Raw genomic sequence first — 116,645 nt, 5'->3', positions numbered from 1 at the left:
GGGTCTTTGTGCATACTAAGCAAGCACTCTACCACTAGGCCAAACTCCCGGCCCCCCGCCTCAAACTATTTTTAAAGACAGTAACCCATATTCAAGAAAGGTGACTTCTAAAACAAGGACTAGAATTTAGTCACAGAAATACATCAAAAATGACAAGAAAAAGGGTACCAAAATATAGATGCTGGTCAGGCACTGGTGGCTCATTCCTATAATTCTAGTTATGATCTCAGGAGGCTGAGATCTGAGGGTTGCAGGAAAGTCCAAGAATGTCTTCAATCTCACAGAAAAAGCCAAGGCAGGAAAGTCCAAGAATGTCTTCAATCTCACAGAAAAAGCCCAAAGTGGAGCTATGGCTCATGTAGTAGAGTGAGTGCTAGATAGTCTTGAGCAAAAGAGCTCGGGGACAAGTGCCCAGATCCTGAGTTCAAGTCCCAATACTGTCACCAAAAAAAGAAATACTATGAAAACTCTAGGTGGGGGTTATGTGTACCTTCAGAGCTGGGAAGAGTAAGAAAGACGTGGGGAAGTATCTATCTCAAATTAATAGAGCTGGTTTTGCAGCCATCAACAGCAGGAGGTGGCACCTGTGCAGAAGAGTGGGCGGTGGCAGTGAAAAAGGCAAGAGAGTCAAGCCCGTGTGACCTTGAAAAGCCAAAAAATTTGCCAGGAATCGTGACTCAAGCCTATAATCCCAACTACTCAGCAGGCTGAGAGCTGAGGATCGAGATTCAAACCCAGCCGAGGCACTAAACTCCGTGAGTCTCTTAACTCCAATTAACCACTAGAAAACTGGAAGTGCTGCTATGGCTCAAGGGGTAGGTCGATAACCTTGAGCTGAAGAGCTCAGGGACAGTGGGTAGGCACAGAATTTAAGCCCCTCAATTGACAAAAAAAAAAAAAAGTGGTAAGGAGGGAGCCATTTGACCACATAAATTGGGATTTCTACAGCAAGAAAAGCCTACATGTTCCCTATCCTGCCATATCTGTTTACAGCTTGTAACAACACTGCTTTTCTAGGGACTATCCCTCTTAGCCCCCCTCTTTCCTGATCAACATCACTTCTAGTTTCCAAGGTCACTGCCTCCTTGCTGACTCTGCTTCTTTTTATTTCTTTTTAATACCAGCACTGTGGCTTATACCTTAACTTTATTTCCAGACTGGCACTCTACCACTGAGCCACAGCTCCACTTCCAGATTTTTGTGGTTAATTAAAGAGTCTCATAAAGTTTTCTGCCAACTCTAGTTTTGAACCACAGCTATCAGATCTCAGCCTCTTGAATAGCTAGGATTCCAAGTATGAGGCTGATTCTGCTTCTTGACTGTTATGTATTCTAACATTTCTACGGAAATGAGGTGAGTTACCTTGACCTCTCTAGCCTTTTACGTCATGGGTTGTGTTTTATTGTTTTGTCTCCCACCAGTGCTGTTGCTTACTATTTCTCAAACAGCTGGTCTTCTGCTATATGATCATTTTTATCTGTCCAAGGTTTCAAGATATACATTTCTCTTTTGAAGGCTCAACAAACATCTGTTGATTGATGACAGAGTTTGTAATCCAGTGGGGGAGAAAATAAGCCTTCATGAAATGAAAAGCTATGCAAGCACAAGCACAAAATTAAAGAATACAAACCAAGTTCACAGAGGTTGAGGAGGTACAAAGGACATAGTGATCTGTCAGGTTAGGCCAGTCACGGAAAGTTTCCAAGGGCACGCAGATTTTGAGCTTTGAGTTCAAAATTTAAGGAGGTGATGGACATGAGTTAGTGGAGAGGTGGGTCTTTACAAACAAATGCACAAGGGGAAGACAATACAAGCTATAACTCAAGCTAGGACAGGTGCTTGCCCCACCCCATCATTTCTCCTGTCTCAGCAACTCTACATGATCTGCCACCACACCTGTTTCAATTAGAATAAAGTTCCTTGGTGCTTAGTGTCTTCCAGACTCTCTCCTCTATCAAATTCTCCACTCATGAAGCACTTGGTGGATGCTCTAAGCTGGGTTGCAGGAGAGAAGAGTATATGCTAATGTTTACAAGCATTTAAAGCAACTATGTCCCATCCCTCTAACCTGGAGCTCAAATATATATATATATATATATATATGTATATATATGTATATATATATATATATATATATAGCTTTCCGTGGGTAATCTAGGTGGTGAGTAGAGGAAAATTGCCATATTGGAGTAAAAGGACAAAGAATATGAAAAATCAAGATGGTTATTTTAAATGAGCAGATCAATATCACTTTAAGGCTCCATGTGCTTTAAATTTTGGTTTCATGGATATCTTTCTAATGGAACAAGTGTTAAGCAATATTTCAAGTAGTAGACAAACTCAGAAGCTTTCTGTTTGGCAGGAAAATATCAAGTAGAGCAGTATTTATTTAAAAGTTGTTAAATGAAGCCAGGCTCCAGAGGCTCATACCTAATCCTTAGCTGCTCAGGAGGCTGAGATCTGAGGACTTCGGTTCAAAGTCAGCCTGGGAAGGAAATGCTGAGAGACTTTCATCTCCAATAAAATACAAAAAAAAAGCCAGGGATAACACTCATGCCATGAGTTCAAGGCTGAGAAAACGGCACACAAATGGACATTAAATGAGTATAACATCCATCCATCCACCCACCCATTCATTCAGCCAGCATTTCCTATGTACTATGAGGCCAAGAACAGAGTTCACAGAAATACATTAAACTTGTCTCTGCCCTCAAGGAGCATACGTTTTTTTTCTCGGACAGACAGACAAGTAAACAAATATGGTATGCAGCTATCTAACGTGAGCCTGCTTGAGGCACATTAGAAAAGGAATATCTAACTGTATCTAAGGGAGACAGGAAATACTGAATGGGAGTTTTTCAAAATAGGAGATTTGAGGAGGGGATGACAAGAGCGATGGCATCTCATGATGCAGAGAGAAAAGGTACTGAAAGGGCATGGTGTTTCCCGGGGGGATGGAGGGGAGACAGCTTATCTAGGGAAAGGTAAAGAGGTAAAGGTGAAGAGTTTTGTCACAGAGTTAGTGGGTTTTGTTTGGTTGGTTGGCTTTGTGTGGAATGTGTGTGTACGTGCATGCACACACTGGTTCTGGGGCTTGAACTCAGGTCCCGGGCACTGTTATTGAGTTCTTTTTGCTCAAGGCTAGTTCTATACGAAATGAGCCACAGCTCCACTTTTTGGTAGTTTATTGGAAATAAATATCTTACAGAATTTCCTGCCTCCTGAGATAACATATGTGAGTCACTGGCACCTGGTTTGTGGGAGATTATTTGGCCCATACTGGGCTTTGAACACAAAACTAGGCATAAGTGATATGCCATGGCCTTTTTTTGCTCAAGTCTGGCCCCTTACCACTTGAACTACAGCTCCCCTTCCAGCTGTGAGTGTGTGTGTGTGTGTGTGTGTGTGTGTGTGTGTGTGTATGGTTAATTGGAGGTAAAAGTCTCTAAGATTTGCATGTAGAGACTGGATTAAATTCATGTTTGTTAGATCTCGGCTTCCTGAGTAGCTAGGATTAGAGGCATGAGCCAGTAGCACCCACGTTTGCCTGAATTTCATCACATAGACAAGAAAATGTGAACAGGGAAATTAAATGATCACATATGACAGTTCCCAGTTTTTCTGTTTTTTTATTGCTTTATCTGTGGATGTGTTTAATTTGTTCATCTATAAAAATGGCCATCCTAGTGGTAAGTATGTTCAGAGTTGAGGTAAAGAATAAGTATGCTAATACAGGCAAGATAATTAGCACAGTGACTGACCTACAATAGGAGCTCCATAAATTTTAGGTGTAATTATCAGGTGTGTTTCCTAGAAAGGTAGCATTGTTGGCAGCATGGAATATAAAGTAATGGGGGAAAGACTGGTGAAATGGAAGTAGAATTTAAGATATACCATGGATTGGAGGTGTGGCTCAAGTGGTAAACCTCCAGCAATGAATCCTAAAAGCCTAGTCAGGCAGAATGCAAGTCCCATTATGGACACAGAAAATAGATAGATAGATAGATAGATAGACAAATAAATAAATAAATAAATAAATAAATAAATAAATAAATAAAGTGATTTAAGCCCAGTTATAAAGTGTTTTCAACTGGAGTTTTGGATGTAACAAGTTAGGAGAAAAGATAATGAAGGTTAAGTGCATCTCCGGAGACAAGGAAAAACATTAACTAAATTCAGAGATTAAAAGTAGCCAGGGGGTAGGAGTGTGAGTGCAGAAACAGATAAAATTAAAAAGTTCAGTTGGGGACCTGTTGAATGAGAAGTGAAGCCGTTTGAAGATAGGAACCTGGAGAACATTATTTAATTGAGCAGCCACTATAACCAGTGAAGGAAAATAGTGAGAGACCAAGAAATCTGATTAAATGAAGGGTAGTGAGTGGTCACAGGGGCCGAATGTAGGGGTGGGACGACCGCCAACCATCAGCTAAACTTGGTTTCTATTGCAACAGCCCCACATCCAACTTCCCAACCTGCATAGTTTCTATTTTCTAGTTAATTCTTTGCGTCTTGCCTCTAGGTTTTCTGCTTTTTGTAAAGACAACATGTTTTGTTTTCCTTTTTGCTTTCTTAACCGAAGGGAGGGAAAAGGTTTGGAGTGTGGCAACACGGTCACCTAGGCGATCCTGAATCATAAGGGAGCGGGTGGAAAGAAAGGTGGGTAAAAAAAAATGTGATTTTTAAGAAAAGAAAACTAGTTCGAGACGACCTCTAATAATTAAAGTTCCACCTCCCCATATCCTGCCACGCCGTCTCCAGCCGCTGGTGTCGGACTCCTGGTCGTGAGGTAGGACGGGAGTTGTAGTCCTCAAGAGGGACCAGGGTGGCACGATGGAAGAACTCGGTTTCCCAACTCGCTCTCTAAGCGCGTGCGCAGATGGCTGCCCCAGCGAGTGGTAAACACAGACGTCAGGCGGGGGCTGCTGCTTGGAGCAAAACAAAAGGGAAACCCGGGGGCGGGGGGGGGTGGGGGGGTCTGCTAGGGGCTTCAGTGCGGGAATCAGGGAGGCTGGGAGCGCGAGAACCTTGACCCTATTACGCGGGACGGGAAGGAAGAGGCGGGGGGGAGGGGGAGTCAGGGGAGGGGCGAGTGACGCGGGGGAGCTGGGCGTGGGGGAGGGCAGTGATCCGGGTGGAGGAAATTTGGGAGGAGTGTCCGGGGGGCAGCAACTTAAAGGGGGTGGGGACTGGGCTGAAAAGACGTTCGGTGATGGGAGCGCAATGTATGAGGGGATACCGTGCCTCAGGTTTAAAAGAGCAGGAAGCTGAGTGAGAGGTTGCAGAAAGTGTCTTCTCTAGGCGGAGGTTACAGGTGGTGTGTAGGGGAAGCGCTCAGAGGCTGCAAGCTGTAGTCGGGAAGGGGGATCGGAGAACTGTGTGGAAGACACAGTTTGAGAGTTAGCGTCCTAGGACGAGGGAGAAGTTCGTGACTTTGAGGACTAGAGGGGAATGTGCCATCTGACCCTCGGTGCTTCCCCCCTGAGGGGAGGCATGGTGAGGGACTGTGGCAGGCTCCTCTGAACGCCCAGCTGCAGAGGTCCAGCTCCACGTATGGATCCAGGCAATACGAAGTCAGCCACAGAGGCTGCCGCGATCGTAGACCTCGATCCCGACTTCGAACCCCAAAGCCGTCCCCGCTCCTGCACCTGGCCCCTTCCTAGACCAGAGCTCGCTAACGAGCCACCAGAACCGTCCGAGGTGGAGCCAGGTCTGGGAGAAACGGTACACACGGAGGGGCACTCCGGACCGATCCTGTCGCCCTCCCAGCTCCCAGAGCCGGCAGGGGGCCCCCAGCCGGGGATCCTGGGGGCTGTAACAGGTCCTCGGAAGGGAGGCTCCCGCCGGAATGCCTGGGGAAATCAGTCATATGCAGAACTCATCAGCCAAGCCATTGAAAGCGCCCCGGAGAAGCGGCTGACACTCGCCCAGATCTATGAGTGGATGGTCCGCACTGTGCCCTACTTCAAGGACAAGGGTGACAGCAACAGCTCAGCAGGATGGAAGGTAATTATAACCCCCATACTTTCATCCCAACACCATATACATCTGGCCCCTTTCTCCCTTTGCCGGGACTCCCTTTAACGCCCTTGCCCCATTGGGAAGCGTTCGAGATCCACCTTCAATCTTCAGTTAGACAAACATTTACTTAGTACATAGGATACGCCACACTCACTCCTAGCTTGATGCTGGAGGATCGCAGATGAATAAGATACTGTCCCAGCCCCGGAGAAAATCTAATTCTCCTGTTCACTGCTCTGCCTGCACTCCCAGCACTTTGGCTTGGGCTTCCCCAAACACTTATTCCCACAGAGAAGTCTTTATCCTATGTAGAGCAGGAGCTGTGAATTCCTTGTATGAACCTAGCTGCCTCACCTCCCCCACCTCCCACCCCAACACCTTCTCTCCCATTCCTGTGGGATTACTTGAATTTTCAGCTTGCCTTCAAATACCTCAGTGTAGAGATACGATTCTACTAGAATTGTTCTATCCAAGACGAGGGGTGAGAAACAAAAGACAAAAAAAAAAGAAAAAAAGCAAGAAAAGACTGATGTTCACGGGGAAAATAGTTGATCTTTTGCATTAGGGAAAAAAAGACTGTTGAGTGGCCATCTATCTTCCTTTACCCTCTTAATTACCAAGAAACTCTCCCTTGTAAGGGTAATCCAAGCTTCAAGGAAGACTCTTAATTTACTTTTGAGGAATATTACTCTTGAAAAAGGAGGTAGCGCTTTCATTTTAAAACACAGGTTGGCAAGTTCCCTTGGCCTTCTGCACAAAAAAATAATGGGAAAAGATTTTATGAAATCCTCTGAAAAACTGGTCAGGACAAATCGATAACTAAAGACAAAATTCAGGAGCCTCAACGCATATTAATACCTTGTACTTTGGTAGGTGGTATTGTTAACATAGAAAAAAATGTCGAGAGCAGAATGAGCGAAGGTTCTTCTTAAGTATCAGCATTTGAGGGATCAAAATTTGCAGTATGTGTAGGGGCTGGACAGAACAGAACACAGGACAGCTGAGACCCTTGGCACTATTTCTGGGTAGACTGCCACGGCACAGTCTCAGCTCATAAAGAGCTCCCCTCCTCAGACCCAGCCTACCCAGCTGTTTTCTTTTCTCCTAGGTTCATTTTCCAGGGCAGAAGAAATAAGTAGGAGTTGTTATATTGTGGGAGTATGGTCCTTCTTTATGATTTACACTTACACAAGGTTTTATAGTTTGAAATTATCTAAATTGCTTTTATTTTATTAATCTCCACAGCAATTCTAAGATTCCATACTTTCAATATGAAAAAAAGTTAGACACAAAAAAAATAAGATTAGGAAAACTACCTCCTATTAGAATGAAGACTTGAACTGGTCTCACTAGAAATTTTACTTCTCTATGGACAGCATGTCCATCGAAATGATTGCAGAACTAAATGAGGCTAGGCCTAGGACTTCTCAAGCCCCCCTCCACTCCCTCCTCTAGAGGTTTCATGCCTGAGTTGACTTCCCTGGTGCTGTGCCAAAATCACTCCCACCCCACCAGGGGGCGGCACTCACTTAGAACCAGAAGGCTTAGGTTAGGTGCCTTAGGGAGCAATTAGCAGTTGTCCCGCCCCCCCCCCCCAACACCTAAGAGTTGTAGGTTCTTGGGGAACCAACCACTCCTGCTTGGATAGCTCCAAAGCCTAAAGAAGAAAGGCTATGAATGGGAGTAGAACTCAATGGTAGAGCAGTTGTGTGGCATGTTTTTGTGTAGCATGTTCAGTCCTGCGTTTGACATCTAGCACGACAGAGAAAAAAAGAAAACCAGTATACCCCAGAAATTGAGGATGAAGAAGGGGAAAGTCATGGTATGAGAAGTAACCTCAGCAGTCCTCAGTTACTAAGAACTCAGGCTGGCTGGCCAAGTGGGATTCCTTGATGCAGCAAGCTTATCAGGGTGATAAAGACTTATTTAGCCTGGGCACAAGTAGCTTCTCAAGCCATGCTCCCTAGGCAAGAGGTCTCCTTATCTGAAAGCACCAGTCAGAGACATGAGTTGTTTCTGACTCTCCACAGTTTCACCCTGTTACTAGCCACAAGCACTTTTCGCCTCTCCCTTGGTTTCTAAACTAAAGAACAATCCACATGGGAGATCAAATGTCCCTAAAGGTAGAGAGATTATGGACAAACTCCTGAGAAGTAGGAGAAAAGTGCGGGGAAGGAAGTACAGAAGTGATGAAGGAAAGTGGGCAAAATTGATGTAACTAGCCTGCAGCCTTCGATGGAAGTAAGCGACACTAGAAGCTGAAGGGGTTTGCCAATCTGACTTTCTGAGTCCCTGGAAGAAAAGGTATTCCTGTGGTCCCTAGTGAGGGAGGAATGGTGAGATACTCACAGCACTCTAGAGCCCACAGAGTCTCAAGGGGAGCCACAGGGTTACCCACCAGTTGGGCAGTGAATATTAATTATGCACTGTGAGCTTGATGTTCTGTGAGCTTTCTCCAAGGAGGCATTGTTGAGGACTATAGAACTGTCCTTGCCCTTGATGCTTACACTTGATGAGACTAATTACATGAAACCAATAAGCCATACCACATAGATTGGGTAAAATTAATGTGGAATGAATTGAAAATATTGTGCACGAAATTTGTCGATGAGCAGTGACAATATAAAAGAGGTAGGATTTAAGCTTGAACACTAGTCAAATCTACAGAGAGGACATCCTCTTTAGGCAAAAGAAAAGAAACAGGGAGAGATGAATTGTATCTCATGAAATGTGTGGAGGGTGTGTGTCCTGTTGGCAGAAATAAGACTGAGATTCGGCGAAGGGGAGGAGGGGGTGGGGGAGGAACCTTCTGCACAGAGCTAACTGGGCAGCCTAAATGCCCAGTGGGGAGTGGAGTACAAGCTGTACAAGGCTCCAGCACCTCAGCCTATTCAGAGAACAGGCTAAGGACAGGGGTCAATTCTGGGCTGATATGACCACAGTCCTATAATCTCCACCCCAACCCTGCATTCAAGGAAAGGGGTAGAGCTACGCAGCCATTTTCTTTTCCATCTTAACAGTAGTTCATGCTGAGTTAAAAGTACTATTTCTCCATGCTCTCCTAGAAACTGAGTATGGTCTCCTCCCATTCCTTTTTTTTTGTTCTTTTCTCTCCCCCTGCCCCTGAATTTGAGAACTTGTGTGAGTGCGTGCGTGTGTGTGTGTGTGCGTGCGTGGGTGTACATACTGGAGCTGGAACATGGGGCCTGGTGTTATCTCTTAGCAATTTCATGCAAGATGGGTATTTTACCACTTGAGCCACTGCTAGAGCTCCACGTTCAGATTTTTGGCAAGAAAGAGTCTCACAGACTTTCCTGGACTGAATCTTGATCCTCAAATTGCAGCCTCCTGGGTGGTTATGTTTAAAGGGGTGTGCATTTCCTTTCTTTTGAGTCTCCAGGACTACCCCCTACTGTGTCCTGGGCTCTCCTTAGACTTTGGCTAGTCACCTTCTCTTACATACTTACCTCATGCCCCTTTCCTACTGTTTCTGCCCTTTCTAGAACTCCATCCGCCACAACTTGTCCCTGCACAGCAAGTTCATCAAGGTGCACAATGAAGCCACTGGCAAGAGCTCCTGGTGGATGCTGAATCCCGAGGGAGGCAAGAGTGGCAAGGCACCTCGACGCAGGGCTGCTTCCATGGATAGTAGCAGCAAGCTACTCCGGGGACGCAGCAAGGCCCCCAAGAAGAAACCATCTGTGCTACCAGTTCCACCTGAAGGTGCCACTCCAAGAAGTCCCATCGGCCATTTTGCCAAATGGTCAGGCAGCCCTTGCTCTCGAAATCGTGAAGAAGCTGACATGTGGACCACCTTCCGTCCACGAAGCAATTCCAATGCTAGCACCGTCAGCACCCGGCTGTCTCCCATGAGGCCAGAGTCTGAGGTGCTAGCAGAAGAAGTGCCAGCTTCAGTCAGCAGCTATGCTGGGGGCCTCCCTCCCACCCTCAGTGAAGATCTTGAGCTGCTGGATGGGCTCAATCTCACATCCCCCCATTCCTTGCTGTCTCGGAGCAGTCTCTCTGGCTTCTCTTTGCAGCATCCTGGGGTTGGTGGTCCCTTACACACCTATGGTGCCTCTGTCTTTGGCCCAGCAGAGGGGTCCCTGTCAGCAGAAGGGTGCTTCTCAGGCTCCCAGTCTCTGGAGGCCCTGCTCACCTCTGATACACCACCCACCCCAGCTGATGTCCTCATGACCCAGGTTGATCCCATTCTATCCCAGGCTCCCACACTTCTGTTGCTGGGGGGTATGCCTTCCTCCAGCAAGATGGCCTCAGGAGTTGGCCTATGTCCCAAACCGCTGGAGGCTCCAGGCCCCAGCAGTCTGGTTCCCACCCTTTCTATGATGGGACCACCTCCAGTCATGGCAGGTGCTCCCATCCCCAAGGCCCTGGGAACTCCTTTGCTCACACCTACTGAAGCTGCAAGCCAAGACCGAATGCCTCAAGATCTCGATCTCGATATGTATATGGAGAACCTGGAGTGTGACATGGATAACATCATCAGTGACCTCATGGACGGGGGTGAAGGATTAGACTTCAACTTTGAGCCAGGTACAGCAGCCCGTCCCCATGCCCCATCACTGTAGGATTCCCAAAACCGCATCCAAACCTCATTCCATGATCTGAACCTAGGAGAGAGAACAAGGGGGTGGGCAGAGCTCCTGAGGAACTGAAGGAAGGATGACATAGCAAAGCAACCCAGTTTCCAAATGAGGCCTCAGCACAGCAAGAGGAGAGGAGGGAGGAGAGGAATCTGTATTTTTCGTGATGATTTGTCTGGATGGTGGGACATGAGCCTGCTCCGTATGAATCTCCTCTTACCTTGTCTTCTTATTTCTTCTTCCCACAGATCCTTGAGTCACCGGCCAGAAGCTTTGCCCCCTGGTTCATAGATGGAGCCAGGCGTGTCCATATCCAGTTTTTTTTTCCTTTGAGCCCTCCCCAGGAATTTGGGACCCTGCATTAGAGCTAGGGTGGGGTCTGGTCACACACACACACACACACACACACACACACACACACACAGGTATTGAGAAAATTATAAAGATAAAGCTGCACCATATGGGAGCTGGGGGGGAGGGTTATGGGAGGGGGGGAAAGGGAAGAGGGTTTATTCTCACTGTGCCAATTAGGGGGTAATTATGGCCCTTTCTCAGGAGCCATTCTCTGCTTCCCCCATTTGTACCCCTAGGCTTTTGTAGCAGGAGCCAGCAATGCTGTTGGAAATGTGAAGTCACCAGTGGCCTTACCCCTGCCTTTAGGAGCAGGATTCTTTTCTTTCTTTCTTTCTTTCTTTCTTTCTTTCTTTCTTTCTTTTTCTTTTTCTCTTTCTTTCCTTTCTTTGCATAGAGAGTCTTAATCTAAGCTGGACCAGGCTAGGTAGAGCCTGGGATTTTTATGCAGTGGCCCCTTAGGCCAGTGGGGGGTGGGTTGGGGGGAAATAGGGGACCTTAGAAGAGCCAAGGTCTGAGCATTGGAATAGCTCACCTGGCCAAATCATTTTTGGAAGGCTGCAGATCATGGAAAGGCTTTTCTAAACTTTTAAAGAAATATAAACACAAATATCAAAAATTTTTTTAAGTGGCAAGTTGTTAGTGATGGAGAGAATTTTTTTTCTGAAGGCTTTGTCATTATTAAATGACTTGATACAAACACTACAGACAATAAATAGTAAGGGACATGAGGAAAGAGGTGGGAAACAGTAGTGAACTTGGGAAGGAGCTTCTATTTGGACCAGGTCTAGAGAAAGATCTTTGTATAAATGAATTGGAGTTTCCCTAAGACAGTACCCCGCATTCTGTCAACTTGTGCCTAGAAAAGTGTGGCATGGAGGTGCAGCCACACTCTCGTCTGACCCAATGCGGGTTAGTGCTACTAGGGAAGACTGTATAGAAGGCCTGGAATTAGCTCAGGGCCTGAGGGGAGGGGCGAGCCAGAGGAGGGAAGGATTTAGGGTAGTAAAGTTAGGTACAGAGACCTCCCTGTTCAGGCCCCTGACAGCTGTCCCTGCCCTTCTTCCCCTTGCCTGACTACCGGGGTTATGTGGAAGCGCGTGTGGTGGCAGGCAGTGGTGGGGGGAGGAGAACTGGGAAGGGGGAGGTGGGGAGCTCTGGCTGAGGGTCTGGGAAATGAGCAGGGATGAGGGGGGGGGAATGTGGATCAGGTTTACTAGCACCTGCCAGGGAGGCCATCTGGGGCTCCTCCACCCTAGTCCCGAGGCAGCCCCTCCCCCAGCGCCCTTTGCATTGTCCCCTCCCCCACCCCTGCTGTGGGTTCCCATCATTTCCTGTGTCAGCGCCTGGCCTACCCAGATTGTATCATGTGCTAGATTGGAGTGGGGAAGTGTGTCAAATCAATAAATGAATAAATTCAATAAATGTCTATAACCAGCTCTGGTTTCTGCTGCCTTGCTGCCCCTCACGGCTTAGGGGGAGGAAGGGGAGGAAAGGCGAAGGGCAGTTGGTTGAAGGGCGGCTGGGGAGGGATTGCCCCAAGGCAGGGAGGTAGGGGGCGGGGAATTTCAGCCTGGGAGGTAGTGGAGTGTGGTGGGGGAGGGACACCTAACCCCAGCAGGAGTTAGGCGGCTGCTAGATAGGCCTCTCAAGGGGAGGTAGTCTGGTTTGAGAAGACCCCACCCCCTACCCTGGCCCTCAAAGGCTCATTGTACTAGACTTCACAGTCTTTTCCTCACCCCCCCACACCCATGTGCTCGCTTCAGCCGTGTTCTGTGTTCTCTCGTCCACCCTGAGCCTCCCTTGTGCCTGGGGCCTACTTAAGCCTTTGTGTTGATATTGGGAGAAGGAGTCTTGATGGAAAAAAGAAATTCGTGCCCCAAGTGGCTGCTTTTTACTTGGTCACTTTTATTAACTTAGCGAAGTTTATCCTACCTACCAAAGACTGTTTTGTTCTTAAGGATTAGTCTGGGTGGGAGACCCATCTTCTTCAGTCCACACTACACTAGAAAAGGAAAGCAAGTCAATTAACAAAGAAGTCGTGCTCAGGCAGTTTCTGAAAGAGAACTTCATATCTGAAGTTGCTGCTCTTACTTGGTCGCTTCATTAACTCAGCGATGTCGGTCCTTCCTACCAAAGTCTGATCTGTTCTTAAGAATTGGTCTACGTGGAAGCGGGCCCCCTTCTTCATCTGTAGTCCGTACTATCTTAGACTAGAAAGGGAAAGCAAGTCAATTAACAAAGAGCTCTTGCTTGTATAATCTCTAAAATGCAGAAGTAAAAAGGTTAGAACTGGGTCTATAAGAAAACTGGGGGAAGCCGGTAGAGGCACCTTTTGCTGGCTGAGAGAAAAGTGCTGGGATGTGCTGCCTTTAAGAAGTCTTCCTGAGACATTCGTGGAAGATTCAGCTGCAGCTAGTTTCTTGGCTTCCAATGCTCTAAGCATCTTTAATCGGCTCTTCTCCAGCATGTCGCATTGAGTTCGAAGAGCCTCTGAGAACAGGAAAAGCCCCCACCCTCTGAGGAAGAGACATCTTCCCCATCTTGACCCTTCCCACCTTTCAATCAATTGGAACAACCCAGCATTAGATGCATATAATGGACATGCAGACAAGATGGCAGAAAAACGGTAAGAGAACAAAATGACACATGGTTTAAACTATGCATCCCTCCCGCAGTGGACTTAGACTCTCCTCACTGCCTAAGGCTCCCATCATCCCCACTATTCTATGTTTTCTTTCCTTCTTTCTTAATTTCTCTTTATTTATTCCTGAATTTCTTCCATTCTCTTTTTCTTTCAGACAGTCTTGGTTTAGGTAGCCCAGGCTGCCATCACATTCACAGTCCTGCCTTAGCCTCCTAAGCACTGGTCTGTGTTTTCTATCGTGTTCCTACCCCAATCACACTCCTTACCAATCAGCTCAAGTTCCGGATGCTTCAGGAGAGGCACAACAACTTTGTAGGCGTTCTCAATTCTGGTTCCTGTGAACATAGCAGTATGATATCCCCAGTGCCCTCCTTGTTACCAAGACTCTACCCTTCTAAAGCCCAAGATTCCCGAACTCTTAACACTAAACACTACCTGGATCTGATGTACCTTATTTCCTCCTGTTCAGCATGAACCTACAGGTTCATGAAATCCAGGGGCAGGGGTACATAAGATTCAAGAACTTAATCCATTTTCACTGAAGCACCCTTTCCTTTATTTCTTCTTTCTTTCCTCCTTATTTTTTTGCCTATCCTAGGCTTGAGCTCACTGTCTTTGGACTTTCTCATGGCCAGAGCTCTACCACTTGAGCCTCAGTACCAGTTCTGGCTTTTTTTCTAAGTATGTGGTACCGAGGAATCGAACCCGGGTCTTCATGCATGCTAGGCAAGCACTCTACCACTAGGCCAAACTCCTGGCCCATCCTCCTTTTTTTATGCTCCAGTACTGGGGATACAATTCAGGGCCTCAAACATGTTAGACAAGTACTCATTACTTTTTTAGTTATATCCCCAGCCCAAAGGCAGTATACTTTCAAAATTAGGCTGACTAGATATGGACAATTGGGTCTGTTTTAATGTGCTCTATTTTATGGATGCATTTGAGGAGGATAGTTTTGTGTTCTTATTTGATTTTCTTATTGGTTTGTTTCTGAGACAGGGTCTCATTACAAAGACCAGGCTGTCCTTAAATTCAGGATCCTTCTGCCTCAGTCTTCTGAGGCTGGTGAAAAGTGCCTTATTTTATTTGTACCCATCCTGGGGCTTGAACTTGAGGCCTATGCACTCTCTCTGAGCTTCTTTGGCTCAAACCTAATGCTCTACAACTTGAGCTACAGGTTCACTTCCAGTTTTTTTTTAGTGCTTAATTGGAGATAAGAGTCTGAAAGGGCCAGGGATGTGGCCTAGTGGTAGAGGGTTTGCCTAACATTCATGAAACCATGGGTTTGATTCCTTGGTACCTCATACACAGAAAAAGCTGGAAGTGGTGTTGTGACTCAAGAACAGTGCCCACACCCTGAGTTCAGTCCCTAGGAATGGCGGGTGGGGAGAAGCCTCATAGACTTTCCTGCCTTGGGTTGCTTTGAACCACAATCCTCTGGTCCCAGTCTCCTGATTAGCTAGGATTACAGGCATAATACACTAGTGCCCTCACCAAGAACAACATGGAGGGGACTGGGAATGTGGCCCAGTGGTAGAGTGCTTGCCTAGCATGCATGAAGCCCTGGGTTCAATTCCTCAGTTCCAAATAAACAGAAAAAGTGGTGCTGTGGCTCAAGTGTTAGAGTGCTAGCTTTGAGCAAAAGAAGGTCAGGGACAGTGCCAAGGCTCTGAGTTCAAGCCCCAAACAGGCAAAAAAAAAAGAGAAAAGAACAACATGGACACCAATGGCTCATGCCAGATAGGAGATTTGGCTTAAGTGGTAGAGTGCCAGCCACAAGTGAAAAAGCCAAGTGAGAGTTCAAACTGAGGAGTTCAGGTACTATCACACACACACACACACACACACACACACACACACACACACACACACACACAGAGAGAGAGAGAGAGAGAGAGAGAGAGAGAGAGAGAGAGAGAGAGAGAGAGAGAGAGAGAGAGAGAGAGAATCCTGATCCATCTTGAAGGCCTGGCTGTCTCTCTGGGAAACATTCCAAATCTATACCTGGAGCCCCACGCTCCACCTTACAAACGTAGTAGGTGTTTCGAACTGTAAGGAATTTGCTGGCATATTCTGTAGGGGTCTTCGTCAGGAAAAGCAGCTTCATAGTTCCTGATTCATCACACAAATCGATGGTGTCTAGAGGGAGGCCACAGGATAATTGGGACAGTTAAGGACAGAGTGTGGGAGCAAAAAGGGCCAGTGATCATATACAGGGTGGGTTGGAGAGAGCTGCAGGGATATGAGGAAGGAACTCCCTTCTTGTCAGAAGGAGAGTTTGGAGGCAAGAGGTGATGACCATGTTTCTTTTGACCCTTGGTTACTAATCCTCTTCCCCAAATTCCTCACCTGTTTTCCGCAACCCCATTTTAGTGCGAATATAATGGAGCAACAGGAGGATAGAACAATTGGTGTTGACCAAAAATTCCTGATTATCTGAGAAGAAAAGGGATGAGGCATTCTATCATCTGTGTCATCTCTGCTACCCTCAGCCCTCCCCATGCCCAGACTCAGACTCCAGTTATATTCTACTCCTCACCTCCATGTTTGATGACTATAAACATATTTTTGAAGATCATCTCTGTCTTCAGAGAGCCCCTTGATGAGTCATGTGGAAGGAATATGTTCTAGAGGCGCGGAATGACCAAAGGGGCCCATAGGCTTGGGGACTGGAGGGTCAGATGGATTTCATAGGTTGAGGACACCCAGACTGGGCAGCCAGAAGGAAACTTATTGGCAGTTGTGGATAACCAACATCCTTAGGGGTGGGGCCTGAGGCTGCAGTTGAAGGATTATGAAGTCAGAAGTGGTATGTGTGGTAAAAAGTTGGAGTAATGATAAAGACAGAGGCAGTTGGCTGGGGTTTAAAAGATTTGCTGGGAATAGGGGCAAAATGGCAAATCTAACTCTAAAGTGGCTACTGGAATAAATGCAGAAATTAACTGGAGAAAAACTCATTTCTAGAACATTACTCCTTTCTAGTCAGTTAATTTGTAATACAAATGTAGAAACAGTAGACTGTACATGGCTCTAATGCTCTTTTATTGCCACCCTCACACATGCCTCCCACACTAATGACACCCCACTTTTCCCCTGCCTCTCACCCCCACAGTAGACATTTTTGATGATTCGCAAGAGAAGCTTTATTTCTTAATGATTCAGGAACAACTGGGGTAGGTAGAATTCAGAGTAGGTAACAAATGGCAATGAAGGGATGGAGGGAGAGAGAATTTTGTGAAAAGGAAGGGCTAGATTGGGGGAGATGAGAAACTTCTACAGAGTAAAGAGACAATTCTTCAGTAGGGTGATATCTAATTAAGGTGCAGTCACATGTGGGGTATAAAATTTACAATTAGGGCTGGGCACATAGTTCAATGGGATTCAATCTCCAGTAATATTGGAAGGAAAATTGAAATTAGCCAGAGATGGTGGCAATGAGCTTTGGATCTAAAACTGACAGGGTAGGTGAGGAAAAGTTAATATAATTTAGGGCTACAAGACCCTGGGGTTCGAGCTTGAGATAAAAGCTCAAGTTTCAGGCTTCAGGGTATAACAGGGTGGGGGCCAGTAGAGGCTATGTTGGCTGCAGGGAGAGCCCCCAGGCCCCTCCCCTAAGGCTCCTCCTTTTGGGGGAATCTCACTGACATGGTACAATCGTTCACTGTAGTCTGGCCGCAGACTCTCTGCCAGTCCTTTAGACACACCACTCCAGGCCTATAGACAGATAGCCCCATGTCAGAGGTCAATTAGGAAAAGGGAGCAAAAGACCTAGGCTCTGTGCCAAAGAATCTTTCACACTGTCTGCAAGCATTATGATTATAGAAGGGTCACTGAGACTCCGACTCCTGGGCCTAAAACCACTATTTCCATGGGCTTTGCATAGCTACAGTCCTTTTTTTTTCCAGTCCTTGGCTTGGGCTCAGGGCCTGAGCACTGTCCCTGGATTTTCTCAAGGCTAGGGCTCTACCACTTGAGCCACAGCACCACTTCTGGCTTTTTGCTATGTATGTGGTACCGAGGAATTGAACCCAGGTCTTCGTGCATGCTAGGCAAGCACTCTACCACTAGGCCAAACTCCCCCCCCCTTTCTTTTAAATACTGTGTGTGTCTCTCTACCTAGCCCATCCAAAACTTGGTTAGCCACATCCTGACAATATAGGTCCTGTCCTCCTTCACTCTGTTACTTCGCCTCCCCAACACACACGCACATGTGCACGCCCACACCCCCACACCCACACCCACCACACACAGTCTTGCTAGCCAGCAGTTGGCAGTTGACAGACTGCAGTATGCTTATGACAATGTTCTCACCGAAAAATTCCCATGGTATTCAGTAACCAGATCCTCTAGGTTCTTGAGGGTGGGAATTCGAGGCATTGTCCTGAGTGGGGAGAAAGGGAGAACAGGATCACATAGGTTAAAATTCCTTCATTGCCCCCTTCCCAGCTGTTCCATCTGAAGCCAAGAAATTCCCTGTTTTCTGTGCCAGTGGCTTCCTCCCATCACCATGCCCTTTGGGCCTTCTATCTCTGGGAACCCTGGAATAACCCCAGCTACTCCCACTTTATTCAGGGGTGCCTCCTGAAATCTCACCTTTCCAGCCAAAAGCACACAAAGAAGAGGCAAATAATCACTCCTGCAGAGCCAAGGGGAATAAGTGAAGCTTTCAATGCAAACCACAAAGAATTCTCTATAGGAAAAAAAAAAAGGAAAATGGACCATACGCTTGTGGTACCCCTACGACGACGAGGGCACCAGGCACCGAGCTAAACACACTCCCTATACTTAATCTTTACAACAGCTCCTGAGAGGGAGGAAGGAACATTATCTGTATTTTACAGATGAAGGAATAGGATCAAAGAGGTCAGTCCAGTTCCAAGGCCATCTTCACCATGTAGGTTCTCTGGAATGTTGCAGGGAAATCCTACACATTCCATATCTCCCTTGAGAACCCTTTGGCCTCTTTCTCAATCTACTCTCTGATTCTGACAGCACACCCTCCCAACTCTTCTTCCCAGAGGATGACTAGAGAGGGGAGCTAGGCATCCAGTGTGGAGGCTTTGGGATAAGGAAGTAGAACAAAACACAGTGGTGTGCGCTGAGAATGTGGGTTACTGGCTTGCCTATCATGCAACCCTGAGTTCAATTCCTCAGTACCCCACAAACAGAAAAATCCAGAAGTAGTACTGTGACTCTAGTGGAGGAGTTGAACAAAAGAATCTCAGGACAGAGGCCAGGCTGACTTCAAGCCCCAGGACAGGCAAAATACACACACACACACACACACACACACACACACACACACACACACACACACACACACACACACAGTGGTGTTAGAGGTGATGGGGAGGGGATTTTGGTGTTGGAAAGAATGACAGGAAGGGGATTTGAGTCATATTTGACTGGTTTTACCTTTTGAAGTATTGCCTCCCCAGTGGATTGGGTGGCTCCATTCACTCCAAAGCTGAGCACTTCCACAAAGTGGGTAAAAGCGGCTCCGAACTCGGAATGTATATAGTTTCTGCCCATCCACGCTAGGGAGGGAGAAGCACCGTCTTTGATCCACTGTTTGCTCCTTGGAGGCAAAGGAAAGGTGAAGAAAAGGTGAGTGTCTATCAAAAGAAGGAAGAAGTAAAACATATTCCTGCCTACAGTTTAAAGTTATCTTCTCTTTCCAAGTTCTGGTTCTGTTCTAGTTTGAAAGAAAACTAGTTCTGGTTCCTCCCACTTAGTTTTCCCCCTCCTATTTATTTATTTATTTAGCCAGTCCTGGGCTTGGGCTCAGGGTCTTGAGCACTGTCCTTGGACTTTCTCAAGGTTAGAACTCTACCACTTGAGCCTCAGCACCACTTCTGGCTTTTTGCTATGTATGCGGTACTGAGGAATCGAACCCGGGTTTTCATGCATGCTAGGCAAGCACTGTACCACTAGGCCAAACTCCTGGCCCCCTTCCCCCTCCTCTTTAATCATTCAAACCATACTGTTTCCTTAACTCATGTGAGTCTCTCCCTCTCTCTCCCTCTCCCCCTCCCTCCCTCCCTCCCTCCCTCCCTCCCTCCCTCCCTCTCTCCCTCCCTCCCTCCCTCCCTCCCTCCCTCCCTCCCTCTCTCTCTCTCTCTCTCTCTCTCTCTCTCTCTCTCTCTCTCTCTCTCTCTCTCTCTCTCTCTCTCTCTTATGGCTTTCTTTTGTTTCCTTGTTTATCTGGTGCCAGGAAGAATCAGGACAGGAAAACCTAAATGAAAACTCTGGTGCTAGACAAAAGAGTGGGGGGAGGGGGGACCCGAGAAGCTGTGAGGCAGAGAACAGAACACCAGTCCCACTATCAGGTTCTGCTATCTGACTGAATCCTTTTAGCGCACTTGCTCGGCCTTAGCTACTACATGCATGTACCCAAGCCACTTACAGTCCAGCCACGATCCCGGTCACTCCGATACTGTACCAGGTGTTGTAAACAGTGATCAAGGTATCTGTTGTCCCACCTCAGTTCTAGTTGAGATTCACTCAGGTTGTGCAGTGTTAGATTCTCTGGAGCCCACGGGATCACTGGAAATATGTGTACATTTATGGTTATTCCCCTGGCCTACCCAAGTAGGGATCTTTCAGTTAGCAACCTTTATCCCTCCTCCCTTCCCCATCCCATTTCCATGTGTGCAGCAATGGGGGTACCCCACAGACATCTTTCACCCCACACAGGTCCTCCCACTTATTTCCCAATTACCCAGATTTTGCAGTGCTAGCCTCCATGTGACCAATCTCTTGTGTTTCTGAGGATCCTGGAGCCGAATAACAAATGTTTTATAGAGATGGATTTCTTTTTTTGGAAACCAACAGCCAGAAGTGACATCTTCTGAGAAGAGATAGTGGCCACACTCCTGGAATGCATTATGATCAGAGTTCTTGTACCTGGAGACACATTGGAAGGAAGAAGAATTGTGAGATAAATTTCCCTGTCTTCACCTGGTCAGAACTGATTTATGGAACTTATCCCATGAGAAATGAATGGGGTGCCTGGGAGACACAGCGTTCTTGGTCCCCATGCAGTTTCTCTCATCTGGTCCACCTCCCTGTTTTGTGTCCTTCCCTATGCAACCCTCTCTTCCCTTCACATACAAATAATGCAGGGTCAGGTTGGTAGGCTGGGGCTCAGAGCTGCTGTTCCAAGTGCAATTCATGTACTCCACATTGAACACAAAGCACTGAACCTCTGGGAGAGGCAAGGTGGGAACGCTGAGAGACTCAGGAGCCACAGAGAAGAGATCTAGCTTGGGGAGAGAATAAAGCAGGAGAGAAAAATAGAAGAAAAATTATGATCAAAAGAAGGAGCATGAATGATGACACCCTTTTTTATAACTAGAGACAACAAAAAATAAAGATAAAGAAACATTAAAAAAAATAAGCCTGGTACAGATGAGTCACACCTGTAATCCTACCTACTTAGAAAAATGAGAGCTGAGGATCATAGTTCAAAGCCAGTCTGGGAAAGAAAGCCCCAAAGACTCTTTTCTCCCGCCCCCCCCCCCCCCCCCCCCGCCCACCAGTCTTGGGGCTTGAACTCAAGGCCTGGGCACTGGCCCTGAGCTTCTTTTGCTCAAGGCTACTGCTCTACAACTTGAGCCACAGCACCACTTCTGACCTTTTCTCTGACCATGTGGTTACTGAGGAATTGAACCCAGGGCTTCATGCATGCTAGGCAAGCACTCCATCACAGAGCCACATTCCCAGCCCCCCATAAGACTCATCTCCAATAAACCACCAGAAAAGCCAGTTCTGTGGCTCTAGTGGTAGAGTGGTAGCCTTGAGCCGAAAAGCTCAGGCTCTGAGTTCAAGCCCCAGGACAAAACCCAAAACATGATGATGATATGATGATAATGATAATAATAATAAAATTAAAAACAAAAAAAAAGAACAAACAGTAGTGTAAGGCAATGAACCCTTCCCCTAGCCCTCCCTCTCTTCTCCAGTTCTTCCACATTGTTGTAAAGACCGAATTTCTCTACAGCCCCTCCCCAGAGCTTCCCTCTCTTCAAACCCCTCTGGCCTCAGATTTCCCACCAGCTGTGGCGTCTTCATTCCCACTGGGCTTGAGGACCGTGGAGTTCAGCCCCACCCCCAGCAGAGGCAGCTGCAGGAGTAAGAGGGGTTTCAGTAGCCGTGATGGCTTCAACATGGCGTTTGCAATTCTTTTCCTGGGTGTAGTCTGTGTCAGGAACCTAGGCCTCTCACCCACTACCCCTCCCCACCCACACATTTCCTTCTGTCATAGTTTCCGGTGGAAAGAACCTTAGAAACCAGGCTTTTACAAGGGGTGTGGCAAAAAAAGGTTCAGTGATACAGTCTAATTCTTCCTGGGCATTGGGTGCTGCTCTAAGGTGGTGTGAAGTTGAATCTAAAGCTGGATATATGATGGGTCAAAGATTTAAGAATCCTGTGACCACTGGAGGATAAGATCTGAGGATCATGATTTGAAGCCAGGATGGGCAGGAAAGACTGTGGGACTTTTCCCCAATAAATTACCCCCCCTCCAAAAAAAGTCAGAAATGAAGCTGTGGTTCCAGTGGTAAAGCGCTAGCCTTGAGCAAAAATCCGTCTTAGGGACAGCACCTAGGTCCTGTGTTCAAACTACAGGACTAGAAAAAACAGCTGGAAATGAAACTATGGCTCAACTGATAGAGCACTAGCCTTGAGCAAAAACCTCAGGGACAGTGCCCTGGCACAGAGTTTAAGCTACAGAACTGTCAAAAAAGGGAAAAAAAAGAGATCTTGGGAATCTCTCTCTCTCTCTGTCTCTCTCTCTCTGTCTCTCTCTCTGTCTCTCTCTCTCTGTCTCTCTCTCTCTGTCTCTCTCTCTCTGTCTCTCTCTCTCTGTCTCTCTCTCTCTCTGTCTCTCTCTCTCTGTCTCTGTCTCTCTCTCTGTCTCTCTCTCTGTCTCTCTCTCTCTCTGTCTCTCTCTCTGTCTCTCTCTCTCTGTCTCTCTCTCTCTGTCTCTCTCTCTCTGTCTCTCTGTCTCTCTCTCTCTCTCTCTCTCTCTCTCTCTCTCTCTCTCTCTCTCTCTCTCTCTCTCTCTCTCTCTCTCATGGTTGGGCAGTCTCCCTTAGCTTTTTTTGCTCAAGGCTAGAATTCTAGCATTTGAACAAGAGTGCCCCTTCTGTCTTTTTGGTGATTAATTTGAAATGAAAGTCTCTCTTGGATTTGTTTGCCTTGTTTGCCTTAGCTGGATTCTGGCTTTGAACCATGATCTCATATCTCATATCTCAACCTCTCCTAAGTAGCTAGGATTACAAGTGTGAGCCAGTGGCACTGTTTCTGAGCATCTTCTCCACTAAATCATTATCTTTTCTACTGGAGGATCTTGACATCCCTCCCCCCATCCTATGCTAAGATGCTTCATGGATTCTGTCACCGTTAAATCTGTCAAATCTAGGCTCTGGTGGCTGATTCCTGTAATCCTAACTACTCAGGAGGCTGAGATCTGAGGATGAAGGTTCAAAGCCACCCCAGGCAGTAAAGTCTGTGAGAATCTTATCTCCAATTAACTAGAAACCCAGAAGTGGCACTGTGGCTTAAAGTGGTAGAGTGCTAGCCTTGAGCAAAAGAGCTCAGGGACCATTCCCAGGCTCTGAGTTCAAGCCTCACAATGGACAAAAAAATATCCATCCAAGTCCAACTGTTTCATAACATGTGGGCACATATAGCCATCTTTCCTATAACCCTAATCTGAACCAGAACACCTATATTACCTGCTGTCTGAGCTAGATCCCTGTTGACACAGTGAGATCTGACTTCAGAAAGGAGGATCAGGGCTGGCAGTGTGGCTTACTGGTAGAGCACTCACCTAGCATTCACAAAGCTCTGTATTTGATTCATACACAAAAAAAGCCAGAAGTGGAATTGTGGCTCAAGTGGTAGAACACTAGCTTTGAGAAAGTTCAAGGACAGTACCCAGGCCCTGAGTTCAAGTCCCAGGACTAGCAAAAAGAAATGGAGGACCAACAGCATTAGCTACAATCTCCCCATCTTCCCCCAAACCTACCCTCCTCCCATTCCTCTTCCTTCTTTGTTCTGGTCTTTGGACTTGAACTCAGGACCTGGGTGCTGTCCCTGAGGTTCTTTTTTGTGTGGGGGGTCATGGAGCTTGAACTTGGCTTGGGCACTGTCCCTGAGCTCTTCAGCTCAAGGCTACCGTCCTACCCCTGGATCTGGGTGCTGTCCCTGAGCTCTACAGCTCAAGGCTACCACCCTACCCTTGACCCAGGCCTCATTTCCCATTTTCTAGGGGTTAGTTGGAGATAAGAGTCTCTGGTCCTTTTGTGCCCAGGCTGGTTTTAAACCTTGATCCTCAGTTCTCAGCCTCCTTAGTAGCTAGGGTTACAGGCATGAGCCACTGTGCTCAGCTCTGGGCTTCTTTCTCTCTAGGTTAGCGCTCTACCTTTTGAGCTACTGCACCACTTTGGGCACTTTAGATAGTTTCGTGGAGATGAGACTTACAGACTTTCTTATGCAGGCTAGATTTGAACCACTATCCTTGGATCTTAGCCTCCTGATTATCTAGGATTATAGCTGCGAGCCACTGGCGCCCTGCTCTGCCTTTCTTCTTGTCTTTTCTATCTTCCTTCATGGTAACATCACCCTCTTAATTACCTAGGCTTGAAATTTCAAGATCTTCTTCAGCCTCCCCACCCCCAATACCCTGAGAATACAATTGGCCTTGCTTCTGTGGCGTTTCTCCCAGCAGTTTCCTCCCTTCTATTACCACAGCCACTGTGCTGAATCGGCCTTTCATTACCTCTAGTCATGATTATTACTGGAACCCACGAATCTGTCTTCCTTTCTAAAGGCCTTGTGCTCTCCTCTAATTCATTCTTCATTCTGTAGCTTGATTTACCTTCCCCTGAAACACAGAGCTTATTGGAGAAGCTATTTACAGAAATTGTTTATCCAGCCAACATTTATTGAGCCTTTCATATGTGCCGAGTACACTGTTTATGTTCTGGGAACATGCAGACAAATAAGACATCCTCATCAATAGTAGATGTTCACAGATAAGCAGGGAACCCACAAACAAATAATACAATATAATGTAATATGTTGTACAGCAGCGATGTGGATATTCTCCAAAGTAAATGAGCACCAAAGAGGAAGTAAAATAAATTGACTGAGATGGAGAGAAGCTTTACTGAAGAGGTGCTTTTTGAGCAGAATCAGAAAAAAAAGAGAGAGAGAGAGAAAAGAATGTCATTTTCTCAAACAGAAAACAGCATAGGACATGAGGCACAGCATTTGACAGAGATCTCAGGAAAACTGGATTATATGGTCCAGGATGTATCAATTTGTTTTGCTATCATAACAGGTTACCACAAACTATATAGCTTAAAAAAATTCATTTATGTCATAGTCTTGGATGCCAAATAGCTGAAACTGAGGTGGTTTTTGTTTCTGTGTTTTGTTTTTTCTTTCTTTTCTTTTCTTTTTATTCTTTTATTTTTTTACCAGTCCTGGGGCTTGAACTCAGGGTCGTGGTCCTGTCCTTAAGCTTTCTCAAGGGTAGCATTCTACTGCTTGAGCCACATCACCACTTCTGGCTTTTTTTTTGCCAGTCCTGGAGCTTGAACTCAGGGCTTAAGTGCTGTCCTTAGGCTTTTTCAAGGCTAGAGCTCTACCACAGCTCCATTTCCAGATTTTTTTCTATGCATGTAGTACCGAGGAATTGAACCCAGGTCTCATTGCATGCTAGCAAGCACTCTACAACTAGGCCAAATTCCTGGCCCTACTTCTGTTTTTTTCTGTGTATGTGGTACCAAGGATTAGAACCTAGGGCTTTCTGCATGCTACACAAGCAATCTACCACAAGGCCATACTCCCTGTCCTGGTTTTCTTTTCTTTTCTTTTTTTTTGTCAGTTGTGTGGCTTGAATTCTAGCTTTTTTCAGGCTCCCGCTCTACCCTTTGAGCCATACCGCCACTTCCGGTTTTCTGGTGGTTAACTGGAGATAAGAATCTCTTTGGACTTTTGTTCCTGAACTGGCTTTGGACCATGATCCTTCGATCTCAACATCCTGAGTAGGAAGGATTACAGGCATGAGCCACCAGCTTGGTTTTGTTTCCTTGAGACAGGGTTGAACTTCATAATTCAGGCTGGAGTTAAACTTTTCTTTTTTTCTCTTTCTTTCTTTTTTTTTTTCCAGTCCTGGTGCTTGGACTCAGGGCCTGGGCACTGTCCTTGGGTTTTGTGCATGGTAGGCAAGTACTCTACCGCAATATCACACTCTTGGCCCTAAACTTGTGATTTGTCTTCTTTCTTTCTTTATGTGGGTCATGGGGCTTGAATTTAGCCTAGGCTCTGTCCTTGAGCTCATCAGCTCAAGGCTACCACCCTACCCTTGAACCAAGTCTCACTTCCCGTTTTCTAGAGGATTATTGCAGATAAGGGTCTCAGGTCCTTTTGTGCCTGGGCTGGCTTTGAACTGTTACCCTCAGATCTCAGACTCCTGAGTAGCTAGGATTACAGGCATGAGCCACCCGTCCACTTAAACTTGTGGTTTTTCTACCTTATCGTCCCTAAGGCAGGGATTAATGATTTTCAATACTATGTTCACCCTAGCTATGTTCATGCCTAGCTATGTTTGTTCGCTTGTTTTTCCTAGATGCTTGCTGGCTCAAACTTATAATCCTAGGTATTTGGGAGGCTGAATCTGGAGAATAGGAGTTCAAGGCCAACCCAGGCAGAAAAGTTCAATAGACACAGTCTTCAAAATAACTAGCAAAAAGCAAGCTGATTAGATGCTGGTAGCTCACAGTTATAATCCTAGCTACCCAGGCATATGAGATTAGAGAATTCTGGTTCAAAACCAACCTAGACAGTCAAATCTGGGACTCTTATTTCCAACTAACCAACAAAAAGACAGTGGTAGCTGGGCGCAGTGATTAATGCTTGTAATCCTAGCTACTCAGAAGGCTGAGATCTGAGATCACAGTTCAAATCCAGCCCAGGCACTAAAGTCCATGAGACTCTTACCTCTGATTAATCTCTAGAAAACAGAAAGTGGCGTTGTGGCTAAGGGGTAAGGCAGTAGCCTTGAGCTGAAGAGCTCAGGAACAACGCCCAAGCCCAGAGTTCAAGCCTACCACCAAGAAAAAAAAACAACAACAACAATGACAGTAATGGAGTGTCATTGAGAAAGCCAAGGAATAGGCCTGAATTCAAGCACACACACACACACACACACACACACACACACACACACACACACACACACACAGAGGTAGAACTAGAGGATGGGGGCATGCCAAACATGGGCTTCTGTACTCAAACCTCAGTGTCCTTTCAATGTTTTATTTCGATCATAGGGCTTCTACTCAGGGCCTGGGCTCTGTTCCTGAGCTTGTCTGTGCTCAAGGCTAGTGCTCTACTACTTGAGCCACAGCTCCACTTCTGGTTTTCTAGTGGTGACTTGAAGATAAGAGTCGTACACGGGCTGGCCTTGAACCCTGATCCTCAGATCTCATCCTCCGGAGTAGTTATAATTACAGGTATGAGCCACCAGCAACCGGCCCAAATTTTTATATTTTGTCATGCTAGGAATCACAATTCAATAAACTTTGAGTATTCTTTCCTTCTGGAGGTACTGAAAAAGAATTTCTTTTTTTTTTTCTAGCTTTTCAAGGCTGATAAGAATCTGAATCTTTGACATTGGTCAGTACCTACATCTCCATCTCTGTCTTTTTTTAACCAGTCTTGGGGTTTGTAGTCAGGGCCTGAACACTGTCCTTGGGCTTTCTCAAGGCTAGAGCTCTACCACTTGAGCTACAGCACCACTTCTGGCTTTTTTCTATGTATGTGATACTGAAGAATTGAACCCAGGTCTTCGTGCATGCTAGGCCAAACTCCTGGCCCCTCCTTCTGTGTCTTTATATCATCTTCACCTAAAAGACATCTGTCATTCATAAATTTTAAGTGTACACAAATTTTGGAAGCCACCATTTAACTCATATGAGAGGACATTTTCTAGCTTTAAATTGTTTAAAGTTTGATTTTGCATTTATTATCCTTTTTTTATGTTGGTCAGTCTTGGGACTTGAACTGTATACCTGGGCACTTTCCCTGAGCTCTTCAGATCAAGGCTATCACTGTACCACTTAAGCCACAGAGCTACTTCTGGTTTTTCTGGTGATTAATTGGAGATAAGAGTCTCACGGGACTTTCATGCCTTGGGCAGGCTTTGAACTGTGATCCTCAGACCTCAGCCTCCTGAGTAGCTAGGATTACAAGCATGACCTACAGTGTACAGGTTATCGTTTTTGTTTGGTTTTGTTTTGCATTTTATTTTCTAGGTAATGTATAGAGGGGTTACAGTTACATTTGTCACGTAGTGGGTACATTACTTCTTGAACATTAATACCCCCTTCCCATGTTTTTTTTCCCACTTTCCCTTTCTGCACTCTTCCCAACTAAATTTTATTTCCAGTTCTGAGGTTTGAACTCAGGGCCTGAGCACTGTCCTTGGGCTTTCTCAAGAGTAGCACTCTACCACTTGAGCTTTTTCTATGTATGGGGTACCAAGGAATGGAACCTACGTCTTCATGCATGCTAGGAAAACACTGTACCAGTAGTCCACGTTCCCAGCCCTATAATTTAAATTTTTAATAAATTGAAAAAGGAGCTGAGAACATGGCTTAGTGATAGAGTACTTTCCTAGCATGCATGAAGCCCTGGGTTCAATTTCTCAGTACTATGTAAATAGAAAAAGCTGGAAGTGGTGCTGTGGCTCAAGTGGTAGAGTGCTAGCATGGAGCACAGACAGGCTGAGGGACAGAGCCCAGGCCCTGCGTTCAAGTCCCAGGATCAGAAAAAAAAATAGAAAAGAAATTCAAAACTATCATTAGCCTTCAATTCAAGTTAGAGTAAGAATGTCCTTACTCTGAGTGGAGTTAGCTTCTCTTTAACTTTCTGTGGTTTAAAGTCTTTCAAGGCTATATACTCATTAGAATGGCCCAAATCCAGAATACTGACAACACTAAAGCTGGCAAGAATGTGGAATAGGAAGTGTTATTCCTTTTCAGTGAGAATAGAAGGCCCTGAGTTCATTCCCAGGAATAGTAGGGAAGAGGTACAAGGGGAAGGAATGAAAGAACTAGGGAAAGGGGGAGAACAAAATCAGAAGAAAAAAGGAGGGGGAAATACTTTCTGATAAAGATGTATCAATCCATCCATCAATTGTAACAAACGTTCTGCTCCTAGTCCAAATGAAGTTAGGGGGGAGGGAGGGTTATTGGCAGTTCTGTATTGGTCACTAAACGTTACCACCTTTAATCGGTTGTTCTCTGCAATCAAGCAATCAATTTTTTCTCTGTTTTAATTGAATAGCATCTAGTTGTTCTCTTTGTTATTTTCTTCTTTCTTTTTTTGTTTTGGTTTTTATCATCTATTTATTTATTGAAGCAGAGTCTCACAGTGTAGCAGTGGCTGACAGCATTTTTGATCCTTCCTATTCTGATCCCCCAGTACTGAGAGTACAGATTGCAACACCATACCTGGTTTTGTTACTTTTATTAGGCCTCTGGGCTGTAATTTCTCTAAAAAACAAACAAACAAAAACCTATCAGCACTGTAATAGAACATTAGTTCAGAAACCAAGGATAAAGTCTTAGCTTCAGGTCTATTACTTAGTAGCTGTATAAAATTAGGCAAGGAAATTTTCACTCTGAAAATCTGGTTCATGTAGAAAACAGTAATAGTAGGGATCTGTTTGTGTAGATAATCTGAAAAGTATGTGACATGTAGGTATCACTTACACTAGTGCAATAATTCTTGTAGTTCACAACCATTTTGGGGATGTATGGACCCTTTGATCTGGGGCGTGTAGAAAAGTAATACTTGTATATTTTTTTGTGGGAAGACAGTCCATAGTTTCCTTTGGCCTTATTTTTAAAGTTAAGCTCTCCCTAGGTAGCCCACCCCGCCCCCAGGCTGACAATCAGTCAGCCTCTGTCTCTCAAGAACAGTAGTAATTAAAGGCGCGAGTCACAAGTTAGTACCTCTAATGCTTGTTTCTGAAGTGCTTTAAAAATTAGCAAAAGAAAGGGCAAAAGGCAGTAGGGAATGCTCAACGTAGATCGAGACTATAATAGCCTAGAGGGTTGGAGTCAACCTTTCACTTCAAAAGTTCCTTTCTTTTGCATATAAAGTTTGTAATGTTTAGAACCCTCTCCACAAGGAAGGATTGGCACACCTATTATCTAGACGTGAGAAGTTAGGAAAACTGTTTTGTATAAAGCAGACTTCCTAACCTATTCAAACATTAACAGAACGTCTGTTCGAGGGCAATAACTGAGTTAAAGGTTGGGAAGTCAGTTCTAGCTAAAGTGGGGCATCACTGCAGCATCCCCATTAATAGGTCTGTCCCTGGCTCCGGCACTACCCCGATGTAAGAAGGTTTCCTAAATTCTCCTAGAGTGAAATTCACTTTCGGTTGGTAGGGTGGAAAGCTCCTGAGGCGCGGGGCTCCGCCCCACGCCGGGCCAAGCCACGCCCCCTCTGCAGTCAGTATTGTCCGAGGGTTCCCGGCGTCCCTCGGCTGGCGTCGGTAGTTTCCGGTAAATAACGAGAGTTTCTAACGTGTCCCCTTGTTGTCTCTCGGCCGCCGTCCTCTCAACTGCCACCTCCTTTTCCCTCCTCCTATTCCTCCCCCTTCCCCCTCCCTTCCCCCTCCCCAGGCCCGGCCCTGCTGGCGCCTCTGGCGCTACGGGCTGGGCAAGATGGCGGCTTTCGGGATCTTAAGCTACGAACACCGGCCACTAAAGAGGCCACGACTGGGGCCTCCCGATGTGTACCCTCAAGATCCCAAACAGAAAGAGGTGCGTTCAAAATTTTGGGCTCCGCCAGGGCTGGGTACCGGTGATTAGCCTGAGGGGAAGCATTGACAGTTGTACTGAGGGGGGGCGGGGCGATTAGGTGAGAGCAAAAGTCCCGGAAGGTAAGGGGGAGTGTAAAGTGGGCCGGCGTGGAGGTGAGCCCGGGCTGGGCCCGGGAATCCCTGGTATGACTAGGGAATGATGTCCAGGGCCGCGCCTGAGGCGCCCCCTTCTACACACAAACCTCAGAAAGTTATGTGAGGCCGCCCGCGAGGGAAGTGATGTTGAGGGTGTACTGTGTGGTTGAGAATTTCAGTGATTATGGGGGTAAGGGTGGGGTTTAAATGACTATAAGGGCTCAGCTCTAAATAACAACCTGTTCTCCGAAGAACTCTCCTTTTCTCCCTCGTTCCTATCTCTTCTACCCTCTCCCACGGAAGGGGGGAAAAAAAACAACCAACAACTAAAATGCTGTTTTCCTGCCTCAGGATGAACTGACGGCCTTGAATGTAAAACAAGGTTTCAATAATCAGCCCGCTGTCTCTGGGGATGAACATGGCAGTGCGAAGAATGTCAACTTCAATCCTGCCAAGGTGAGATCACCCCTGCCAAGCTAAAAGACTGAAGAATCTGAAAGACCCTGGGTTGGGAATACTTCAAGGGAAAAACCTAAATGAGTTTCTCTTCATAATCCACTGCTGACCCTACTAACATTTCCCCATCAAAGGCTAGATTATCTGTCCATTCTTCCCACCCTGAGGTGCAACAATTTTCTTCCCTCAGATAAGTTCCAACTTCAGCAGCATTATTGCAGAGAAGTTACGTTGTAACACCCTCCCTGATACTGGCCGCAGGAAGCTCCAAGTGAACCAGAAAGACAACTTCTGGCTGGTGACTCCAAGATCTCAGAGTGCTATTAACACCTGGTTCACTGACCTGGCTGGCACCAAACCACTCACACAGCTAGCTAAGGTGAGGAACTGTCTTCTGTTCTCTACACCAAGGACAGAATGTAAATGAGTTCTCACTATTTGTCATGTCCAATCCAGGTCCCCATTTTCAGTAAGAAGGATGAAGTGTTTGGATACTTAGCCAAATACACAGTGCCTGTGATGCGAGCTGCCTGGCTCATTAAGATGACCTGTGCCTACTATGCAGCAATCTCTGAGACCAAGGTTAAGAAAAGAAATGCCCTTGGCCCCTTCATTGGTGAGTAACCCCTAACACCATGTATACCACTGAGGATTTTAAGACAGTCAGAAATATCCTTACATCCATTCTTTTTCCTAAACTATATTACTTTCTTCTATTTGTATCTTCGATTTACCCAATCAATAAACACCAATTCAAGTGACGTAGGCGTGGTCGTTAATGCCAGTAATCCTAGCTTCTCAGGATGCTGAGATCTGACTCAGCCTGAGTTCAAAGGCAGATCTGAGTTCAAAGCAGTTTGGGAATGAAAGTCTCTAAGACTCTTATCTCCAATTAATCACCAAAAAACGGAAGTGGTGCTGTGCAAGTGGTGCTGTGGCTTAAGGGGTAGAGTACTAGCCTTGAGCTGAAGAGCTCAGGGAAAGCACCCAAACCCAGATCTCAAGTCCCACAACAGACTAAAAAAATTAAAAATAAAAAATAAACATCAAGTCATTTCATCACCTCAGTGTCTTCAGATACTGTGCTATAAACATGACCAGCACATAAACTTTTGACTTTAGGCCATCTTTTTGCCAGTACTGAGCTTTGAACTCAGCCTGAACCCTGTCTTTAGGCTTTCTCAAGACTAGTGCTCTACCACTTGAGCCACAACACCACTTCCAGCTTTTTCTGTATATGGCTACCAAGGAATCAAACCCAGAGTTTCCTGCATGCTAGGCAAGCACTCTACCCATAGGCCACACTCTCGGCCCCACCCTTAGGATCTTAATAGGAATATACCAAGACATATATTCAAGTTATTTAAATATAGGCAGCAGTGAGTGTCCAAAGACAATTCAAGAGGCTCTTTTGAGATTTTGGTGAACAGAAAAATTACTTTCTTATGTGTATACCTGGAAGCCTTTAGAAAGATGATAGCATTTGTTTAATTTTTGTCCTTCATGGGGATTGAATTCAGTACTTGAGCTCTGTCCCTGAGCTTTTTTCCTCAAGGCTACCACTCAACCACTTTGAGCCACAGAATCACTTCCAGTTTTCTAGTGGTAAATTGTAGATAAGAGTCTCACAGACCTCTTACCTGGGCTGGCTTTGAACTACAATCCTGAGATCTCAGCATCCTGAGTAGCTAGGATTACAGGCATGAGTCATCAGTGCCCAGCTATATTTATTTTTTAGTGTTATTGTAAAAGTGATATACACAATGGTTACTGTTTCATTTATTTTAGAAATTATCTTTAGTAATTTTACAAAAAGTAACAATTCAACAAAGCAACCACTTTCCTCATACTCCCTCTCAACCACACCCTTTGCTGGAGATGATGGCATTTAACCAAAGGCTAAGATGATGAATGGATTTTATTTATTTATGCATTTTTGCCAGCCCTGGGGCTTCAACTCAGGTCCTGGGCAATGCCCTTGGACTTTCTCAAGGCTAGGACTCTACTCTTGAGCCACAGCACAACTTCTACCTTTTTCTGCGTATGTGGTACTGAGGAATCGAACCTATGACTTCATGCATGCAAGGCAAGCAGACTACCACTAGGTCACGCTCCCAACCCAAGAACATAGATAGAATTTAGAACTGTGATAACTGCTGAGGACAGGCCCAGATAGTAGGGAGAGCACTTAGGCAGCACATGTGAGGCCCTATGTGCAAACTAATGCCAAAACTAAATTTTTTTTAAATATTCTTTTAAAGGCTGGGGCATGGCTTAAATAGCAGAGTACCTGTCTAGAATTATGGTGGGTATAGCTAGAGATAATGGATAGATGGGTAGTATCAAAAAGGCCACTTTGACATTTTTCCTTTAGAATGGACTCAGATCATCACCAAGTATTTATGGGAACAGCTACAGAAGATGGCTGAATACTACCGACCAGGGCCAGCAGGAAGTGGGGGATGCAGTTCTACTATAGGGCCCTTGCCCCATGATGTTGAGATGGCAATCAGGCAGTGGGACTACAACGAGAAGCTCGCCATGTTCATGTTTCAGGTAGTGTTTGAAGTACTGGAATGGGTCTGATTTTACTCTTTGCCTGTATATAATGGAATCCACCTGTGACTCTGCCCTGGTTGTGGTTATCTTCATTGTTTCATTTACTTTACCTGCCTCATCTCTGACAGTCCCTGGGCTGAACTAATACTTGTCCTATCACTGATATCCATAGGATGGAATGCTGGATAGACATGAGTTCCTGACTTGGGTGCTTGAATGTTTTGAGAAAATTCGCCCTGGAGAGGATGAATTGCTTAAACTGCTGCTGCCCTTACTGCTTCGAGTAAGACCTAGGATTTGGAGGGACTAAGGAGGATTTGAGATAGAGTAAAATGTTAGAGTGGTGGCCCTTGGAGAGAATCAGGGGGTGGTCTTTTGCCCATGTTTTCACAGTACTCTGGAGAGTTCGTTCAGTCTGCATACCTGTCCCGCCGCCTTGCTTACTTCTGTACCCGGAGACTGGCACTGCAGCTGGATGGTGTGAGCAGCCATTCATCTCATGTTATATCTGCTCAGTCAACAAGCACACTGCCCACCACCCCAGCCCCTCAGCCTCCAACTAGCAACACACCATCAACCCCCTTTAGTGACCTACTTATGTGCCCTCAACACCGGCCCCTCGTTTTTGGCCTCAGCTGTATCCTACAGGTAGGTACTGGGTGAATCCGAGAAATATTAATTGGTAGCTTGAGAAGGATTAGTGCTTATCTAGAGAATGGGAGTTATTTCAACATGGAGGTGAAAAGAGGCACCAAGTACTTTGCCTTGGAGATTTTTGCTTCCCAATGATGGGGTGTTAATTCTGATTTGGGGGGCGTTTTTTTCCAGCTTCTCCCAGGACTAAATAGTAGTCTCAAAGCCTCTCAGGAAAGTGAGGGGGATGCTGAACATTGTGGGGCATGCCCTCAATACCACTATTTGGGACCCTGAAACAATATGATCATGAAGTTGAGGCCAACATGGGCTAAATAGTGAGATCCTGCCAAAGAAAAAAAAGGGGAGGGGATGGGAGTGCTTGCCTAGCATGCATGAAGACCCAGGTTCAATTCCTCAGTACAACATATATAGAAAAGCTGGAAATGGTGCTGTGACTCAAGTGGTAGAGCATTAGCATTGAGGAAAGTCCAGGACATTGCTCAGGCCCTGAGTTCAGTCCCCAAGACTGGCAAAAAACAAAAATAAAAAAGGGGAGGGAGAAAGAGAAGGAGATGGAGATGGTGGGGAATAGAATGAAGGTTAAAAGGAGAAAAGGGAGAAAGAAGAAAACAGGTGAAGAGAAGGAACCAGAGATGGGCAATCTATGCCTTAGATAGTCTAAGGGTTAGACTTTTTCTTTTTCTTTTCTTTCTTTCTTTTTTGCCGCTCCTGGGGTTTCTTGAACTCTGTAGCTGAGTACTGTCCCTGAGCTTTTTGTTCAAACTAGTACTCTACTACTTGAATCTCTGATTCCATTTCTGTCTTTTTATTTTTTTTTAGTAGAAACTCTTACAGACTTTCCTGTTCATGCTGGTTTCAAGCTGCAATCATCAGATCTCAGCCTCCAGAGTAACTAGGATTATATGCATGAGCCAGCAATACCTGGCCCTAAGGATTAAATCTTTTAATGGGATTCTAGAAAAATCACCATGGTAACTGACTTTGACTTACTTAGCTGTTTCTATTTGGCAGACCATTCTCCTGTGTTGTCCTAGTGCCCTGGTTTGGCACTACTCTCTAACTGATAGTCGAATTAAGACTGGCTCACCACTTGACCACCTGCCTATTGCCCCTTCCAACCTGCCCATGCCAGAGGGCAACAGTGCCTTCACTCAACAAGTAAGTATGATCACTAACCTGATCCCTTTCAGATTGAGATATGATACAAAATTACTCTTCCAAACATAGTTATTCCGAGTCTGCTACTGTTTTCTTAGCCTTCTTTTTTGATATTGCAGGTTCGTGCAAAGTTGCGTGAGATTGAGCAGCAGATCAAGGAACGAGGACAGGCAGTTGAGGTTCGCTGGTCTTTTGATAAGTGTCAAGAAGCCACTGCAGGTGGGTGTCAGAATATGTATGTTTGAGGAAAGGGTGGGATGACAAGGACATAGAGATCTGAAAGCTGGAATGCATGCAACCTCTAGTTAAATCCACTTTATTGCTTGTCTTCCTTAGGCTTCACCATTGGACGGGTGCTTCATACTTTGGAAGTGCTGGACAGCCATAGTTTTGAGCGTTCTGACTTTAGTAACTCACTTGACTCCCTTTGTAACCGAATCTTTGGATTAGGGCCTAGTAAGGATGGACATGAGGTAAGCAGAATTTTACTCATCCATTAGAGAAATGGTATTATATCATTTGCAAGGAAATGAAAGGACCTGTAAAAAATTATGTTAAGTGATCTGTGCGACGGTGGTTCATACCTTTTATCCTAGCTACTCAGGAGGCTGAGATGAGGACCACGGTTCAAAGCCAGTCCAGACACGAAAGTCCATGAGACTCTTATCTCCAATTAAATACCAGAAAACCAAAAAATGGCACTGTGGCTCAAGTGGTAGAGGAATAGCCTTGAACTGAACTGCTCAGGGACAGTGCCCAAGCCTAGAGTTCAATCCTCATGACCATCAACAACAACAAAAAAGCCAGAAGGGACACTGTGACTCAAAGTGTTAGAGTGCTAGCCCTGAGCTGAAGAGCTCAGGGACAGTGCCCAGGCCCAGAGTTCAAGCTCCCCACAACTGACAAAAAACAAAACAAAACAAAACAAAAAACAAAAATTAAATCTCTATCCTACAAAATTAAGAAAATTATGGAAAGAAGTGGGGTTGGGAGGGATAGTTAAGAATATGGAAAGTGGTGATAGTGATCAAGACACACTTGTATTCATAAACTGTTTTATTAAATGGTAATTCCTTTGTACAACTATTTAAAGATAATTTTTTTTAAAAAAAGGAAACACAGAGGCAAGCTTGGTAGCTCATGCCTGTAACCCTAGCTACTCAGGAGGCTGAGATCTGAGGATCTAGTTTCAAAGCCAGCCCGGGCACAAAAGGACCTGAGACTCTTACCTGCAGTTAGCCTCTAGAATATGGGAAGTGGGGTTTGGCTCAAGGGTAGAGCAATAACCTTGAGCTGAAGAGCTCAGGGACAGCTCTCAGGCTGAGTTCAAGCCCCATGACCCACACACAAAAAAAGAGAACACAAAAACATTGCAAAAGCAACAGTATATATGAAGAGAAGGCTGTGTGGCGTATGGAAACCAGGAAATATCTGTAGATTATTGAGTTCATCTGTGAAGAGATTGGAGTTCCATTCTTTGTCCCCAGCCCCTCTCCCTTATACCTTTCTTGGTCTGGTTACAGATCTCTGATGATGATGCTGTGGTATCATTGCTATGTGAATGGGCAGTCAGCTGCAAGCGCTCTGGACGGCATCGTGCTATGGTGGTAGCCAAGCTCCTGGAGAAGAGACAAGCAGAAATTGAGGCTGAGGTCTGGGGCAGAAAAAGGGCAATAAGATTGGCCAATGGGAAGGAGTTTAACCAAGATTTGAGAACTCAGAGATTATTGAAGTGGTAGTGGGATTCAAGTGGTGATACACACCTGTAATCCTAGCATTTGGGAGGCTGAGAAAGGAGGATCATGAATTCAAGGCCAGCTTGGGCTACAGGGCAAGACCTTGTTCAAAAAGAACCCCAAATAGCAACAACAACAACAAAAAGACAGGGGAAGAGAAAGCAACAGAGATTATCATTCTGAGCAAAATATATGCATGTCTGAAATACCATAGTAAAATATCTTGGTGCAAGTAATACACCATAAAACTGAACAACAGGAAAGCAAAACAGGTTATGATGGGGTTGGTGTATCACCAACAGAAGGTGTGTGGGGCTAACAAAGAGGGTAAGCAAAGGTGAGTATGGTCCAAGTAATTTATTTGCATACATGAAAATGGATTGCATCTGTTAAAATTGTTTAAGGACAGGGGATAAAGGAGAGAGAAGTAAATTCAAACCAGAAGGATAGGGAGGTCATTTCGCATGGCTAAGGGATATATTGTATACATGTACAGAAATCTAAGTATATAAGGAATGTATAGGTAATGTTAAGGCCCTGAATTAGATAGGTGCTGATCAGTTTTCTGGTTTGAAAAGAGATCCAAGGCTGTAGTTGGGAGGTGTAAGAAAATGGAGGTCAGAAAGAGGAAAGATGTAAAAAGTGTGACATGAGGACAACATAGCTTTTACTTCAAGGGTTACACCTCAAGGAGTGAAAAAACAGGAAAAAGTCAGTGATCAATTTGTTCTGTTTTGTAGCGTTGTGGAGAATCTGAAGCAGCAGATGAGAAAGGGTCCATTGCCTCTGGTTCCCTTTCTGCTCCTAGTGCTCCCATTTTCCAGGATGTCCTCCTGCAGTTTCTGGATACCCAAGCTCCTATGCTGAGTATGAACACCTGTCACCTTCTAGTTCTTTTTCCTAGATTCATTTACTGCTGTGACAAATGATAGATAAGATTTTTTTTCTACCTTCAGCTCTATGTAGAATGATTTGTAGACATGAGTCTAGTTCTTGATGATATTACAGTGCAGCAGAGAAGAATAAATACAAGGACATGTGATTGAAATAATTTCACTGTATAGTAACAGAGATGCTGTGTTCCTTTTTGAGGTGTTGTGTGGGGTGGAGTATAAGGTGAGGTAGGCAACTCCTATATTGCTACCTTCAACAATTTCTAGAATTTGGAGGGATTATTCCTAAAATTGACTTGAGGAGATTCTTCTCTGGGGTGCTCAGGAAAGACTGAGCCTTAGATGTAAGTGTTCTCTGTTTCCTTTTGTGCTCTAACTTATACCACTTCTTATTCTCCCCTTTCAGCTGATCCTCGAAGTGAGAGTGAGCGGGTAGAATTCTTTAACTTGGTACTGCTGTTCTGTGAATTGATTCGACATGATGTTTTCTCCCACAACATGTACACTTGCACTCTCATCTCCCGGGGCGACCTTGCCTTTGGAGCCCCTGGACCCCGGCCCCCATCTCCCTTTGATGATCCCACAGATGACCCAGAGCGGAAAGAGACAGAAGGCAGCAGCAGTAGCAAGCTAGAGGTATGTGGCCTTTCTCTTGTTCTTCATTATTCCGTGTGTGTGTGTGTGTGTGTGTCTGTGTCTGTGTGTCTGTGTGTGTCTGTGTGTGTCTGTGTCTGTGTGTGCGCGCACGCATACGCGTGTGCATGTGTGCATGTACACACACATGTAGACTTGTTAAACTAGTAATAATAGAGCTTGAACTCTAGGGCCTAGGCACTATCCCTAAGCTCTTCAGCTCAAGGTTAGTGCTCTATCCCTTTGAGCCACAATGCCACTTCTGGTTTCCTGGTGGTTAATGAAGATAAAATTCTCACAGATTTTTGTGCCCCTGCTTGTTTTGAACCATGATCCTCAAATCTCAGTCTTCTGAATAGCTAGGATTAGAGGCGTGAGCCACCAGGGCCCCCGGCATTCTCTTAGCTTTCTACTCAAGGCTGGTGTTCTAACACTTGAGCCACAGCTTCACTTGTGGCCGTTTGGGTGGTTAATTGAAGATAAGAATCTCATGGACATATTTTTGCCAAGGCTGGTTTCAAACTTTGATTCTTAGATCTCAGGCTCTTGAGTAGCTATGATTAGAAGCATAAGCCACTGGCACTGCACTTCATGGTTCCTTTTAACAGGTTCCCGGATCCTTTGAGTCTCTCAGCAAGAAGGATAATATTTTTTTACCATCTTACAGTTTTTTCAATCATTCACATGTCATTTTTTTGTTTTGTCTTTTATTTGGTCTTCTGTAGGGTTTGAACTCTGGGCCTGGGCACTGCCTCTGAGCTCTTCAGCTCTAGGCTACTGCTCCACCACTTGAGCCACGGCGCCACTTCCAGTTTTCTGGTGGTTAATTAGAGATAAGAGACTTGCAGACTTATGTGCTGGGGCTGGCTTTGAACCGTAATTTTCAAATCTCAGCCTCCTGAGTAGCTAGGATTACAGGCGTGAACCACTGACACCAACCTCATGTCATGTTTTTCACATCATCCCCGTGAAATATCTCTTATCTCCCAAGTACCTGAACAAGACTTACATCTAACATCTAGACCTTCTCTAGTCTACTTTTTCTAGTAGATTCTAGATAGTGAAGAACATATACCTAAAGCAGCTTTGCTTATGTTTTTTTGCCCTCAGGACCCTGGGCTCTCAGAATCAATGGACATTGACCCTAGTTCCAGTGTGCTCTTTGAGGACATGGAAAAGCCTGATTTCTCAGTAAGTTAGTTCCTGAGCATAGAACAATTCAGCTCCCTAAACCCTTCTATTGTACCTATTTTATTTTATTTTAGTTTTTATTCATGTGGTACAGAGGAATTAAACCCAGGACCTCATCAGTGCTAAACAAACAAAGTACCACTAAGCTATATATGTTCCCAGCCCCCATTATGCCTCTTTTAGGAATCTCTTTATGTTCCCTCATTCCCGCCCCCTTTTTTTCTGCTAAATGTTCTGCTCTTTCACATCTATTAGCTTTTCTCTCCTACTATGCCCTGTGAGGGGAAAGCCAGCCCATCTCCTGAGAAACCAGATGTTGAGAAGGAAGTGAAGCCTCCACCCAAGGAGAAGATCGAAGGGACCCTTGGAGTTCTTTATGACCAGCCACGACATGTGCAGTATGCCACACACTTTCCAATCCCTCAGGTATTGCTCCCCAGAGATACCTTTGTGACCATCTCTCTTAAACCCTGATAGCTATCTAAGGAATTTGCTGAGGGACAGAAAACAGTTCCTGAGGGTGCTTCAGGGTATGTTGGGAAGGGGCTTGAGCATGGAGGTGCTGACGGCTATGAAGCAGGGAGAGGGCTGTTAGGAGGGCAGGGAGACCCATGCTAGAGTCTTGATGGTGCCAACTGGCACACAGGAGGAGTCATGCAGCCATGAGTGCAACCAGCGGTTGGTGGTATTGTTTGGGGTTGGAAAGCAACGAGATGATGCCCGCCATGCCATCAAGAAAATTACCAAGGATATCCTGAAGGTTTTGAACCGCAAGGGGACAGCAGAAACTGGTGGGTTTGAGACTCCTTGAATAGTTCATCCACCCGGAAAATTGCCCTAGTTAGTCTTCCTATCCCCAGTGTAGGGAACTCCTCCTTGATGTCCGAATATCCTGTCTCTTGGAATCTCCTGAGAGCTCTAGTCCTTTTGAAACTTCCCCCTCATTCCCCTCCTCTGCAGACCAGCTTGCGCCTATTGTGCCTCTGAATCCTGGAGACCTGACATTCTTAGGTACCTCACAGTAAGCTCCATATTGCCCTTGTGCCCACCCTTTCTCCCTCCCCTCCCTATATATATATATATTCCCCTAAGGTCCACATAGCCTGTGGTCCTTTAATCCTTTGTTTCACTGTCCCTTCCCCTCATCCTTCCTCCCAGCCCTTCCCCCAATGACCTCCCTTCCCTTTTCCCCTTGTCCTTTCCTCCATCATTCCCCTCCACCTCCCTCCTATAAGCTCCTGTCCACATCCGCCTCCCTCCCCAATCCCCAGTCAACTAGTTGTCTTTTTGATTTTGACTCAACTCTTTCAACTGTCCCCTTAGGTGGGGAGGATGGGCAAAAACGCCGACGCAACCGGCCTGAAGCCTTCCCCACTGCTGAAGATATCTTTGCTAAATTCCAGCACCTTTCACACTATGACCAACACCAGGTCACGGCTCAGGTGTGAGCCTAAGCCAGTCCCCATTCCCACATTCTAGTCTCCTGTCCTGCTTTTCTTTCCTTCTTACCTTTTTTTTTTTTTCAGTACCCTGGGCATGCTAAGCCTGTTGGTCTTATCCCTCTCTTACTATCATCCTTTCCTATTTCTTTCGTTCTCCCCTCCTTCCATTCTCATCTCCCTCTCACTGCCGTTCACTCCCACTGCCCCTTATCAGGTCTCCCGGAATGTTCTGGAGCAGATCACCAGCTTTGCCCTTGGTATGTCGTACCACTTGCCTCTGGTGCAGCACGTGCAGTTCATCTTCGACCTCATGGAATATTCCCTCAGCATCAGTGGCCTCATCGACTTTGCCATTCAGGTGGGGATGTTAGGGGAGATAAGGGTGGAGGAAGGAATTCATGAGGACAGGAATAGAGGTTCCAGCTGGTGTTCTTGACAGTTCAGAAGAGCCAAAATACTAAGCGTAGATGGAGTGGAATGTAAGCTAAGAGTGCAGGAATAAGAGACCACAGTGCTCCCTGGGGAGACCCAAGAGGCAGATTAGAGCTTTGGGCATAGACTGCCCTCTCCCTGCAGAGTTAGTTCATAAAACTCTGTGGAGATTGATTTCAGTGAAGAACAGTGGCACATGGGAACAGGACCCTTATATGCTGACTTGGCTCTAGCAGGAAGACTCAAGCCTGGCCTTTGCCAGGTCTCTCACAGAAAGGCAAAGTTGTAAATAACGTAAGGATCCTCTTCTCATGTTTTGTCTCCAACCACCCTGCTAGCTGCTGAATGAGCTGAGTGTAGTTGAAGCTGAGCTGCTCCTGAAATCCTCCGATCTGGTGGGCAGTTACACTACCAGCCTGTGCCTGTGCATTGTGGCTGTCCTGCGCCACTACCACGCCTGCCTCATTCTCAACCAGGACCAGATGGCCCAAGTCTTTGAGGGGTAAGCCAGGGCTTCAATGTATCTGCAGCACAGGGTTCTGACGAATGCCGATTGGCCTGCTTGCCACTGAGGTGGGGAGGGTTATCAAGGGCCTTTGTGTCCTGGGCCCTGTGTGCCACCAGTTGATCCTCCCAACCCTGCCTCTCTCTTTCTCTCTTTCTCTTTCTCTCTCTCTTGTTTTTCGTCCAAGACCGGGACTCGAACTCGGTACCTGACGCTTTTGCTCATTGGCTAGTGCTCTACCAACTGAGCCACACCACCAACCCCCCAACCCTGCCTCTCATGATAGGCTATGTGGCGTAGTGAAGCATGGGATGAACCGATCTGATGGCTCCTCTGCAGAACGCTGTATCCTTGCTTATCTCTATGATCTGTACACCTCCTGTAGCCATTTAAAGAGCAAATTTGGGGAACTCTTCAGGTAAGAGAGGTAGGAGGTAAGGGATAGAGAATGGGATCTATTCCCATCTCCTTCCCATTACCACCCACCTCAGGAGAAGAACACAGCCCAGGACCTGCCATCTGTGCAGGGCACTTATGGACTGTGTCCTCCATGTGGCTGCATTACTAAGAGTGGGCCTTCCTCCTTGCCTTCAAAGGCCCCTCTTTCTTATTCTCACATGGTTCCTTTCCTGCCCAGTTTGCTGTGGCCCAGCTCCCTTTTCTTGTCCCAACATCCCTACATCCTTCACTCCTTTTTTTCCCCTCTTCTTCCCATTTTTTGGCCGTCCCTGTCCCTCACCAGACTTTCTTTATCATTGTTATTTCCCCAACCCCTGCAGTGACTTTTGCTCAAAGGTGAAGAATACCATCTACTGCAATGTGGAGCCATCGGAATCTAATATGCGCTGGGCACCTGAGTTTATGATTGACACCTTAGAGAACCCATCAGCTCACACCTTCACTTACACAGGGTTGGGCAAGAGCCTTAGTGAGAACCCTGCTAATCGCTACAGCTTTGTCTGCAATGCTCTTATGCACGTCTGTGTAGGGCACCATGACCCCGACAGGTATGGGGTAATAGTGAGGAAGAGACACCATGCCCCTGAGGGATATTGGGAGGGATAACATACCTGGGAGATAGTATTCCCTTGATTATTCCTGAGGCAGAGGAGAAAAATGAATGAGTCTAAGGTTTTGTAGAGAAATTCTTTTCCTAAGAGCATTTGTACTTTTCTCTAGGGTGAATGACATCGCAATCTTGTGTGCAGAGCTGACTGGCTACTGCAAGTCACTGAGTGCAGAGTGGCTAGGAGTACTAAAGGCCTTGTGCTGTTCCTCTAACAATGGCACTTGTGGTTTCAACGATCTCCTGTGCAATGTAGATGTGAGCCTTGGGGTGGGGTCTTGCTGGGCAGTGGGGTAGTTAAAATGGGCAGAGGTCTGGAAATGCTCATCAACATCATTGTGGAGGGTGAAACTTGAGTAGAATGGTGACGTGCTACATTGAGTGGAGGCCCACTCTCCACCCCCAGACATGGTATCTTACTCTTCTTTCTAGGTCAGCGACCTGTCTTTTCATGACTCTCTGGCTACTTTTGTTGCCATCCTCATTGCTCGCCAGTGTTTGCTCCTAGAAGATCTGATTCGCTGTGCTGCCATCCCTTCACTCCTCAATGCTGGTAAACTACCAATCTGTAACCCCTATAACATTAGGACCCCACATTTCAATACATAACCCATGGCCATCCCTTTATTGTGAGATTTCCTGCTGAGGCTCCCTGACAATCACCAGAAGGCCAGTGCTTTGGTGCCCCTCAGGCAGGAAGGGGCCTATTTTCTAACCCTAGCCCTGAGCTTTTAATTTGTGTGCATGTGTATATTTGTGCAGTGCTAGAGATTGAACTCAGAGTCTACCCTATGCTTGCCACTAGGTCAATGTCCCAGCCCAATGACCATTCCATTTTTTGACCCTTCATGACAATTCTCTGCTGTACCTCTCACTATTATATTGCCTTTTTTCCTTTCACCTTACTGGTATTCCAGTTGATGCTCCTTCTCAACACACACACACACACACACACACACACACACACACACACACACACACACACACACACACACACACACACACACACACACAGATCTCAGTTTCTCCTTTACAGGACTGCTTTGTCCAGTACTGGTGATTGAACTTAGGGCCATGCACTCTCCCTAAGCTTTTTCCCTCAAACCTGGCATTCTACCACTTGAGCCACACCTCTGTTTAGCTTTTAGTGGTTCGTTGGAGATAAGAATATTGTAGATCTTCCTACCCAGAACAGCTTCAAACCAGGATTCTTAGATCTCATCCTCCTGAGTAGCTAGGATTAAAGGTGTGAGTCACCATCACCTGACTAGATTTGTTTCCCCCCCCCTCCTTTTAGCTTGTAGTGAACAGGACTCGGAGCCAGGAGCTCGGCTTACGTGCCGCATCCTCCTCCACCTTTTCAAGACACCACAACTCAATCCTTGCCAGTCTGATGGAAGTAAGTGATCCTTTTTGGAGCTAGGAAGCAGTAGAAAGTGAGGCTTTTCTACCCCAGTTTCTACTCTTGCTTCCCCTAACTTCAGCTCCCTATTCAGACAAGCCTACAGTCGGAATCCGTTCCTCCTGTGACCGCCACCTGCTGGCTGCCTCCCAGAACCGCATTGTGGATGGAGCTGTGTTTGCTGTTCTCAAGGCTGTATTTGTACTTGGTAAGGGGATAGGAAGGGAGTGGTGCCAGAAGTGTGTATAGGGTGGAGTACCAGCTAAACTACAAGGGGCAGTCTTTTTCCCTTTCGAAGGTGGTCTCTCTGACCTTTGGGATAGAGGGGAGAGAGAGAAGTATATTTCTGTCCCATAGGGTACCTTTTGGGGGGAGTTTCTGTCTCGTGGGCCAGGGCGGGTTCTCCACACAGTGTTCTCATCTCCTTCTGCCCTCCCTATCTCCCACCCGTGAACCACAGGGGATGCGGAACTGAAGGGTTCAGGCTTCACTGTGACAGGAGGAACAGAAGAACTTCCAGAAGAGGAGGGAGGCGGTGGCAGTGGTGGTCGGAGGCAGGGTGGCCGCAACATCTCTGTGGAGACAGCCAGTCTGGATGTCTATGCCAAGTACGTGCTGCGCAGCATCTGCCAACAGGTTAGTCTCACCTTCCTTCCCCCCACCTCCTAAATGCCTGTGTATAATGTAGTCCTGTTTCCAGTCCATGACCACACCACCTCCCTACTATACACCAGATCCCTTGTCCACGCCCCCGCCCCTCCCCAACACATCCTTGTTTTCCTGCCTACTGGCTGTGTTCCCTAGGCTCCCTGATTTAACATCTTCCTCAGGAATGGGTAGGAGAACGTTGCCTTAAATCATTATGTGAAGACAGCAATGATCTGCAAGACCCAGTGTTGAGTAGCGCCCAGGCCCAGCGTCTCATGCAGCTCATCTGCTATCCACATCGACTGCTGGACAGTGAGGATGGTGAAAATCCCCAGCGACAGCGTATTAAGCGTATTCTCCAGGTAGGCCAAAGTGAGAGGGGTCATGGAGGAAGCAGTGGATCCCCAATCAGAGAGAAACATTGGGAAATGAGAAGAGAGAAGAGGTGGGAAGATCAAGAAAGATGTAGGAGAAAGGGAGGAAAAGAAACTGCTGCAACATAGATTTCTGAGTAAATCCAATATAGTCTATCCTTGAGACTAATGGTTCAATAATGCAGCTATCAGGAGGGAATGCAGCTCAGTAGTAGGAGGCATAGCATCTAGGAGGCCTGCTTTTTGGCTGTGACTGAGTAATGGAGTAGTGATAGTGATTACTTATTGAGCATATACTTTGAACACAGATGCTGCGTGGTGCATATATTTTCCCATTTGGTCTTTATAATCCTAGGAGGTGGCTATGAGTATTTCTTTTTGGCCATTGAGGAAATAGGCTTGAAGAGGTTAATTAGCTTGTCCACGATCATATAGCTAGTACATTTCAATTCAGTCTGTGAACCTGAGTATGTCTGTACCTTGTGTGCCCACATAGGTCCTGTGTGCACTCAGGTCCTGGGGCTTGAACTCAGGATCCTGGACACTGTTCTTGAGCTTCTTTTGCTCAAGGCTAGCACTCTACTACTTGAAGTACAGCTCCATTTCCAGACTTTCTGGAAGCTAATTGGAGATGAGTCTCACAGATTTTCCTGTCCAGGCTGGCTTTGAACCATGATCCTTAGCTCTCAAGTCTCCTGAGTAGCTAGAGTTATAAGCATAAGCCATTGGCACACATCTGTACCCCTCCCTCCTTTTTTTGCCAGTCCTGGGCTTGAACTCAGGGCCTGAGCACTGTCGTTGGGATGTCTCAAGGCTAGAGCTCTACCACTTGAGCCTCAGCACCACTTCCAGCTTTTCTCGATGTATATGGTTTTCATGCATGCTAGGCAAGCACTCTACCACTCTACCACTAGGCCAAACTCCCGGCCCCCCTCCCTCCTTTTTAAACAATCACACTGCTGGCTCTAGACTGCAGTGTTTTTTGGATGCAAAACTAAGGCAAAGGAGGAAAAATTAAAGGAATGAGGTCTCTTTAGCCCAGAGGACATTGTACCAAAGGGAGATTGGCTAGCAGTAGCTTCTAGTCTTCATAGGACTTTGAAAGATTGTCCTGTAAGGGACTTTGAGCAGCTGATCTAAAACAACAGAGGCAGGCTTCAACCTTTAACATCAAGGATTTAAAGGTTAAGCATTAAGTAGAATTTTAGACATCAAGGGAAAAAAAGTCAACAGAACTCTTTCTTGAACCACATTTAAAATAAGCCAACTTTGAAAGAATTGAGAATTAATTCAACATGGTCTTTCCTAAAGAGAGGAGCATAGAGGTTCCTTTTAGACCTCTGGGATCTGTGATTCAAGGTCATGGGAGAGAGAGAATTGGCCATAGGATAGTTGTAACTGGGAGTGATACAGTGATGACTGATCTTTGGATGTGGGTTGGGGGTTCTACCACAGAACTTGGACCAGTGGACCATGCGCCAGTCTTCCTTGGAGCTGCAGCTTATGATCAAGCAGACACCAAACAACGTGAGTAGTGCTTGCCTTCTTTTTTCCCATGCCCACTTCCAGCTCCATGTGTCAGCCTACTCAGCTACCATATAAGAATCTTGGTCCTGCACTTGCACTCTGACTAAGCAAGATAATAAGGGTGGGGAAATGGCAGACACGTGAAACTGTTGATAAGAAAAATGGTTTGGGAGTGTTCAAGTTCTGAGCTATGGAGAAGCTCTATTGTCGTAGAAGGAGAAACTGCTTCTATGGTCACAGACATAAGGAGGTATGCAGAAGAGAAGACAGTGGAAAAATATGGGGGCACTTCCTGTTAACCTCCTCAGATTGATTTCCTTTTCCCTCATCTTCCATCTCTCCTACCATGTATTTTTCTTTTCCCCCAGCTAATTATTTTATCACCTCCATGATTTTATTCTGTCCAGGAGATGAACTCCCTCTTGGAAAACATTGCCAAGGCCACAATCGAAGTTTTCCAACAGTCAGCTGAGACAGGGTCATCTTCCGGAAGCACTTCAAATAACATGCCCAGTAGCAGCAAGACCAAACCTGTGCTCAGGTTGGGCTGAAACATATTCAGATTCATCCCCTTAGGATACTAGTATGCCTCATGTCTGTGTGTAGAGATGAGGCTGACAGCAGTGGGGGGGATGTGAAAGGAAAGGCTAGATTGTTCAAACTCCTTCATAACCCCATGTCTTTTTTCCTCCAGCTCTCTAGAGCGCTCTGGTGTATGGCTGGTGGCCCCCCTCATTGCCAAACTGCCCACTTCAGTCCAGGGGCATGTATTAAAGGCTGCCGGGGAGGAACTGGAGAAGGGGCAGCATCTAGGTTCCTCTTCCCGCAAAGAACGTGATCGACAAAAGCAGAAGAGGTAAAGGGGCTTAGAAGCCTAGGATTGAGGAATAGGAAGGAAACAAGGCTGGCCTAGGAAGAATAAACTTTGGGGGTAAGAATTGAGAGTAGACATTCCAGAAAAGTGAAAAATTCAGAGGATAAAAGTAGCATAGGCAAAAGCATAGTTTGAGCATGCTGATAGTTTACTCCTACACTCAGGAGGTGGAATTTGGGAGCAGAGCAGTTCAAGATCAGTCCAAGCAAAAAGTTCACAAGATCCCATCTCAGATAATAATTAGGTCCTTTGGCACAAGCCTATCATCCTAGGCACGTGGGAAGTAGAAATCAAGAGGATAATGGTTCTAGGTTACCTTGGACAAGAAATGTTCATGGGATTTCATCTGGACAGAAAAAACTATATGTGGTGATGCCTTGCCTCAGTTATAATAGTAAGTGCAAATTAGAGGATAGCAATCCAGACTAGCCTAGGCAAAAAGTGAGATCCTATCTCAAAAATAACTGAAGCAAAAAGGGCTAGAGGTATGGCTTAAATCAGTCACAGAGTACCTGTCTAGCAAGTGCAAATTCCTGAGTTCAAATCTGAATATTAAAAAAAAAAGTAGAGTCTAGGACATGTAGAAATGAGGTCAGAAGTTGCTTGACCAACTGTCTCTTCTGCTCATCCACCCCTCCTATTTTCTTTTCTTTCTTTCTTCTTTTTTTTTCCAGTCCTGGGGCTTAAACTCAGGACCTGGGCTCTGTCCCTGAGCCTCTCTGTGTTCAAGGCTAGCACTCTTCTACTTGAGCTACAGCTTTCTGTTTATGTGGTACTGAGGAATTGAACCCAGGACTTCATGCATGCTAGGGAAGCATTATTCCACTAAGCCACATTCTTAGCCTCTCTTTTCTTTTCCTTTTAGCATGTCCCTGTTAAGCCAGCAGCCCTTTTTATCCCTGGTTCTAACATGTCTAAAAGGGCAAGATGAACAACGTGAAGGACTCCTTGCCTCCCTTCATAGCCAGGTGCACCAGGTATGGATCTGTGGGTCGTGGAGGTGGCAGCAGAATGGGAAAGGACACACCCAAGAAGCCGCTGTGTACTTGGAACTCTCATTGCTTTCTGATCAACACACATTGAGTGCTTTGGAATAGAAATGAGAAGATCACTGAGATGCATGATAAACTTGTTTCAATTCAATTTTTTTGTCAGAGACTGGGACTCAACTCAATATCTTACACTTTCGCTCATTGGCTGGTGTTCTACCACCTGAGCCATGCCTCCAACCCCTTGCTTCAATTCTAGATTGTGACTAATTGGCGAGAGAACCAGTACTTAGATGATTGCAAACCAAAACAGCTTATGCACGAGGCACTCAAACTGCGGCTCAACCTGGTGAGGAGGTGTTGGGGAGAAGCAAGGGTTGGGGCTGGAACTTAGTAAAGAAGCCCAGATTGGGGAGGGGAGGATTGACGATGGACATCTCAGATTTTGGAGGGGAGGTCTTTGAATATTAACTCTGTTTTCCTAAAGGATGCAAAGACTAAAAGTGTTTGAAGGGACTGAATCCCTGTGGTATGGGTCCAATAGGTTGCATACCATGAATCCTTGCAGAGACTCTGCCTCAGTATCAGATATTTTTTTGCCATTCCTGGGACTTGAACTCAGGGACTGGGTGCTGTCCCAAAGCTTTAACGCCCAAGACTAGCACTCAACCACTTGAGTCACAGCTCTACTTCTGGCTTTTTTTGTACCTATTTGGAGATGAGAGTCTCATGGGCTTTCTTAACCAGGCTGGCTCTGAACTGTGATCCTTACATCTCAGCCTCTTGAGGAACTGGGATTCTAGACATGAACCATCAGTATCTGGCTCAGTATCTGATATTCTCACTGGGCTCTCGAAATACTAGGAACCCATTATAGAATGTTGAATGGAATGTTGGCAATCATTTCATTCAACTCCTATCAAGGAGTTGTAAGGAAATGGAGGCTCCAGAATTCAGCTGCTAGCTTAAGAATGATCATGTTACAAATCATAGGCACAAATGATAAGACATGACTTTGGGTTCCAGCTCCCACCCAATCAGGTTCTAACTTAACTTTCCTTGAACACTGGCTGTTTGCCTGTGAGCCATCTGACTGACTTGTGGCCCTGGCAGGTGGGGGGTATGTTTGACACAGTGCAGCGCAGCACCCAGCAGACCACAGAGTGGGCGGTGCTCCTCCTGGAGATCATCATCAGCGGCACTGTAGACATGCAGTCCAACAAGTATGCACCCTGCTTTGCCCTGCCCTGCCCTGCCCTCCAGTGCTGGACTTTGGAGAAGCCCCTCTACCCATGCCAGCTGCATGAGCCACTGAAATCTGTTTGGCTCTATGTCTCTAGAATCCCCCCACAGGGTCTTGATGTCCTTGGGGTGACATAGCAAGCACCTCTCCCTCCCTGCTTATGACCTTCCCAATGTTATTTTTTTCTCTTTTGACTTTTCTGGTTCTCTTCCTGGTTTTCCACTCACACAGTGAGCTCTTTACTACTGTGTTGGACATGCTGAGTGTGCTCATCAATGGGACATTGGCTGCAGACATGTCTAGCATCTCACAAGGCAGCATGGAAGAAAACAAACGTGCATACATGAACCTAGTGAAGAAGCTGCAGGTGAGCAGAGGAGACAAGGGCAAGGTTTAGGGTTACTTGAATATTTGGATGTCAGCTCCTGCTGCCCTGGCTATGCATTTGCTATTCAACCTCATGGACTTGTTCTATTGGAAGCCTTCTATTCTTCGCTTTTGTATATTTGCTCATGGTTAGTCTGTGTGAGTGTGCACACATGCAGGTGTGCATGCATGCCAGATATGATGCTTGAACTCAGGATCTAGGTGTTCAAGCCTAGCACTCTACCACTTGAGATACAGTTCCACTTCTGGCTTTCTTTTTTGTGGATCATGTGGCTTGAACTTGGCACTGTCCCTGAGCTCTTCAGCTCAAGGGTACCACTCTACCCCGGGCCTAAGCATTGTCCCTGAGCTCTTCAGCTCAAGGCTACGGCCCTATCCTTGAGCCAAGCCCCCACTTCCAGTTTTCTAGAGGTTTATTGGAGGTAACAGTCTCCTGTCCTTTTGTGCACAGGTTGGCTTTGAACCTTGATCCTCAGACCTCAGCCTCCTGAGTGGCTAGGATTACAAGCATGAGCCACCATGCCCCGGCCTAAAGATTTACTAAGTGTCGTTATGTGCGTACACTCCCTGTGCGCTCTGGTCCTGGGTTTGTATTTAGAGCCTTGGTCCTATCCCTGAGCTTTTATGATCAAGGCTAGCACTCCATCCCTTGAGCCTCAGTTCCACTTCTACCTTTTTCCTTTATCACTTCTAGCTTTTTTTGGTGGTTAATTAGAAACAAGTGTCTTCCAAGCATTCCTGTCCAGGTTGGCTTCAAACCATGATCCTCAGATCTCAGACTCTTAAGTAGCTAGGATTACAGGCACAAAGCACTAGTACCCAGCTTCCCTTTGGTTTTTGAGGCAGGATGTCAGTATATAGTTCAAATTGGCCTCTAATTCTCCATCCTCCTGTTTCAGTCTCCCAGTTGATAGGATTACAGACAACTGTCACCATATCTGAATGTCTTCTTTATGCTAGGTTCTATGCTACTTGAGAAGTGCTGGCCTTCTGTCTATCTTTGATTTTTTTTTTTTGTCTAAGAATGTGACTCAGTACCTGACACTTTCACTACTGGCTAGTATTCTAACAACTAAGCCATGTTTCCAAGACCCTATCGTTGAACTCTTATTCTATCTTCTTGTGCCTGCAGAAGGAGTTGGGGGAATGCCAGTCAGACAGTCTGGAAAAAGTTCACCAACTTCTGCCACTGCCCAAGCAGACGAGAGATGTCATCACATGTGAACCACAGGGTTCCCTTATCGACACCAAAGGCAACAAAATTGCTGGCTTCGATTCCATCTTCAAGAAGGAGGCATGTTCTGCTGTCTTCCCTTGTCCTCTGCCTCTCTTGCTCCTTTGTGCGGGAGCTTCCACCTCACATACTAGATTCTGGAGTCTACTAGGCTCTGCAAACCCTCTCTTGAGCTTTCAGAATCACCTAGCTTCCCTTTCATCTCCCTCTCTTTGGAGTTCCAACTTCTTTCCTTGGTCTCTGTCTTTACCTGCCCACCTTTTCGCATGCCATCCCTCCCAGCACCCTGCACCCATCTCCCTTTTTCCTTTGCCCCCACCTGCCCCCTGTCCTACCCTACCCGTCAGTCTGCTGACACTATAACTCTTTTCACTGTGTGTGGGTCTCTCTTCCCCACCCACCCACCTCAGCTCAGTTGTCTTTTTTTCCCTTCTGTCAGTTGCAGTATTTGTTGAGTTAACCATTTTGTGTACAATAGAGGGGGGAACAGGGTATGGTGTTTAAAATCCAAAGTGCATTTCCTTCACATGTACACATTCTCTTCATTTCTTTCCTCTTCCATCTATTGCTGCCTCATTCCCTTTTGGCTTTTCTGTCTTTCTCCACTTGCCTCTCTCTTTCTTCTTGTTTCTGTGTCTGACTCTGCCTTTCTCTGCCAGTCTTTAGTCTCTCCCTGCCTCCTTCTCTCCCTCTCCCTGCCTTCTCTTTCCATCTCTCTCTTATCTCTCTATGTCATTTCCTATTTTTGTCTTCTGTGAATGTGAGTTCTCTCCCTCCCTGCTGTCTTACTTTGTCTGTCCTCACCTTGTTCTCTGCCTCTGCCCCTGCTTCTTCCCTCACTGCTTCCTTCCCCGCCCCCTCTCTCTCTGTCTCGACATGGGGCTTGAAATCTGGGCCTAGGTACTGTCCCTGAGCTCTTCAGCTCGAGGCTACTGCCCTACTCCTGGGCCTGGGTGTTGTCCCTGAGCTCTTCAGCTCAAAGCTACTGCCCTACCCCTGGAGCCACAGCCCCACTTCCGTATTTTCTAGGGATTAATTGGAGATAAGAGTCTGGCTTTGAACCTTGATCCTCAGTAGCTAGGATTACAGGCATGAGCCACTGCACCAGGCTCCTTTCTCTTTTTTTTAACCAGTCCTGTGGCTTGGACTCAGGTCCTGGGCACTGTCCTTGAGCTTTCTTAAGACTAGAGCTCTTCCACCATTCCCTGCCCTGCTGGATCATTTTCTCCTGGCTTCTTTTCTCCCTTTCATACCTGTTTCTCCTCTCTGGCCTTGCTCTCTTCCCACATAATACTCTTTTCTGCAGTTAAGTGTATATATGTGCTGGTGGGTGTCTCCTCTCTATCACCATTATCTACAACCTTTTCCTGTTTTCAAAATGGTCATTAGATGTTTTGCCCCTTCTAAAAGCTCTCATGGCCTCTGTGTTTGGAGTGTCAATATCTCATTGTCTCTCCTTTTCCGAAGCAGGGTCTACAGGTTTCCACTAAACAAAAGATCTCTCCCTGGGACCTTTTCGAGGGCTTGAAGCCATCAGCACCACTTTCCTGGGGCTGGTTTGGCACCGTCCGGGTGGATCGGAGAGTGGCTCGGGGAGAGGAGCAGCAGAGGCTGTTGCTCTACCACACACACCTGCGACCTCGGCCTCGAGCCTATTACCTGGAGCCACTACCACTGCCCCCAGAAGATGAAGAGCCACCAGCTCCCACACTGCTAGAACCAGAGAAAAAGGCTCCTGAGCCCCCCAAAACTGACAAACCAGGGACAGCTCCACCCAGCACTGAGGAACGCAAGAAGAAGTCCACCAAGGGCAAGAAACGCAACCAGCCAGCCATCAAGACAGAGGCCAGTGCCACCTCTATCACTCCTCTCCCTAGCCCTTATTCATGATGGTTTTGTGTGTAGTAGAGAAGAGAGGATTTCTGGTTTACTAGAGGCATGGTGGCACATGGGGAAGCTATGCCATTAGAATCAGGATAAAAATTAACCATCTAGTCAAGTGCCAGTGGTTTACACCTATAATCCTAGCTACTCAGGAGGCTGAGATGTGAGGATTGCAGTTCAAAATCAGCCTAGGCAGAAAACTTTGTGAGATTCTTATACCAATTAACCACCAAAAGAAGCCGAAGTAGAACTGTGGCTTGAGTAGTAGAGTGCTAGCCCTGAGCAAGCAAACTCAGGGACAGCCTCAGGCCCTGAATTGAAGCCCCAGGACAACTTTAAAAAATGATCATAGGGCTGGGATATAACTCAGTGGCAAAGTGCTTGCTTAGCAAGTGCAGAGTCCTGGGTTCGATCCCCAGTACCAAAAATGAAAAGACAACAACAAAAAAAGAGATCATATAAATGTAGTTCATCTTTACCCCATTCTCCTTCACCCCCATACTCTTCTACAACTTCTTCTGTGTGCTCATATAGGACTATGGGATGGGCCCAGGTCGAAGTGGCCCCTATGGTGTGACAGTGCCTCCAGACCTTCTGCACCATGCAAACCCTGGCTCCCACCTTAGCTTCAGGCAGGGATCCATAGGCCTGTATACCCAGAATCAGCCACTACCTGCCGGTGAGTGCCTGCCACTAGCAATAGTAGAGTCACCTAATCATTCCTCCCTCCTTTGGGGAATGGTGGATGATCAGGATTCTGATAGGGCTGAAAGGATGAGGGACCCAGAGAGGCCAATCTGCTTTCCTTTCCAGGTGGGCCTCGTGTGGACCCATACCGCCCTATTCGATTACCAATGCAGAAGCTGCCAACAAGACCAACTTACCCTGGAGTGCTGCCTACAACTATGACTGGTGTCATGGGCCTAGAACCCTCTTCTTATAAGGCCTCTGTGTATCGGCAGCAGCAGCCAACAGTGCCCCAGGGACAGCGCCTTCGCCAACAGCTCCAGGCAAAGATAGTGAGAGGGGCAATAGGGGGGGCTGTCAGGGAGAGGGACTTTGGTGGGTCCTGGGACTGACGAGGCTCTTGAGATTTGTCAGAACACCCAGGGTGGGAGATACAAGGGAAGACATAGCAAAAATTGTGTTTTCTGAGGTTTAAGCTTTCTCGGTTTTTCTCTCTTTAGCAGAGTCAGGGGATGTTGGGTCAGTCATCTGTCCATCAGATGACTCCGAGCTCTTCCTATGGTTTGCAGACCTCCCAGGTAAGAGCCTGGAACTGTGATTGTCAGTGATAAGCAGACAGACAGCTGCTCACACTCAGCCCTGACACCTTTTCCCTTCCTTCTCTCCAGGGCTATACTTCTTATGTTTCTCATGTGGGACTACAGCAACACACAGGCCCTGCAGGTACCATGGTGCCCCCCAGCTACTCCAGCCAGCCTTATCAGAGCACCCACCCTTCTACCAATCCTACTCTTGTAGATCCTACCCGCCATCTGCAACAGCGGCCCAGTGGCTATGTGCACCAGCAAGCCCCAACCTATGGACATGGACTGACCTCCACTCAAAGGTACCCAAAGTAGTGATGGCCTGGGAAGGGACACTAAGGTATGAGAGAGTATCTGATTTAGGAAAATCTCTGCCTAAAGGTGATCCGACGGGTCTGGACTTTTAGAGACATCAGGAATACTTGCCTAGTCACGTAACCTTGTAATTACCAAAGTTTGAAGTTGGAAGGGACCCTGGAGACCAATAGCCTCACATTTACTCTCCTGGCATTTCCTTGAGGCTTAAAGAAAAGAAATCATTTGTTCAGGTCTGATAAGAAATATCTGGGGTTTACAGATAGAGTACATGATAAAGAGTCAAAAACTGGTATTAAGCAGTTCAACTCCAGGGTGGTTGTTAGTCAAACTTTAGTTATGACTTGGCAATTGTCATGAGGTGCTACAGCCTGAAATTTGCTGCCCATTGCATGACCAACATGCTAGGACCAAGGTGAAGAGAAATAGCAAAGAAAAACCAGAATCCCTCACCACAAATATTTTTTTCACCAGTCCTGGGCTTGAACTCAGGGACTGAGCACTGTCCTTGGGCTTTCTCAGGACTAGAGCTCTATCACTTGATCCACAGCGCCACTTCCAGCTTCTTTTTCTATGTATGTGGTACCAAGGAATCGAATCTGGGTCTTCGTACATGCTAGGCAAGCACTCTACCACTAGGCCAAACTCCTGGCCCACCACAAAGAATTTTTACTTGAGTTCACAAGTAAAAATATTACACGTAATTCTATTTATACAATACAGTGCGTGTAAATAAAATTAATATAGATGGGCACTGGTAACTCATGCCTGTAATCCTAGTTATTTAGGAAGTTGAGATCTGAGCATTGCAGTTCAAAGCGAAGCAAGGCAGGAAAGTCTGTGAGACTCTTATCTCAAATTAACCTGCAAAAACCTGAAAATAAAACCAGGCCTAGTGGTTCATGCTTGTAATCCTAGCTACTCAGGAGGCTACGATCTGAGGATCATAATTCAAAGCCAGCCTGGGCACTAAAAAAGTCTGTGAGACTCATCTCCAATTAATCACCAGAAAACCAGAAGTGGAACTGTGGCTCAAGGGGTAGGGAGGTAGCATTGAGCTGAAGAGCTCAGGGACAACTCCCAGGCCCAGATTTCAAGCCCCGTGACTGACAAAAAAAAAATCTGAAAATTGATAGAGCATTGACCTTGAGCAAAAAAACGCTAAACCCAGGCCCTGAGTTCAAGCCCCAGTACTGGTACACACACACATAACTGTCAGTGTGGACTTGAGTCACCCAAGAAAGGTTCATGAAAGAAGTTAGGCTTGAGTTGGGCTTTGAAAGGATAGTTATGATGAATATTGTAAAGAGGAGAAGGAAGGGCATTCCAGATGAGTGACACAGCATGAGCAAAGACACAGGGGGACCAAACTGAGTGGGGGATCTATCTAGGGGATATAAAAAAGCAATCTGAATGAAGTGTAGAATTTGTATGGAGGAAGTAGCAGGGGCTTAGCTTTGAGAGAGCAGATTGAGAGATGACCTTAACTATTGGGCATTGAGCAGTATTCTCAACATTGAGAGACAGTCTCAGAAAGAAAGGATTCTAGATCAAGAAAATAATTGGGGGAGAGTAGTGTAGAATGAGTGGGTAGAATCCATAGTGGAATGTGGGGGAAGAAGTAGTTGGAGAGCCCAGCTGGAGACTGTCACAGGGGCATTAGAGTCCAGGAGAGAAGGCCTAAGGAATAGGAGAAAAAAACTTGAGATGTTACTGGGGGACAATAAAAAACTTTGGATGAATGTTTATTGAATGACTATCCTGTGTCAAGACTCTTTTTCATCTGAGAAAAATAGCTAGAACAGAATTAAAAAATTCCTAACTATTAAGGTTATGAGACACTGAAATGGAGTATTGTCTTTGTGCCTAATTCCTTGACCTACAAGCCTGTTGGACTCCAGAAGAACTTCTCTGGTTAGTGCCAAGAGGAATGAATGCAATGATTTGTTAGTTTCTCTCAGGTCAAGGACCCAGAGTTGGCCCGCCCCCTCTCCCTACCCTGTGCCTTGACCTTTGAACTTCTTCTCTTTGGAGGTTTTCACACCAGACATTGCAGCAGACATCCATGATAGGTACCATGGCTCCACTGAATGCCCAGGGCGTCCAGGCAGGCGTACGTTCAACTTCCATACTGCCTGAGCAGCAACAGCAACAGCAGCAGCAGCAACAACAGCAGCAGCAGCAGCAGCAACAACAGCAACAGCAACAGCAACAGCAACAGCAGCAACAGCAGCAACAGTACCACATCCGGCAGCAGCAGCAACAACAGATCCTGAGGGTGAGGCCTCTGCATTTCATCCAGGACTTGGGAGGCCCAAAGAAGGAGGGAAGGACAAATTCTTCCTCCACTAGCACCAAAATTAAATGAGATGGTGTTATGCTAAGCATCCAGCCCAAGGGTTGGCCCATGGTGGTATTTTTTTTCCCGGTCCTGGGCTTGAGCTCAGGGCCTGAGCACTGTCCTTAGATTTTTTCCCCCAAGGCTAGAGCTCTACCACTTGAGCCACAGCACCATTTCCAGCTTTTTCTATGTATATGTAGTACTGAGGAATTGAACCTGTGTCTTCGTGCATGCTAGGCAAGCACTCTACCACGAGGCCAAACTCCTGGCTCCCATGGTAGTATTTTTATTGTTGTGTCCTAAGGCACACAAGTGTGTGGATGGACACTGTCTTCTGGGTATGTAGTAAGTTTGCTTTCTTCCTCTGTAGTGGATGGGGGATCTAGAGTTTCCTCCTTGTCCTCTTGGATTCAGCTTAGTCTCCCTTCCTGCCCCCAACCTTCAAGGGAATCACAGCTCCCTTGTTCTCATTAGAAGTATCTTTTTTTTGCCAGTCCTGGGGCTTGAACTCAGGGCCTAGGCTCTGTCATTAAGCCCTTTTGCTCAAGGCTAGCACTCTACCACTTGAGTCACAGCACCATTTCCAGCATTGTCTATGTATATGGTACCAAAGAATCGAACCCAGGTCCCTCATTAGAAGTATCTTGTGCTCTCAAAGCAGCAACAGCAACAGCAGCAGCAGCAGCAACAACAACAGCAACAACAGCAGCAACAGCAACAGCCGCCACCACCGCAACAACCACACCAGCAGCAGCAGCAGCAGCAACAGGCAGCTCCACCTCAACCTCAGCCCCAGTCACAACCCCAGGTTAGCTGCTGGACTACAGCCCCAGAGTCAGGGACCGCTGCCCAGAGTGGGCATCTAGCCAGTGAGCTAGGTTGGGGATAGAGTGCAATGGAGTAGTAGTGAGATGCTAAGAATGGTAGTTTACAAAGGGTTGTGAGGGAAGGATGAAAAAGGAGATGGAAGGTTAAAAACTCCATCGTCTGCTTCATTTCTCTACCTCAGTTCCAGCGCCAGGGGCTTCAACAGACTCAACAACAGCAACAGACAGCAGCTTTGGTCCGGCAACTCCAACAACAGCTCTCCAGTAAGCCCTGCCTTCCTTTCCAAGGAAACCTTGGGGAATAAATGTACCATAGGGTGGCAAAAGTAGCTGAGATCCTGGCTTCAGGCCTAGGTCATAAGAGAAAATAGTCCCTTCCTCTTTTCCCTTTTCCCAGTCTCCATTCCATTCTCTCTCCTTCCCTTCCCATGTAACTAGCTTTTCTCATGCATAGCCATATCTGTACTGGATGTGCTACCCCTGATGATTTCTGATTTTCCACAGATACCCAGCCACAACCCAGTACCAACATATTTGGACGCTACTGAGCCACGTGGAGGAACTACTTGTGCACTGGATGTAGCCCAAAATACTCTTTTCAATTCCCAGTCCTCTTTCTGGGCTAGCACCAGTAATGGTTTGGGGCTCTTCCCTCAGGCTCCATTTTTAATGAATTTTTAGTATTTTTGTTAATGTGGAACATTGAGCTGTTGGGTTTTGTATATTATTTATATAGAGACTCCAGAGCTGTTAGCACCCAATACACAGAGCTTTGCAAAGGGAGTGTGTGAGTCTGCGTGTTGGGGAACGGTCGTCTATTGGGAAATACTTGCAGCTGCACCAACAAGTCGGAGCCTTCATGCTTCCAGACCATCTCCGTTACTTAGCTTCTAAACTCCCACCCCCCCGCCATACACAACATTTATTTATTTTACTTTAATGCTGAGGTTTGAACTCAGGGCTTCACAATCTCACTTGTTTTTTTCCCTACTCACAGTACTCTGCCCCTTGAACCACACCTGTGCTTCTGGCATTTTGCTGGTTGATTGGAGATAAGAAATCTCTCAAGAGTGGTCTACCTGGCATCAAACCACAATCCTCAGATCTTAGCCTCCTGAGTAGCTAGGATTATAGGTGTGAGCTGCCAGCATGATTTCACATTGGATTGCCACCCTCTTGTCCCGGCTCTCAGGCAACATCTCTTAGGGGACAGCTTACCTCCTAGCTAAACAGTTTGGCTTCTTTATTGTCTTCTCCATGGGAGACATACTGATGGGATTGGGGAGGGCCATTGGGGCAGGAGGGATGGAGGTTGGGAGGGGTGCGGAGGAAATCGATGGAATCCCGTTCTTCTCTACAACACCCAGATAATGGGCCTCAAACAGGCTGGGGGGGGGGCGATAACAGAAGATCCTGCCTTTCCTTTTTTTGTCATCCCATGTGGTCCTAGTCATGCACCAAGTGGCATGCTTTTCATATGCAGAGGACTTCCTGAGAGGCTGATTTCTGGGTTGAGAAATTGCACTCCATTGATGCTTGCCATCATAGAGTAGGTGGCTGTAGAAGGATGAGAGCCTAGTAAGAAGCAGCACCTGTTTCTCTTTGCCTTGGTGCTGGAACTGTTTCCTTTCACATGACCCACCTTGGCAGTTACCCAGGGTGACTGTTGCTCACTCCCATTTTACAGTAGAGAAACTTCCAAACTTCCTCCAGAGTCATATTTGGACCTGAGACTGGGCCATTCTCGTCCTCCTTTGCTTTCTGCCTTGGGCCCTAGATCCAAGGGTATGAAGAAGAGCCAGCTGCTCATAAAGCAGTGGAGTCTCCTGGTCTGCCTAGCTGGGGCTGGAAGAAGCCCAGTTCCAGCCCAGTAGTTCAATGCTCCAAGAAGATTTGACAATTTAAGGGTATTGTCCAAGTAATAGTTGCACTCTGTCATGAAGTACCATGTGTGCTGATAAAACTAGAAACACCAATCCATCAATCAATCAATACCCAAGTTATAAAAATAAAAATTCTTCAAGGTCCATCTATAAAATCTTCATCTGTGTGTGTGTGGTGGGGAGAGGTTGTCAAGTTCCTAAGTTGCATGTACAAGGATTGGAGCTCCCTGACATGGCAAATGCCAACACAACTCATATTTTCTCACTGTAGCCTGACAGTGGAGTCGTGGGTGGTAGAAGCTTGACTGGGGTAAGGGGTCTTCCGAGGAGATTGGAAGTTATTAGGTACTACATATGCACATAAGACAGGTGCACTACATATGAAAGCAGAGAATGACACCAGATTTGAGTGTAGGACAGGTAGAATCTGAAATGGGCAGACAGCTTGGCATGCTGAAGTCTGAATCTGACCTGCCCCAACAGACATGGCAAGAGAAACAACATTGACCTTTGGGAGATTGACATAATCAGGGGACAACAGTGGCTCCATTGGTGGTTGGTGGCAACCTGAGTAATGCTGCAGCTGAAGAGAGGTGAGGGCTGCTGGATAAGCTGAAGACACCTATAGAATGTGACTGGGGGCTTCTGCACACAGTGCCTCAGTTTCTCCCTTTGTGTCAAGGTCTTGTGCTTTGTGAGAAAGATTTACATTAGCTGCTGTGGAAGAACACCTGTCTGATGGCTTGCAATTTGAGGTGTGTGCATGTAGGAGGGAGGGGAAGAGTGTGAGCAGAGTGTGTCTGAGCATGAGGGGGTGTAATTGGGCCATGCCCCAGGACTTAAGCCATCTTTGGCACAAAAGGAGTTAATGGCAGGGACCGCGCCCCCCCTGTGTCCGGGCACGCGCAGCGCGCCCCCTCGGTGCGCGGGCACAGCAGCCAGGCTGCTGGAGAGCTGATCTCAGGATTCGGGTGCGGAGCCCTTGGCCTGGAGGCGATATGGGTGGTCCGTGGCACGGTTCAGTCGCTCGCAGCAGCCCAGGGAACAGGTGAGGCTGCCTGCCCCCCCTCCTAACACCCCCCCATCGTTTCTCATCTTCTAGCTGCCTATACGTTGCCCCCCCCCATCGTATTCCCTCTCAATCCCGGGCCCCTCGATCCTCCAACCAGTAGCTCCCATTCCTCTCAACCCTGTGTTTTCCACAGGCACCCCTGACCCCCCCCCAAATATCCCTCTGCTTCGTTTTCCTTTTCTACCTCCTCCCTAAATCCCGCATCTCTATTATGCTCTCGTCCATGGTCCCCGTGTTTCCACAGCCCAGCCCGCATGCTCACCAAAATACCCCTATCCAGGGCCCCCAGCCCCATTCCTGTATTGCATGTTGCCAGTCCCCCCTCCCCTGCAGTGCAGCCCCATCCCCCTTTCCCCAGAGCATCTCCTAGCCAGGTTCCTTCCCCCACGCTCTGCAGCCCCCCCACCCAATGGAGGCCTTTATTCTATCCTCCCCATTCCAGTACAACTCCATCCCCCAATAGTATTCCCGATCCTTATAGTCCCCAACACCGCAGTTCTCAATAGTACTCCATTTCTACACAATGCTCCTTGCTTGATGCCCCCTAATACCACCTCCTGCCCCCCCCAAAAAACCCTCCAGATGTCATTCTCATCCCAGCATTGCTACCTCCCGTTGTCTTCTCCCAAATATGAGTTGGACTCAAATGGAGATCTTGGCCTTGGGAACCAACAGTGGGTCCTAGGGTACAGAGGGCATTTGGGGGTCGGTCAGTTTGTCTAGGTATTTATGGGGGAGGGGCTGCAAGGAATTGGCTCAAAGGGGAATTTAGCATTTGGCGCTGAAGGGTTACTGGAGAGGGAGGCATCTTGAAAGGGTTAAGGGAATTTGTGAGGTGGGGGTGGCACCGAGGGGGTTAATTGGGGGGGTTGCTGGCAGGGAAGCCGTGTGAATGAGCGGTCTGTGCCCCAGGGTTGCCATGGAGATGGTGAATGGGGGGATTGTGTGAACTCAGCTGCGGACGATCCCCCCCCATATACACACCCACCCACTCCCTCCTGCCCCACCTCCCTACTCCTACCCCTTCCTTCCCCTTCCCCTCCTCCCCTCCAGCAGGATGCATTCTGGGCAGTGTCTGGGAACTACCCCCCCCATACTTAGCTCCCCATTTCCTCTGATCTCCCACCCTTTTAGTCACTTTGTCTACTCTACTCTCCTGTCTTTCTGCTCCTTCTTCTCCTTCTCCTTCTCCACCTCCTCCTAATCTTCCTCCTCACCCTTCTCCTTCTTCCATTTGCTCTTCTTTTTCTTCTTCCTTCTCCTCCTCCTCTTCTTCCTCTCTCTCTCTCTCTCTCTCTCTCTTTCTGTCTCTCTCTCTCACATACACACACACACACACAAACACACACACACACATAGGCACACACACACACATGCACACACACATACACACACATTCTCATCCCCCCCCCCCATTTTGCCGGGCGTTCCCATCTCCCTCCCCCACCCCTTCATCCACTTCTTAAAGGAGCAGGCCCGCGATCTCAGAAGGTGGGAGAAATGGGGGGAAAATGAAATTTGTCTGCTAGATGTGTGTGTGTGTATGTGTGTGTACACAATGTGCATGCGTGGATGTTCATGCGGGACTGATTGCGTGTGCCTGTGTGGATGTGTTGACTGTGTAACTGTGTCAGAAGGCCTGTATGTCTGTGTTGCTATTTCTGTTTCTGTCTCCACCTATGTGTCACCATTATGCTGCGTGTGTCTGGATATTTACCTATGCGGGTATGTGTGATTTTGTTTCAGTACGTCTCTGTGTATGTGTATGTGAATGTTTCACTCTGTGAAGCTCTGGCTATGTGAGGCGCTCTGTGTCACAATGTGGGACTATGTGAGGGGATGTCAGTGGGTTTGGAATGTATGTCTCTGAGTGAATATGGCAGTGTCTATGATCCTGGCTTGGTCTCTTTTACTCCCTCTTTGAGTCTTTGTGAGTTCTCCCCCACCCCCCACCACTTATGAGTCTTAGAGTGTGTATGCCCACAGTCCGTTGTTTATTTTACACTGGACTAGCATCCAAAATGCCTATCGTGCTCTACAGAATGGGTTCTGGCATTTGGTATGAATGAAGAGACAAGGGAGCAAGAAAAGGACCCAGGTTTAAGAATGTGGGGGTAATGAAATCTGAGGAGCCATGTCCTCAAAGGGGTATGGGAGGGTCTGGGGGTTCTAGTGAGTAGCTGCCATGTCCCTGTTCTTACCTGAAGACGAGGGGGTCTCATTGGCATCTATTGCTTATCTGCTGCCTCCCCTTGTGAGCTCACGTCATAGAGTGTGTTAACCATCTTCGCATCTTCTGATGTGGAGATCCCTGTGTGGGGTTACCAGGTCTCAGTGTTTTGGCACAGCATATGCAGGGACCTGAGTTCCATTTCCAACCCTTCCCAAAACCACCAAACCATGCTACAATGCCTCCATTGCAACACTCCATTGACTATGGAGTTGAACTTGACTATGAAGGTGGCACAGTGACCACTGTCACTCTGTTCATCCCCTTAAATTGTCCAACTATGGTCAAGTACATAGAATGGTTCTGACAGGTTGTGGATCACCTGGGGGTCCCCTGGAGCACTGCACATGTAATACATCTATAACTATAGCAGAATAGGCCAAGCCTGGCAGAGCCACCCTCCTCCCCCCCGCCCCCCCCCCCCCCCGCAAGCCCCACTCAGCAGCCATCAGACTATCTTGGATGACACGTGCCTCCCTCTTTCCACAGGCCTGTCTGGCCCTGAGGGAGTCCCCCTTTCGAAGCGGTGGTGCTTGGACGACCTGCTCTCTACGTTGCTGGGCACTTGTAGGTGTCCCCCGAGAGCTCAGTTTTGAGGTTCAAGTCAGTGTGGCCATGAAGGGGCTGCCTATTGGGCTGATGCTGTGACTGACCCTGGAGTCTGCCTCTCCTGCCAGTCCCCCTGCCCGGAACATGTGGCTGCGGCTTGGCCCGCCCTCGCTGTCCCTGAGCCCCACGCCCACAGTTGGCCGGAGCCTGTGCCTCAGTCTGTGGTTTCTCAGTTTAGTGCTGAGGGCCAGTACCCAGACCCCAGCACCCACGGTCAATACTCACTTTGGGAAGCTAAGGGGTGCCCGGGTGCCATTGCCCAGTGAGATTCTGGGGCCTGTGGACCAATACCTGGGGGTACCCTACGCAGCTCCCCCAGTCGGCGAGAAACGTTTCCTGCCCCCTGAACCACCCCCATCGTGGTCAGGCATTCGGAACGCCACACACTTTCCCCCAGTGTGCCCCCAGAACATCCACACAGCTGTGCCCGAAGTCATGCTGCCTGTCTGGTTCACTGCCAACTTGGATATCGTTGCCACTTACATCCAGGAGCCTAACGAAGACTGTCTCTACCTGAATGTCTATGTGCCCACGGAGGATGGTGAGTGCTGTGGCCAGGCATTGTACCCTCCCCACCTGCCTCCCGCCTGCCCTGCTGTGTTTGTGGCTTGCATGTGGTCGTGTGCCCAGCAGCATGAGTCTGTCTGTCTGTGAAACGGCTTCTAACCATCACTCTGCTCGGCCTTCCCCTCCCCTCCCTGTTCTTCCCTCTCCCAGCATTGTCTGAGCTCCCATGTGTGAGTGACACTGTTGCCAGGAGGGGACTGGCCAGGCCTGGGAGCTTTGTCAGTTCTAGGTCCCGTGCTGGATGGGGATGTCCTGGGGATTATGGGTCTCTGCTGGCAGCTGCCCCGCGGGAGGATGCTGGCTCCACCAGGCCCCACCCCCCCACCCCATTGCCACTGCACCTGCTCCAAAAGGTGGTAGGTGTGTGTGGCTGAGCAAACTGGGTGTGTGTGGTGGAGGACTTTGGGCGGGGAGTGAGACAAGCCTGGTGGGCAAAGCTTAGGTACCTCCTCTTTCAACTAGCTGATGCCTCCTCCCGCGGGGGCGGGGGTCACACTAAGGTAAGTGACAGAAACAAAGGAGATGGTGGGACAGGCTCTCTGCCATGTGCCGCCTGCAGAGCAGCTCAGCTCTTGGGGCCTGGGGGTGGGGGGGTGCATGCCCCTGGGCAGAGGCCTCCTGTTATTTTTTAGTTTTTTATTCATTTTACAGTAAAGCGGATTTCCAAGGAATGCGCCCGAAAGCCCAACAAGAAAATTTGTAGGAAAGGAGGTAGGTAGCGAGCTGGCGGGGAGGGAGACAGAGAGAGAGGGAGGGCTGCCTGCCCACCCTCCCTTACCCCAGAAGACCCAGCCTTCCTTCAAGTAGCCCAGGTTCAGGGGGCGGTGAGCAAGCATAAGGCCCACTTCATCAGAGGGCCTTGACTACAGAGAAGATTCAGTGGCCTAAGTCAGGTTCAGAGCGGAAACAGCAACCCTCTAACCTCCAATCTTCCCAGATCCAGATTCCATCCTAACATGTGTGCCAGGGGCTCACCTGGTGACACCTCAGGAAGAACTTTAGGTAACCAAAACAGAGGCTCTGCCCTCTCCCCCAGGGAGCAATTTTCACAACACACTGCCCTGTCCTAGGTTGACAGTCTAGATTCAATTCTTTCCTCAGAACATTAGAACACACATGAGTACACACAGTATGTTTTTCCTTCTACATGTAACACCCAGCCCCTGCCTCTGGCCAGATCCCAGGTGAAAGATCCAAGCTGCTCATGGATCTCTGGTGGCAAATTTTAAATTTAGCCTCTTGCCAAGAGGAATTTGTTACCCTATTTGTTTACTGGTACTTCCTTGCCCCAATAGAATTTTCTTTTTTCTTTTCTTTTTCTGCAAAGCACACTTATACCATCTTCAAAGGTGTCCCACACCTTGAGAAGCAAATAAGGCAGGGATCAGGATTCCAAGATTACAGATGAGGAAATCAGCCCAGGGGAGGGACTTGTTGCTGCTCAAGGCCCTATGGCTGCTGTGTGGCAGATCTGGGGCTAAAACCTGGGCCCCTTGACCCTCAGGGCATGTTTTTTCCACTGTAGCACATGCAGGCAATTCCCATATGGCCACTCCTACCTCCCAGCTCTGAAAGAAAAATGGTGAGATGGGGCTGGAGTAGGCCAACTTGAAACCATTAATAGCTTAGGGAACAGGTGGACAATCACAACCTGATCCCTACAACCCTTTGGCAAGCTTGCACTTTGTTTTCCTTTGATGTTCTCAGAGTGGGGACATCAGCATTCCTGGGACAGAATGCTCCCTACTAAAATAAAAATCTGGCCAGACACCAGTGGCTCACGCCTGTAATCCTAACTATTCAGGAGGCTGAGATCTGAGGATTGCAATTCAAACCTAGCCTGAGCAGAAAATTCCATGGGATTCTTTATCTCCAATGAAACATTAAAAGCCAGAAGTGAGCTGGGAGTGTGGCCTAGTGGTAGAGTGCTTGCCTAGCATGCATGAAGCCCTGGGTTCCATTCCTTGGTACCACATACACAGAAAAAGCAGGAAGTAGCGCTATAGTTCAAACGGTAGAGCACTAGTCTTGAGAAAGCTCAAGGACAGTGCTTAGACCCTGAGTTCCAGCCCCAGGACTGCAAAGAAAAGAGCCAGAAATGAAGCTGTGGCTCAAGTGATACAGCATCAGCCTTAAGTGTGGGTGGGGGAAAAAAGTCAAGCAAGAGCACAAGGCCCCAAGTTCAAGCCCTATTATGAGCACAGGGGAGAAAAGAAAAGAATTTTTGGGGAAGAATAGGGAATGTACGTGTTAAACACATGCCTTGAGAACTTTTTTTTTTTTGCCAGTCCTGGTCTTGAGCTCAGGGCCTGAGCCCTGTCCTTGGATTTTCTCAAGGCTAGAGCTCTACCACTTGAGCCTCAGCACCACTTCTGGCTTTTTTCTATGCATGTGGTATCGAGGAATCGAACTGGGGTCTTCGTGCATGCTAGGCAAGCACTACACCAATAGGCCAAACTCCTGGGCCCGCCTTGAGAACTTTTGATGCACATTGGAGCATGAAATAACACATGATACCCTAAGGACAATGTTTTGCCCCTCTCCAATTCAGCCCCACCTTCAAACACAGTACACAGCCCATCCATGACTTTCATTTGAATGCAAGATGCTGTGGTACTTCCAGAACAGTGCAGGTCTGGGAGTATGAAGCTTGATGGAGTCCCAACTTAGATTTCCACTCACAGTGAGACCTGAGGCCAGTCTTTTCCTTTAAGAACCTCTGTTTCCACATCAGAAAGTAGGAGACAACTTGCAGTCTGCAAATTCCATCAGCCTCTAAATATATCCAAGAACAGGGTCTCTTCAACATGCTACCATGAGTTCTGTGATGTCATGGAGGGAAGAGAGGAGATGTCATTAATATCGAAGGGCTCCAGTAAGTTGCCTAGGGCAACTGTGACCCTCTATCTAGAGAACTGACTGGAAGCTGCCTCTCAGTATGAGTGTTTACCAGTCACATTTGTGAATGATGATCAAAGTCATGGGCTAGCTGCTGTTGGGATGTGGAGGTATGTGAGTCAGAGGAAGAATTTAGAAATTACAGCTAATTGCAGCTTTGTAGAAAGCTCCAAGTCTATTACAACTCTGGTGGGCCACAAACTCCTGTGGCTTGTGCCTATTATCCTGGCTAACTCAGGTGGCTGAGATCTGAGCATCCCAGTTCAAAGCCAGCCTGGGTAGGAAAGTTTGTGAGACCTCCAATTAGTCAGCAAAATCCTGGCATTGAGGCTGTGGCTGAAGTGGTAGAATACCAGTCTGGGAATGGGGGAAGGAGCTAAGGAACAACACCCAGGCCCAGAGTTCAAGCCCTAGTACCAGCAGAAAATAAACAAAAACCCTCATGTGGAGTCAGGTATAGTAGCTCGTGTCTATTATTCCAGCTACACTGGATGCAAAAGGTAGGAGACTCACAGTCTGAGGCTTGCTCAGGCAACGTTAGTTTGAGACCCTCCCCAGAAAAAAAAAGTAAAACACTCAAAACAAAACCAAGAAGGAGTAGGGGGTCTGGATCTAGCATTTGAGCACTTGTTTAGAGAGTGCAAGGCCCTGGTCTCAATCTCTAGCACTACACAACTATCAAGCAAACAGCACCAGAATCTAGTTTCTGTAAGCCCCACAAGGCTAGTGTAAGATATGGGGACAGGACTGGGAGAAGGTATTTGATCATTTAGCTCATCAAATGAGTTCCCTCTTCTGGGCCTGTTGGTCATTTGGAACAGTTACAAATCTTAATCTCTTTTGGGGAGACCTATGCCCAGAGGTCATTATTGCTTTGGTATGCATAGACCAAGAGAGGTGGCCTCAGCAGCTATGCGTAGTGTCTGCATATGGTGCCTGGTAAGGTCCAGATCAGCAAGGGATTAATTAATTGTTCAACAAGGGCCAGGTTAAAGGCATCAGTGCAAAGGAGGCTGGGCCAGTGCAGCAGCTAACTGAAGGACACTAGAAGAGTGGGTGGGGCTGAAGGAAGGATGGGAAGTGAAGGATTTCCTGGGGGAAAGATCTGCTCCACTCCTACCCGCATGAAGGTGGAAGAAATCCATGTCCAGGGATGAATGATTCTTTTCAATTGAGTGAGCTGTCCGCTGTGTGGGTGATGACGTCCCGGTCCCATCAGGGTTCTGAGGGTACCACTGGCAGGTGTTGAACTAACCTGTGAAGACGGTAGGTGCCACTGAAAGCTCAGGAAGCTGGAGGTATTTCAACTGCCAAGCTGAGCTCTGGCCTTAGATGAAAAGCCATTTTGTAGTAGGAGAGTGGACCCTGTTTTGATGAAGAGCTAGAAGGAAATCCAGTCATCAGAGCTCAAAACAGCTGAGACACAGGGCTATTTGCTTTCTTTAGGCTACTGGTATCTGGTGTCCTGGATACTAGAGGGTAATGCTTGGGATGCCAGCAGAATTGCCTCCATGACCATACATGATCCGATGCAGCACCCAGGGAGTTGGCCCTCTCTCTCCACAGCCATTTCAAGTAGCACTTCTAGTCTCCTCAGAACAGAAAGAATTGATGCCAGCCTTACCCCAGGTCCTAAATGTCTCTCTTCTCCCTTCTAGTCTTTTTTTCTCTTCTCCCCTCTGCTTTCCTCTATATTCCTCCCCCCATCCACACTCATCCCTCTTCTCTCATTGACTTTTTCCCCTCCCTTTCCTTCCCCACTTCCCCAAAGGTGGCATGGTACAGTGGAAAGAGTTTGGAGTCAAGCCGACCTGGGTTTGCTTCATACCTCTAGCACTTTCTAGCTGTGTGATCTTGAGCAAGTCACTTGACCTCTCTGAACCTCAGTTTCCCCATCAGTGAAACAAGATTAAAGATAATACTTAACTCCCTGGGGTGTAAGGATCAAACAATATGGCATAAGTAGACTGTCTGGCACATGGTAAACATTTAGTGTATGGCAGAATGTACTGCCATTATCCCTATCTCTTTGTTTCTTCTTCTCTCTCTCTCTCTCTCTCTCTCTCTCTCTCTCTCTCTCTCTCTCTCTCTCTCTCTCTCTCATCCCTTTATCCCCTTTCTTCCTTCCCTCCCTTCCCCCTGGCTCTCTACATCTCAGAGCAATGCTTGCTGCTCTCAATACTGGTTCCTGTGGACAGGAACCCCATTTGCCATTAATCAGAGCAGGGGTCCCCAATGAAGGCCAGAGAGTAAACTTCATCTCCCATTTTTTTTTCTCCTGTGGGAATCAGGGTCAGCTGAGGCCCAGCTCAAGTGTGTGCATTGGGTCCCAGTAGCTCAGGCCTGGGGGCCCTGGTACATGTCTCTGCTCTAAGTTATCTCATACTGATAGCCACATGTGCCGGGCAATGTCACCTCTCATCTTCAGCACCTGCCCCTGCTCTTCCAGCTCAATTTGCTTGTGTCCACCTGCACAGTCCCTCCCCCTCCCCCACTGCCCAGAATGAATCCTTGCTCAGTGGGTCTCTGGCCCAGTGCCCTAGCCCACCTGCTGCTACTCCCTTCCCACCTGGGAAGGGAGTTGAATGAGAGGGGCTGCTGGGAACCTGGAGGTTGGGGCAGGGAGGTGCAGGGAGGCCAGCACAGCAGAGGCCTGCCACACCATCTTCCTAATGCAGTTCTGAGCCTCAGCCCACCCATTCCCTCAGTTCTTGCCATCCCTCCTGCCTGTCCTGGGCCCAGGCCCAGAGCTGGCTTGCTGGGCCACACTGCAGTCATGCTGTTTTTGAATTCTCTCTCTGTTTTGTTCTCTGTTCTGTGCTGTTGTGTCTCCCCGTGTCTGGTCCCCAGGATCCGGCGCTAAGAAACAGGGCGAGGACTTAGCGGATAATGACGGGGATGAAGATGAAGGTATTTGGGGGCTGCAGGGCGCGGCGGCTGGTGCATGGCACAGAGCCCCTCCCCTTTCTCGATGGGAGAAGCCCCGTCTGTCTGTCTGTCCGTCCGTTGGTGTGTTTCTGTTCCTGTACAAGGCCGTTGGGCTGTTCCTCCGTCTTTGGTCTGTTGGCCACTGGGGAGTTCCAGGGTGATGGAAACGGCTGGCAGGAGCAGGGACCACGAGCCGAGCCCTCGTCCCCAGTCCCGCCCTCCCCCCTGTCTTCTATGGTTCATGGGTCCCTGCCTGTACTGAGCGGCAGGAAGCATGGAGAGGAAGCAGGGCAAGGGAGGGCGGGGAGAGGCACCAAGGACCCTGGATGGTGTTAAATTTGGAGACCCCTGCGTCTCACGAGGAGCCTGGTTCCTGGGAAAGAGGCCCAGCAGGACGGCGCATGGAGGGACAGGACAGTGACAAACAGAGGCTAGAACCTCCTCTAGCCATCTCCCAGGAGAGATGGTCCCAAGGTCAGGAGCTGCAAATAGATTTGGGACAAGATCAGAGAGGCTGTGGGCTCAATGTGCCAGGCTGAGGTCAGGACACCATAGCCGTCAGTAGGTGGCATAAGCTCCTTGGGTGATGGTCGGACCAGCCTTCCTCCTTGGGGTAACAGGTTCGTTTGTTTCACAGAGAGCACCTCCCGTCCTTTCTACCTCCAAACCCTGATCCTTACCCCTTCTCCCTGGAGGGGCCAGCCAATTCAGGGGGGCCACTGGTGACGGGAAGAACTGTGTTGGTGTGACGGTCCGGCTCACAGACTGATAGGCTGCAGGCAGAGCCTGTAGATCAGGCTGAGTTAGCCTTGTCTGGAGTGTCCCAGGCCTGACACCGGACCCGGACCCGAGGCTCCCTGAGCCTGGAAGCAGTCACTTGATGGGCCCGCCCTGATTGGCCTCTAGGGAGGATCCATCTTCTCTTAATGCTGACTGGGAACAAGCTGTGTTGTTTTTTTTAGTGTGGGGGGGGGGCATCCCCAGTGTTTCTGCTTAAGTCCACCTTAGGGAAAATGGGCCAATGAGCACACGTGGCTGAGACACTACCTCAGTAAGGCTCGCCCTATCCCACTTCTGCTATTCACTTCCCTTTCCCTGCCTCCTTCCTCGTTCTCTCCCTGTGCCATTCCTTATTCCCACCCCTCTTGTCTCTGTCTGCACTTGGGGGGAGGAGGGGGGACGCAGCTCCTGCCAATGGCCATTTTTCCATGTAACTGGTCTAGTCTTGGAGGTTTCAGGGCTCCCCAGACCCTGCTCTCTCTAAAGCCATGTCAGGTCCCAGGACTCCTGGGTTCCCAGGGTAGGGACTCACCGAATGCTATTAAGAAACCACCAGGCCTTGATCTTCCTGCTGCCCCCGACTAGAGCCTAGCTGTGGCCCACCTAAACCTAATTATCTTAGGCCCACTTGGTCACATGCAGTTGGCAGGCACTGGAAACCTGAGTCTTTAAAAGCATCACTGAAAGGGAGAACAAATGCAGTCTTGGTATTCAGTATACACTATGGGGAAAAAATAAACTATGCAACTTATGGGCAGGGATGAGAAAGAGAAAGTAGGAGGGGAAAAAAGGAAGGGGTACCATTGTCCCCCCAAAAATTATTCTCATTACCTGATTTATGCAATGGTAATCCCTCTGTACAACACTTTAATCATCGCAATAAAATTATATTAAATCTTTTTTAAAAAATCACTGAAGTTCATCTAACTCTGGCCAATGCTTGAGCTCTGGGCTAAGCAACCTCCTGAGTCCTTCCCTCAGATGGCAGTGGTGTCCTGGCACCTGGGATAGCTTTACTGCTCGCACCCCTCCCCCCCAGGGCTGGTGGGGGTGGGGGAGGAAAGGCGTTCTATCCAGCCTGTGTCTCACCCTTTCTCCTTGCAGACATCCGGGACAGTGGTGCTAAGCCTGTCATGGTCTACATCCACGGAGGCTCTTACATGGAAGGGACAGGCAACATGATTGATGGCAGTGTCCTCGCCAGTTATGGCAACGTCATCGTCATCACCCTCAACTATCGAGTTGGGGTGCTAGGTACGATTCCATGTCAGCTGACTAGAAGAAAATTTGGCTTCTCAAGTGGGGCAGAAAGAATGCTGGAGAGTTCAAAGCAGGTTACTTCCGATTTGCTAGCTGCCGTTAAGGACCGTATCAACAGATTGTATCTCACCACCCCCTACCCAGCTGAGGAGGGCTTCTTCATATCCCTACACCCTTTCTTTAGGCCCAGATAGATGCCACTAAAAATTCAGTTTAAACTTTACATATCACTTTAGGTCCCAAGCCAAATCTCTCCTCCCCGACTTTGACTAGACTAACTTTTGTAGGATCCATTAACTTTTATTTGGGGTGTCCTATCTTTATTCCCAACCCCAATCCCTAGTCTCACCTTCCGAAACGCCTCATACATATACACTATGCCTTTTGATCCACCCATGCCATTCACCCTTAAGCCCACATACAACCACTCTCCATGCATACAGATTTTTTTCCAGTACCGCTCACACAGAAACACATTCTTCTGCCAATCCAGTCGCATAGCCCTTCTCATACCTGCACATGTATATTCCTCATGCCCACACCCTATGCCCACAGATTTCTCGCACCTTACATATATATATATATATATACTATGCCTCCCATATATATAATATGTATACACACATTTTCATATACTCCTCCCCACAGCTCTATACTCACATCTATACCCATATACACCCTCCTCACCCACATCACGCTTTTCCTCTATCCCCATATTGACATCTCCCACAAAGACCTACACCCCGCACAGCCACGGCCACACCCAAACTCCACGTCATTTACATGTACATAAATATCCTTCCACCCCACACATACACACTCCTATCCTTCTTTACGCCTCTCCACTGCTGTTGCCACTCCACCCACCCACACAACTGCATACTTGCACACATCTGCCCCTTGCTATCCTCCCATAAGCACAAACCAATATGCTCCCCCGCTCGATGCAAACCCCTGCATATCCATCCCACGCGTGAATCAATACTACGCCCCCACACACAGCCCTGCCTCATATCTACAAAGATTCGTCCACTATGCACATCTACACTCAACCTTAGGCCTCTGTCAACATGTGTATGCATGCATGCATTACACATACATGCTCTGCATAATATACTCATACATATGTGCTTCTTCCCACACGCCATAAATCTCCACACATTCATGCATCTAACCTGCATCTGTACACACACACACACACACACACACACACACCTCCCTATCCCAAGCATACCCTTACTTCTCCCTAAACTTTCATGTCCCAAATACACATCCATGTGCACATTCTACTTTCTTCATATACATATACATCCATCTCCATATACAAATACATCTCTGATCACTCACACCCTATCATATAACCAATAAAACTTCCATCACACATTTGTTTTCCAACTGCACAGAGAGAAATAGAGAGAGAGAGAGAGAGAGAGACAGAGACAGAGAGAGAGACAGAGAGAGAGAAGAGAGAGAGAGAGAGGGAGGGAGAGAGAAGAGAGAGACAGAGAGAGAGGGAGGGAGAGACAGCAAGTACTTCCCCCTGCTATACACAAGCTCATTTGAATGATTAGGCACCCTCTCTGCCCTGTACCTTCCATAGTGACTTCAAGTGCCTCTCCACAGCCAAGGTCTTCTGGTAAACAAGTGCCTCAGGGAAGGTGATAAAGCACTTAGGGCCGTGGTCTTTCCAGGCAGCTTACTCAGACTCTGCACCCTTGTAGAGGCCTGAAGAAGCTGACTTCTCCACTGGAGGTTTTGATCCTCAGTATTCCAGTGGGAGTCTAACTAAGGTGTTTGTCAGGTCTATGGGCCTGGAGGCTGAACCCGCAGTTAGATGTTGCTTACTCTCTGGCTCGTTGAGGGACAGAACCTTATTTTCAATTTGCCAGTTCCAATCCCAGTGGCCTTGGCACTACATTTCAATTCCAAGTGCCAATCCACTCTTGACTTACCTTAATATCATGTAGGATAGGAAGAAACTTGTGGATCAGACTGGAGAAATGATATTCTTCTGAGAAAAGCTGTGTGTGCCTGAGCCCCCTCAGTCACTCCCAGGACAATGGGGACAGAGTTTGCTGGGCATGCCCCTCATCCTTCCACAGGCTACTGGATTTTAAATGTCTGTCACTCCTCCTCTTTCTTATTACACTGCCTCAGACACCATGCTAAGGCTCTTGTAAGATCCTTTGTCTTCTTGAGAAAGGAGATCTGAAGGTGAAGGTATCATAAAGGTGACTGTAATTCGACACACTAAGGCCACACAATTCCCAAACAGCAATGAATGTGTAGACATGATCCTATGGGTTTTTACAGACACCCCACACAGTAGTTCATGGTTACAAATACGTCTGCTAATTTCTTAGGGTAATAGAATATATACAACTCAGCTGCTTTTGCAATTAAGCAACACAAAGGTCGATCTGTAAGGCTTACTAGAATGTACAGAGAATTCCAATATGCACCAGTTCTATATTGTCAGACCAGCTAGGTATGGAGGGAAAGAGTAGAACTGAGAGAAAGAGAAGGGAAAATAAAGAAGAAAATAAAAGGATGGGTACTGATGGCTCATGCCTGTAATCCTAGCTACTCAGGAGGCTAAGATCTGAAGACTGTGATTCAAAGCTACGCAATGCAGAAAAGTCACTGAGACCCCCTATCTCCAATTAACCACCAGAAAACCGTGGAGCCGTGGCTCAAAGTGCTAGAGTGCTATCCTTGAGCAAAAGAACCCAGGAAAAGCTCAGGGCCTAAGTTCAAGCCCCATGACCAAAAAGAAAAAGAAAAACAGAGCTGGGTGCCACCTGTAATCCTAGCTATTCAGGAGGCTGAGATCTGTGGATTGAGGTTCAAAGCCAGCCCAGGCACAAAAGTGGGTGAGACTCTTATCTCCAATTAACCACCAGAAAACCAGAAGTGGCATTGTGGCTCGAGGAACAGAGCACTAGCCTTGAGGTGAAGAGCTCAGGGACAGAGCTCAGGACTGAGTTCAAGCCCCACGACCAAAAGAAAAAGCAAAGGACTGGGGAAAGCAAAGAGGATGAGGGCACTATTGTGGAAATGAGTCAGAGAAGAAACAGGGGAGAGTTGGGATTGTAGGTTGTGAGGACTTAATTGTCTTTTGAGATCTGTGGGCTACAGAAAGTATTTACTTCACAACACAACTCTTCAGCTACTCTGATTTTTTTTTGTCAGTGTGGGACTTGAACTCTGGGCCTGGGCATTGTTCCTGAGCTCTTCAGCTCAAGGTTAATGCCCTACCCCTGTGTCCACAGCACCATTTCCAGTTTCTTGGTGGTTAACTCGAGATAAGAGTCTCACGGACTTTAGTGCCCAGGCTGGCTTTGAGGCACAATCCTCAGATCTCAGCCTCCTGAGTATGTAGGATTACAGGTGTGAGCCACCTCGCCTGGCTAGCTACTCTGATTCGTAGTTTCTCTATCAATAGTACTTAACCTTCTGGGGATGCTTGTGAGATTCTAATGAAAGCTGTGAACTCTCACTCAGAAGCACACACACACATCCCATATATATATACATAATCTTCCTAGGTCTGGGAATACAGCTTACTTGTCTAGGATGAACAAGGCCCAGGATTCTGGCCCTAGCACCAAAGGCATGCCAAAAACTTCATTGGAAGTGTCACCCTTGAATGAAAAAGCCAAGCAGGAGCCACAAGGCCCTGAGTTCAAACCTCAGTACTAGCTCATACAAAGTCAAAAACAGAACTTCAAGCCAGATGCTGATGGCTCATCAATGTCACCCTAGATACTTAGAAGGCTGAGATCTCAGTATCACAGTTTGAAGCCATCCTGGGCAGGAAAGACCATGACACTCTGACCTCCAATTAACTACCAAAAATCCAGGTTGGGGTTGGATGCATGGTTCAGTTGGTAGAGTGCTAACCGACGAGCAAAAGTGTCAGGCTCTGAGTTTCAGTTCCAGTCTGGAGCCCAAAACAACAACAAAAAGCTGGAATGGAGCTGTGGCTCAAGGGGTAGAACACTAACCTAGAGCAGAAAAGCTCAGGGACAGTTCTCAGCCCCAGGACACAGCAAAATTAAAAAAAGATTTCACAATGCCCTTGAAGTTCATCCATAAAGCTCATGCTAAGAACATTCATTTACAACCACCGCTCATTTCACTAATCACAACAGTGCCTTAGAGAAGAAGGGGCGTGACTAGAATATTATTCTTGATGCTTAAGCATTCTGTGATGATCCAAATAACATTATCCCACACTTGGAAGGAGTTAAAACTGAGATTTGGTCAGAAGTGCCCCATACTTTCTGTGTACCCTTCAGTTCCTGTGCTGGCACACAAATATAATCAATAAGCCACTGATTGCGTTCTGGGTACATGTAAGATATTTTTTGTCTCTTGGCACCAGACATAGAACATGGGTTTGTCCCTGATGCTTGAGAATTTTGCTGTGTAGCAGAGGCTCAGTCATTTTTGTTTGCCAAAGCATCACAGAACAGGTGGCCAGTTTTGGACCCACATGGCATGCATGCATGCAGTCACCCTCACTCCCACCAGCTTCTCCTGAGCACTGAAATCATCAGACGATTCATACTAAGGAGTTTCTCTCAACATCTTCGTTGATTTGTTTATATTGAGAACATCACCATGCAGTCCATGGCAAGAGGGGTAGCTATTATTTCAGAAACCCCCACTGGGCTTGAGACCATCAAAAGAAAAAGACTCCAGTAGGATATAGGATATTCCTAAGGGCTGAGAAGCTAGGGATTTGCCACATATTATTCTAGGTTCTGAAATTAACTTAATCCTATATCCTCGTTTGGTTACCCTCCGGGTAAAATGAAAACCTGATCAATATCAAGCCTGGAGTGACACCAATATCTGATTTAGGTGCAATCTACCTGATTGTCCCATCTTCTTTTTGATAAGCAGCTTACCAGGTACCGTAGTATCAATTTAGGCCCAGGGAAGCTGGCTTAGATTTATTCAGACTATGTTTGGCATTGGGTATTTTGGCCTCTATTGTCGTGTGTGTGTGTGTGTGTGTGTGTGTGTGTGTGTGTGTGTGTGTGTGTGTGTTTAGGGCTAGTCAGGAGACTGGGAAACAAGGAATAAGTGGCTGATATCCAAATCACTAGATTGTGTGAACTTCTGGTGGATCATGCTCACCATATCTTCTTTTTCTCCAGTCCTTGGGGCTTGAACTCAGGGCCTGGGCACTGTCCTTAAGCTTTCTCAAGGCTAGTGCTCTACCACTTGAGCCACAGCACCACTTCCAGCTTTTTCTGTGTATGTGGTACTGAGGACTTGAACCCAGGCTTCGTGCATGCTAGGCAAGCACTCTACCACTAGGCCACACTCTCGGCCCTCATCATATCTTCTTGACCCCGTTTGGATGTAGTTCTTTTGTGTGTGTGTGTGCCAGCTTGAATTTAGGGCCAAGGCACTTTCCCTTAGCTTTTTCAATTAAAGCTGGTCCTCTACCACTTGAGCTAATCCCCACTTACAGCTTTTTCCTGGTTAATTGGAGACTCTTTTTTTTTGGGTGGGGGGCTAGTTTTGAACCATGATAATTAGATTGCAGTCTCCTGATTACCCAGGATTCAAGGCGTGAGCCACTGGTACCCAGCTGGATAATAGTTCTTAAAGCAGAATTCTTGCACCATCCACATGCTTCAGTGCCCCCTTTCTGGAAGCTCATGGGGTCTGAGGGAGCAAATGTATGGTCAAACCATCCACCCAGTTTTCAGGCCTTTGTTTCTTAACCCAGAAAATTGGTTCATGTTGGAGAAATCTACCACATCCAACTATAAGCTTTGCTACTGATTAAGACCGACATCTTTGACACATTTCACTGAATGTGAAATGAAACTGGCGAGGGCTGAAGCCAAGTCTGCTATTGCCTAAGTAAAAGAAAAGGAAAGGAGAGTTTGAGGGAAGGAGACAGAAGGGAAGGAAGTTTAAGGGAATACGTAGTGATTTTTGCCACAGGGTCTCAAGGGGTAGAAGGCAACTGAATTGGGTCTTGAGCTGCACAGATTTTTTTTTAGACTTACAGGACCAGCTTCAGTTTTCTTAAGGAACACTTCAAATTTGAGTTGAATTTTTCCACTCACCCTTGCTCAGGTTTCCTCTAATCCTTTTTCCTTTCCTCATCGGGAACCTGGGGCTAAAGAGGACTTTTGATGAGGTCCTGGGAGGAATAACTAAGTACTTTACATACTTAATTGTACCAAAGGTAAATTAATAACACACTTGAAGAGGCAAAGAGGATACAGAAAGATTCAAAAGGGCCGTGATCAGGTCTTGGGCCTGCTTGAGTCTATTTGCATTCAACCTCTGCCCAAGGACCGCCAGGACTGCAAGAGAGCTCTCTGAACTGTGAGCGCCTTCTTCCATCATGGTTTTGTACTAAGTTGATTCCGGGTGGTGTGAATGAGCTTTTAATGGGGGACTCAAAGGATACGAATCCACATGTGAATTGTCAGTGTGGTGGAGTACTGCAATTACCCACCTGGAAAGGACCCTTCCCAAAAGCCTAGGACAGAAGAAAACAGCCTTCTAAGGATCAGGGCAAAGATGAAACACGGCAGCCGGATCAGTCTAAAATGGAAGCAGGTGGTGGTGGGGAATATAGGACATCTCTGTGGGATAGCCAGCAGGTGGGCGGGAAGGTAGTCTCCATGGTAACAAGTCTCCATGGCAGCAAATCCCAGCAGGTGGGTGGGAAGGTAGTCTCCATGGTGACACGTCTCCTCAGCAGCAAATCCCAGTGGGTGGGCGGGAAGACCTGTTTCTGTGGTAACAGCACTGCACTGACTTCTTCATTTCTCTACCAGATGAAAAAGATGGTCTAACCCAGTGGCTTCTCAACTTTAGCAGGCATCAGTATCACCTGGAGAGCTTGTTAAAATCATAGATTGGTGGAACCCACCCTCAGAGTTTCTGATTCATTAGATGTTGGAGGAAGGGAAATGAGGACCTACTCTGAGAATGAAGGAGGGGGGAGGGGCATTCAAGGTCCTGCAAAGATGTGGGGATGAAATGATTTGTATGGGAAGGACTAGAACAGTTTAAAGATGATTGCCTTTTAGATTCTTTACTTCCATGTGGGTGCTGGTGGCTCACACCTGTAATCCTAGCTACTCAGGAGGCTGACATGATGATTGCAGTTTGAAGCCAGCCTGAGTAGGAAAGTCTGTTAGACTCTTATCTCCAATAAACCACACAAAAGCTGGAAACGGAGCTGTGGCTCAAGGGGTAGAGTGCTAGCCTTAAGCAAAAAATAAAAAATCTCAGGGGCCGGGAGTTTGGCCTAGTGGTTAAAGTGCTTGCCTAGCATGCACGAAGACCCGGGTTCGATTCCTCGGTACCACATACATAGAAAAAAGCCAGAAGTGGTGCTGAGGCTCAAGTGGTAGAGCTCTAGCCTTGAGAAAGTCCAAGGACAGTGCTCAGGCCCTGAGCTCAAGCCCAGGACTGGCAAAAAAAAAATCTCAGGGACGCCACCCAGGCCCTGAGTTCAAGCCCCAGGACTGGCACAAAAAGAAAAAGGAAAAAAAGCCAAGGAATCTTCATTTCCTTTACAGAGAAAGAAGGGGAAAGAAGTAGCTAGAAATAACTATGCTATACTGGGTTTGTACTCATTTTATCCTTCTTACAACTATATGAGGTTTTTTTTTTTAAATCTAATTGTAGGGGATAGGAGTGTGGCCCAGTTGGTAAAATGCTTGCAAATTGAAGCCCTGGCTTCGATTCCTCAGTATCACATATACAGAAAAAGCCAGAAGTGGTAGAGCACTTGCCTTGAGATAAACTAAAAATAAAAAGCTCAAAGACCTGAGTTCAAGCCCCAGGCATGGCAAAAAAAATCTAATTGTACAGGAGTGAAAACTGTGGCTCAGTGATTTTAAATAAGTTTCCTAAGGCCATGTGACTTGGATGCAAATCAAGGACCATCTGATTCCAGAGTCTTCTGCTTTTTCCAGTGTATCTTGACAGATGTATAGGATCATGTCCCTTGAAAGCATGCCTGGGTAGAAGATACAGAGTTCTGACCACTTGATTCTGGGGTTTACTCTCTCACCTAAAGGAAGCAGCCACTTCAAATGTTCTGATTGGCCTCCTTCCAAACTGGATCAGGGGAGGGAGACAGGGAGACAACATTGCCTATATTAATGAGGCTAGACCTCCCAGGAAGAAGTTGTGGTTTAGGTTAGCAAGATGGGAAGAGCTGCATGGTCATGTGTTCATCCTCTGACCTGACTCTCCCCTCCCCCAACTCCTACCTGCATCTTCAGCCAAATCCTCCATCTCTTTGTCTTCACTGTGTTCATGCTCTTTGTTGAATCCAGGTTTCCTGAGTACTGGAGATCAGGCTGCCAAGGGCAACTATGGGCTTCTTGACCAAATCCAAGCCCTCCGATGGGTGAGCGAGAATATTGCCTTCTTTGGAGGAGATCCCCGCCGTATTACTGTCTTTGGTTCCGGCATCGGTGCGTCCTGTGTCAGCCTTCTCACACTGTCACATCATTCTGAGGGTGAGTAGCTCCTGAAACAAAACAGACTAGTCCTATGCTGACTTGACACCTTGAGCCTCAGGGTTTTCTCTGCTCTAGAATGCCTATCTCTATGTCTCAGGAACAGAACAAGGAATCAGCCAGTCCTCTTCCACCAGCTGGGTAGCCCTTCAGGAAGAAATGGAAGGGAAATGTTTGTTTCGGGGAAAAAAAAAACTATGTCTTCAACTGTGAGAGAGGGAAGGAGAAAATCCCATTTACACCACAGGAGAGCAAGCTCCAATGCCTTGTGGCATTGGAATCTTGGTTGGCAGAGTGGGAGTAGAATGCTTCTTTCTGAAGGGATAATCGTTCTTTTCTGGCAGGGGAAATCTTTCAGTATTGGAAAGACATGTTACTTCAGAGATGAAATCTAAGGGTGGAAATTAGTTTCTTGGTGTAAGAAACACTCATTGTCTGCCTTTCTCTTAAAGATCAAGTCTATACAGGAGAGGAAATAAACTTGAGCAGGATGTGGATCTAAAGTGAGAATCTCTGGCTTGGGATACAGGTTTCTTTTGAAGGACAGTGGTCTGTTTCTGAGTGATCTCTTCCTGGGGTACACAGCCCATGGAAGGGAGACTCATTGTTAGCCTCTCTCTAGTGGCAGGTCACTGAGTCAGTTCCAAGAGGTAGAACGCAATCTTTGTCTTTGGCAAGGGAATGTTCTTTCCATCTCTAGAATATCGAGAATATTCTGTCTCTGAGAGGCAAAGATGAACTCGTGTGTGTGTGTGTGTGTGTGTGTGTGTGTGTGTGTGTAAGAGGGAGGGAGGGAGGAATTGAAACTACTAAGGTGAAAGATTTTTCTTGTGTACAGATCCTAGGGCTTGAACTTAGGGCCTGGGTGCTGCCCTTGTGCTCTTTTGCTTAAGACTAGTACTCTACCACTTGAACCACAATTCCACTGCTGGCTTTTGCATGGTTAATTGGACATAGTCTCACAGGCTTTCCTACTCAGGCTGGTTTCAAACCACAATCATCAAATGTCAGCCTCTTGAGTAGGTAGAATTATGAGCATAAACCACTAGTGCCAGGCTAAATGTGTGTGTGTGTGCATACATCCTGGGACTTGAATTCAGGGCCTTTCCTACCTGGACTGGCTTTGAACCAAGATACTCAGATCCAGCCTCCTGAATAGCTAGGATGATAGGCATGAACCTACAAGCACCTGGCTAAGGCTGAGCTTCTAATGAAGAAAAGATCTTCCTGGAAAAAAAAAGCGTCCTTTTCTGAAGTAAGGAAATTGGAATGAATTGAGTTGAAATTTCAATGAAATTGAACTTGACCCTGTGGTTAGTTTTATTCTCACAGGAAGAATGGCATGTTCTCTTTGAAGGTCTTTCTGAGAGAGAAAAATCATTTTCTCTAACCAAGAACTTCTGTCTCTGCCTCTCCAGAAACTTGGTGAGGGGAGACTAAGGTGGGAATTGGGTCCTCTAAAGAGAAGAAAAGGGAGAGCTGGGGTGTATCCCAGTGGCAGTGCTTGACTAGCATCCATAAGGCTCTGATTTCCATCTCCAACAGGGAAAAACAATGTGTTTAGTTTCCTTCCACAAAAGAAGGAAAAATGACTAAATGCGAGGGTCCTTGTGTCTGAAAAGAGGCCAGGGGCCTCTTCTTATTGGGGACTTTTCTTAAGAGGAAATGACCTTACCTGGAATGGTACTTGTGTCTCTGGAGGACTGTCTTGTTTCAAGATTGGTTTACATGGGCTGGGGATATAGCTCAATAACAGAACACGTGCCTACCATGTGTGAGGCCCACAGTTCCATTCCCAGCAGTGAAAAACAAAAAAAGAACAAAACAACAAAAAAAATCCCAGTTCTTGGTGCCTTTCTATAATTGTCTCATAGAGAATAATCTAGAAAAACTAGGTTCTCTTAAGTAGTCATCTGCATTTCTTTCCCTTCCTTCTCACATAAACTGCCTTTCTGCTGGAGCAGTGAAATTGTATTCTTAAGGGCCAAAATATCAGTTTTCTTACTATTTCAGTTCACGTACAAAGAACTCCCTTGAATCTTAATACAATGGAGAATGATCACTTCTTTTCTTCGAGAGAGGGAAGAACCTGCTGCCATTTGTTTTGTTTTGTTTTGTTTCTTAAAGCTTAGAGGACAGGGATCCTCTCTGCTTGGAAGAAATGTGGATGTGTTGTTAATGGCTTCGGCAACAGGGAAGTCTCTGCAGTGACTCCAGACTGGGAGAGCATGTGCCTGGGAGGCTTTCAGCCCTTAAGGCCTTTGCCCTTGAGATCCTTCCCCAGAACTCCCAGAATATGGGGCTCTCTCCTGCCTGCATTTCTCATCTCTCATGAAAAAGACCCCTTTGTGGTGTCAGCGCCAGCTCCCTGGTGCTGAGCTGGCACAGAGCTGGGCCCAGCTGGGCAGGAAGCAAGAGGGAGAGACAAGGGATGATAAAGAGAGGCTCATGTCTGGGACCCAAAGGGTTACTTCTCTGTCAATTCCTTAACCCCCAAGTGACTGATCATTGCACTGGAATAGGGAAACAGCCAAGGGCCGAAGGCAGAGAGAGGTCAAGGAAGGGGCCTGGCAGTTGTGGTCCTAGCCAGTCATCCCCTTGCCAAACACTTGTTTCTCTTTCCTAGCCTGTTCACCATGTAGGGCAGCCTTAGTGACAAAGGAATAAGATGTTTTATGATCACGTGTGACAGAACAGATCTGACCCACTGCCGCTTCTCTTTTATAGGGCTTTTTCAGAGGGCCATCATCCAAAGTGGTTCTGCTCTGTCCAGCTGGGCTGTGAATTACCAACCAGTGAAGTATACCAGCCTGCTCGCAGACAAAGTGGGCTGTAACGTGCTGGACACCGTGGATATGGTGGACTGTCTTCGGCAAAAGAGTGCCAAGGAGCTGGTCGAGCAAGACATCCAGCCAGCTCGCTACCATGTGGCCTTTGGCCCTGTGATTGATGGTGATGTCATTCCTGACGATCCTGAGATTTTGATGGAACAGGGAGAGTTCCTCAACTATGACATCATGCTTGGTGTCAACCAGGGCGAGGGTCTCAAGTTTGTGGAAGGAGTAGTTGACCCTGAGGATGGTGTCTCTGGCACTGACTTTGACTATTCCGTCTCCAACTTTGTGGACAATCTCTATGGCTATCCTGAGGGTAAGGATACCCTGCGGGAGACCATCAAGTTCATGTACACAGACTGGGCTGACCGTGACAACCCCGAGACCCGTCGTAAAACCCTGGTGGCACTCTTTACTGATCACCAGTGGGTGGAGCCGTCAGTGGTTACAGCTGATCTGCATGCCCGCTATGGCTCACCTACCTACTTCTACGCCTTCTACCATCACTGCCAGAGCCTCATGAAGCCTGCTTGGTCAGATGCAGCTCACGGGGATGAAGTACCATATGTGTTTGGTGTCCCTATGGTAGGCCCCACTGACCTCTTCCCCTGCAACTTCTCCAAGAATGATGTGATGCTTAGTGCTGTCGTCATGACCTACTGGACCAACTTTGCCAAGACTGGGTAAGGAGGAAAGGGGGTGTTTTCTTCTTTGGAACTTCAGCATGACCCATCTCTTTTCCTCTGTCTAACCTCTTTCATCATATTCCTTCCTAGGATAGCCTCCAAAACTTCTTTGTGAACCCCTCCCACCTCTTCTCTCTCTCTCTCTCTCTCTCTCTCTCTCTCTCTCTCTCTCTCTCTCTCTCTCTCTCTCTCTCTCTCTCTCTGCCACCTCTTTTGGGGATTTCCTGCCATTTTCCTTCTTTCAGATTTTTCTTGAAGGAGCTAAGAGTGGAGTTCAGTGCTAGAGTACCCATTAGCATGCCCAAAGCCTTGGTACCTAGTCCACTAAAACCTATCAAGAAAATTGGTGTTGAGGACCCAAACTAGCAGCAAGAGTGTGCAGGTGCTGGCTGTGGGTGGCTCACACCTGTATCCACCTCAGGAGGTTGACATCTGAGGGCTTGAAGGTTTGAAGCCAGCCCAGGCAGAAAATTCCATGAAACTCTTGTCTCTGATTAACTACCAAACAGCTGGAAGTGGAGCTATGGCCCCAAGTGATGGAGTGCTAGCCTTGAACAAGAAAACTCAGGGACAGTGCCCAGCCCTGAGTTCACGGCCAGAATTTGTATAAAACCAAAAAGAATGAGCAGGAGTGAGTTACTAGCAGAATGTGGGAGTGAGTGTTAGCTCATCAAAGATAGGAATAACGTCCAGAAAGAGCCTTTAGAGGGCTCCTAGCAAACGAAGCAGCTGAGAAATTTGCTAGATGCCCAGGAGCATGTGAGAAAACAAAGTATTTGCATAGTCCAAGCTCTGGGGATGGGCACTGTTTTCGTGGTGTCCACCAAGGCGTAGTCCATTCCTTTCTTCAAAGAGGATGTGAAAAAGGGCCAGACTCTGAAAACAATGGGAATGGTGGAGAGATTTGCGCTGGGAAAGTGAGCTTTCTAGGAGGGTGTGAAAGAGGCCAGGTCCTTTCCTCCAGCAAGTAGAGTAACCTAGAATTTCCATGTGATATTTCAGGGATCCCAACAAGCCCGTCCCCCAAGACACCAAGTTCATTCACACTAAGGCCAATCGTTTTGAAGAAGTGGCCTGGTCCAAGTACAACCCCCGGGACCAGCTCTACCTTCACATCGGGCTAAAACCCAGGGTCCGTGATCATTACCGAGCCACTAAGGTAGCCTTTTGGAAACACCTGGTGCCACACCTGTACAACCTCCATGACATGTTCCACTATACATCCACGACCACCAAAGTGCCGCCTCCGGATACCACCCACAGCTCCCACATCACGCGAAGGCCCAATGGTAAGACCTGGAGCACCAAGCGGCCAGCCATCTCCCCGGCCTACAGCAATGAAAATGCCCAAGGGTCCTGGAATGGGGAACAGGATGCAGGGCCACTCCTGGTGGAGAACCCTCGAGACTACTCCACAGAATTAAGTGTCACCATTGCCGTGGGAGCCTCGCTCCTGTTCCTCAATGTTCTGGCCTTTGCTGCCCTCTACTACCGGAAGGACAAACGGCGTCAGGAGCCCCTCCGTCAGCCTAGCCCCCAAAGGGGAGCTGGGGCCCCTGAATTGGGAGCCGCCCCTGAGGAGGAGCTCGCAGCACTCCAGCTGGGTCCCACTCACCATGAGTGTGAGGCTGGCCCCCCCCACGACACCCTGCGCCTCACCGCATTGCCCGACTACACCCTGACCCTGCGGCGCTCCCCTGACGACATTCCACTCATGACCCCCAACACTATCACTATGATCCCCAACTCCCTCGTTGGGCTGCAGACATTGCACCCCTATAACACCTTCGCCGCAGGGTTCAACAGTACCGGGTTGCCCCACTCACACTCCACTACCCGAGTATAGCTCCCATGCAGAGCACAGCTCATCTCCCAGCTCCTCCCCTCCCAGATACACACACACACACACACACACACACACACACACACACACACACACACATATCCATACACACCACATATGTATACGCACGCACCCGCACCCTCCAGCAGACCCCCATCTGCACAGATACAGATGTGGACATGCACCTGCATGTATGAAACCACCATGACAGAAGTCAATCTGAGCAAACCCTTCCAATGGGGGGGGGAACAAAGGAGTCCTCCATAAACTGAGGACCCATAGAACAGCAGCTGAAACCAGCTCCCTGAGCCTGACCACAGACACTCCTGGGGGGGCCCTGAAAGCAACCACTGAACACCCCCTTGGTGCTCGCCTTCGGCCTCTCTTGGAACTGCACCATCAATTAACTCCAGACTTGGGAGCTTTAAAGAGCAGAATAGCTCTTCCTCCCCCAGACTTGGTCTTCTTTCTGGGTCTTGGGTTTTTTTTTCTTCGTTGACTTTTTTTTTAAACAAGAAAAATGGAAACAAATGCTTTTTTCTTTTTTTTCTTCTTCTTCTTCTTCTTCTCCCCCCCCCCCCATTCCATGACTGCTAAGACGCTCCAGAAAGGAGGTTCCAGGTCCAGGTCTGTCTGGTTCTGGTATTCTCTATGTTCACACATCAGACCAAGGAAAAATATCCCCCCAAAGAAACCCATTTGAGCAAGACCATGGGGGAGAGTTCTCCTGCCTTCCATGTGTCCCCCCACAGAGGGCTGCAGAGCTGGCGGCATGACTTACTTCTTGTATAGGCTAGCAGCCTTGGCCTGACTAGACCACAGGACCCTAAACCTGGTGACTAAGGTACTGTGGAGGTTGTCATTCTTGGAACCCCAAGTACATAATCTTGGTTCTGCCTCTGCCCTTGGGGGAATGCTATTGGAATTTGCCCCCCCCGCCCCCCATTTTCTTTAGTATCTTTTTGTGTCTGGGCATTTCTCTTTCAAAAAGGCAGTGTTTTTCTTCTTCTTCTTCTTCTTCTTCTTCTTCTTCTTCTTCTTCTTCTTCTTCTTCTTCCTCCTCCTCCTCCTCCTTCTTCTTCTTCTTCTGTTATTGTTGTTGGCTTTTTTTTAAGAAACATTCTTAAAACACTAACGGAAAACCCATGGAGTTTGTCCTTTGTAAAAATTTTAAACAGTGTCTTGATATAAAAATAAAAAATCCAGTTAGCACTCCCAACCTGCCTCCCTTGCACCGGGCATTGTCCCAACAGCCTGAGAGCAGGGTGCCTCTGCTGGCCAGGGATCTGGCAGTCACAGCCTGGGCTGCCTCAAAACTCAAACAAGTCTGGGCTGTGCTCTGCCAGCCCCATGGGCCCCTTGCATGAAGGCCTCTCCTGATCTTTATCAGGTTGCTGTCTCCATCCCCCTGCCCCCCAGCGCTCTGGGTTCCCGCAGCTGAAGCCTCCTAATGAAACAGCAGAAATAATACTTCCTTCCTCCTCTGCTACCACTGCTGCCTCCTTCTCCTCCTCCTCCTCTCCTCCTCTTTCTCATCTTCCCCTTCTTCTATTTCCACCACCACCACCCTGCCCTCATATTGGGCTGGGGGCTGGAGCAGGCTTGATCTCTACCAGGCTGTAGTTGTTTCTTTCAAGTCTCAAACCACTGTCTGTGTCATTAGCCACGTGGACTCTCTGGCCTTGGGTGACTGACAGAGCAAAAACCCCTCCTTCCCTGGGGATGTGTCTTTCCTGTTTTGTGAATTCCGATGGAGAAATCACCACAGCACTGGGAGCAATTTCCCTCAGGATGGTGATCAGTAGCTTCCTGGCAACTCTGAGGGATGGATTTCCTGGGGATCCGCAGGGTTAGCATTGTGCGATGGATTCTCAGTGACCAGAAGGAATGAACTTGGAATCTGCTCATCAGGTGTGACAATTGGGCAGGGTTGCTGCTGATACTTCTGAAGCTAGGAATTGAATTCTGCAAAGTGCCCCTGACAAATTGAGGGAGTTCAGCCATCCTAACCAGAATGATTTGAACAAGGGATGAATACAAGTTAGCATGAACAAAGTCAAAACTTTGGAACTGGACATACTAGTTAAAAGAAGAACTGGGACTAGGTGATGGTGGCTCATATTTGTAATCTTAGCTACTCAAGAGGCTGAGATCTGACGATGGCAATTCAAAGGCCGGCTTGGGCAGAAAAATCACAGATTTTTATCTCCAATTAACCAGCAAAAAGAAATGGAACTATGGCTCAAGCGGTAGAACACTAACCTTGATTGAAACTTGCTAAGGGACAGTGCTCTGGATCTGAATTCAAGCCACAGTATGGGCACGTGCGTGCGCGCACACGCACACACGCACACACACACACACACAACCCACAACAACAACTGAGGAGAAGTTGCACAAGAGGAATAGCTTCACGGCTGTAGAGTTGCTCTCCTCCCTCTTTCTCTCTCTGCCTCTCTCCCTTGTTTCCAAAACTCACAAAGGTATTAGGGTATAGTAACAGAAAATCAGCACCAAGGAGACAGAAGTATTAGGACAAGAAATAACCTGAGTCTTCTAGCCCAAACCTCCTACTTTTTTGGTTGGTTGTGAGGCTTGAACTTAGGGCCTGGGTACTCTCCATGAGCTTTTGTGCTCAAGACTCATGCTCTACCACTTTGAGCAACACTGTTACTTCAGGTTGTTAATTGGAGATAGAAGAGCCTCACAGGACTTTCCTGCCCAGGCTGGCTTTGAACCATGATCTTCAGATCTCAGCCTCATGAAAAGCTAGGATTACATGTGTGAGCCATCAGCGCCCATCCCCAACCCTCCTATTTTATAGTTGGGGAAACAGCCCCTTAAATCCTATTTATAGTAGTGTTAGAAACAGCTCAGTAATGTATGACACTTCCCACCATCCTCCATTTGGTTATACCTTCCAAAGCATGTACGGGTCAATCCTAGGCTGACAGGTCCCTCACATAGGTGGAAAAGTAAAGAAAGTCTAGTGAAGAGAAAAACCAATTATATCTAAGGACTGAGTGCTGGAATTTTCTTTTCATTCATAAAACAGAAGGCTGCTTGGAAGACATTTAAGGTTTCTGAGCACCTACTATGCGACAAGTGTGTGAGATTTCCATTGAGGATGTTAGAAGGGAGATAAGATTGAGAAATGCAAGGGAAGGCATTGTTGTGCATAGGAGACAATTGTGGGCTCCTAGGCAGTCCCAGTAGAAGTTGCCAAATGGAATGAATGGCTACAAAGAAATATACTACTTTCCTTCACCCTCCCCAAAAGCCAGAGGCTGAATACATCACCATTTTAGGTCAGTTCAGAGTATGTTCATATCCCAACCTTTGATTGTACCATTTCAGGTATTTACAAACTGGATCTCTCATATGGGGGTGGGGATGAGCTTCTCAATCAGGAAACTATTTGGAGAACATTCAGACACTGCTTCTCCTCTCATAACTCAAGATGCCATAACAAGCCAGGTTTAAACCTATTAAAAACTCATCAGATGGGTGGCGTATACCTGCAATCCTAGCAAGTCAGGAGGCTGAGATCTGAGGATCAAGGTTAAAAGCCAGCCTGGGAAAGGAAGTCCATGAAACTCGCATTTCCAATTAATTATCAAAAACCCAGAAGTGGAGCTGTGGATCAAGTGGTAGAACATTAGCCTTGAGAACAAAAGATCAGGGACAACACCCAAGACCCTGAGTTCAAGTCTGACAACTGGCACACGCGCGCGCGTGCGCGCGCGCACACACACACACACACACACACACACACACACACACACACAGTGCTCATCAGTGACCAATGACAACTGGTCCTCATAAGTTTGAAAGGTCTGAGTGGAAGAGGTAAGTAACTTTCAAGACATGGCAGGATTTCAGGCTACTTAATGATTCCTTTTGTGCCCATGTAGATGGATGGTTTTGGGTCCTGCTTGAGGACCACCAGCCCCCAATCCCCAATTCTTTGTTTGAAGAAAAGCTTAGGATATACTTGGATTTTTTCCATATTGTCCAAATCATTACTGCTGCATCCCTAAGTTGATCTGCTTTCTATATTAGTCCTTTAGGAAACTTAACACAGATCTCTGGATCTGACTTTGTACTGTGTGTGAAGGGCCAGAGGTTGGTCAATGTGGAAAGCTCTGTGGAAGAATGGTTACCAGGACTAGCCCTGGACTAGTTGATCTATACTGTGAGGGATACTGACAGGAAGACAAAACTGAACTATGATCAAATGAATGATAATGCATAATCCAGTACACCATGTCGATGGGAGAAATTGCTGGAAAGAGGCCATGATGAAGGAGGGGGGAAAAAAAGAACATGTAGGCATGCTTGAGGAGCAGGAAGGGGAAGGGGACTGGCCTGTTGGGGTGGGAGGGTTCAAATGTTTCAGGGGACATCAGATTGGCCAGGTGGGCTGTCAAGCTCTTTCACCATAGAAAACTTTGGTGGATGAATGAAAGGGAGGCCATTACCCAACTCTTTGACTAATGGTTTTATACTGGGGAAAAAAAACCCTCCTCTGCTCCACTTTCACTCCTCTTCTGCAAGGAGGAGACCTTTCTTTCAGAATAGAGAGGACAAGGTGAGCACTTGAGAGAAGCTGCTGAAGGCAGCCTAGTCCCAGAGAGCTTTCAGCTGCTCAGAGAAACTCTGTCTCATGATCTGGGTCAATAACAGCCTGGAGCACTTGGAGGACGTGCTGGCGGCTTAGTTGCAGGACAACCCTACAAAGAACGGAAGAGATGCATGCTGCAGCCCAGACATGGGCAAACATGGCCTCACCATTTTGCAACTGACAAAAGGTGAATTCCGCAACTAAAGGTCACTACATATGAATATTGATGGAGGGCAGATGACTAAAAGAATCAAAGAAAGTGATCGCTCAATTCCTGTATGGATTCCAAAACAAATATCTTTCCCCCAATCAGCTCATTGTTTTTGCTAAGGAGACTGACTAGGTGGAGAGATGAGGAGCTTACTAAGTTCACAATGTATCTGGAGTAGAATAAAACATTCTCTATAGACTTTTGGGACAATATAGAGAAATGCAGGTGGGTAAAGATAAAATAAGGTGAGCTCTGAACTGTTAAAGTGAATATACGCGAAAGTATTAGGTTTAATGTCACTAGGTCACACTTATCAAGGATATGAATGAAGCTGGTGAAGTCCCTTATTTGAATTCCAAAATGGACCAGTGCATGAGTAGCACACAAGAGAGGTGGCATACAGGGTTCTTTAGAGTAAATGAAACCTTACATTTCCTTTTTTTTGTCAGTCATAGGGCTTGAACTCTGGGCCTGGGCACTGTCCCTGCGCTCTTCAGCTCAAGGCTATCACTCTACCACTTTGAGACACAGCACCACTTCTGGTTTTCTGGTGGTTAATTGGAGATAAGAGTCTCACAGACTTTCATGCCCAGGCTAGCTTTGAACCGTGATCTTCAGATCTCAGCCGCCTGAATAGTTAGGATTACAGGCATGAGCCACTGACGCCTAATTTAAAACCTTATCATCAGTTATAAGCTGAAAGCATGGTTTGTCTGCTATAAAAACTATTTTGTGATCTTGGTCCATGTTAATAAAGGAGGTTGATACCTTGCGTTACTCTGCATTGAGCAGACCACACCTGATGCCCTCTGTTCAGTTATGGGAATCCGAACTCAAGGGACTTATTAACAAAGTGTATCCAGAAAAGAGTGATAATTCCAGTGACAGAATTTGTCTACTGATGACCAATTATTCTGGGCTTGTAAGGGAAAGGAAGCTGGAGATTTGTTCTATGTAACTCCAAATATTCTGAGACCTAAAAGTTATGGAAATGCTGATTTGGGTACAATGTAAGAAAGTTGTTCTTTCTCCTTTTCTTTTTTTTAATGAAAAAAATATTGTAATAAAAGTTTCAGCTCATGATTCTAGCCTCTTGAAGTTCTTTCATTTTAAAGTCAGAGAAAAAACAAATCCTAAACCCCTAGCACTCATAAATGCTTGGCTATGTGTAAAAGGAACTTTTTGAAGCTTAGTAATATTGTGCAATTAGACAGGATGGCCTAAAGGGCAGGAGATAGTCAAGCTCTGACAGGACAACACCAGTCCATGGGGCTGAGGCAAAGACAATGAAAGCAGCTGATAAAGGCCTAGACAGATAACTTGTAGGCTTACTGAGATCTTATGATACTTGAGCTAGAAGGTCTCATGCTAAAGCCATTCAGGGAAATATTTCTGGAGCAAGAGGTCCAGGGTGGGCCTAAGGAGAAGAGATTGGAAGCAGAGAAAATAACTGGTTTATGAGGTGTCTGCTCTAAGGGCTACATCTATTGTCACCACCATCACTACCACCCCCAACTTGAATTTTGAAATTCTAAAATCAGAAACACCTTTACTGGTTGCCTAGTTCCCCTCATTTATAAACTGTGGATCCGATGCTTGATTCTCTTTGCTAAGTAGTTATCTTGCCTATGTTGAAATACTTCAAGTGATGGGGAAAAGCTCATCCTCTGAAGACAAACCATTCCATACTGGATCACCTGGAACCATTATCATGTTCATCCTTAAGCTTGAGTCAAAGTTGGTTTTCTCATAGTCCTTACCCTTTGCTCCTTTTCATGCCCCCTAATCCAAGGCAAAACAAAGTGAATTCCTCTACTATGTGTTTGAAAACTGGATCCCAAGCTACAATCAACACCTCATTCATCTCTCCTTCAACAGGTTCAACAGCTACAATAAGTGGTTTGTACACAATAATTTTATATCCTTTCATATTTAAGATATCCTTTCTACACCTACTGCAAATTTCTGAAAGCCCTGACCAGTATTTTATGTTCAAGACCTAAGACAACCAAGCTGGGTGCCAGTGGCTCACACCTATAAGCCTAGCTACTCAGGAGGCTGCGATCTGACAGTCGTGGTTTGAAGTCAGCCCAGGCAGGAAAGGCCATGAGATTCTTACCTTCAAGTAACCAGCAAAAAACTGGAAGTTGAGCTGTGGCTCAAGTGGTAGAGCACTAGCCTTGAACAAAAAAGCTAAGGAAAAGAAACCAGGCCCTGAGTTTAATCCCAGTACTAGCACAAAAAAAATAGAAGACAGATGAGCACTGGAGGCTCACATCTGTAATCCTAGCTTCTCAGGAGGCTGAGATCTGAGGATGCCGGTTCAAAGCTAACCTGGAGAGGAAAGTCTGTGACACTCTTATTTCTAATTAATCACCAGTAAAGTGGAAGTGGCAGTTTGGCTCAAAGTGGTTGAGCACTAGCCTTGAGCAAAAGAGAGTTCACAGAGCACCAAGGCCTTGAGTTCAAGTCCCATGACAGACAAAGAAATATAAATGTATAAAAAGACCATCTTCCACAGTGGTCCATGAGCAGAGTAGAAAGCCAGGGCCATGATCTCTCTTCTTCTACCTTCAATGACATTAGTACCTGAGCAGTCATTAGGATGTATCCAAAGTAATGAACCTGCAGTCTCCTTGATGGAAATCTACTTGGTTCTCATAACACATCATTGATCCCATGGCATGGCCCACTGAATCCCCTCCCCCGAGGAGACCTTCCCAATAATCTCCAGCCCATTCTCCAACCTGGAATCTTAAACTAATGTGAAAGCCCACTACCCTATCCCTATCCATGAAGTGTCACATACCTTAGTTCTGCCCTGCAGGCCATACCTGGCCAAGCTCTTAACCTACACAGTCAGTTCCCAGATCCAGACCATTTCAGGCCATTACCCAGCCCATCTTAAGACAAATCCTGAAAGCCCTTGTAACTCTCCAGCTACCTTCCACTCTGCCGCCACCTAGGACCTACTTAGGTCCCTCCACCCTTGTCCCCATTATGTCACCTGTCCCCTGACTCTACTCAGGTCACCATGGGCTCCCGCTTGAACTTTCGTTAAAGTTGATCTTGTCTGCTGAGTTTGGTGTGCCTGTCTACCTTCATTCCTATCAGCCTTTTCCCTACATTCCTCATTCCCCTAAAGCCTCATTACAGAGTGGTGGCAAGTCCCAGCTCACCTGCCTTGAATTTATATACTTGGATTGGACACACTGCTCTTTGAAACTTTCCCTTCCATCTTCCTGCTTCATTATGAGCTCTTGAAATCTTAAACAAGCTTCACACTATTTACAAATTGGATCTGCATGCTACCAATGTCCTTGCCTAAGTCATTAACTAAATTATTAAATGGAACCAAGCAGTCTGTAAGTCAGGACGCTGTGCCAGAAGAATCTAGCCCAGCCTGGACTACATAGTGACACCCTATCTCAAAAATATATGGCACCTGAACTGGGCGCGGGTGGCTCATGCCTGTAATCCTAGCTACTCAGAAGGCTGAGATCTGAGGTTCAAGGTTCAAAGCCAGCCTGGGCACAAAAGGACCTGAGACTCTTTTCTCCAATTAACCTCTAGAAAACAGGAAGTGGAGCTTGGCTCAAGGGTAGGGCGATAGCCTCTAGCTGAATTGCTCAGGGACAATGCCCAGGCCCAGGGTTAGGGCGGTAGTCTTGAGCTGAAGAGCTCAGGAATAGCACCCAGGCCGAGTTCAAGCCCCATGACCCAACCCCCATATATATGGCGCTGGGCACTAGTGGCTCATGCCTGTAATCCTAACTACTGAGATCTGAGGCTGAGATCTGAAGATAGCAGTTCAAAGCCAGCCAGGGCAAGAAAGTCCATGAGACTCTTATTCCAATTAACCACCAGAAAACTAAAAATGGCATTGTGGCTCAAAGCGAGAGAGCACTAGCCTTGAGCTAATAAACTCATGGACAGCACCCAGGCCTAGAGTTCAAGTCCCACAAGAGACCCAAAAAATGTCTTGGACAGGCCAGGGACTACACTGCAGGTTGACAAAGATCTATTAGTGATCAGCTGTGAATATACATTCTTGTCTTCTGCGTGTGGGGGGGGGTTTGAACTGAGAGCCTAAGCACTGTCCCTGAGCTTTTTCACTCAAGGCTAGTATTCTAACACATAAGCCACAGCTCCACTTCGAGGTGGTTTTTTTCTTTTTAATGTTCTATTGGAGATAAGAGTCTCAGACTTTCCTGCCTGAGCTCACTTCAAACTGTGATCCTCAGATCTCTGTCTCCTGAGTAGCTAGGATTACAGTGCATAAACCACCAGCACCCAGCTTCTTGTCTTTTTTTTGCCAGTCCTGGGCTTGAGCTCAGAGCCTGACCCTGGACTTTCTCAAGGCTAGAGCTCTACCACTTGAGCCTCAGCACCACTTCTGGTTTTTCTATGTATGTGGTACCGAGGAATTGAACTTGGGCTTTCATGCATGCTAGGCAAGCACTCTACCACTAGGCCAAACTCCCAGCCCCCAGCTTCTTGTCTTTACCCAAGTTTTCCCTCTATTCCACAAGCACATCTTACACTAGTCATTCGCAAACAAAACAAAACTACATTCTAGAATCTTCTTTGAAAACAGGAAAGGGAAAGAGAAGGGAGCCAAAGGAAAGGAAAAGAGTTGGCCTTTAGATATTCACTCCTGCTTCCCTCCTCCCCAATCCCCAGAAGGATTCAGTCTTCAAGAAAGAATTTCCAGACATCTCAGGTACAGAAATTTGAAAGAACTGGGTAGTTAACAACATTGAGTTCAAGCTGAGTGCTAGTGACTCCTGTTTGTAATTCTAGCTACTCTGGAGGCTAAGACTAAGGATCACAGCTCAAACTGAACCCAAGAAAAGTCTGTGAGACTCATCTCCAATTTATCACCAAAACACCAGAAGTGAAGGTATGGCTAAAGTGGTAGAGCTCCAGTAAAAAGGTGAAGGGAAAACACAAGGCTCTGAGTTCAAGCCTTAGTACCAGAATACACGCAAAAAGAAAGAAAGAGGGCCGGGAGCATGGCCTAGTGGTGGAGTGCTTGCCTAGCATGCTCAAAGACCCCAATTCGATTCCTCCGTACCACATACACAGAGAAAGCCAGAAGTTGTGCTGTGGCTCAAGTGGTACAGAACTAGCCTTGAGAAAACCCAAGGACTGTGTCCAGGCTCTGATTTTAAGCCCCGGGACTGGCAAAAAAAAAAAAGAAAGAGGGAAAGAAAGCTCGAGTTCAGATTCATCTCTCCCTCTTCCGGGATATATGTCGCTGGGCAAGTTACTTAACTTGTCAGTTTGTTCATCTGTAAAATAGTGAACATCTACCTCACAGGGTTGTTGAGAAGGTCAAATGAGGAATTGTATGTGAATGTGCTTTGGAAACCTAAGACACTATTATGATGATTTATTAAACTCTAACCAGGTACAATAAGATAAATACAATATAGTCCTTGTCCTTGGGACAAGGGCATATTACATTATCTGTTCACAAGTAGATATAAAGTAGAACAACAGTGAAAATGACATATCTTTATGACAATTGGGAAGAAGGGTGGTCCCTCAGACTGGGGACCATCAGCAATGGCTTATTGACACTGATTTGTACCTCAACTAATGGGACAGATCTGACAGACAGAAATGGCATAGGCTGAGCACCAGTGTGGCTCAGTAGTCATAGCTACTTAAGAGGCAGAAATCTGCAGATTGTGGTTTGAAGCCAGCTCAGGCAGGAAAGTCCATGAGACTCCATTTCCAATTAACTAGAAAAAAAAGTTGTTGAAGTGGAGCTGTGGCTCAAGTGGAAGAATGCTAGCCTTGAGCAAAAATGCTCAGGGGCAGCACAGAAAGAGAGAGAGAGAGAGAGAGAGAGAGAGAGAGAGAGAGAGAGAGAGAGAGAGAGAGAGAGAGAGAGAGAGAGAGAGAGAGAGAGAGGGAGAGAGGGAGAGAGAGAGAGAGGGCGCAGAGCAGAGAAAAGGCAGTATTACATGTGGCACAGTCCCAGAATAGGAACTTGTATTTTGTTCATGACACTCAATACTGTCATGTTTAACTAGGAGCAACAATGAGGCCAGTTGGCCATATCACAGCTTTTTTTGGTAATGTTGTTTCTGGGGCTTGAACTCAGGGCTTAGGCATTGTCCTTTAGCTTTTATACTGAAGGCTAGAGCTTCACACTTGAGCCACAGCTCTACTTCTGGCTTTTGAGGGCAATTAGTTGGAGATAAGAATCTCACAGGCTCTCCTGCCCAAGCTGGCTTAGAACCAGGATCCTTGGATCTCAGCCTACTGAGTAACTAGGATTATAGGCCTGAGCCACCAGCACCTGACTTTCATCACAACTTTATGACAAGGTCATTCTCAGCATGTGCACAACAAGAACACTCAGCTCTTCACAGACTACAATTGGAGCCAAAACTCCTAGGTCTCATGTCTGGGGTTATCCAACTGACCTCTCTGAAGAAAAACAACTCTTCTGGGGGGTAAAGGCATCTAGAAAGATTCCAGGAAGATCACCTTTTCTCTTATCTGAAGTTGAGAAATTGCTCTCCAGGAAAGGCAGGGGCAAAGGCTATACTTAAATCCCAGGAATCTGTAGCTACAAGTGGCTCTAGCTTAAGATGCAAGAGTTAGCAATGAAAGATTGTTATCCACCATATGGTCTAATTCCATATGGGGAACAGGGAGGGAAAAGGAAAATAGTTGAAGGGCTCTCAAGGTCCATTTCCAGCCAGCTTGTTTGGTACTACAGTTATGCTTTGCTGCCACCTGGTGTCCAAAAGTAGCTATAGCAGTCTCATGTCCCCTCCTAAATTTAGTACTGCTACCCAACACCTAGCCACTGGACCAGCTTCCTTCTAAAAGGGTTTAACCAGCCCTTTTGAGATCTACTGAAGTCTGTGGAATGAAAAAGAAGGCAGAGAAAGGGTACTGTTCCAAGCTTCATGATTGTCCATTCTTGTGTTGCCAAATTTTCTATTTTTTTCCAAGGGTTCTGCTGGGAATGTCTATTTTCTGGAACATTACAGAATTGGTTACAGCTGTCCCTCCACCAGCACTCCCTTTACATTTGAGCATCTGTAATAAATGGTACAAGAGGCAGGCACCGCTAGCTCACACCTGTAATCCTAGCTACTCAGGAGGCTGAGAGATGAGGATCATGGTGAAAAGCTAGGTTGAGAAGGAAGGCCTATGAAACTCGAATATCCAACAATCCAACAAAAAAGCCAAAACTGGGCACTGGTGGCTCATGCCTGTAATCCTAGCTACTTGGGAGGCTAAGATCTGAAGATCACAGTTTGAATCTACCCGGGCCAGAAACTCTAATTTCCAATAAATTACCATAAAGCCAGAAGTGGAACTATGGCTCAAGTAGTAAAATGCAAGCCTTGAGCAAAAGCAGCTCAGGGATAGTGCCCAGGCCATGAGTTCAAGGCCTAAGACTGGCACAAAGAAAAAAACCTATGATTGGCTCAGTGGTAGAGTTAACTCCCAAGTCCTGCATTCAAACCCCAGTATCTACAGAAAAAGACAATACAAGATTTTCCTGTCAGATTTGTTCGTTGAAGTTATGATGGGCTTTTAAGTGTGACTAATTGAGTTAAAGGGCTTGCCTCATCCCATAAGCTTAGGGTTAAGTATTCTTTCATCCTGAATAAAGTACACTGTTTTAGAATGACTGGGCAAGACTGATTCCTCCATAAAAAATAAATAAATAAAACCTTTTCTCTTGAGGCTACATTTAGAATTCCTACAGCCCTTCTAAAAGGTTTCAGAAGGCTGAAACCTTTCAGCACCTTAGAGAATAGTGCAGATAGAAAGGGCCTGCATTTCTTCTCAAAGCTTATCCCAAGCCTATTGAAAATAATCAATAACACTAAGCCTGGAAGCCAGGTGCTAGTAGCTCATGCCTGTAATCCTAGCTACTCAGGAGGCTGAGATCTGAGGATCTTAATTTGAAGCCAGCCCAGGCAGGAAATGTGGAGACTCTTATTTACAATTAACCACCAGAAAACCACAAGTGGCACTGTGTTTCAAAGTGGTAGAGCACTGGCCTTGAGCAAAAGAGCTCAGGGATAGCGCCCAGGCCCTAAATTTAAGCTCCGGGATCAACAACAAAAACCCTGAGCTGGTAGGGCTGCAGACAAGACTCAAGTGGCAAGCACGTGGTCCTCAGTTCAAACCCCAGTAGCACAAAATAGCTAAATTTAGGCTAGGGTACTCTATAATCCCAACTACAAAGGAGGTTGAGGCAAGAGGATCATGGGTTTAAGACCAGTCTGGGCAGTATAGTGAAACCCTATCTCAAAGGAACAGACAGGACTTTAGTGAGGCTCAAGTGATAAGGGCTTCTGCTTAGCAATCTGTAGAACCTGAGTTCAAACTTCTGTACTATCAAAAAACCAAATCTAACCCTGTAGAGATCTGGTGATGCTTCCTAATATACTGGTTGGGGGTAGAAAGGGCTATGGTTTGAGCAGGAATGACAAAGATGAGGAGGATAAGATTGAGATAAGTGAAAAGGTTAATTCTCAACCACTGCCTGCATTTCTAGGTACCCTTTAATTTGTGTGTTTCTGTTGTGAGCTCTCAGGCACAGCCTTTTCAGGCTTCTCTGATGTCTGTTTTGGCAATCAGCCCTGGGCCTTGAAGTCAGGGTCTTGCATTGTCCCTTAGGGTTTTGTTTCATTTTTTTTTCATTCAAGACTGGCACTCTACCACTTAAGGCACAGCTCCGTTTCTGGCTTTTTGCTGGCTAAATGGAAAAGTCTCCAGGACTTTTCCTACCCAGGTAGCTCCTGAGATCTGAAGCTCCTCTATTCTCTTGTGAATTCTGCCATAGCTGTTTGGAGATTGATTGTAAGGGGCATGTGACAGTGGGGCAGAAGCATGAAATGGACTGATATACACAAGAAAAGAATCATGAGAATGTGTTCATTTTTAGATTCCTACTTTTTGTCTTGCTGATCTTGGGACTTGAATTCAGGGCTTGGGCTCTATAAGTCTGTCTGTGCCCAAGGCTACTGCTCTGCCATTTGAGCCAGAGCACCACTTCTGGTTTTTTTTAGTAGTTTATTGGAAATAAGAGCCTAACTGACTTGCTTGCCCAGGCTGGGTTTGAACCTCAATGCTTAGATCTCAGACTCATAAGTAGCTAGGATTACAGGTGAGCCACCAGCACCCTGCTGAATCCCTACTTTTATATACTTCAATTGTTTCATGTGTCCCCAATTACAAGAAGGAATGAGTAAAGGACTCCAGCCTAGATTAACCAAGAAGTGAACTTAAAAAATTCTTTGGTGGGAGTGGAGGGAGTTTGGCCTAATTGTACAGTGCTTGCATAGCATGTATCAAGACTGAGGTTCGATTCCTTGATACTACATACATAGAAAAAAGCCAGAAGTGGTGCTGAGGCTCAAGTGGTAGAGCTCTAGCCTTGAGAAAGTCCAAGGACAGTGCTCAGGCCCTGAATTCAAGCCCAGGACTGGCCAAAAAATCTTTTGGGAGCACTGAGGAATGTGGCTTAGTAGTAGAGTGCTTGCCTAGCATGTACAAATCCTTGGGTTTGATTCCTCAGTAGTATATAAATATAAAAGGCCAGAATTGGCACTGTGGCTCAAGTAATAGAGTTGTAGCCTTGAGCAAAATAAGTTCAGGGAAAATGCCCAGGCCCAGAGTTCAAACCCCAGGACTGACAAAAAAAAATCCTTTTGTCAATACAAGGTTGAAAGTTTGCAAAAATAATATTCGTTAGTAACAAAAGGACATATAAGCATTGAATTCCAGAAGCTCATATTTTTTATGTGGAATCAACAAGTTTCATCTTAAACTTAGGTGAGTCCACCATGAATAGCTTAAGCCTGTGACCCTAGGTATGCAGGAAGCTGAGATATAGTTCGAAATTAGCCTGGACAGGAGTTTGTGAGATTCATTTCCAATTGACTAAATTGACTACCCAAAAGCTGGAAGTGGAGCTGTGGCTCCAGTGATGCAGCACTAGGTTTGAGGGGGGAAAAAAAAAAGCTCAGGGATAATGCTCAGGCTTTCAGTTCAAGCCACTCTATGAGAGAAAAGAGGAGGGGGGAGAGGGAAGGAGGGGGAAGAGGGAGGGAGGAAGAGAGGGAAGACAGAGAGAGGAAGGGAGGAGGGAGAGGAGAGGAGGGCGGAGAGGAGAGAGGAAAAAGAAAGAAAGAAAGAAACCTATGTGCTAGGATATTAAAAGGGAGACCTGATCACGCTGATCATTTTGGTCAGGGATACCTTTCGGGGCAAGTGAGGTCTGCCGTGAGACCACCCAGCTGGACCACTCTAGCTGTTCTCAGAAGCCTGCCAGGACCAGGATGGATGCCTTCCGTCTTGGCACGTGCTAACAGCCGTTAGCGCCATCGTCCTGCCCCGGCTTACCCCTCCCCTTCCAGTTTCCTAGAGAATGAACGGCGTAGGAGAAACTCCACCCCTTCGCATAGTTGTGAAGATCTGTTTAAGACACGAGTTCTGACAAGTCCAAATGGACTCCGTTCAAATAAAATCATCTGCAACTGACAAGGTTTCTGAGCATCTCGCCTTTTGGCGGCCATTCTTATTGTTCTCAGCTAGTATTTTATTTTAGTCCCCTAAAGTGGCCATGTGACCTTGATGGCAAACGCCATCTTCTAGCCTGGCTGGCCCTGCGCCGCATTAGGTTTCTCCCAGGGTTCGCTCATACTCGGCATTTTCCGATTTCAAAGGCTTGAAACCGCCTCTTCAAGACGCTACTTCCGGTCTGAAGGACTAGGGAAGCTTTCAGGTCATTTGCGGAACAGACTTGATTGGCACGGTCTACGACGAATGAACGCTCCTCTCTTTCTCAGCTCAGATGAGTAGTTCCGTTCTCTTTCCCAGCTTCTTTTTGATGACTCATCCCTCCGATCCTCCGCACGCTTGCGTTCCATAGCCCCGCCCCGCAGTCCCGCCCCACCCCATCCGAGCTTTGGGCTCCGCCCTTGGTTGCACACACCCCCGCACCCACCTTTAGAGAATGGTTTGATTGAATCCTCCCGCGTGAGTTATTACAGTGGATCTTCAGCATCTATAGGGGGCGGGGGAGGGGAAGCATAGTTTCGGCAGAGCAAAGAAAAGGCTCATTACCTTATAAGGAGTTTAACCCCTACCAGTTCTTTTAGTTCTTTACCGAAGAAGCTGGTACATGACACAACAACGGGGTTTCTGCCTCACTTTCCAATTCAACTCCCGATCGCTGGCCGTTCTGACTCTACCCTAAGGTCAAACTTGCCAGGCCGCAGCCGTTTACCCAACTGGGGACGAGTTCAGGGAGGTACACTTAGCAAAGCAAGCTTATCAACATTTCTGTGGGGGCGAGGGGACGTCTGCATAAAGCATGTGGGATGACTTTGGCGAGAGGAAATCGCCCTTCTTGTTCATGGATAGCGAGAATGGGATCAGGGAACCCACATTGAACCTACAAGACCTGCAGGACGAAGGGACTTTCCCTGTGTTAGGAACCATAGTCTGGTCAGGGCTCTGCCAATCTCCCTAGATTGGATGAGTGAACCAATATCTGTAACGGCAAAATCTGCCCCCTTTGGGTTGCTTCTTGAAGTGCCATTTGCTCTTTTATGCTCAGCCATCTGCTGTCTCTCATCTCACAACTACAGCATGTCATAAAAAAAGCTTCCAGTTGAATCTACGTTTAATACTGCCTCTGATACGGCTTTGTGCACTCTAGATACACCGGTGAATTACCCCTCCCCTGGTGGTCTGACTCTCCAACCAAAGGCTGAAAGACACCGAAAGACACCGAGGGTGTTAAATGCACTCTGACTCAAGCACAAATGCGTGAGGGGGATTTTGCACTTGGATACTGATTGGTCTCAGGCTCAGATCTCTACGAACTTATGGCTTGGAAAAAGAGTGCTGGCACTGGTGGCTAAGGTCTGTAATCCTAACTACAACAAGACTAAGATCTGAAGATTGCAGTTCGAAACCAGTTTCGGAAGGAAAGTCCATGAGACCTCTTACCTCCATTTAATCACCCGAAAGCCAGAAAAACAGGCAAGGCTCAAATGGTACGATACCACCCTTGAAGGAAAAAGCTAAACCACAGTGCCCAAGTCCAGAGTTCAAGCTCTAGGACCAAAGCACACACACACACACACACACACACACACACACACACACACACACACACACACACACATTAAAAAGCACCTTCTTCTTCTATTCCCTTTGTAACCAGCAGCCCCATACTTTTCCTTTGGAGGCCCCTTGGCTATGTTCAGGCTTGCATTGTCCAGGCTTGTCCCTCTGGCCTGGGAAAACGATGTAGACAATGAACAGCTCAGAGGCCACCAGCTTTCTAGCCCCTACTCAGGTGAAGAGTACATGCAGATCCAGATCTTACTCCCTACCCATCTTCTGCTTCTGGCTTCTCTCCTTTATCTTCATTATTTCTGAAGCATTCCTCTAGGTAAGGCAAACATCCCTCTAGGCAAGGCTCAGTCTGTCCTGTTTACTTAGCAAGCAGTATTTGCCCTGATGATCACAGACAGCATAAGTTGAATGACTCCGAAAATGCTAAAGTATCAAGTATGTAAATTCAAATATTTCATGCTAGTCACCCGTTTAGTGGTCAGAGCAACTGAGGACACAAAATGAGGGTGAAACACTAAATGGCCTTAAGATATTTACATCTTCAGGTGTGTTTGTGGGGGGAATCCACTTTGATCCAGAAACTGAATAACGAAGAATTATTATTCCTTCTCTACCTGTCTCAACACACCTTTGTTGAGTGTCAATGCAGGAAATGTAAGAGTAATAACAATAGCAAATAGACTATTTACTATGTGACAGACACTGTGCTAAGCAACAAATAGTTGGCTTTTTTTTTTTGCTAGTACTGGGGCTTGAACTCAGGGCTTGGGTACTGTCCTTGAGCATTCATTCTCAAGGCAAGCACTTTCACCACTTGAGCCACAGCACCACTTCCAGCTTTTTCTGTGGAACGGAGGAATTGAACCCAGTGCTTCATGCCTGGTAGGCAATCACTTTACCACTCACTAGGCCACATTCCCAGCCCTCTGGTTGTTGTTGTTGTTGTTGTTGTTGTGTGTATTTAAGTAGTATATACTCAAGAGAAACCATGATTCAATATTTTTTGTTGTTCTGCTTGGTCCTGGAGCTGCCCTGAGCTCTTCCACTCAAGGCTAGTGCTCTACCTATTTGAGTCATAGTTCCACTTCTAGCTTTCTAGTAGTTAATTAGAGATAAGAATCTCATAGACTTTGTTGTCCAGACTGGCTCTGGACGATGATTCTCAGGTATCAACCTCCTGAGTAGGTAGGATTACAGGTGTGACCCACCAATACCCAATGTATGCTTCAAATTTTGAATGTGACTTTTTCCTAGGTGATGATACTCTCTCAGGATGCTAGCCATTGGCAGAGAGCCACAACCCCAAGTCAGGTAGCTCATCACAAGGTGAAACAAGCATGATCCTAGTGTACAGAGTTATGGTATCTGCTAGGTTAGCTGTATTCAATATATATTTCACCTTAAGGATATTTCTAATATGCAAAGGAACCAAAAAGTAATAACCATCAGGATATAACCCCCATAGAAGACTAGTCTCTCCCTCCCTCCTTCCCACTCTCCTAGCGCTCCCTCCCTTCCTCCTTCTCTCTGTGGGTCTCTTTTCTTTCAACAGGGTCTCAAAATGTAATGGAGGCTTACCTTGAACTCACTATCCTCCTGCGTCTAAATCTTGAGTGTTGAAATTTCAGTGTATACCCTTACAACTGTGTATATCTTATTTAAATCTCACAGTAGGGTTAGGAATGTACCTCAGTGATACAGCAGTTGTTTAGCATGTGTAAGGACCTGGGTTCAGATCCCAGCACCAAAAGAACAGTCAATCAGTGAGTCAATGAGTTGAATAACACTCTCTGGACACTATGTTGAAAAGGAACTATACAATTTTGGGGTGCGGGATGGAAGGGAACAACTGGGAGAGAGCAATGGAATCGGTGACATTGTCCAAAAAGAAATGTATTCAATATTCGATTTATGTAACTGTAACCCCTCTGCACACCACCTTTATAATAATAAAAAATTTTAAAACAATAAAAATATATTTTAAAAATAGAATAAGGGCTGGGAGTGTTAGCCTTGAGAAAACTCCAGAACAAAGCCCACACCTAGAGTTCAAACCCCAGGACTGGCAAAAAAAAAAGAAAAGAATAGTTGGGTAGGCTGGGAGTGTAACCTAGTGGTAGAGAGTTTTCCTAGCATGCAGGAAGCCCTGGATTTGATTCCTCAGTACCGCATACACAGAAAAGGCTGGAAATAGTGCTGTAGCTCAAGTAGTAGAGTACTAGCCTTGAGAAAGCTCAAGGACAGTGTCCAGGCCCTGAGTTCAAGGCCTAGTACTGGCAAAAATAAATAAATAAAATAGAATAATGATTTTATACTAAAGGCATTTTATTATGCCCATTTTGCAGATAAGCAAACTGTGGGTCAAAGTGATAGGTGAGTTGCCTAAGATCACACAACTCGCTAGACACAAAGAGTTGGGCCTCAAGTCTCAGCAATTTTTTGTTGTTGATTCTGAGGCTTGACTCTGTGTCTGGGCACTATCCCTGAGCATTTTGGCTCACGGCTACCGCCCTACCCCTTGAGCAACTGTGCCACTTCTGGTTTTCTAGTGGTTAATTGGAGATAAGAGTCTCACAGATTCTTGTGCCTGGGCTGGCATTGAACTGAAAACCACAGATCTCAGCCTCCTGAGCAGCTAGGATTACAGGCATGATCCACCAGCTCCTGGCTAAATCTTGGGCAGTTTAATTACTTAGTATACTCTATCTAGTCTTCTATTTGGACAGTTGAAGAAATAGGACATGTTTGATGGCAGGAGAAACCAGAGAAAGGAAGATCCGAATTTCTTTCTTTTTTTTCTTTTTTGCCAGTTCTGGGGCTTGAACTCAGAGCCTGAGCACTGTCCTTGTGCTTTCTCAAGGCTAGAGCTCTACCAGTTGAGCCTCAGCACCACTTCCAGCTTTTTCTATGCATGTGATACTGAAGAATGAAACCTGGGCCTTCCTGCATTCTAGGCAAGCACTCTACCACTAGGCCCAACTCACAGCCCCAGAATTTTTTTAATTTACTTACTGTGATTATTATTGTTATTACTTACTGTTACTTACTGTGATGTATACAGAGGGATCATAGTTAAATAAGTCAGGTAAAGAGTACATATCCTTGGGGGGGGAGGGTAATGGGTACCACGACATGTGAAAGGGTATCAATGTATGTGAATTAATGCACCTTCTATCTGGCAAATATCATGTAACCCTTTTATTAATTACAATAAAAAATTTAAAAAAAAAAGAGTACATATCCTTTATGGACAATGCTATCCCTTCCTTTGCTCTCTCCTAGCAGAAAGTCAGAATTTTAAGAGCAGACAGATGGGCCAGGGTACAGCACATGATTCCACAAGTAGTACGAAACCCCAAGCCAGCTATTTCCACCAGAAGGCAGAGCAAGCATTTCGGTAACCAGGATGCAGCAAAATCCCAGACCAGCAGGTGGTTGGCAGCCTGAGTGTCTGGCAGCTAGTGACAAAGGTCTTGCCATGGGGCCTGGACTTCCAGAACAGGTTGCCAGGAGTGAAAAGGTCTGGCAAAAGCACTGATCCTGTTAAGACTGAGATACCAGACAAGGCACCAAGGTAGGACGTTGGCACAGACAATGCCAGAATAGGTGCTTAAGGCAGGGTCTTTTATCCACCAAGCAGAAAAGAGCCAAGTTATAGAGCTAGGCCATCTGCTCCATTCATTTCCCCTTCCATCTATGTACTCTTCGGATAACTTTGTTTTGGCTTTTGCCATATTCCAAGAGATATGGTAGTCTCTGGGCTAGCAGAGACTCCTATCTCATTAGGAAGGATCCAGACCTGTAAAACAGATATATAGATATAGATATAGATATATAATTTCCATAAATTTTCTCTTAGACTCATGAACAGACTGCATGGAGGGGGAGGCTAACTTCGTGAAAGAGTTCATGAAGAATACTTATTCTAGCTGCGTATCATGGCACACGCTTATAAACTCAGCACTCAGGAGGTAGAGACAGGAAGATCTCAAGTTCAAGGCCAGCTTAGGCTACAAGTTGAGATTCTCAGAAAATAAAGGAAAAATAAAAGAAAATTAATTCTGCTCAGGAAGCCGAGATCTGAGAGTTGAAGAGCCTTGGCAAACAAATTCCTAAGACTCTCTATCCACAGTTAACAAACAAAAGCCAGAAGTGGAGCTATGGTTCAAACGGAAAAGCACTAGCCTTGAGTGGAAAAGCTAAAGGAGAGGGCAAGGCCCAGAGTTCAAGCCCTGGTGCCAGCATACACATAAAAGAAAAGAATATTAAAGTGCTGGGAGTGGGGCCGGGAGTTTGGCCTAGTGGTTAAAGTGCTTGCCTAGCATGCATGAAGACCCGGGTTCGATTCCTCCGTACCACATATATAGAAAAGCCGGAAGTGGTGCTGAGGCTCAAGTGGTAGAGCTCTAGCCTTGAGAAAGTCCAAGGACAGTGCTCAGGCCCTGAGCTCAAGCCCAGGACTGGCAAAATAAATAAATAAATAAATAAATAAATAAATAAATAAATAAATAAATAAATAAATAAAGTGCTGGGAGTGTGACATAACGGTAGTGCTTGCCTACCATGTACAAATCCTTGGGTTGGATTCCTTGGTACCACATACACAGAAAAAGGCAGAGTGGTGCTATGGCTCAAGTGATAGTGTGCTAGGCTTAAAAAAGCTCAAGAGCTGCTGGGCACAGTGGCTCACACCTGTAATCCTAGCTACTCAAGAGGCTGAGATCCGAGGATTGTAGTTCAAAGCCAGCCCAGGCACTAAAGTCCGTGAGACTCTTTAATTAACCACCAAAAACCGGAAGAGGCGCTATACTTCAAGGGGTAGGGCAGTAGCTTTGAGCTGAAGAGCTCAGGGACAACTCCCAGGCCATAGTTCAAGCCCTACAACCTGGAGGTAGGACAGAGAGAGGGGGGGAATTAATTTGCACTATATATACTGAAAGAAGAGACTTAGAAATCAGGCTCTTGTTGTGTACTAATATGAGCCACAAAGTTGTGAACATGCACAATTTGGGGAACAGTAAGCAATACATATGAGACAAGTGGGAGGGAGAAGTCAGGAACATAAGTAGGAAGAAGACCTGAGGATGACACCTAAAGGCTTTTGTAGGTGCTGCTCAAAGATCTTGAATGCTAAAGGAGACTCTGGTGTTGGCAAATGATTGGATTGTATCCGGGTACTTTAGGAAGACCACATGGGAAACTGGAACCAGAATAACTGGAACCAAGATGGTCACTTGGGAAATTGTTGCAATTGTTCTGGTAAAAGCTGATGAGACCTTAAACTAAGATTGTGACAGGAGAGGATTAATTCAGGAAAACATTTCAGAAGGAGAACTGGCAGATTGATGTGGTCAGTGTAAAAGAACAAAGTTAGGCCAATTGGCAAGCTTTTTTGTGTGAGCAACAGACTATTGTGACGTTATTCACATAGAGATTAGGAATCTACAATGAGGAGAGATTTTGCCAGTGTGTGTGTGTGTGTGTGTGTGTGTGTGTGTGTGTGTGTGTGTGTGGTCCTAGACCTTGAACTCAGGGCCTAGGTGCTGTCCCTGAGCTTTTCTTACTCAAGCATACCACCCTACCACTTTTGTCTCAGCTCCACTTCTAGCTTTTGTGTGTGTGTGTTTCCTGCCTAGGCTGGCTTCAAAGCACAATCCTCAACTCTCAGCCTCTGAGTAGCGAGGATTAATCTTCAGCCATGGTCCGAGGATTAATCTTCAGCCATGGTCCGGGAGCGCAGCCTAGTGGTAGATTGCTCGTTCGATTCCTCAGTACCATATACACAGAAAAAGCCAGAAGTGGTGCCTTGGCTCAAGTGGTAGAGTGCTAGCCTTGAGCAAACTGTCTCTGACAGAGCCCAGGTCCTAAGTCCAAGCTCCAGGACTGGCAAAAAAAATTCTTGAGTCAACAGCATCTGCAAGGGAGAAGGTTTTTGAGAATGGAAATAAGGAATCAGTTTGGGAAATGTGGATATAGAGATGCTCATAGCTGTGTTGGAAATGCTGAAGAGAACCTTGGTTTATGAAATTATGATGTATAATATTCCTACTCTGGCCAATTTTAAGCTGCCAAGATGAGATCAATACAATCACAAAAATCATGAAAATTTAACATTTGATCTCAAAGATCTACAAAAAGGGATTTTGTTAGGTATTGGTGGGCACAAGCTTCTGATACTATTAGTTAAGTAATTTTAGAAGTTGGGGATATGACTTGAGTGATTGATTGCCTACCCCTCAGGCATATAAGGCCCTGAGTTCAAACCCCTGAACTACAAATAAATCAATAAATAACTTTGGACCATATTATTGGACTAAGTCAGGACTTCCAGAACTTTAATAAAGAAGCTAATGAATTCATAAAATTATACTGTAACATAGTATGCAGAATGAGAATTAATTGCAGGAAGAACTGGGAATGTAGCTCAAAAGTAGAGTGTTTCTTTGACATTCACAAGACTCTTGTAAAAAATAAATAAATAAATAAAGGGCCACAGGTTGCTGACTTTTGGAATCCTAGCTACTCAGGAGGCTGAATATCTAAGGATCGCAGTTCAAAGCCAGCCTGGGTAATAACGCCCATGAGACTCTTATGTCTAATCAAGCAGAGGCACCATGTCATGGCTCAAGTGGTAAAGTGCCAGCCTTGACCAGAAAGCTAATGCCCAGACTCTGAGTTCAAGCCTCAGTATCCACAAATACAACACACACCCACACATACACACACACACACACACACACACACACACAGAATTAAATACACAGAACTAACTGAACAATGAAGAATTCTTGTGTTTTTTGTTTACAACACTGCTACTGAGTTTAAAGAAACTTTTTTCTCTTTTCAGCTGTATCAGTCATATATACACTTACCTAATAGATTAAAGTTGTTTTTTGTGTGTTATTTTTTGTTTTTTTTGACAGTCTTGGGCTTAAGCTCAGGGTCTGAGGACTGTCCTTGAATTTTTCTCAAGGCTAGAACTCTACCACTTGAGCCTCAGCTTTTTCTAAGTATGTGGCACCAAGGAATCAAACCCAGGTCTTCGTGCATGCTAGGCAAGCACTCTACCACTAGGCCAAACTCCTGGCCTAGATTAAAGTTTTTTTTATTATTTATTGATTGAATTTTCCATTCCTGGGGCTTCAACTCAGGGCCTAATCACTGTTCTTGGGCTTTCTAAAGCCTAGTGCTCTATGCTTGAGCCACAGCACCACTTCCAGCTTTTTCTGTGTATGTGGTACTAAGGATTTGAACCCACGACTTCATGTATAGTAGGAGAGCACTCTACCACTAGGCCAAACTCCCAGCCCAATTAAACTTTTTTTTATAGCAATGGGGTTTGAACTCAGAGCCTAGTACTTGCTTGAATTGCTTGCTCAGCTGATTCTCTAAAACTTGAGCCATATTTCCAGCTCAGCTTTTTTTTTTGCCAGTCCTGGGCTTGAGCTCAGGGCCTGAGCACTGTCCTTGGACTTTCTGAAGGCTAGAGCTCTACCACTTGAGCCTCAGCACCACTTCCGGCTTTTTTGTATGTACGTGGTACCAAGGAATCGAACCTGGGTCTTCATGCATGCTAGGCAAGCACTTTAACCACTAGGCCAAACTCTCGGCCCCCCAGCTCAGCTTTATGCTGGTTATTTGGAGATGTAATCCCACCCACTTTTCTGACTGGACTGACCTCAAACCTTAATCCTCTGGATCTCAGCCTCCTGAGTATCGAGAATTACAGATACAAGTTTTAAATTACATTATCATAAACAGACATACAACAGTTATATTTTCTCCATACCCATTCTCTCTGGAATTTAGAAAGTCTTACTGAATATTCTTATTTCCATGGCAATATAATTGCTTGCTTAAGTCTAATATGGATCTGAAGGATCTGTCCTCCTAGTAACAAGACATAATTGGAAACATTGCTTCTGTAACCAGGATTTAACTAGAATGTCATATTTGATAATGATGTACAAAGTACCAGATACAACCAGACGTGTGTGTGTGTGTGTGTGTGTGTGTGTGTGTGTGTGTGTCACCGCACATGCGCACATGCATACACTAGGGCTTGAACTTGGGGCATTACAATCTCACTTCCATGACCAGATAGTTTTAAGGAACTAAAGTTGACTTTATGGAACAAGTACAAACAAAAGCCCCTTGAGAAAACAATCCTACTGGGTACCAGGCTTTCAGAGTCCTCAGCCTTACAAGTAAGTTTCAAAGTAACTTTCTGGCATACCAAAAAACCTGATGGGGACTTAAAAAGAAAGGAATTCAACAAAATATATGGGTACATCAGTTGGAACCTGATGGCAGATTCTTAGCTTGTGTTCCTAGATTTTTGTGGGGGGAGCAGCATAAAAAGCACAAGCTATGGTAAAATGCACAAGCCACTGTTGCCTGTTGTCTGACTCCATATGGCTTTAAAATATCTAGTCTAAAATTCTGTATGAAGTGTTCCAACAAAATAAATCGAAGACACCTACATGTAGCTGGGCACTGGCGATTCATGCCGTATATCCTACCTAGGTTCTCAGAAGGCTGAGCTCTGAGGATTGTGGTTCAAAGCCAGCTCTGGCAGAAAAGTCTGTGAGGATCTTTTTTCTATTTTGTTTTGTTTTGCCAGTCCTGGGCATTGAACTCAGGGCCTGGGCACTGTCCTTGGGCTTTCTCAAGGCTGGCGCTCTACCTCTTGCGCCACAGCACCACTTCCACCTTTTTCTTTGTATATGGTACCTAGGAATTGAGGGTCTTCGTGCATGCTAGCAAGCACTCTAACACTAGGCCACACTCCCAACCTCTCTGTGAGGAGCTTATCTCAAATAAAGTACCCCCCCCCAAAAAAAAACAAAAACTTGATCCTCTGGTCTCCTAAGTAGCTAGGATTACAGGCATAAGTAACCAGAACTCAGTTCTATACTGAGTTATTTATTCAATCATTTATTTATATTTGCCAGTCCTGGACGTTGAACTCAGAGCCTGGGCTCTGTCCCTGAGCCTCTCTATGCTCAAGGCTAGAGCTCTACCACTTGAGCCACAGCATCCCTTCCTGCTTTTTTCTATTTATGTGGTATTGAGGAATCAAACCCAGGACTTCATGCATGCTAGGCAAGCACTCTACTACTAAGCCACATTACCAGCCTGCTGTTCTGCACATTCTACTTTTACAAATGGACTGGGCCCTGTTATCTTGAATGGATTGTCAGTCACTACCAAATTGTCCATTTTTCTGGCTTCCTTTTGTCTTTTCTGTTTCGGTACTGGGAATCGAACCCAGGACGTTGCACTTGCTAAGCAAGGGCTTTGTCACTGAGCTACATCCCAGCCCCTCTAGCTTCCTTTTGTATCTAGCTACAACTGTCTATATTGATGTTTCCAATTTTTCTTCCTTGTTCCTTAGTGCCACTGAGACCTAAAACCAGACTGCCATAGATAGATAGATAAGATAGATAGATATCCTTTGGGGCTGCCATGACTGCCCTCATTCTGCTACCAGCAAAATATAGAAATCTTCTTGGGCTACGGTAGCTTAGAGTTAAGAGCGTGGGCCTGGTATGTGGAAGGCATTGGGCTTGGTTGCTTGCCAAGAAAAAGAGAAAGGAAAGAGCCAGACATCGATTGTTCATGCTTGTAATACTAGTTACTCCGAAGGCTAATTGAGGATCATGATTCAAAGCCAGACAGGGCAGGAAAGTCTGTGAGACTCATCTCCAATAAACTACCAAAAATCAAGAAAGTAGAGCTATGGCTGATGTGTTAGCGTGCTAGCCTTGAACAAAAGAAGCTCAGTAAGGGCTGGGAATGTAGCTTAGTGGTAAAGTGCTTTCCTAGCATGCATGAAGCCCTGGGTTTGATACTTCAGTAACATGTAAACAGAAAGGGCAGGAAGTGGAGCTGTGGGTCAAGTGGTAGAGTAATAGCCTTGAGCAAAAGAAGCTCAGGGACAGTGCCCAGGCCTTAGATTCAAGCCCAAGGACTGGAAAAAATTTTTTTTAAAAAGGAAGTGCAGAGAGCACCCAGAGCCCGGAGTTGAAGGCTCAGGACCAGTACAAAAAGGAAAGAAAGGGAAAGGAAAGGCTCCAATGGCTCTTAACAGCCAGGATAGATATATCTAAGAGACTCTTATCTACAATTAAGCAGCATAAAGCCAGAACTGGAGGTGTGGCTCAAGTGCTAGAGCACTAGCCTTAAATTAAAAAGCCAAGGGCAAGCCATGCACTGGTGACTTACACCTGTAATCCTAGTTACTTAGGATGTTGAGATCTGAAGATCATGGTTCAAAGCCAGCCCAGGCAGGAAAGTCCATGAGACTCTAACCTCCAATTTACTACCAGAAAATTGGAAGTGCCACACTAGTCTTGAGCAAAAAAGCTCAGGGTCAGCACTCAGGCCTTGAGTTCATGTCCCATGACAAAGAAAGCAAGAAAGCAAAAAAGCAAGAAAGCAAGCAAGCAAGAAAGAAAGCCAAGAACCTTAGGCCTTGAGTTCAAGCCCTAGTATTCAGTGTGTGTGTGTGTGTGTGTGTGTGTGTGTGTGTGTGTGTGTGTGTGTTACATCCACAAGGTGTATTTTTCTCTCAAGAAGTTCATTATATTCATCTATGGCCTCAGTTGTAGAAAGCAGGCAGCATGAAGCCATGGTGTTGAGACATCCATTAATGCAAACCCATATGTTTCCCTTAGATTCTCTGGAGAGTGGAAATCATTTAGGAGACTTCAGGAATCTCACATTTGCTAGGGTACCTCACTACAAGGAACATGTGTTGATTAGAAATAGTGGGGAAGGGGTGAGAAGGGGACCTACAGTATTTACATATTTCTCTTTCAAAATCTTGATCAGTCATCTCAATTCTATGTGCTTACAAAAGATAACTATGGAAGTAGCACTGTGGCTCAAAGTGGTAGATCACTAGCCTTGAGCTGAAGAGCTCAGGAACTGTGCCCAGGCCCAGAGTTCAGGCCCCACAACCACCAACAACAAAAGACATTATTATGGGGCCAAGAGTGTGGCCTAGTGATAAAGGGCCTGCCTAGCATGCATGAAGCCCTGGGTTTGATTCTTTGGAACCACATGCACAGAAAAAGCTGGAAGTGGTGCTGTGGCTTAAGTGAAAAGCATAAGGACAGTGCCCAGGCAGTGAGTTCAAGCACTAGGACTGGCAAAAATCGAAAAAAGATAACTATAGGAAGGCTGGGAATGTGACTTAGTAGTAGAGCGCTTACCCAGCATGCATGAAGCCTGGGGTTCAATTCCTCGGTGCCACATAAACAGAACAAGCTGGAAGTGGCACTGTGCCTCAACTGGTAGAGTAGCCAAGAAGTTCAGAGACAGTGCCTAGCCCCTGAGTTCAAGCCCCAGGACTGTAAGAAAAAAAAGACAACTATATCCACAAATGGCCATTGTCTGAATACATTCAAAAGCATGCCCTTTGCCACAGAACAGCATATTCCTAAATTAAAAATCTCAGCCAGGTGCTGATGGCTCACTCCTATAATAGTAGCTACTCAGGAGGCTGAGATCTGAGGATCATGGTTCAGAGCTGGCCCAGGCAGAAAAGACTCCCCGAGACTTTTATCTCCAATTAACGACTAAAAGACCAGAAGTGGTACTGTGGCTCAAGTGGTAGAAATTTAGCCTTGAGCAGAAAGAGGCTCAGAGACAGTGTCCAGGGCCCTGAGTTCAAGACACACAACCAATAAAAAAAATAAAAACAACAACCATCATTTATATCAGAAAAAGTTCCTGGGAATCTGAGAAGTCTTCACAGAGGAGCTGACTTTCAGACCTCAGATTTGGAAGAGGAGTGGAAGTTCTTCTGATGGGGTTGGAGCTGTGGTATTGTTTGTAGAATGCAAGTCAGTGAGCCAAAACATCAGGTACCAAGGTCAAGTCCCAGGTTTAGAGCAAAAAAAGAATGAATGTTCTCCTGATGAAGGGTAAACAGAACATTCAAGGTAAGAAAGACATTTTAAAAAGGTATATCTATGTCTCTTGCGGAGTTTGAGTAATTGTTCAGTGCATCTAAACTTCGGACTGCTCTGGGCTAGATGTGAAGGCTTTCAGGCTAATGAAGGAATTGACAATCTGGTCTGTAATGTCAACCATGGGAAGCTTCAAGTCGTATATCTAAAATTGGAAAGGTAAAACTACAAGAGGCAAGATCATGAAAGAGACACATGTAATTGTCTGGGCATAAAGGGACCAGCGCCAGCTCTCAGTGACAGAATAGTGGAGAAAGATCTGGGGGTGTGGCTGTGGTAGAGCATTGGCCTGACAGATGTGAGGCCCTGGGTTCAGTTCCAAGCTATGCAATCAAACAAACAGTGATGTTGGGAAGGATAAAACAGAAATAGACAAAAGGATTTGAGCTGATTTAGGAAATAAAGATAATGACCTAAGTGCTGGACTTATGTCTGTGATCCTAACTACTCGGGAGGCTGAGATCTAAGGATTGTGGTTCAAAGCCAGCTGGGACAAAAAAAAAACTTCATGAGACTTTTTTTGGCCAATCCTGGGGATTGAACTCAGGGTCTGAGCACTGTCCTTGGGCTTTCTCAGGGCTAGAGCTCTACCACTTGAGCCACAGCACCACTTCTGGCTTTTCTATGTATGTGTTTCTGAGGAATCAAACCTAGGTCTTCATGCATGCTAGGCAAGCACTCTACCACTAGGCCAAACTCCCAGCCCCCTCATGACACTTTTATCGCCAATTAACTAGCAAAAATCTAGAAATTGAGATGTGGCTCCAGTGCTAAAGCACCAGTCTTAAGCACAAAAATAAAGCTAAGGCACAATACCAAGCCCCCAAGTTGAAGCACTGGTAGTAAAACATACACAACACACACACACACACACACACACACACACACACAAACACACACACACAGATATACACACACAATGATTACTCGATTT

The 116,645-nt window shown here is 46.4% G+C and overlaps 5 protein-coding genes across 17 annotated transcripts; 3 read left to right on the top strand and 2 right to left on the bottom strand.

Moving 5' to 3' along the window:
* The first annotated feature begins 5,192 nt into the window (after positions 1 to 5,192).
* On the top strand, positions 5,193 to 11,098 carry Foxo4 (forkhead box O4). Its single transcript, XM_090326182.1, has 3 exons — positions 5,193 to 6,003; positions 9,522 to 10,572; positions 10,871 to 11,098. The coding sequence occupies exons 1-3, from the start codon at positions 5,551 to 5,553 to the stop codon at positions 10,876 to 10,878; spliced, it is 1,512 nt and encodes a 503-aa protein (XP_090182308.1). The 5' UTR covers positions 5,193 to 5,550; the 3' UTR covers positions 10,879 to 11,098.
* Positions 11,099 to 12,879: 1,781 nt separating this feature from the next.
* On the bottom strand, positions 12,880 to 16,360 carry CXHXorf65 (chromosome X CXorf65 homolog). The gene is made up of 6 exons (XM_090325666.1): positions 16,160 to 16,360; positions 15,970 to 16,056; positions 15,625 to 15,759; positions 13,887 to 13,955; positions 13,306 to 13,466; positions 12,880 to 13,186 (listed from the first exon to the last, which is right to left on the bottom strand). The coding sequence occupies exons 1-6, from the start codon at positions 16,197 to 16,199 to the stop codon at positions 13,085 to 13,087; spliced, it is 594 nt and encodes a 197-aa protein (XP_090181792.1). The 5' UTR covers positions 16,200 to 16,360; the 3' UTR covers positions 12,880 to 13,084.
* A 378-nt stretch (positions 16,361 to 16,738) lies between these two features.
* On the bottom strand, positions 16,739 to 21,830 carry Il2rg (interleukin 2 receptor subunit gamma). Of its 3 annotated transcripts, none has more exons than XM_090326207.1 (8): positions 21,676 to 21,830; positions 20,734 to 20,881; positions 20,342 to 20,526; positions 20,027 to 20,166; positions 19,036 to 19,198; positions 18,214 to 18,310; positions 17,932 to 18,001; positions 16,739 to 17,334 (listed from the first exon to the last, which is right to left on the bottom strand). In XM_090326207.1, exons 1-8 carry the CDS (start codon positions 21,788 to 21,790, stop codon positions 17,149 to 17,151), a joined length of 1,104 nt encoding a protein of 367 aa, XP_090182333.1. In that variant the 5' UTR covers positions 21,791 to 21,830; the 3' UTR covers positions 16,739 to 17,148. The 3 variants fall into 3 exon arrangements, with proteins under 3 accessions (XP_090182333.1, XP_090182334.1, XP_090182335.1); XM_090326208.1 differs by having other exon boundaries at positions 18,214 to 18,256; XM_090326209.1 differs by having other exon boundaries at positions 20,734 to 20,885; positions 21,676 to 21,780.
* Positions 21,831 to 30,202: 8,372 nt separating this feature from the next.
* Med12 (mediator complex subunit 12) lies at positions 30,203 to 59,430 on the top strand. Of its 9 annotated transcripts, none has more exons than XM_090326437.1 (46): positions 30,203 to 30,473; positions 30,959 to 31,063; positions 31,254 to 31,442; positions 31,520 to 31,679; positions 33,438 to 33,619; positions 33,795 to 33,905; positions 34,016 to 34,270; positions 35,291 to 35,437; positions 35,557 to 35,656; positions 35,774 to 35,910; positions 36,961 to 37,089; positions 37,914 to 38,040; positions 38,473 to 38,702; positions 39,810 to 39,890; positions 40,146 to 40,316; positions 40,537 to 40,681; positions 40,851 to 40,901; positions 41,214 to 41,332; positions 41,547 to 41,690; positions 42,103 to 42,266; positions 42,556 to 42,687; positions 43,049 to 43,276; positions 43,449 to 43,593; positions 43,768 to 43,888; positions 44,633 to 44,734; positions 44,832 to 44,945; positions 45,198 to 45,373; positions 45,568 to 45,747; positions 47,215 to 47,286; positions 47,694 to 47,827; positions 47,981 to 48,142; positions 49,026 to 49,137; positions 49,409 to 49,498; positions 50,263 to 50,372; positions 50,624 to 50,759; positions 51,912 to 52,073; positions 53,484 to 53,858; positions 54,432 to 54,576; positions 54,711 to 54,907; positions 55,085 to 55,162; positions 55,253 to 55,307; positions 55,383 to 55,470; positions 57,518 to 57,761; positions 58,483 to 58,632; positions 58,834 to 58,915; positions 59,156 to 59,430. In XM_090326437.1, exons 1-46 carry the CDS (start codon positions 30,375 to 30,377, stop codon positions 59,197 to 59,199), a joined length of 6,480 nt encoding a protein of 2,159 aa, XP_090182563.1. In that variant the 5' UTR covers positions 30,203 to 30,374; the 3' UTR covers positions 59,200 to 59,430. The 9 variants fall into 9 exon arrangements, with proteins under 9 accessions (XP_090182563.1, XP_090182562.1, XP_090182561.1 ...); XM_090326436.1 differs by having other exon boundaries at positions 54,711 to 54,916; positions 58,486 to 58,632; XM_090326435.1 differs by having other exon boundaries at positions 44,820 to 44,945; positions 54,711 to 54,916.
* A 2,063-nt stretch (positions 59,431 to 61,493) lies between these two features.
* On the top strand, positions 61,494 to 87,787 carry Nlgn3 (neuroligin 3). 3 transcript variants are annotated; one of them, XM_090326752.1, is made up of 8 exons: positions 61,494 to 61,582; positions 64,326 to 64,986; positions 65,664 to 65,723; positions 70,761 to 70,820; positions 72,723 to 72,872; positions 81,212 to 81,397; positions 84,125 to 84,914; positions 85,920 to 87,787. In XM_090326752.1, the coding sequence occupies exons 2-8, from the start codon at positions 64,530 to 64,532 to the stop codon at positions 86,761 to 86,763; spliced, it is 2,547 nt and encodes an 848-aa protein (XP_090182878.1). In that variant the 5' UTR covers positions 61,494 to 61,582; positions 64,326 to 64,529; the 3' UTR covers positions 86,764 to 87,787. The 3 variants fall into 3 exon arrangements, with proteins under 3 accessions (XP_090182878.1, XP_090182879.1, XP_090182880.1); XM_090326753.1 differs by lacking the exon at positions 65,664 to 65,723; XM_090326754.1 differs by lacking the exons at positions 65,664 to 65,723; positions 70,761 to 70,820.
* Positions 87,788 to 116,645: the final 28,858 nt, after the last annotated feature.

Source organism: Megascapheus bottae, chromosome X (assembly GCF_031878675.1).
Source record: "Megascapheus bottae isolate mThoBot1 chromosome X, mThoBot2.hap1, whole genome shotgun sequence".
NCBI classification, from domain to species: Eukaryota; Metazoa; Chordata; class Mammalia; order Rodentia; family Geomyidae; genus Megascapheus; species Megascapheus bottae.
The sequence above is the reverse complement of the archived record's forward strand: the minus strand, read 5'-3'. Positions and strand labels throughout refer to the sequence as shown.

Bases quoted from the DNA above. Each gene is read 5' to 3' on its own strand.
- Foxo4 (XM_090326182.1), top strand. From the start codon at position 5,551: ATGGATCCAGGCAATACGAAGTCAGCCACAGAGGCTGCCGCGATCGTA. The intron at 6,004-9,521 runs GTAATTATAACC...TGCCCTTTCTAG, and splicing joins ACAGCTCAGCAGGATGGAAG to AACTCCATCCGCCACAACTT.
- CXHXorf65 (XM_090325666.1), bottom strand. From the start codon at position 16,199: ATGATCTTCAAAAATATGTTTATAGTCATCAAACATGGAG. The intron at 15,760-15,969 runs GTGAGGAATTTG...GCCTCCCTCTAG, and splicing joins AATGGGGTTGCGGAAAACAG to ACACCATCGATTTGTGTGAT. The intron at 13,187-13,305 runs GTGCCTCTACCG...TTCCCTTTCTAG, and splicing joins TTTCTCTCAGCCAGCAAAAG to TCTAAGATAGTACGGACTAC.
- Il2rg (XM_090326207.1), bottom strand. From the start codon at position 21,790: ATGTTGAAGCCATCACGGCTACTGAAACCCCTCTTACTCCTGCAGCTG. The intron at 20,882-21,675 runs GTGGGAAATCTG...TCCCCAAGCTAG, and splicing joins GAATGAAGACGCCACAGCTG to ATCTCTTCTCTGTGGCTCCT. The intron at 18,002-18,213 runs GTGAGATTTCAG...CTCCCCACTCAG, and splicing joins GTGTGCTTTTGGCTGGAAAG to GACAATGCCTCGAATTCCCA.
- Med12 (XM_090326429.1), top strand. From the start codon at position 30,375: ATGGCGGCTTTCGGGATCTTAAGCTACGAACACCGGCCACTAAAGAGG. The intron at 43,889-44,632 runs GTAAACTACCAA...CCCTCCTTTTAG, and splicing joins CCCTTCACTCCTCAATGCTG to CTTGTAGTGAACAGGACTCG. The intron at 53,859-54,431 runs GCCAGTGCCACC...GTGCTCATATAG, and splicing joins AGCCAGCCATCAAGACAGAG to GACTATGGGATGGGCCCAGG.
- Nlgn3 (XM_090326752.1), top strand. From the start codon at position 64,530: ATGTGGCTGCGGCTTGGCCCGCCCTCGCTGTCCCTGAGCCCCACGCCC. The intron at 70,821-72,722 runs GTATTTGGGGGC...TTCTCCTTGCAG, and splicing joins TGACGGGGATGAAGATGAAG to ACATCCGGGACAGTGGTGCT. The intron at 81,398-84,124 runs GTGAGTAGCTCC...TCTCTTTTATAG, and splicing joins ACTGTCACATCATTCTGAGG to GGCTTTTTCAGAGGGCCATC.